The sequence below is a fragment of the Bos mutus genome, chromosome 12 (assembly GCF_027580195.1).
Source record: "Bos mutus isolate GX-2022 chromosome 12, NWIPB_WYAK_1.1, whole genome shotgun sequence".
Taxonomy (NCBI): domain Eukaryota; kingdom Metazoa; phylum Chordata; class Mammalia; order Artiodactyla; family Bovidae; genus Bos; species Bos mutus.
The window spans coordinates 17,567,720-17,695,819 of NC_091628.1; the positions used below are offsets into that span (position 1 = coordinate 17,567,720).

Here is a 128,100-nt window from a genome sequence, read left to right on the forward strand (position 1 = left end):
ATAGTAAAGTAATTAGCCTCCAATTAAAATAAATAAATTTAAATTTTAAAAAATGTGTGTATATGTATATTACATATATATATATATAATGTCACATATATATATATAGGACATGCCTGAAGCAACTTAGCATGCAAATATATATACATATTTATATATATGATTTATAATATACATTAATGTGCACTTAGTCACTCAGTCATGTCTGACACTTCATGACCCCATGGACTGTAGCCTGTCAGGCTCCTCTGTCCATGGGATTTCCCAGACAAGAAGACTGGAGAGGGTTCCAGCCCACTCCAATGCCCTCCTCCAAGGGATCTTGCCAGCCCAGGGATTGAACCCATGTCTCCTGCATCTCCTGCACTGGCAGGTGGATTCTTTATCACTGAGCCACCTGGGAAGCCAGGTCCCACCACTTCATGGGAAATAGATGGGGAAACAGTGGAAACAGTGTCAGACTTTATTTTTCTGGGCTCCAAAATCACTGCAGATGCTGACTGCAGCCATGAAATTAAAAGATGCTTACTCCTTGGAAGGAAAGTTGTGGCCAACCTAGATAGCATATTCAAAAGCAGAGACATTACTTTGCCAACAAAGGTTCATCTAGTCAAGGCTATGGTTTTTCCTGTGGTCATGTATGGATGTGAGAGTTGGACTGTGAAGAAGGCTGAGCACCAAAGAATTGATGTTTTTGAAGTGTGGTGTTGGAAGACTCTTGAGAGTCCCTTGGACTGCAAGGAGGTCCAACCAGTCCATTCTGAAGGAGATCAGCCATGGGATTTCTTTGGAAGGAATGATGCTAAAGCTGAAACTCCAGGACTTTGGCCACCTCAGGTGAAGAGTTGACTCATTGGAAAAGACTCTGATGCTGGGAGGGATTGGGGACAAGAGGAAAAGGGGATGACAGAGGATGAGATGGCTGGATGGCATCACTAACTCGATGGACGTGAGTCTGAGTGAACTCCGGGAGATGGTGATGGACAGGGAGGCCTGGCGTGCTGCAATTCATGGGGTCGCAAAGAGTCGGACACGACTGAGCAACTGATCTGATCTGATCTGATCACTTATATGGGACTTCCCTGGTGGTTCAGCAATAAAGAATCTGCCTGCCAATGCAGGAGATTCAGGTTTGATACCTGGGTCAGGAAGATTCCCTGCAGTAGGAAATGGAAATCCACTGTAGTATTCTTGCCTGAAAAATTCCATGGACAGAGGAGCCTGGTAGACTATAGTCCATGGGGGTCACAAAAAAGTCAGACACGACTTAGGGACTAAACAACAACATCATTATATGTGGAATCTAAAGGAAGGGTATAAATAAGCTTATCTACAAAACAGAAATAGAGTGACAGATGTAGAAAACAAACCTATGGTTACCAGCGGGTAAAGGGTTGCAGGCTGGCAGTGGGTGAGGACAAACTGGGAGACTGGGATTGACATATACACACTGCTGTATATAAAACAAATAACTAATTAAGATCTACTGTATAGCACAGGGAACTCTACTCAATACTCTGTAATGTTCTATATGGGAAAAGAATCTATAAAAGGGTAGATATATGTATATGCATAATTGATCCACCTCACTGTACACCTGAAACAAACACAACATTGTAACTTCAATAAAAATTAAAGGAAACAATTGGTGAATTCCAATAACCTAGGTATGATGCCGATCAGGATCACCAAGAGATTCACTCCCTGCTTTCTTTATTTTACTTTTCTATCTTGAAACTTTTCAAAACAATTCTTACACTATATGACAAATAAAACCATGCCTTATGTTTACAGTTAAGTAGCTTACTTTCAAAAATTACACATTCTTTTTTATCTATTTCCCCAGAAAACTATATCTGGACATTAACAATTTCGGGAAAAGGATGTTCCCTTCTATGCCATGTTCTTTCACCTGTCACCCAAAGTATTATGATGATGGTGTGAACGGACAGAAATAAAAGAGAGAGGAGAGGATCAGAGCTATAGGATATCACAGCTGTGTGATGTCCCTGAGTCAGTAACAGCCAGGAAAAAAAGAAAATGTATGATGGATATTACAGTTAAAATATTGAATTTATAAAACTGTGACAAAATGGAGATGAACAGGAGCATCTCTGCTCACCCTGACTGATTTGCACACTCTGTGAAACAGAGCTCAGCCACCTCTGAGTGACCAATGGACTCTGGCCTTAAATCAAATCCAGGTTCCACAGCTTTTAAAATCAGGAATATTTTTATATTTATGTGTCAAATTGAAACCACAACCCTTTCAACAGATTTATTTCCAGGTATAAATCTTTTTTTTTTAACTGCATTTTTGTTATTATTGTTCAGAGAAAGATTAATTCCATGACCTTGAAATATAATTTTCCTCTTTGATTTTCTAGCAAAGAAAATAGGCTCTTGGAGAGATGATCGCTGTGGACGAGTTTCTTTCATCAGAAAGCTATTCTCCTTTCTCTCCTATCTACTGAGATACAGAGCTTATACTGCAATAGCTCCAGAACTAGAGTCCTTATCTCAAGTCTTTAAGATTTAATCGATTTCATTTTCCATCTTAGGTCTGCAATTATTCACTACAAATCACTTGCAAATAACCCTGGTGGCTTTATTCACTTTCAGCTGTTAAGAGATCATGCTAATTTTTCCCTCAATACTAACTACAGGAATTTACCTTAATTTTAAAGTAATGCACATTCTTCCTAGTGGCAGTTGTCACATCTCTGCAAAGAATGTATTAACCTGCCCACTGGCATGACTTTCAGATCTAGTGGCACCAAGTTGCCAGTGAGTTAAAAATCAATTCGCCAGGTAATGAGACACTCTTCTCTGCCCATTTCCCTAAATAGTATTTGTCATATTTAATAGAAATTTCGATTTCACCTTTCTGTCTTCCTTTAAGGAAAAAATTAAAGATAAAAACACTGATCTTGAGTCTCCAAGACCTGGTTTTCTAAACTCTCCAAACTTCAGTCAATGTCATCTGAACTCACTGTCTTCAGGATTGGTGAGTAGCAACCCTAGAGCTACAATACCAGTGGAGGCAGCCACAGCATTAATAGTCAAGACAGGAAAATAATATAACTACATTGCTCCAAAGTTTGGAGCAGTGCCGGAGGGGGGAAAAAATCACAGGAGGGGGAAGGCATTCAAGAAATATAATTTCTTATTATTATATTTAGCCCATGCATATCAATGGATGGTGTACTAGTTTCTTGATTGTAGTGACAAATTACTATAAATTTGGTGACTTCAAACAACAGAAATTTATTCTTTTACAGCGGGGGCCAGAAGTCTGAAACCAAGGTATCAACAAGACATGCTCTCTTGGAAGGAGCATCCTTCCTGGCCTCTTCCTGCTTTTGACAGCTCCAGGCATTCCTTGGCTTGTGGCCCTATCACTCTAGTATCTGCTTGTGGTCACACCTATTTATCTCAGACCTCCCTCTGCCTTTCATAAATGACTCTTGTCATTAGATTTAGGTACTATCTGGGTAATCGTCACCTCATCTCAAGATCCTTAACTTAATTACATCTGCAACAGCCCTATTTCCAATTAAAGTAACATTCATAGGTTTCAGGAATTTGCCATGAATATTTTGGGGGCAAGAAGTGGGGAGTACCATTTTCAGCTACCCATATGTGAGTATATGGATAAAGGTGCAGTCACATAGAGAGGAAACCTGTTTCTGGTGCTGGTTGAGGGATGGGATATTGGATCAGCAGAGTAGAACTATAGCCATTTGGCACATGTTGATATCTGTTTTGTGCTCATGATGTGCAATTCTGTGAGAATACAAAACTTGTGAAAACTTGGTCCACAAAATGCTAGAGTAGAATAAAACGCTGGAAGCCTGCTAACTCAGCAGAGAAAAGAAAGAGCAGAAAGAGCACGTGGCATGAGTGAGAAAGAACTGGGTTTAAATCCTGGCTATAATAAATGCCAGTCCTATGACCAAGAACTTAATTTAAGTCCTTTATCACTTTTACTAGTACATAAAGATAATAAAGAGCCATGGGCTTCCCTGGTGCCTCAGAGGTTAAAGCGTCTGCCTGAAATGCGAGAGACCTGGGTTTGATCCCTGGGTCGGGAAGATCCCCTGGAGAAGGAAATAGCAACCCACTCCAGTATTCTTGCCTGGAGAATCCCATGGACCGAGGAGCCTGGTGGGCTACGGTCCACAGGGTCGCAAAGAGTCAGACATGACTGAGCAACTTTACTTTCACTTTCAAAGATAATAAATCTTCTGGTTATAACAAAAGTTTGGAGAGATGATTGGGAGAGGCAAAATAACCAGGGAGGCAGAGCCTAGCAATGGTCCACCAGAGTAACAGGATTTCACAAAGATTCAGCATCTATTGATTAGCACTCGTGGGTATATTACACGAATTACTTTATTGCATCCTCATAACAACACAGAGATACAGCTGTATTATCCACAATAGATAGGTGAGCAAGAGGCTCAGAGAAGGCGAGTAACTTGCCCAAAGTCTCACAGCTACTAACACAGCCTGAATCCAAATGCATATCTTTCTGCCCACAAAATCTATGGAAATGGAAAAAATAAATGATATGGATGTGTTATCCTTATTGTGGTAATCATTTCACAATACATATATATTTCAAGTCCTTAATTTGTACGCCTTAAACAGTGTTGTATGTCAACTATAGCTCAATAAATCTGGAGAATAAAATAAATTGTAAATATGCCATTGTGTGCAATCCATGGGAGTTGCATGCCAGGTTCTGGTGAGAGAGTCAGTTCCTAGATAGGTCGATAAGAAGTCCAGGGTCCCAGAGGAGGAGACAGGGGTCTGGAGTTCTCAAGGAGGAGAAAAGGACAGGTATTTTTTCTTTAAGCCCAGAGCTGATGATTGCACAAAAAAACAACTCATCTTGCTCAAGGATATGTTTTTCCTTAAACTCTGTAGGTCAGTCAGTCAGTTCAGTCCCTCAGTCGTGTCTGACTCTTTGCGACCCCGTGAATTGCAGCACACCAGGCCTCCCTGTCCATCACCAGCTCCCAGAGTTCAACCAGACTCACGGCCATTGAGTCAGTGATGCCATCCAGCCATCTCATCTTCTGTCGTCTCCTTCTCCTCCTGCCCCCAATCCCTCCCAGTACCAGTGATTATATAACAACTGTATAAACTCTGTTCAGTTCAGTTCAGTCACTCAATCATGTCCGACTCTTTGCGACCCCATGAATCTCAGCATGCCAGGCCTCCCTGTCCATCACCAACTCCCGGAGTTCACTCAGACTCACATCCTTTGAGTCAGTGATGCCATCCAGCCATCTCATCCTCTGGCGTCCCCTTCTCCTCTTGTCCCCAATCCCTCCCAGCATCAGAGTCTTTTCCAATGAGTCAACTCTTCGCATGAGGTGCCCAAAGTACTGGAGTTTCAGCTTCAGCATCATTCCCTCCAAAGAAATCCCATGGCTGATCTCCTTCAGAATGGACTGGTTGGACCTCCTTGCAATCCAAGGGACTCTCAAGAGTCTTCTCCAACACCACAGTTCAAAAGCACCAATTCTTCGGCGCTCAGCCTTCTTAACAGTCCAACTCTCACATCCATACATAACTACTGGAAAAACCATAGCCTTGACTAGATGGACCTTTGTTGGCAAAGTAATGTCTCTGCTTTTGAATATGCTATCTAGGTTGGTCATAACTTTCCTTCCAAGGAGTAAGCGTCTTTTAATTTCATGGCTGCAGTCACGATCTGCAGTGATTTTGGAGCCCCCAAAAATAAAGTCTGACACTGTTTCCACTGTTTCCCCATCTATTTCCCATGAAGTGATGGGACCGGATGCTATGATCTTCGTTTTCTGAATGTTGAGCTTTAAGCCAACTTTTTCGCTCTCCACTTTCACTTTCATCACGAGGCTTTTTAGTTCCTCTTCACTTTCTGTCATAACGATGGTGTCATCTGCATATCTGAGGTTATTGATATTTCTCCCGGCAATCTTGATTCCAGCTTGTGCTTCTTCCAGCCCAGCGTTTCTCATGATGTACTCTACATAGAAGTTAAAGAAGCAGGGTGACAATATACAGCCTTGACGTACTCCTTTTCCTATTTGGAACCAGTCTGTTATTCCATGTCCAGTTCTAACTGTTGCTTCCTGACCTGCATACAGATTTCTCAAGAGGCAGGTCAGGTGGTCTGGTATTCCCAACTCTTTCAGATTTTTCCACAGTTTATTGTGATCCACACAGTCAAAGGCTTTGGCATAGTCAATAAAGCAGAAATAGATGCTTTTCTGGAACTCTCTTGCTTTTTCCATGATCCAGCAGATGTTGGCAATTTGATCTCTGGTTCCTCTGCCTTTTCTAAAATCAGCTTGAACATCAGGAAATTCAGAGTACATGTATTGCTGAAGCCTGGCTTAGAGAATTTTGAGCATTACTTTACTAGCATGTGAGTTGAGTGCAATTGTGCGGTAGTTTGAGTATTCTTTGGCATTGCCTTTCTTTGGGATTGGAATGAAAACTGACCTTTTCCAAGTCCTGTGGCCACTGCTGAGTTTTCCAGATTTGCTGGCATATTGAGTGCAGCACTTTCACAGCATCATCTTTTAGGATTTGAAATAGCTCAACTGGAATTCCATCACCTCCACTAGCTTTGTTCGTAGTGATGCTTTCTAAGGCCCACTTGACTTCACATTCCAGCATGTCTGGTTCTAGGTGAGTGATCACACCATCGTGATTATCTGGGTCATGAAGATCTTTTTTATACAGTTCTTCTGTGTATTCTTGCCACCTCTTCTTAATATTTTCTGCTTCTGTTAGGTCCATACAATTTCTGTCCTTTATCAAACCCATCTTTGCATGAAATGTTCCCTTGGTATCTCTAATTTTCTTGAAGAGATCTCTAGTCTTTCCCATTCTGTTGTTCTGCTCTATTTCTTTGCATTGATCACTGAGGAAGGCTTTCTTATCTCTTCTTGCTATTCTTTGGAACTCTGCATTCAGATGCTTATATCTTTCCTTTTCTCCTTTGCTTTTCACTTCTCTTCTTTTCACAGCTATTTGTAAGGCCTCCCCAGAGAGCCATTTTGCTCTTTTGCATTTCTTTTCCATGGGGATGGTCTTGATCCCTGTCTCCTGTACAATGTCACGAACCTCAGTCCATAGTTCATCAGGCACTCTATCTATCAGATCTAGGCCCTTAAATCTATTTCTCACATCCACTGTATAATCATAAGGGATTTGATTTAGGTCATACCTGAATGGTCTAGTGATTTTCCCTACTTTCTTCGATTTAAGTCTGAATTTGGCAATAAGGAGTTCATGATCTGAGCCACAGTCAGCTTCTGGTCTTGTTTTGGTTAACTGTATAGATCTTCTCCATCTTTGGCTACAAAGAATATAATCAATCTGATTTCAGTGTTGACCATCTGGTGATGTCCATGTGTAGAGTCTTCTCTTGTGTTGTTGGAAGAGGGTGTTTGCTATGACCAGTGCATTTTCTTGGCAAAACTCTATTAGTCTTTGCCCTGCTTCATTCCGTATTCCAAGGCCAAATTTGCCTGTTACTCCAGGTGTTTCTTGACTTCCTACTTTTGCATTCCAGTTCCCTATAATGAAAAGGACATCTTTTTTGGGTGTTAGTTCTAAAAGGTCTTGTAAGTCTTCATAGAACCGTTCAACTTCAGCTTCTTCAGCATTACTGGTTGGGGCATAGACTTGGATTACTGTGATATTAAATGGTTTGCCTTGGAAACGAACAGAGATCATTCTGTTGTTTTTGAGATTGCATCCAAGTACTGCATTTCGGACTCTTTTGTTGACCATGATGGCTACTCCATTTCTTCTGAGGGATTCCTGCCCGCAGTAGTAGATATAATGGTCATCTGAGTTAAATTCACCCATTCCAGTCCATTTTAGTTTGCTGATTCCTAGAATGTCTACATTCACTCTTGCCATCTCTTGTTTGACCACTTCCAGTTTGCCTTGATTCATGGACCTGACATTCCAGGTTCCTATGCAATATTGCTCTTTACAGCATTGGTCCTTGCTTCTATCACCAGTCACATCCACAACTGGATATTCTTTTTGCTTTGGCTCTATCCCTTCTTTCTTTCTGGAGTTATTTCTCCACTGATCTCCAGTAGCATATTGGGCCCCTACTGACCTGGGGAGTTCCTCTTTCAGTATCCTATCATTTTGCCTTTTCATACTGTTCATGGGGTTCTCAAGGCAAGAATACTGAAGTGGTTTGCCATTCCCTTTTCCAGTGGACCACATTCTGTCAGATCTCTCCACCATGACCTGCCCGTCTTGGGTTGCCCCACAGGCATGGCTTAGTTTCATTGAGTTAGACAAGGCTGTGGTCCTAGTGTGATTAGATTGACTAGTTTTCTGTGAGTATGGTTTCAGTGTGTCTGCCCTCTGATGCCCTCTTGCAACACCTACCGTCTTACTTGGGTTTCTCTTACCATGGGCGTGGGGTATCTCTTCACAACTGCTCCAGCAAAGTGCAGCTGCTGCTCCTTACCTTGGACGAGGGGTATCTCCTCACCGCCGCCCCTCCTGACCTTCAACGTGGGATAGCTCCTCTAGGCCCTCCTGCGCCCACGCAGCCACTGCTCTTTGTACCAGTGATTATATAACCAGAGATTTTATAAACTCTGTACCAGTGATTATATAACAACAAAGTATCCCGCTTGAGAACATGTTTCTCTCCTTTTTAAGAACCTTCTGACTAACCCTGTCATCTTAAAATGTATATTATGGGAGTGGGTCTGGTAAGATCTTTCTATTCTTAGTTCTAATCCCATTATCTTAAACTGTATGTTGTGGGAGTGGGTCTGGTGAGACCTTTCTATTGTTGGAATTTCTTTGGTGGCTCAAACATCTACCTGGTGGTAAAGCATCTGCTTGAAGTGTGGGAGACCCAGGTTTGATCCCTGGGTCAGGAAGATCTGCTGGAGAAGGAAATGGCAACCCACTCCAGTATTCTTGCTTGGAAAATCCCCATGGACAGAGAAGCCTGGTTGGGCTACAGTCCCTGGGGTCACAAAGAGTGGTACAAATTCACTTTCACTTTCACTGTCTATTGTTAGTTCTAATCTTGTTGATTTAAGATGTTGTGGGAATGGCCTGGTAAAAGTATATAAGGCCTTGATAAGACTAGGGACTCAATGGACATGAGTTTGAGCGAGCTTCGGGAGTTGGTGAAGGACAGGGAAGCCTAGAGTGCTGCAGTCCATGGGGTCACGAAGAGTCGGACTGAGCGACTGAACTGAAGACTAGCGATGCGGGCACTCTCCGTCCCCCTTCTGATGTCTATGTCAAAAGCTTTGTCCCTTTTTGTACTTTAAAAGTCTGCTTGAGTGATCTTGAGTGATCAAGTCTGGTCCCTGGTCCTGAAGCTAAATCTTCAGAGATCACAAATCCAACATCGTTCACTGTAAGCTATCAATGGGCAGAATGTAATTTTCATTTGGGTTGGGGAGGAGGGTAAGCAAAGGTACAGGGCATTTAAATGGTACATTTCAATTGTCTGTACAAGAACACCATTAAACAGCCAGTTCTAGGGGCCCTGTTACTGAACACAAGTCCGTGTGCCCCCTGTGCGTGTAGGGAGGCCAAATAAACCAAAGGAGTCTGGAGCACAGAAGGGTTTGCTACAGGGCCAAGCAAGGACAATGGGTGGTTCATGATCAAAACTCCCAAACTCCCCAGTGTTTTGTGGGGAAAAGTTTATACAGGCAAAATTTGGGGTGAGGACTCCTGAGTGTGTGGCTTTCTTCTGATCGGTCAGCGGTGAGGTAACAGGGTGGTTCTCCAGGAATTTCGCACTCCAACTCAAAGAGCTATGTACAAGCACTCATTTTATGGAGAATGGAATGCGTTGACTAAGCTGGAGAACACAGATAGACCCAGGAAAAGCACAGATGGCTGAAGTTCACGTGTAATCCAAATATGGCCTCTCAGTCAATTGCTTCAATCCTTACCAAGCATCTTCTCCAAGACCCTAAGTTCTTAATAGACTTGTTTGAGTTTTCTTTTTAATCTAATATTTGGGGATGATAACAAACACTGAAATGAAAAGAAAGTACATATAGTAATGAATGGGACAAGATAGTCTAATCCATAAACTGGACTGAATGCTGGGGTGTTAGCTATAAATACTGTGTTGTAATTGTGTGTCTCCATCTGGGAGATTTATATTGACAGTCGTGAAATGTGACAGGGGAGATGTACTCTGCACCTGTTTTGCATCCTCCTTGGATTTGCTCTTTAATAATAAACTTTATAAAACTCAAGATCACCAGTGACACAGAATCACAGAAGGCACAAGTACGGTGGGTAGGTGCAAATTTTAAGCAATTGAGAGTTCATTGGAAGCAAACCTTTATTAGATCAGAGCATTTCTTGGAATCACAGGTGTGCTATCAAGATTTGCCATAATTGATTCTGGGAATCTTGGGGTCACTTCCTCTACTATTGTTAGGAAAAAACACCCACACAAGAAATCAATATGGTCAAGCAGAACATCTACAGAACGGCTTCACTTATTCATCTCTTCTTGGGAAATAGCTTATTGTTAAATCACAGGAATACTTTGCTCTTTTGAGTGCCAACCCTACCTTTATATCAGCTGACCTGAGAAAATAATTGAACAAAAAAGTCTTCAAATACATAATGGAAGTTGACTGACTCATGTGAAGACAAACATGTAAGAAAATAGAATTCCCTAAATATACCTATTTTGCTATGGTCCATGTTCCTGCCTCAGTTCTCTACTCTCACTGGTATCTCTAAACACCTCCCGTTTGCTGCTAATTTCAGTCATTCGTTATAATCACTCTGCTTATTTCATTCGTATGAAATATGTTCATTTAATTCATTTGTTACACATCTTGTTCATTTATTTATTATACACTTTTCTGTTCATTTTATTCATTCATTACACACATCCCTGTTCATTTTTTCAACGTGTATACACGTGCTAAGTTGCTTCAGTCATGTCCGACTCTTTGCAACCCTGTGGACTGTAGCCCACCAGGCTCCTCTGTCCGTGGGGATTCTCCAGGCAAGAATACTGGAGTAGGTTGCCAGCCCCACCTCCAGGGGATCTTCCCGACCCAGGGAAGAAACCTGCTTCTCTTGCATCTCCTGCATTAGCAGGCAGTTTCTTTACCACTAGTGCCACCTGGGAACACAACCCTGCTTATTCCATTCATTTGTCATACATCTCCCTGCTCATCACATCCGCTTATCAAAACCCTCCATCCTGTCCCACTAGGTAGTCATGCCAGGAGACGGCTGGATCCATGGGAATAAACGCATCAGTAGAGAAGAAGCAGCATGTGCACTCTCCCTTCTGCACACGTGTGAACAAATGTGGGAAAACCTCAATCAAATCCAGGCTGCTGTCACTACCCAAGGACCCGGCCTGAACTGCAAAAGGGTGAAGGTACGCCAGTCTGAATTGACAAATGGGTCTGGGCTCCATGTCAGAAAAATCAGTAGCAATTACAACCCCCAGGGGACCGGTGAGACCTCAGTAAGCATGTGAGGTTGCCTGGCTCACCATCTGGAACCGAGGACCGCTGCTTGAGTCCCTTTCCCCAGAATGGTGGTGGGTAATTAGGTGTTTGGGGGAAGGAGGAGTTAGCAGAAAGATGGTGTCACAGGATCTGGGCAAGATGGAAAGATCCTATGAAATGGGAACAAAAAAAGCTGCGGCCTCAGCTTTATTAGAAATTTGTACTCCTAGATATTCAATTTGACATAGGAGATAACCAGGTGGACCCCCACAGCCAAGCCTCCATATGACTCGGCTTAGTGTATTTTCAGTGGCTTGTTGAGGACAAGATCTGTGTCTTATTCCTCCTCATACAAGCCTCCGGACCTCTCACAATGCATTGAAATTAGCCAACATGTCACAGGTGATATTTGAATAATTATTTCAGACAGTGAATTTTAACCTATCAAGGTTTTGTTGTTGTTGTTTTGTTTGGGGCTTTTTTGCTTGTTTACATGTTGTTACTGTCTTGGCCGTGCCATGCAGCGTGACGGGCCTTATTTCCCCAACCAGGGATCGACCCTAAGCCCCCTGCATTGGAAGCTTGGAGTCTTAACCACTGGGCTGTCAGGGAAGTCCCCTAACCTATTAATTTTATCACTTATGTTTTTCTTTTAGTTCTTTCATTGAGTTAGATACTGATTTAGATTTTCAAGTACTTGCACAGCTTTAAATGGCCTGTGTCTTTCCCTCCTTCCGCAGGTCAAAAGAAGTCAGAATGGATTCATGAACTGCAGTTTCTTTAACCCACATATCCTATGAAAACCACATTCAGAACGTATCCCATCCCAACCTACAGAGTGCCCTGAAGGCTTCATCAAGAGACCTCTCCAGTATCCAGTGTCACTCAAGGTGGGTCAACATCCACCCTCTCCCGTGGGGCAGACAGGGCACTGCTTCAGCAAAAATGTAAGAGATTGTCTTTTCTTTTTCTTCCTTTGGCATTTTCCAGGCAAGCGAGTCTCTGGAGAGAATATTTTAGGTAAACATTCCCAAAACATAATTATTCCTACAGAGTTTATCTAAAAGCTCTTATCTCATTTGCATTTACTTAAAGTTTCATCATATCAAGGTATTTCCTTGCTGATATATTTGCAACAGATAGGTCTTATTTGACCTCAACAGAAATATTATACGTAACATGGATGACTCTGAAGACATGTCTATATTAATCAAAGCCAGCTTCAGTACCAGTTATTGACTCAGTACTGAATATTTCCCAGATCATATGAGCCCGAAATTCATTCTGACCAACTTTCTAAATATTTAGATTTAATGTGTAAGCACTTAATTTTAATTCCATTAAATAGAGTTCATTTGCAAGTTAATTTTTACATAAAGACAGAACCAGAGATCTCAATTTTTCTGCTAGAGTTTAAAAAATCCTCCCCCCCTCCCTCATCCCCATTTTTTTCTCCTTCAGTCTCAGGAATAGTCTGGATAAGTGTTCCTGAGAGCCCAGGTAGAACATTTGCATCTCAAGGCACTAGGGGAGAGAAATATCAATTCCTTTCATTCCTGAGAGCATAACTAAAGATCTCCCAGTTTTTCAAAAAATACCCTAAGGGACTGTAAGATGGAACAGAGCTTAACTCAGCCATACTTAATTAGTCACGGCCAAACAGCAGACCAATGCGGTGCAGAAATGTCTTTCAGGGTCCTGCAATTCCCTAGCCCCATAAAAGGAGATTCCCAGCTAATGCCCCACAAGTTCAAAAGGGGAGAATCCCCATTAAAGACCCACCAGAGAGGAAGCTCTTGCCTGGAGAATCCCAGGGACAGGGGAGCCTGGTGGGCTGCCGTCTATGGGATCGCACAGAGTCAGACACGACTGAAGTGACTTAGCAGTAGCAGCAGAGATGAAGCTGAAGGAATGACTGCTGCTCATCCAAAAGGGAAAATCCCAACCACTCTCTGCCACAGGTGAAACTGACAGTGGCATCACACGCAAGGCCTGTTAGCCACCACGTGCCTCTCAGCCAGCCAAAGCGAACACTAACAGGCAAGCAACAAACGCGGTCCCGCAAACGAAAGTCGGACCAGGTGTACCCTAAAAATTCCACTTCCGCTCCCAGACAGAAGCTTCCAGAGTGGCCTGGACCCAAAGTGGCTCCCACTGAGCCCCGGATGACTCACTCCCCAGATGGAGCGGGTAGAATTTTCCCATCCTGCACCCATCAGAGTGCCTCAGCTCAAAACAACACACACAAAAGCACAAGCAACAGATAAGCTACGGCCGTACAGATAGAAAATCAGAGAACGTGTAGTCTAAAAATTCCACCTCCACTCCCAGACTGCTGCTGCTACTGCTAAGTCATTTCAGTCGTGTCCGACTCTATGTGACCCCATAGACGGCAGCCCACCAGGCTCCCCCGTCCCTGGGATTCTCCAGGCAAGAACACTGGAGTGGGTTGCCATTTCCTTCTCCAATGCATGAAAGTGAAAAGTGAAAGGGAAGTTGCTCAGTCATGTCCAACTCTTAGCGACCCCATGGACTACAGCCCACCAGGCTCCTCTGTCCATGGGATTTTCCACTCCCAGACAGGACCTCCAAACAGACTGGCACAGTTCTTAAAAGAGAAGAACCCAGAATTGGCTCTCGGAGCCCATAGCATCACGACTCAAGGGACATGAATATCTCGGGGAGATAGTGGTGGGCAGAGGAGCCTGGTATGCGGCAGTCCCTGAGGTCACAAAGAGTCAGATACAACTGAGCAACCGAACAACAACAATGACGAGCCCATAGTGGTTTAATTCCCACAACCAAAGTAGTCTACAGGAAGTGGGTAGAATTCCCAGGCAGCGCAAAACTGGAGCGACTTACCCCTAGGACATCCAGTGGGAGTAGCTCAAGGCATCTCCTGTGCTGGGGCGGCCAGAGCCTGTCCCAGAGTCCCTCGTGGCTCCAGGAGCTAAAGGAGCTTCAGCAGCTGCTGGAAATCATCGAAGGGACTGCCCCTGACCGGGGTCGGCCTGGCCCAGGCAAAAGCTCTTTGGATGGCTCCCTGTAATTGTTACCAAACAAAAGTGAGCCCATTGTTTTCATCTGTTAAATGGAAACGTAACTGTCCTGAGTGGATCACAGATTTCCAGAGAGGAACAAAAAAGATAAGACTCATTACTGAACACTTGCTGTGTGTCAGGCACTGTTCTAAGGGTGTCCAGGTTCTCAAAACCCTAGGGAGCAAGTAGGCTCTTTTACTCTTCCTCTTAGCAATGTAAATGAGGCACAAAAAGCTTCAGTAACCAGCAGAGTCAGGAGTGAATGTAACCAGTGTGTCTTTGCAGACAGAGGTGGCTTGAGCACTGCACTGAACCGCCTTATGTCAATGGGAATAATTCAAACAGAAGTGAAAGTGAAACTGAAGGTCACTCAGTCCTATCCGACTCTTTGCGACCCCATGGACTTATACAGTCCACGAAATTCTCCAGGCCAGAATACTGGAGTGGGTAGCCTTTCCCTCCTCCAGGGGATCTTTCCAACTCAGGAATTGACTGGGGTCTCCTGCATGGCAGGCAGATTCTTTACCAGCTGAGCTATGAGGGAAGTCCTCCCTAGATATAAACTGTGCAAAGAAAGGTATTCAGAGAAAAGAGAAGGGCACTGCCAGAGGAAGGGACACCTGCCACAACCCCAGAGCAGGGTACTTTAAAAGACAAAAAACAGAGTGGGGAGGGCCCAGCAGCCCAGCAGCTGGAGATCCATCCCACATCTGTGACACCAGCGTTATTCCATATGGCCAGATCCCTGGGTGGTGAGTGGGTAACCTTGAGTGTGAGCCACCCCAGAGACCTAGAGTGTCCTCTCTGATGAAAAAGGGTCCTGTGACAGAGATACGGGGAAGATAAGAGGGGAATAAGGATACATATGCTATGTATTTCGGGCTGCGGTATCTTGCTCCTCAGTGAAAAATGTGGCACTTACTCACTGAAGCTGAAACACTTTTAAAGTCATAGCAGGGACATACTGCTAGAAAACACAGAAATCGACATTTGCTCATGGTCCAGCTCATTCTCTATTAAGCAAATAATTTCAGGAGACGCCTGAGGCCTCAGGGCAGATAAAATTATTGTTTCTGCTTATCTTGATTTCAGGCTTTTTACCATGGCATTGGGGTATGTGAGTGTGTGTGCATATGTGTGTGTGTGTGTGTGTGTGTGTGTATTTTGCCACAGAAAGGCTCCTTGTCCTTCTAAACAATCAGAAGTCACATTTTGCCTGCAAATTTATGAAGAAACCCTTGCTTGTCACCATTACATACATAAAATATAAGCACCATTGGCTGAAGCCTGGCTAAGACCTTTGCAGACATTATGGTAGAGAAGTAGAAGAATGCTGCCAGCTGGGCATGATTTACACCGCTTTACAGGAAATAAACAGAGCTGTCCGTAGCCCTGGCCGAGGCACTGAGCCTGCTGTTTTGACGGATGATCTTGCATTTTGTGCCATGATACTGAAACCCTGAGGTGCCATTGTTCCTGTGTGGCAGGCCGGCAGGCTGAGGCTCCAGAATGGAAAGCAGCCAGTCATGGTGTGCAAGGCTCTGAGGCTGGCATCCTGGTTGGACTGCACTGGCTAAATAGACATCTGTGTTCCTTAAGTCTCTCTAAGACTCGTTTTCCTCCTCAGTAACACGGAGTATTGACCGTTCCTCACAGCAGAGCATCTCAGACTGTCAGGAGCACACACATCACCTGGGACCTCAGTGAAATGCAGGCTCAGATTCAGGGTGGGACCGAGAGGCTGAGTTTCTCACAAGCTCCCACTGACGCCCAAACTGATGGTCTGCAAACCACATTTGAAGGAGTAAGCTGTACTGGGTTTTTGAGACTTAACTGAGATAATGCACAGCAAGTTCTCAGCACAGTACCTGGCACATAACAAGCATTCAGTAACTATGAGGTGACATTGTTATTATTGTCAACTCTAAATTATTGGGCAGTTCAAAGGGACTAATTGAATATTCTGTAAGATCCTATTTAAAACATCCTGGAGATTACTTGAAAGAACATGGTTATTGTCACCATAGCTGGTATAATAACAGAGCATTAGAGTTAAGGTCGCAAGATCTGGATCTGGATCCCAGGTCTTGGACAAGTCTTGAAACCTCTGTAAGATCTTTTAGGATAATAATAATGACCATCCTCTGGCCACCTGATGCAAAGAGCTGACTCATTGAAAAAGACCCAGATGCTGGGAAAGATTGAGGGCAGGAGGAGAAGGGGATGACAGATGATGACATGGTTGGATGACATCACTGACTCAGTGGACATGAGTTTGAGCGAACTTCGGGAGATGGTGAAGGACCAGGAAGCCTGGTGTGCTGCAGTCCATGGGGTCACAAAGAGTCGGACACGACTGAGAGACTGAACAAAAACAGCAACAACAAACCATTCTACTTTTTGTTAGAGCTGTTGTAGCTAATTCAATGCAATAAATATTACATATGGGAAAGTTCTCAAAAATAAGCACTCAAGTATTGTGTATGCAATGCAGTAGGTGAGATGAGTCCTTCTTTGCAGGTGTAAACATTTTCTAGTCACTCTCCTTTACTGACCCACCTCCTTGCCCCCACCAAGAGCTGTCAGAACAGTTCAGTTCAGTTCAATCGCTCAGTCATATCTGACTCTTTGAGACCCCATGAATTGCAGCACACCAGACCTCCCTGTCCATCACCAACTCCCAGAGTTCACCCAAACTCATGTCCATTGAGTTGGTGATGCCATCCAACCATCTTATCCTCTGTCATCACCTTCTCCTCCTGCCCCCAATCCCTCCCAGCATCAGGGTCTTTTCCAATGAGTCAGCTCTTCACATCAGGTGGCCAAAGTATTGGAGTTTCAGCTTCAACATCAGTCCTTCCAATGAACACCCAGGACTGATCTCCTTTAGGATGGACTGGTTGGATCTCTTTGCAGTCCAAGGGACTCTCAAGAGTCTTCTCCAACACCACAGTTCAAAAGCATCAATTCTTTGGCACTCAGCTTTCTTTACAGTCCAACTCTCACATCCATACATGACTACTGGAAAAACCATAGCCTTGACTAGATGGACCTTTGTTGACAAAGTAATGTCTCTACTTTTTAATATGCCATCTAGGTTGGTCATAACTTTCCTTCCAAGGAGTAAGCATCTTTTAATTTCATGGCTGCAATCACCATCTGCAGTGATTTGGGAGCCCAAAAAAATAAAGTCTGACACTGTTTCCACTGTTTCCCCATCTACTTGCCATGAAGTGATGGGACCAGATGCCATGATCTTCGTTTTCTGAATGTTGAGCTTTAAGCCAACTTTTTCACTCCCCTCTTTTACTTTCATCAAGAGGCTTTTTAGTTCCTCTTCACTTTCTGCCATAAGGGTGGTGTCATCTGCATATCTGAGGTTATTGATATTTCTCCCGGCAATCTTGATTCCAGCTTGTGCTTCTTCCAGCCCAGTGTTTCTCATGATGTACTGTGCATATAAGTTAAATAATCAGGGTGACAATATACAGCCTTGACGTACTCCTTTTCCTATTTGGAACCAGTCTGTTGTTCCATGTCCAGTTCTAACTGTTGCTTTCTGACCTGCAAACAGGTTTCTTAAGAGGCAGTCAGGTGGTCCAGTATTTCATCTCTTTCAGAATTTTCCACAGTTTATTTTCCACAGTTTATTGTCAGAACAGCTGATGTTCTGGTGGGAGAAATAGGTTCAAGATATTTTAAATGTTGCTGCTTCTCCACTTGCCTAAGGTCATAGAAAAAGCGAAGGGGAGCCTTTAGAAGAGGAAGTTGTAGAGCAGAGATATTATAAAAGCCTAGGGGCTGACTGTGAGCCCACACTATGCTATCTTCTATAAGTCACACAACAGTTGGCTTATTCTTAAGGGTGACAAATACTGAAAGAGCGATCTCACATCTCACTCCCAGAGGGATAAGACCTGGAGAGCCAAATTCAGGCTGAGGTCTGGGAGAGGCAACCCACCCAGAAGAACCTCTTGCTGGTTTCCATTTAGGTTTTAGACTCCCCATGCAGTCTGAAGCCAACACTGCAGCTAGCAATGACATGTGACTGCAGCTTCAGGGCTGGCCTGTGGTCTGTGGGGGACCCTCAGGAATCAGCAGTCACAGTCAGATGGATGGATTTTTCAAGGTTTCTAGGGTACTTCCCATGCTATTATGTTTCCATCAAACATGGCAGGCAATCTAGAAGAAAGGCCATCAGTTCAGTTCAGTCGCTCAGTCGTACCCGACTCTTTGTGACCCCATGAATTGCAGCACGCCAGGCCTCCCTGTCCATCACCAACTCCTGGAGTTCCCTCAGACTCACATCTATCGAGTCAGTGATGCCATCCAGCCATATCATCCTCTGTCGTCCCCTTCTCCTCCTGCCCCCAATCCTTCCCAGCATCAGAGTCTTTTCCAATGAGTCAACTCTTCACATGACATAGCCACAGGATTGGAGTTTCAGCTTTAGCATCAGTCCTTCCAAAGAACACCCAGGACTGATCTTTTTTAGGATGGACTGGTTGGATCTCCTTGCAGTCCAAGGGACTCTCAAGAGTCTTCTCCAACACCACAGTTCAAAAGCATCAGTTCTTCGGTGCTCAGCCTTCTTCACAGTCCAACTTTCACATCCATCCATGACCGCTGGAAAAACCATAGCCTTGACTAGATGGACCTTTGTTGGCAAAGTAATGTCTCTGCTTTTGAATATGCTATCTAGGTTGGTCATAACTTTCCTTCCAAGGAGTAAGCGTCTTTTAATTTCAATGGCTGCAATCACTAGAAAGGCCATATTTACTAGTAAAGTGGTTGACAGTTTTCTAAAACAGAATGGGCCACCTGCAAATGAACGGATATCTGAAATGAAATTATATGATTGTTGGTACTGCAGCAAAATGGAGCAAAGAAATCAGTAAGAGCACTGCAGATGTAAAAATGGGTTCAGATTCCAGCATATATCACTAATTAGTTGTAGTAAAACCTAATGATTAAACACATGGCCTGGTTGTATATGGACTTCCCAGGTGGCGCTAGTGGTAAAGAACCCACTTGCCTATGCAGGAGACATGAGACTTGGGTTCGATCTCCTGGAGGAGGGCACAGCAACTCACTCCAGTATTCTTGTCTGGAGAATCCCATGGACAAAGGAGTCTGGTAGGTTACAGTCCATAGTGTTGCAAAGAGTCGGAAGCAACTTAGCAATTTAGCACACATGCACAAAATAACAGAATCTACCTCATAGGGTTGTTGTTTGGATTGAATGAGTTAATGTGTGAAAGTGCTTGGAATAATAAGTACACAGTAAGTAGCCCCAAACTGAGCTATTATTATTGTATGACCTAAGCAAATCAATGGATCTCTCTGAGTCACCTTCTCAACAGTGACAGAATAAGTACATTCTAAAGGTCCAGAGAAACAGTGTCTATGGAGGTATTCTGGAAAGTTCAAAGAGCTAGATAAATCAGGAAACTACAGAATTTTTATTATTACAAAGGGAATTTTCATTTTGTGCCTCACTTCTAGTTTGGTAAACGGGAGCCTCTGTGTACATTGTCTCTAGGGTGAACATTCTATGAATTCTCTAAATATCTGACATTTCCTCTAGCATCTCGACCTGCCAAGAGCTTTCATTCCAACGCATCCAGAGGTCATTGAGGGGAGGAGTTAATTAATATAAATTTGAAAAGAATATGAACTCTAAGGTTAACCCACTGCTTAGAGCAGGAACAAATTTGTGATAAAATAAAATCCCTCCCCAAAGTGTAACTCCTATTTTTAATAAATTTTCTTTATCGTTTGCTCAAGTCCAGATCCTTGGCAGGGCCCAGATAAGAAGACTATGGAGTGTAGGCTTTGGATCTGCACTAGCCTTTGAAGTCACATATTTACGAGAGAGTGATCCTGAGTTGGCTGAGAGGACATACCAATGTCCTTGATGTAGGAACATGATCCTGTGGACCCACTCTGAGCATGCAGTGGTGATGGATTTCTAACCACTTCTCCCACGCTGGGGAGCCTCCCTAAAGCCATCAAATAATACTTGGAGGCCTCCCAGAGGCAATCTGGGTGTGGCCACAGTTTCTTGACAAGGAGGAAATCCAGCCTTTTATAGTCTAATATAATCTAATGAAGGGCTTCCCTGGTGGCTCAGACGGTAAAGAATCTACCTGCAATGCGAGAGACCCAGGTTTGATTCCTGGTTTGGGATGATCCCCTGGAGGAGGGAATGGCAACTCACTCCAGTATTCTTGTCAGAAAAATTCCATGGACAGAGGAGCTTGGTGGGCTGCAGTCCCTGGGGGTCACAAAGAATTGGATGCAACTGAGCACATAGTCTAATACAATCTAGTCTAATTGCAAATGTGACACACCATCCCTTCCTTCTGCCCGATGCTGTTGGCCACAAAACCAATCTACAGTAAAATGTGGGGAGTGACAAGACAAGGGGGTGCATACCAGGAGATGGGAAACTTTGGGGTCACCTTAGAGACATGATAGGGATATCAAGCAGAATTAATACGTTAATATGTGTAAACATCTGAGAACAGTATCAGTACTCAGCACAAGCACTCAGTAAAATGTTGGCTGTCATCACCGTGGTGGTTGTATGCATGTTGCTGCTATTGTTGAGAGCAGGAACAGCTCAGCCCTTGCCCATAAAACTGAAACACTTGCCACATTGCCCAGAAATTCAGCCCCACCCCGACCTCACTAACAACTTGCTCTAACCAGTCTACATACATGATTCTTTTTCTGCAATTGGCCCCCTGGTTTCTTTCTTTACTTTTCAAAAAGGTGTTTACCAAGGATCAAAATTGGCACACAAGCCTTAAAAAGAAGCCCTCCCCACCACTCAGCTGACCATCTGGGAGGTTCCCAGGTTCAAATATCAGAATATTAAGAACAGACATGTAGGATTTTAATTATCTCACATATTATAACTAGAAGTCTAAATAAAGCTGGTGCCAGAGCTGATCTAGGGGCTTAGCTGTGTCATCAAGGACTCAGAACTGCTCCACATTTACCTCCTGTCATTCTTGGTGCATGAGTGACATGTCCCTTCATGATGAAATGAAGCAGGACCCTATGGTTCTTGCTCCTCCCCCATGTCCTCACCCTGCCTTTTGTCTGTGGAAAAACTTTAGCCAAAGGGTAAGTTTAATCAAAGAAGTGAAAAAATGCAGAAAAAAAGGAAAGCCATCAAAAGAAACCAAATAATAATAATGTAGTCATAAAGCATAGTCAGGACATTTAGTTCCTTCTCAAGGGCTATGGATAATATTCTGAGCCATTTCCTGTGAACTGTGTTATAGATACTGAAACCCGCATTAGGTAGGAGAAGTTAGCTACATGATGACCAGACTATAGCCATGACATAAGCTGCTACAATTTCAAGAATCAGTCTCAAGGAAACGGGAACAAAACAACCCTAGAACTGAAGATTAACTGTATCTAAAACAACAAAAATGATGCTGGTCAGACCAGTGATGACCAATTTCAAGATGACTATTAAAGCTGACTGTGCTGTTTCTGTGTGCAGCCTCTTCCCTCTGTCTACTAAAACTCTTGCTCACTGATTGTTGGAGTTGTGTGGGATAGAGTTGGCCTTTGGACAGGCACCTGCCCTCCCCCCACAACAGTTGCCAAGATGCAAAATAAAGCAAACTTTCCTTTCCACTAACCTTGCCTTTCTATTGACTTTTGAGTAGCAAGAAACTAGACCCCACTTTTGGTTACAATGACAGCAGGAGGGCTAAAACAGGCTTAATTTCAAGGCAGTTCAAAGGCAGAAAGTGGGCAAGGAGACATGGATGTTGAGAGAAATTTCCTGACATGTATCTGTTTTGTAATTTTTTTTTTTTTTTAATTTAAGAGGAAAGTTTTTCCCAGAAACATCCTGGCAGATTTCTATTTGCAATGGCAACCCACTCCAGTACTCTTGCCTGGAAAATCCCATGGATGGAGAGCCTGGAGGGCTGCAGTCCATGGGGTCGCTAAGAGTCAGGCACAACTGAGCGACTTCACTTTCACTTTTCACTTTCATGCATTGGAGAAGTAAATGGCAACCCACTCCAGTGTTCTTGCCTGGAGAATCCCAGGGATGAGGGAGCCTGGCGAGCTGCCGTCTATGGGGTTGCACAGAGTCGTACATGACTGAAGCAACTTAGCAGCAGCAGCAGCAGCAGCTGTAAACTGGCTGCATGCCCACCCTTAGCTGCAAGGGAGGTTGGGAAATAACCTGATATTCTTTTTGATGGTGACCCTGAAAGAGCCATCAAGGAAGAACGGGAGGGGAGTGGCTGTTTCGAAGGTAACCCAGAGACTCTTCCATGCCCCCTCAGGCAGATTCTCTTATTTGAAAAACTCTACTGTCATCCTTTCTACCTAGATTAGAAATATGCATGAACCAGGAAGGCTGTGAGCAGAGCAATTCATCTCAAATCGATTAAGTCTTGTTTACCTGACATAATCCAGAAATAAAGTGCTGCACAGAACCGAATTTGCTGAGAAGTTTTCTCCCAAAGTGCTTTTATTTACTGTATTTTAACCATTCTTAGGACAATTTCTACTGAGACACTTTATTTCTATCTTATTTGATAACGTGTCTCTATTTGCTTTAAGACAATAAATGGCCAGGATGCCATTATGGGCATAATAAATGGAATATTCCCTGCCATCTCAGTAAACAAACAATGTCACAGTCATCAGTGATTGCAGCCACAGCCAATGGTGAGCTGGTGAGCCCTGAGAAAACTCAGGGAGGAAAAGAACACCTACCATCTACTGTAGCCACTCCCTACGGTAAGCCCAGGAGAAACCCAGGATGTGAAAACACAGGATACTGGCCTCAGCTGAGGCACATACCAAAGGAATGATTTCAGTGAGTCCAGACTCTTCAACCTTCCCATACTTAGAAAAGTGCTGCATTCCTTAAGATTTCTAGTTTCCTTAATTAGCAATAATCTTCTGTTCCTATTGCTGCCAAGTCACTTCAGTCGTGTCTGACTCCGTGCGACCCCATAGATAGCATCCCACCAGGCTCCCCCGTCCCTGGGATTCTCCAGGCAAGAACACTGGAGTGGGTTGCCATTTCCTTCTCCAATTCATGAAAGTGAAAGGTGAAAGTGAAGTCGCTCAGTCATATCCGACTCGTAGCGACCCCATGGACTGCAGCCTACCGGGCTCCTCGATCCATGGGATTTTCCAGGCAAAAGTACTGGAGTGGGGTGCCATTGCCTTCTCCATCTGTTCCTATTACCTGCCCTTTATTGCAAAACTCCTATATATCCTAGCTCCCCCCTAGCCTCCTCAAAACAATTCTCTCAGGGTTACAAGAGAAGTCTTGTAATCCTAAAGGCTTGAAGTCCTAAAATTTTCCACCAGAGAAAGCATAACTCTCCACCTTTGGGGCTTCCCAGGTGATGCCAGTGGTAAAGGACCCAGTGCAGGAGACATGAGAGATGCAGTTCTGATCCCTGGGTTGGGAAGATCCCCTGGAGAAGGGCATGGCAGTCCACTCCAGTATTCTTGCCTGGAGAATCCCATGGACAGAGAAGCCTGGCAGGCTACAGTCCATGCAGTCTCAAAGAGTCGGACACGACTGAAGCTACTTCACACACACACTCAACCTTTAGGTCGTGCATATTTTTAAATCAGCAGGCCTCGATTGTTATCCTATGTGTAAACATTCAAATGCTCCATGGGGGCTCCATGTGCTCCATTTTACTCAACTTGCTCCAGGTAAGATACACTGTATGTGCCTCAATATACCTGCAGCTCTTTGTGGAAATACCTACTCCCTTGAAGTCAGCCATTTTCTCTACCATCATTTCTATCTCCCCAGAACTTCTAATGTCAGTTGCTGCTACTTTGTACTTTAATCACAACTTAGGACTGCAGGGATGATGTCCAGGAGGAAGCCAGACAAGTCTGGGGCATCCCTCAGGTACACGGTCATAAGGAGGCTGCCTCAAAGACCAGGTCTGAAACAAGAACTCCAGGAGATGTGCTCAGCCAGACCTTCACTGGTTCTGGAGAAGGTTGGAGACAACAAGGTTCTTTACTCCAGAAAACTGAGATGGGCTAAGACAGATCATATCCTGACCAGATAAACTGAGATTTTGATGGATGGGGGAGGAATGTGGTCTGGAAGCATGGAGCCCTGCACTGGAGGCAATTCAGCAGGATTATCCCTGCTGTGAGGCATCTAGGTGCTGGAGGAGTGCAGGGGTGCTGTCCAAGGTGGGACCTTGAGTTGCCTGCAGGATGCTGACGGGACCAGGAACCTACACCCAGACCTCTTGCACTGTGGGGCTCAGGTCCATGCTTGGAAATTGCTCCCAAAGTTTGAAATGACCCCACATATTCTCACGTATTCAAGTGGGGCAATGATTCAGTATGGAGAAGTCTGATGACTTTCAGGGTTGTATCAAACTTTACCATCAACCAGCTGAATCATTCTTCCTATGTATGTCTCTGGCTTCTACCTATGAAAATTAACTAGCCAAGGCTTGTTAGTAACTAGATGATTTAGCAGGACAGTAGTTAGACTTTCTGGACTTTCTGAGCCTGGATTTAACTCCCTGGGCTGCATCAAAAAACTTCCCCCTTGGCAGGTTGATTGACTGTCTTGTCCCAGGAGACAGGCAAGGTTAGCTTAAGCAAGTTTCTGGTGTTTCTGACTCTCTTAAAAGTCCTGTCTTGGAATTAGAACGTTTTTGTGCTTCACATGCCTAACTGTTGTAAGTGACGTAAGGAAGACAAAAGCAGATGAAGTCTGTTGTGGGTTCTCACTAGTAGTGCGGTGAGCATATGGGCTCCTCTGGTGTTTTTCACACGTGGACTAGTGAAAGAGCCTTCACTGCATTGCGGAGTTTTAGATTTGCAAAGCAAGCCAACCACCTGGTCCCTGTAGCTACTCCTGAGCTTTCTGCCTATAAATCACAGCAGGACTGTGCAGGATCAAAGATTTCCTCAGACAGGGGTTAACTAAGCAGAAGTTAGCACATCGTTAACCAAATTAAACTGCTGTTATAAAAGAATGCCATTCATTAGTCATGTTCAGTCAACCCTCACTATTCCATATTGGCAAATTCGCCTCTTGCAAAAACCTATTTGTAACTGCAAAGTCAATACTCATGGAGTTCTTGGGGTCATTTCCACCATTGTAGCAAATACTTTCATCCACCACCCGCTGCACGAGGTCCTAGGTGAGGTTGAACAAGCCATCTTAGTCCAGCCTTCATGCTGTAAACAGGGTCCTTTGTGTTGTTTATTTACTGTCACGCTTCACTTTTGGGGGGGTGGGGGAGTGATTTTGCTGTTTTTAAAATGGTCCCCAATCCGTGTGCTGAAATTACTTTGCTGTCCAGCGTTCCTGTGAGCAAGAAGACTGTGACATGCCTTACAGAGGAAACAACGTGTTGGAAAAGCTTTGTTCAGGCATGAGTTACAGTACTGTAACATAGGCCATAGTTCAGTGTTCAGGAACAAGGTGTCTTTAAACAGAAACACACATGAAACATTGTTATGTGTTTCATCTGATAATGAAAATATTGTGCCCCAAGGCTCTTGGGAACCTATCATGTGTTTCCTCAGGAGAACAGTTCAGTATTTACACAATCAGGACACTTGATCAACTTAACCACTGCAAATCATGAGAAATGATTGCATTTTGAATACGTTATACTTCAACTCTAATTCTGATCAATACCACCAGCTTGGTGCCTGCATGCATGCTCAGTTGCTATGTCCAACTCTTTGTGACTGTAGCCTGCCAGGTTCCTCTGTCCATGGGATTTTCCAGGCAAGAATACTGGACTAGGTTGCCATTTCTTTCTCCAGGGAATCTTCCCAACCCAGGGATCAAACCATTCCTCATTAAAATTACACTAAATGTCTACCTCACTTAACAACCAGGAGCCTCTCTGGACATAGAGAGGCCTCCAAGTCTCAAACATGCAGAGCCTCTGAGAACTGCGGTAACTGCAGTTCTTTTTTTTTTTATTTTAATTTTTATATGCCTTTTAAAAGTTAAATTCCACTTACATTTATTTAAAAATATTGGCTGTATTCCCCTCTCTTCCGCCTCCCCACCACTGGCAGTCACTAGCTTGTTCTCTGTATGTGTGAGTAGCAGCATTTATCTTTATTCCTGCTCTAAACAAACCCCTTCTAAATAAATAAATACTTCTTCTTTTTCTGTTTATCTGGAAAAACTAATAAAAATACTATAAAGAGAGTCCCATCTGTCATACACAATGAGGTAAAACTGCAATTTTTAATAACTAGAAGGAGATCAAATTAAAGTTCTTAGTCCCTGGTTACATTAAGAAAGTCCCAACCAGCCTTAAGAAAGGCACAGATAAACCACAGCATGTCCCCCTTTCCCATTGTTATGATGGCACCTCTCCTAGCGTGCTCCACAGGAGACGACAAATGCAGCTAAGGATAGAGACCCAGCAACATACATCCTCCTCTAAAATTAAGCTAGGCACTTTTCTGGAGGTCCAACTGCTAAGGCTCTGCACTTCCACTGCAAGGGCCATGGGTTCAATCCCTGGTTGGGGAATTAAGATCTCATATGCTGTGTGATACATCCAAAATGTTAAAAAAAAAAAAAAAAAAAAAGAAGAAGAAGAAGGAAGAGGAGGAGGAGGAAAGAAAAAAAATTAAAATTAACCTAGAAATACCTTTGGAGGTCATTACTCTGAGAAAACAGATGCATGGTTTTTTATGACCCATTTTAGAATTTACAGCATCCTAGTTCAAGCCTTTACCATTGTGCAAGATGACCACAACAGCCTGCCCACTGCCCTCCCTGCCTTGCCCCTCCTCAGCCACCCAATTCTTTACAACCTCAAATGAACTTTATCATTTAAGCCCCCATAGTTCTCAGGATAAAGTTCAAAACCTACAGCATGGCTATCAAGGTCACCTGAAATTCAGTTCAAATCTAGAGCAGGTAACTTATCTACCTCTCCCTCCCAACACACAACTTCTTCTACCCTACTGGGCTCCCTGTTTCCAAATGGAACTTGTTTCTCCCCAGCCTAGTGATGGAATGGTTACATTTGGACTCTGGAGTTAGACTGACCTAGAGTTCAGAAACTTTGAGCAAATAATCTCATGCTTAAATAATGTTAATAAGAACATTTATCTCAGAGTTAGGTTTCTGATAATGAAATGTTATTATGCGTGGAAAGTACCTAGCAGTACCTGGCACATTAAAAGTCACGAATAAATATTAATTACAGAAATAAACACTGTGGAGTCCCACTTTCACATTTCACCTCACAAGCTTGTTATTCTATAATATTCTATCCTTCCTAGAATATTCATTCTGCTCCTTTCCAACTCTCTAATTTTACCTTTCTTCACAGCCTTAACCAATGAACTAAGTGTCACATCTTGAGGACAAGGGTGGAGAGGAGGAAAAGGGTGATGAGGAGGACAAGGGTAGGGAGAAGAGGTTGCCAGCTTTCCTAGGGGAAGTGAAAATGTCAATAGAAGCTCTGATGTTCTGCAGCAGGGACTGGCAAACTTTTTCTGTAAAAAGCCAGATAGAAAATGTTTTAGGTTCTGTGGGCCATTCAGCTTCCAGCTCAACTATTCAACTCTGTCATTATAACAGGGCAGCAGCCATAAACAAATATCTAAATGATCATGCATGGCTGTTCTGATAAAACTTTATTTACAAAAATAGTCAGCAACAACTCAACAACAAAATGATAAACAATCTGATTCAAAAATGGGAAAAGGGCTTGAATAGACATTTTCCAAAGGATACAAGTGGCCAATAAACACATAAAAGGATGCTCAACATCACTAATCATTGGGGAAATCAAAATCAAAATCACAATGAAATACCACTCCACACCCATTAAGATGGCTGCTGTAAAATAATTTTTTAAAAAATAGAAAATAAACGTTGGAGAGGATATGGAGAAATTGGAACACTCAAGCATTGCTAGTGGGAATATAAAATGGTATAGTCACTGTGGAAAACTTCTGGGTGTATATACACTTCTGGATGTATACCCAAAAGAAATAAAAGCAGGAACTTGAACAGGTATTTGTTCATTAACATCAGTGTTAATGGAAACATTACTCACAATCGTCAGAAAAAGGAATAACCCATATAAGAAATGAATCGCCAGTCCAGGTTTGATGCAGGATACAGGAAGCTTGGGGCTGGTGCACTGGGATGACCCAGAGGGATGGTATGGGCTGGGAGACAGGAGGGGGGTTCAGGATTGGGAACACGTGTACACCCATGGCGGATTCATGTTGATGCATGGCAAAACCAATACAATATTGTAAAGTAAAAAAAAAATTTTTTTTAAAAAGGAATAACCCAAATGTCCATCAAGAGATGAACAGAGGACTTCCTGAGTGGTCCAGGAGTCAAGACTCTGCACTTCCATGACAGGGGAAGTGACTCTGCACTTCCATGCACTTTCCTGGTCAGGGAAGATTCCACATGTTGCAGGATATAGCCAAAAAACCCAAAAAAAAAAAAAAAAGATAAATGGATAAGTTAAAGTGGTATATCCATACAATGGAAAATTATTCAGTCTTCAAAAGGAAGGAAATTCTGACATGCTGCAACATGGATGAACTTTAAAGACACGATGCTAAGTGAAATAAACCAGATGCAAAAGGACAAATGTTACCTTACAGTATCTTAGGTATCTTAAAATAGGCAATTTTACAGAAACAGAGAGTAGGATAGTGGTTACCAGGGGCTGAGGAAAGGAAGGAATGGGGAGTTATTGTTTCATGGGAACCAAATTTCTGACTGGAAAGACAAAAGAGTTCCAGAAATGCATAGTGGTGATGGCCGCACAATACGGTTAATGTACTTAATGCAACAGTATTATATATTTTAAAATGGTTTAAATGCATTCTTAAGGTTTTAATGCATTTAAAAATGCATTCTTAAGATTTAGTAAATGTTTCCATCCATCATTTGTTTTTAATTTTCTTAAAGAAAGTTCTTATTTTCATCTAACTGTGGACATACAATCAGACTCCGTCTCACTGACACTTCCAGCAAGGACAAGGAAGAAGGCCGGGAGCAGGGAGTGGGGCTGTTTGGGGTCACACCTGTTGCAGCAAAAACAGAAATGACTGAACAGCCTTTGCCACATACCAGCCAAATACGCCTGCAAGAGTTAAGCAATCTTGGTTATTCTTTAGCTGTTACTACTAACAAACATTTATAGTTAGACTTGTCCTTCACAAAGTTAAACAAATCTAATTACTTTTTGACTTCATATAGTTGTACTCTGAACCTGCATTCTTCTCCCCTTATATTCTCTTGTAGCGTTCTGCATTTCAAAAAGAAGGTCAGGAGCCAATAATTTCAGGGACACCAGGCCTTGTTGCTGAGTTGCCTGGTGGTAGCCATGGTCGATTTGAAACTTTGCAAAAAAAAAAAAGCAAGACTTTCATGAGGATATAAAACCTCTCCCTATTCCTGTGAGAGAAGTGCACAGTTCTTGAGGTGCTAGCCTGCTGTGTTTCTCCTTTGCCTGGAAAAAATAAAGCTACTCTTTTCTATTTTCTCTACTCTGTCTCCATATTTCTCTTCTATGGCATCAATGCACAGGGAGCCAAGATTTCGGCAACACATTCAGGACAGGTTCCTGGGATGTTGGTGTGCAGAGCAGGGAGGGTGCGCTCACACAACTGCTCACTGCTCCTGCCTCAAAAACACTTACACAGAAATCGGTCCCTCGGTGGCTGCTCTTCTAAGTCCAGATCTGCAATGCCAAACCTCTCATTTCTGCCTCTCCTAACTTGCCTGTTTTCCTCTCCTATGACCACTATCCCCTCATTCCTTGTTCTCAAACTTATATTCAACCGAAAATAACTGTCCATCCAACGAAAGTCCTATAATTAAAAGGAGGTGCTGCATACCATGAAGCAGCATCAAGATTCCTTTGTTAGGAGAAGTAATCTCTTGTCTCCTGATACCCACAAATATCAGGGAAGCTAATATTCCTAGCTCAAGTAACAGATTGAGCCCCATGGAACTGGAGGGTGGGAAAGAAGAAAACGTGTCTTTGCAGCACCTCTGGCTGCATGGAACATAAACATGAAGGAACCACAGTTGGCTTGTGCTGTAGCAAACAAATCAGAGATTTAAAATGTTGTTGCCAACTCCCCAGGAGGAATCATTCTCAAGCATGACTACTACCTTCTCTGGGGCATCTGATCAGCTCTCCAGTCATTAGCCACCTTGTCTGTACCTAGCTCAAAAGCTGCATAATATACTACTCTGGAGATGTCATCTGGGCTTTTTAACATCCAAGTTCTTTGCCGAACCGCATTTTGAAGCAGCTTGCTTAGACGAATGAAAGGATAAAGGAGATTTTTTATTTCCTGCGGAGAAGGACAGGGCAATTATCTCAGCAGGCATATTCCTTCCTTCTGTGTCTTCCCTTTCCTCCGTCATCCAAAATGGAGGATAAAGAGAATCAACTTGCAAAATGAGGCTAATGGCTGAGTTGACAGTAGCATTTTCAATGGAAGCTGACAGAGAAAGCACTGTGGCTTTGATTGCCAGTATATGTTCCCATGGAATGTGGGCTACATCACACAAATGTAAGCATCATCACACTGTCGAGGACTTTAAGGAAATAATTATTAAAAAAAAAAAAAACTAAGGGTCATTGCCTTTGGGGGCGTGTGGTTGATTTCTCCCTTTTAAGTAGACACTTGCTTCTGTAATAGCATCTGCAGCCCAATGTTTAATGACAAAGACGGCGATGGCCAGGGGCCTCCCAGGTGGCGCTAGTGGTAAAGAACGCATGTGCCAATACAGGAGATGTAAGAGACGTGGGTTCGATCCCTGGGTGGGGAAGATCCTCTGGAGGAGGACAGGGCAACCCACTCCAGCATTCTTGCCTGGAGAGGACAAGGACAGAGGAGCTTGGCGGGCTGCAGTCCAGAGTGTCACAAAGCTTCGGACATGACTGAAGTGACAGCACAAGCGCTCTTGGTGACGTCTGTGGTGACGATGTGGCGATGATGCAATGGCTTTACTTAAAAATACTTCTGTGTTTCTCATGCTAACTGCTGGGTGCCAGATATTCTCCAGTTGTGGTGTGGACTCCACCAGCTTGCTTCCAAACACACTCAGGCTGGGCTGTGTCTATAGGGGATTCCCCAGAAAGGTACAGACATGAGAGATAGCACCCCGCCCCCGCCCCAACAAAGAATGCTAGTGACATCCCAAATGAGGACAGTGAATCTTTAAAATGTTGACCATCCCCAGGGGTTTCCCAAAGCTAAGGTCATTACTATCTTTAGCTGCATAGAAAATTATCTTAAAACTTGGTGGTTTTTAAACAATAAAATTGGATTTTCTCAGCTTCAGGAATTTAGAGGCTGCTTAGCTGGCTCAGTCTCTCGTGAGACCCAACATGATGGCTAGAGTTGCCATCAGCTAAAGGCTTCAGTGGGGCTGCAGAGACTGCCTCCAGGTTGTCTCACTCACACCTGGCAGTTGGCACAGGTCTCGGGCAGGAAGCCTCAGGCAACCTGAGTGTCCTCACATCACGGTGATGAGCTGTGTTTAGTAGAGTCACCCAAGGGAACAAGACAGAATGGATATGCCTGTTATGACCCAGCTCAGAAGTCATACCCCATGACTTCTGGAACGTCCCATTAGTTAGAAGCTAAGAGCTAAGTCCACCTACCCACAATGCAAGGGGAGGAGGAATTGAGATGAGAGGTGAATTAGACAGCACCTCCTGAAGGAAGGAATGTCGAAGAGTCTGTGGACATGTTTAAAAACCACCACATGGGGTTGTATAATTTCTGAATGGAAATTCTTCTGTTTAATAAAATTATCTCTTTTTAAAAATGCATACTTATTGAGCATTTACAAGCATGACTTGAAAGTGATAAAAAATAAAATAACCTGTGTCACAGTCATTTTTTATGTGAGGCATGCTTATTGCTTTCAAAATACAGAACTTACATAGAAGTCCTTTACAAATGAAATGATTTGTACAATAGCTCTATGTGCCAGACAGAAAATGAAACAAGAGCAAAGAATCATTGACACTTATGATCCAGAAGGCAAATAAACAGAAGGAACTGAATGTGAGTTGGAAATAGAAGAACATTAAATAAACCATAATAGCATGTATTATGAACTTATAAATATATACACAGTAACTTCTAGAAAATAACTTCTATGATTTAAATTTTATTATATAAGTGACTATTTCAAAATTGCTGGGCTAAAACTAAATTAGCTCTTCAATATGGTTGAATGGTTGTTCTCGGTTTGTGCTTACAAACCTAACAAAAGTCTTGTTACAAGACTAAGTATAAAATCTATTTCAGTAAATTTGCTTTAAGTGCATGGATCTCTAAACCAAGAAGGATTTTAAGAACTGGTGTTACAAACTGATGGTTTACCACCACTAAGACTTTAAGAAAATGTTAGCAAATACTATGAATTTTGCGAAAGAGTCTTAAATATTAGAACTTTGAGATGTTTTCAGAAGACCCAGTTTATATCTGGGCTAAAGTCCAGAATCAGAGTATCACTGTCCATCAGCCACATCAAGAAAAGGGTATGAAGTCAGGGCAAGGGCAGTAAGACCCCACCCTGTGCTCATTCTCAAAAACATGGACAGTAATTAAGAGTTTGGTCTTGGAAGCAGACAAACTGAGCTGCTAGCTTGAACTAGAAAGAGTTAGTTTACCTTTCTTACCTCAGTTTGTTCATCTGAAAAATGGGTCCATCAGCAAAACTACCAAATTAGATGGGCATTTTTCAGTCCAATACCTCTCAGTTTCATGAACACAGCTTAACGATTTTTAAAGAATTTTTTTTTAATTTTTAAAATATTTATTTATTTGGCTACATTAGGTCTTAGTTGTGGCATATGGGATCTAGTTCCCTGACCGGGGATTGAACCTGAGTCCCCTGCATTGGGAGTGTGGCATCTTAACCACTGGACCACCAGGGAAGTCTTACATTGTCTCCTTTTTGAAGCAACTTTCCCCAAGCTGGGTAGAAAGGAAGCATTAACCTCTCTTCATATTCCTGTTTGGGTTCTACTGAGCCAGTCCTTCCTGCAAGTCCTGACCTTCACTGGGTCACATTTGGCAGGTTGTACAAGGTCACTGCTTGAGGACCCCCCCTAGGTGGGTGAGGTGGGGTTGTGCTTTTGACAAAAGACAGAAATAAAGGGGATGTTCTTGATGGCTTCCCGCCCCGCCTCCCCACTTTTTACGCTATGTCATAATGCATCAACACCAAGTACTACTTATTCTTTTGTTACACTAAGTCTTGACTCAACCTCTTCTCAATCTCCAGCCACTGCCCTCTTCACCATTATCTCTCACCTGGACTACGGAAACAGGCCACGTGATGCTTAATTTTATGGGTCAACTTGGTAGGTTATGGTTTCAGACACCAGTCTAAATGTTGCTGGGAAGGTACTATATATAATATATATTTTATATATAGGGCTCTCCAGGTGGCGCTAGTGGTAAAGAATCTGACTGCCAATGCAGGAGACACAAGAGATGCAGTTTCAGTCCCTAGATTGGGAAGATGCCCTGGAAAAGGAAATGGCAACCCACTCCAGTACTCTTGCCTGGAAAATCCCATGGACAGAGGAGCCTGGTGGGGCTACACTCCATGGGGTCACAAAGATTCAGACATGACTGAGCACGCACACACCTCCTGTTGATTCTGTTTCTCTGGAGAACCCTAACTAGACTAACACACGCCCCCAAGTGGTAGCCCAGCTTTCCTATCCATTCTCCACAGTATAGGCAGAATGTTATTTTTCAGAGCATATATCATAACACATTATTTCCCAGTTTAAACCATGTCTATCTTACTATTGCACTTAGAATAAAATCCAAAACCCTTAACACACTCTTCAAATCTCAACATAATATGACCTCTATCCTCCTCCTCTGGAGCCTTGTCTCAACCCTCCGGCCACTTGGCATCAACCAGATAGCTTCTCTCTTTATTCGGTTTCTTAAATGTAGTAAGTTCCTTCATATCGCAGAAGTTTGCCCTCTGCCCAGAGCCCACGTCCTAATCCTCTTCATGGGGCTTCCTTCTAATCACAGTCAAACGGCATTTCCTCTGTGAGATTCTCTCCCTGACCCCAGTAATAATAAGGACTAAAGATTTACTTTGTGCCCGTCTCTGTTCTGAACACCTTACACACATGTGTTAACTCAGTTAATCCTCGTAACAACTCCATAAGATAGATATTATTATCGTCCCCATTTTCCAGATGAAGAAACTGAGGCAACACAAAACTCAAGCAGTGCGGCCAGGATCACTCGGCTGAGCTGGGATTTGAATCCAGACATTTTGGCTCCAGGGTCTCGGAGACAGTTCACCACTGAGTTGATCTTTCCCTGGGTCAAAGTCTCCCTCAGTAACTGTCTTGCGTGTGTGCATGCGTGCTAAGTCCCTTCAGTAGTATCTGACTCTTGTGACTCTATGCACTCTAGCTCACCAGGCTCCTCGTCCATGGGATTCTCCAAACAAGAATACTGGAGTGGGATGCCGTGCCCTCCTGCAGAGGAACTTCCTGTCTAGGAATTGAACTCACATCTCCCGTGGCTCCTGCATTGCACTCCTGAGCTACTGAGGAAGTCCCAGTAACTTCTTAGTATCCCATTCGTTTTCCTCTCCATATTTATTGCAATTCATAGCATAGATTTGTATATTTGATTACTTTCTAGCTTCTACCACCATTCTATCAAATATCATGAGGACAAGGACACTCCCTGTCTTGCCACTTACACACCTAGTTCAGGGTTTGGATAATATTAGTTCTCAATAAATATTTGTGACTATGTATCATCATCCTTCCTTTCCCTAGCTCATTATTTTAGGCAGCAAATTCTCGAAACTCATCCTCATGGTCTCTGAATCAGGTAGGAATAATAATGGGAGTCCGAATGAAGCATTGGGCTAAAATCCTCAATGTCTAACCTTGGCTATGTTTTTGTTTAGTCTTTTTATTGAATTTTTTTTAATTGAAGGATAATTGCTTTACAGAATGTTGTTGTTTTCTGTCAAACTTCAACATGAATCAGCCATAGGTGTACATATATTTCCTCCCTTTTGAACCTCCCTTCCATCTCCCTCCCCACCCCACCCCTCTAGGTTGTTACAGAGCTCCTGTTTGAGTTCCCTGAGCCATACAGCAAATTCCCATTGGCTGTCTATTTTATACATGGTAATGTAAGCTTCCATGTTACTCTCTCCACACATCTCACCCTCTCCTCCCCTCTCCCTGTGTCCATAAAGCTGTACTTTATGTCTGTTTCTCCATTGCTGTAACCTTGGCTATGTTTTTGAATCAACCATGCTCATTGCATGGGCCAGATACCTATGGGATGGGATTTCAGAATCCCCTAATGCCCAAGTTGGGATTTTACCCACCATCTACTTGAAATATAATCATTAGAGATATTATATCTTCTAATCTCTTATTAGAATTCAGATGTCCCCTGGAAGCTGAGAGCTGGCAATCATTTACTAGTTAACATCTCAGCTAGGATTACAGGACAAATAGCCCACTGGGAACCCAACACTGAGCAGGCCCAAACCAGATGAGCCAGGTACCTGGCGGTGGCTCACCAGGAGCAAAATTGGAGAGAGCTGTAATAGAACTGAGAGGACTCAAAGTTCATTTTGCCTTCTCAGTGTTCAGGGCTTCCAACTTGGCTCTGCCTTGATAGATGCTGTAAATGCCTCCTATGGTTTGCAGAAAATCTCTAATTTTTAGTTCTATCGAATGCTATATCCATGCAACAAAAAAGCCACCAATTTAAAAAGTGAGAAACTTAGTTAATCAAGGAGTTGTTTTGCCTTCAAGACACCAAACTGGTTTGGCTGATTCTTCACTGATTTAATGAAAAGTGCGGGGGTCACGTAGCTGCAATCTAATTAAACATTATTTCTTCCCACCTTCCCCTGCTGAGGACATTGGAGGACAACCCAACAGCAGGCTAAAATGGGAAAATGTTAAGGATAGTCATCAAAAAGAATTCAAAATAAAATTAGGTGTTCTCTTTCTACTTCAAATTTATACTATCCCCTTATAATATAATATAATGCTATGTTGGCATTTTAAGACAAATGCTTATACACTTATTTTACATTCAAACTAATGATTTCAGGGAGGTAATATTGACCTTGTATTGACTAGATTGATATTTTAGAACAAGAAAAAAAAATGCCTAATTTTTTTTTTTTTTTTTTTTTTCCCAGAATAGTGTCAGAGTCCTGAACGTAATCCACTAATTCTGGAAACAAAAGTAGATAAAAGTCTTTGAAGTTTAATTTAGAAAGAAATCTCCATAAATTAGATTGTACTTACTGCTGCTGCTGCTGCTGCTAAGTCGCTTCAGTCGTGTCCGACTCTGTGCAACCCCAGAGACAGCAGCCCACCAGGCTTCCCCGTCCCTGGGATTCTCCAGGCAAGAACACTGAAGTGGGTTGCCATTTCCTTCTCCAATGCATGAAAGTGAAAAGTGAAAGTGAAGTCGCTCAGTCGTGTCCAACTCTAGCGACCCCATGGGCTGCAGCCCCCCAGGCTCCTCCACCCAAGGGATTTTCCAGGCAAGAGTACTGGAGTGAGGTGTCATTGCCTTCTCCAATTGTACTTACTAATGGATAAAATAGGACAATTAGCTGTCTTCAACAATTTTAAGAAGTAGATGATAGTTAATGGACACAAGTATTTGACTACCTGTCATAGAGCAGAACAGGCAAAACTCTAATTCCACTTCCTTGTGCAAAAGTTCCAGGATAAAATACAATGGATCAGTGTTATACTCAGCCTACCAGAAAAAATTCTTCGAAGAAGAACCTCAAACTCAATCGATCCTCAGAATCCTGCTGCTCACATCATCTTTTTAATCAGATTCTGGCTAAAGCAACTCTCTTAAATCATCAACACCATCAACAGCTCTGCCCACTAAGAAAAAAAGTATATTAACTTTTCTTTATTTCCTAATTTTGTATTGGCCTCAATTGCACAGCTTGTAGGATCTCAGTTCCCTGACCAGGGATTGAGATCCCCAGATCACAGCAGCGAAAGCCTGGAATCCTAACCGCTAGGCAACCAGGAAACTCCCCGAAATATATTAATGTTTCAAATTAAAGTTTCACTTTTTCCTCTCTGGCCCTCAGTTGCCCAACCATTATTCCTCACTTTATCAAAATGTTGGGATTACTAATAAAAACTTACTGGTTTTTGTTGCTATTGTTGTCATATTTTTCTTTTATTGCTCCTTGATTTGGGCCTTAGTAAGATCCCCCTCAGCAGCACAGTCATAAAAGGACTCACGCTTGCTTCTTCTAGTGGTCGTGTGGCTCCACTATTTTTACATTTGCATCTCTGATACAGTCGCACTTCTCTCTGTTTCCTCTTCTAATCTCTTCCTAAATCCCCTCTCCAATGATTCATTTAGCTAAAGATACCACTAGGGTCTGTGAGTATGAATCTTTGTTGTTTATGCCACTGAAATATTACATTTCATTATTCCCAAGGCAAAAATTAATAGGGAAGAAAAATAAGGAAAAACTACATTAATAAAAATCTTACTGTTTTTTATTAGTCCATATTTATTGAGTACTTACCATGTAGCTGACACATGCTAAGTACATTGCATTGTCCAAAGGGAAAAGGTCATTTACATTAAATATATAATACAGGACATCATGTTATCATGCAATGCAGGAGACCAGGGTTCGATCCCTGGGTCAAGAAGATCCTCTAGAGGAGGGCACCACAACACACTCCAGTATTCTTTCCTGGAGAATCCCTTGGACAGAGGAGGCTGGCAGGCTACAGTCCATGGGTCACAAAGAGTCAGACACAACTGAGCGACTAACGCTTAACTTAAAGTTGATTGAGAGTAAAAAGAGAATAAAGATAATAGTTCACGATCATGTTTTTTCCTAAGCTTTCTTTAAACTCTAATCTACCCATCTTTCTACTACTACAGATTGAAGAGAAAAAAATGTTTTAAAATGTTAAACACATAATAATTCTGGGAACTTCATAGGAAATTTTCATGTATCAAAAAACTCTCAATATAGTTGTAGGAGGTGAGATTCCACAGTAAAATACATCAAGTGGCAGAACAGCTTTGAATATTGGAAGCATTTGTAGTACAGACTAGAATTAAAATTTAGGTGACTGACTGATCCTTGAAGTTCTCATCTTAAAGTTCCAGAAGGTTTCTAGGAAGTTTCTTACACAGGGACACTTATAAAGATTTCAAAACAGGATTTCTTGTCTACTCATTTCCCCTGACAATCTTCTAACGTGCTGTTTCCAAACAGATGAACAGATCACCTCACAAATGACAAATGGTGAAGCTCTACTTATTGGTAGGATAAAAATGAAACAAATCTGCCAACTGAAAACATCAAATTTCACAAGTTTTTGATAAAGAATTTGCTGTTGATTGGATCCGATTCACGTATGTGTCAGCAGCCTAAAAACTCTGTTCCATGAAGCATTTAAATGACTGCAACTGACACAATTTGAAAGAAGTCAGAAAATTGGTCAATCCAAATAAGAAACTCCCTATTTAATAGAATTCTAACCTATACTAGTACCTCTATTTTTTATTGAAACACATCTTTAATTTTCTTTTTTGCCCAACACCTTTTCCACTGGGCATATCTACACTTTGCCCAAAGTGAGTATCTATAATTCTATAAGTCATTGTGGGAGATGATGTTCCCAAATATTTGCTTATGCTTCCAGTGGAAAAATTTTGTTTCCTGTCCCACTGATGTTAGGCCTGGCCTTGTGGCTTGCTTTGGTCCCTAAAATGTGATGAAAATCATGGTGCCACTTTTAAGTCAAAGCTTTAAGAGTAGCCATATGTTATTGATCTTTTTTCCATTTGCTGCAAGCTCAGCCACTTTCCAAGTAGAGCAGCTCACTGACCTGGATCCTGGAGACAAAAGAGCATGGAGCAGGAGCAGCAGTAGCATGCATGAGAAACTTTTGTGTTCTAAGCCACTGAAAATTGGAAATTATTAACCCAGCATTCCTTGGCCAATGATTGACTGTTACATTCAGTTCATTTCAGTTCAGTCGTGTCCGACTCTTTGCAGCCCCATGAACCACAGCACACCAGGCCTCCCTGTCCATCATCAATTCCCAGAGTCCATCCAAACCCATGTCCATCAAGTCGGTGATGCCATCCAACCATCTCATCCTCTGTCGTCCCCTTCTCCTCCTGTCCTTAATCTTTCCCAGCATCAGGGTCTTTTCAAATGAGTCAGTTCTTCGCATCAGGTGGCCAAAGTATTGGAGTTTCAGCTTCAACATCAGTCCTTCCAAAGAAATCCCAGGGCTGATCTCCTTCAGAAGACTGGTTGGATCTCCTTGCAGTCCAAGGGATTCTCAAGAGTCTTCAACACCACAGTTCAAAAGCATCAATTCTTCGGTGCTCAGCTTTCTTCACAGTCCAACTCTCACATCCATATATGACCACTATATGGAAAACTATAGCCTTGACTAGATGGACCTTTGTTGGCAAAGTAATGTCTCTGCTTTTTAATATGCTGTCTCAGTTGGTCATAACTTTCCTTCCAAGGAGTAAGTGTCTTTTAATTTCATAGCTGCAATCACAATCTGCAGTGATTTTGGAGCCCAGAAAAATAAAGTCAGCCACTGTTTCCACTGTTTCCCCATCTATTTGCCATTAAGTGATGGGACCAGGTGCCGTGATTTTAGTTTTCTGAATGTTGAGCTTTAAGCCAACTTTTTCACTCTCCTCTTTCACTTTCATCAAGAGGCTCTTTAGTTCTTCACTTTCTGCCATAAGGGTGGTGTCATCTACATATAGTCTTCAAATTTTTAACTGTATATCTTCTAAAATAATTTTCAGAAACTATAGATTGCCTCTAAGTTAAGTTGGCAACTAAAATTTTCCATCTTATGTATGAAAGTTATTTTAATTTTTGCAAATGGTAAAGTTTTCATTTTTTGTCCTAAATTTTGGTTGTTGAAATACAACCACTCCCTCACTCTTTTAATGTACCAAAATGGGTACAAAATCATATTATTATAAGACCCACCATCATATTTTGTGTATTTTAAAAATATATAATCAAGCTTTAATAGTTGGAAAATATAGATCATTCATTCTGGGTGAACTTGTATTTTCATTTTACTTTCCCCACAGACTTCTGAATCCTGATTTTATTAGTCACTCTATCTTTTCTCTCAGAAAGAAAATGTATATAATTGTCTATTGTGTATAATTCAATTTTGAATTTTCTTTTCTAATGAGACTCCAAGATTGAACTTCTTCTTCTGGATTGAATTATTATCACAATTATTCATAGCACACAATCAATCAAAATATAGAATATAAATCTGGTATAATTTTGACAAATGATATCAAATATAAAAATTAAATATTATTGGAAATAATATGAACGGGAGTTTTTCAATTAGTTTATCAAACTATCGATGAATGTTATTTGTTGTCAGAAAGTGATCAGGTTAAGAAATACACTCATTACTTTTTTGCTCATTTATACAGCTATAAGCAATAAAAAAAAATATGGATATGTGTGAATAAATTAGAATGGAAGGAGTTTGCTTCTGAATTAAATGTCCAAAATCGTGTTGCAATTTATCATCAAAAAATTATTTTAATGTTTTACTGGGTGACAATTTAATTAAGTCCTCCTTGAATTTTATTGAAAACACAGAATTAGAAATAATCTCTTTGACAAATTACTCACTATCCAATTACTAGACTCATTCAACTTTATTTCCAAGTATTTTTTAGAAAGCCTTTGCCCAAGCTTACCAATAATATATTAATTACACCTGACTCTTTCATGTATAAGCATTTTGTGGAATCCTATAATGAATTTGGAAAACCAAAATGCTATTAATTATAGTACTCCTTGGCTGATACAGGATTTTTGATAAAATGTTTTTATCTTGTGATTAAACATGTGATCCAAACCTTGTCACTGTAGACTTAGCTCCTTCAATTATGGAGGTATCCACCACATAGCATGATTGACACAGCCAGTCCTCCTTATCAAACCAGTAAAATCAGATTTCTTTCTGACAATAAAAATACCTGATGTCATTTTTCAATTCACATAAAAAGTGTTGACACATGTCTCTGTGACAAGCCTGTGAATTCTAACATAGACACCAAGTTCTAGAACAGACCTTTTCCATGAGGTTGCTCCCTTGACAAAAGAAGGCACCTCTACATTTGCTACTTCCAAGCACAAACTTTGGGAGGGACCTCTCATCACCACTGTTTCTCTCTGCCCCTGACGTGATCACAGGTAGGTGCTGCTCCTCACCCTGGATCCTGGAATGAGGACTGTGTGGGGCAAACTCTCTCGACTTCTCTCTCCAGTGCCTCTGCCTGGGAAATGCTGCCTTCACAGGCATCAAGTAGAGGAGAGAAGTAGCGTCCATCACTTCTGCTGCACCATTTTATAACAGAGATCGGAACACTGAAATGAGATCAGAACATTGTCACAGAAGCCAAAATGCCCTGTTTGTGAAGGTGAACGTGTTAGTCATTTCAGTTACGTCTGACTCTTTGTGACCCCATGAACTATAGCCCGCCAGGCTCCTCTGTCTATGGGATTTTCCAGGCAAGAGTACTGGAGTGGGTTTCATTCCCTTCTCCTGGGGATTTTCCAACCCAGGGATCAACCCAGGTCTCCTGCATTGCAGGCAGATTCTTTACCATCTGAGTCCTGTTTCTAATGCTACACTTTGCACTCAACAGAAATATGTAAAAGTCTGAGAAAGACACGAAATCCTATAGCAGGTGCTTTGGATTTAAATTAATGGAGGCACCATGCATGCTGATATTTTTCATTTGATTAGAGATTTTTACACCCTCTAACAGTTCATGCAGTAAGATTTCAGATGTGTTAAAATGTGATTTTCTTTCGGAATGTAGGGAAAAGACAGATGTGAAAAGGAAGGTGGGAAAGAAAAACACACATGACTTCCTGAATTGCAGGCATCCTTCCAGGCCAATACATTTGAGAAAGGAGGATTATAGGCAGCAATGATATGAAAATTGGTGCTCCTCAAAATTGTGTACCTCTTAGAAAAGCCTCCTATTTCCCAACAGGTACCTAGACCCTGATTTGAAGACCATCGCTGCAGACTTCCAAGCAACTGAGAAATCTAATTTATAATGCTTGAGAAATCAAATATTTTATTCTCTAATATTTGCATTATTTTCTATTGCTGCGTAACAAGGGTCAAACAACACACATGTATTATATCACGGTTTCCATGCATCAGGAGTCCAAACACAGCTTGGCAGTGTAGTCTGCTCAGTCTCATAAGGCTGTAGGTCCAGGTGTCACCATCTCACCTGGGGTCTGTCTCCTCGTCCAAGTTCACTGACTGTCAACAGGATTCAGGAGTCCTGGTGATTACAGGACAGAGGTTCTCTGCTCCTAGATGCTGCCCACTCTTCCCTGACATGTAACTCTTTCCACAGCTTGGTCGTTTGTTTCTTTAAGGACAACAGACAGATGCCCCGCCATTTCTTCTGTCTTGGCTCTTGACTGGCTTGTAAAGGACTCAAGTGATTAGGTCAGGCCCAGCAAATTAATCTCCAATTTGGTTAACTTAGTATCAACTACTGAGAGGGCTTAATCACATCGGTAACATCTTTTCACCTTTGCTATGCGTGCGTGTTCAGTCGCTTCAGTTGTGTCCGACTCTGCGACCCTGTGGACTGTAGCCCCCCAGGCTCGTCTGTCCATGGGATTCTCCAGGAAAGAATACTGGAGTGGGTTGCCATGCCCTCCTCCAGAGGATCTTCCCAACCCAGGGATCAAACTCCTACACTGCAGGCAGATTCTTTACTGCTGAACCATGGGGGAAGGCCTCACCTTTGCTACATAACACAGCATAATCAAGGACTCTTCTATATGCCATCATCCTTACCAAGGTCTACTGGTTGGAAACAAGTGACAGAATCCATCCACAGTCCAGGGGAGAGGGCTTTACAAGGGCATGGGTCATTGGGAGTCATCTTATTAAGAGAATTCTGTCTATCATGGCATTCACATTATAACAATTGTGGAGTGCTTTCTTCAAGTTTAGAATATAAAATTTAAAAGACAACCTCTAATCAGTGATCCTTAGAAAAACTACCAGGAAAGTCTTTTAAAACATAGATTTCCCAGGTCCCACCCTCAGAGATACTGATGCAGGAGGCAAAGAGTAGGACAGGACTCTGCATTTTAAGTAAGTTCTCCCTAATGATTTTGCAGTCCATGGGGTCACAAAGAGTCAGACACAATGAGCAACCGAACAACAATAGCAATGATTCTGATGCAAGTTCTAACCATACATCAAAAACTCCTAATTTAGTGCTTCCATAACTAAAGAATGGCTTAAATTTTCTCAAGTTTCTACAGTTTGGAGCAGAGAATTCCTCCAAATGGGTTTAGCCCCTCTGTTTTATAAAATCGGTATTTCACAGGCTCCATTTCTCTATTTTATGCCTAACATACTGAGAAACCTTTATACAGTCCCAAGAAGTGCCCTTCTGCTTAAAGTCCTTGTAGGACTGCGCTGACAGCCTTACTGCCACTGTAAACCAAATATAAAATTTTAAAATACCACAGAGTGGACAGAAACCTGGTTTCTTCTCCAACTGTAGTTTCTACCATTCTCAAAAGAAAAATGAGAGGACAAAGCTTAGCTGTAAAGTAGGCAAGCAAGACATGAAAGCAGTTAAGTGTTCATGGCAGAGGAATGGATAAAGGTGTGGCAGGGACTTCCCCATTGGTCCAGTGGTTAAGAATCTACCTTGCAATGCAGGGAACACAGGTTTTTTCCTCCGTCAGGGAGCCAAGATCCCACCTGCCATGGGGCATGGCCAAAAAAGCAAAAAAAGTAAAAATAGAAGATATGATATACACATATATGGAATATATATACCCATATATATCCATTTATGGCCAATGGAATATCACTTGGCCATAAAAAGATTGAAGGCAAGAGGAGAAGGGGATGACAGAAAACGAGATGGTTGGATAGCATCACTAACTCAACAGACATGAGTTTGAGCAAACTCCAGGAGATGGTGATGGACAGGGAAGCCTGGCATGCTGCAGTCCATGGGATCGCAAAGAGCTGGACACAACTGAGTGACTGAACTGGACTGATAAAAAGAATAAAATATTGCCATTTGCAGCAACATGAATGGACCTAGAGGTTATCATGCTAAGTGAAGGAAGTCAGAGAAAGACAAATACCATATGATACCACTTGTATGTGGAATCTAAAAAATAATGATATAAATGAACTTATATACAAAACAGAAATAGATCATAACATAAAAACAAACTTATAGTTACCGGAGGGGGAAGTGGGAACAGGGGGAAGGAGGGATAAATTAGGAGTTTAGGATTAACAGATATACACTGCTCTATCTAAAATAGATAACCACAAGACCCTACTGTATAGCACAGGGAACTATATTCACTATAACAACCTATAATGGAAAAGAACCTGAAAAAGAACATGTGTGTGTGTATAACTGAATCACCTTGCTCTATAACTAAAGCTGACACAATATTGTAAATCGCCCACACTTTAATTAAAGCAATAAAAATAAATAAATAAATAAAGCAGGCAAGGAACGCTCCTGGAGCAGTGACCCTGTTTCGTTAGCACATTCCCTGGTGAGGCTTTGGCTGAAGATAGGGGCTCCTTGCTGTTCAGTCACTCAGCTGTGTCTGACTCTTTGCAACCCCATGGACTGTAACTTGTCAGGCTCCTCTGTCAATGGGATTTTCCAGGCAAGAATACTGGAGTGGGTTGCCTCTTCTTTCTCCAGGGGATTTTCCTAATCAAGGGATTGAACCCAAGTCTCCTAAGTCTCAAGCTTGGCAGGCAGAGTCCTTACCACTGAGCAACCTGGTAATTGGAAGCCCTTTAATTGGAAATAGGGTAAGAAGGTAGTAAAAGTCTCAACAATGTGGCTACCCATTTTGCACATGGACTCTACCTAATTCATCAAACTCTGGCAACAGGCACAAGGCAGGGTGCAACCGTGTTCGCCTGGATTGTGAAACCTTCAAGTGCCAAGATTTACCAGAGGCGAGAGAGACGGTGTCTTAACAATTGTTCCTTAGTGCCTCTTCACCCTGAGATTCCAAGTTACCAAGGAGAATACCACTTAGCATTCTCCCTTGCAACTTGACCTTGACTTATGAGAAAGAGTTTCAAAGACTGAAAAAAAAAAGAGGCACATCGGTACTGCCTGGAAGTACAGCTCTTGGGGAGTAGGAAATAGTCATGTAGTTCAGCCACTGTGTGGGTGACCCAGGGAAAAGAGGCAGAATAAAGAAACCAAGATTTGCAGCTTCACAGAAGTGTTGGGGAAGAAAGGGACACTGCTTTCCCTGCAAATTAGATTGCACATTTACAAAAGCTGCCCCAAGCAAGTTGTTAGGCAAGTAGTTAGTAGGTAAAATTTGTCTGTGCTCTGTCAACCTTTGCCATTCTTTCCCTGCCGTCACCTCTTTCTATATATCCATGCCATCCTCTTGCACGCATTTCACACAGCACATCGTTAACTTCTTTTGCTATCAAAACAAGTTGTTTTGTTTTGGTTCTCAGGGGACTTCCCTGGTGGTCCCGTGGTTAACACTCCATGCTCCCAATGCAAGAGGCCCAGGTTCGATCCCTGGTCAGGGAACTAGATCCCACATGCCACAACTGAGAGTTCACAGCTGCAGCTAGAGATCCAGTGTGCCAAAAGGAAGATCAAAATTCCAACCAAGACCCAGCACAGCCAAGTAAATACATAAATATTTTTTAAAAGTTCTCAAGAAATAAACAGAAAGACATGCATATGATCTTAGACAACAGGTTAAATTATTATTGTTTTCACTTTGAGAAGACTATAACTGTTTTTTAAGATGATACCTTCATGGTGAAGATTACAGCACTAGCCAGTAACAAGACAGATTTGTTACTGCTGAAAATTTTTAAGGGAAGTCAGAGACATTTCCAAAACCATTCCACATAGGCAATCCTTTGGACTTGAGGCTTTATATATACATGAAAGGAAAAATTAGGGAGGAGGGAAGGTATAATATTTACTTCAATCTCATGGTTCTTAGAAACACAACCTTCAGATTTCCTGTTTCAGCTCCAACATGTAAAGAGTTTAGAAGTTGTCACTACCATCCTTATAATTAAGGAAAAGCAGAAAAGTGGGATAAACTAGAACCAATGACTCTTCTAGGACCCATTAAAGAATCAAGGTTTTAGGGAAACATCACCCCCAAATCAAGAGAAACAGGCACATGCAGAGAGTCACACCTGAAGCAGAAGTCAGTGAAGGGATAAAATAGTAGAGCAATTTGAATGGGGTAAATTTGATGAATTGCTAGAATCTGTGTTTGGATTAGCATAAGAATAAAAATCTCTTGGGGGGCCCTCAAATTTCTGTAAGCTTTACCTTCAGGAATTCCACTGGTTCTCAAGATAAAAATCCTAGAAATACCCCCTCATTGCTCTGGAAGAAGGAAGTGAGTGCTAATTGTGATGCACCCAGAACCTTGTCCATAACCAAGACTTACTCTGGAGAAAAAAGTTCTGTGAGCTTGTTCTTAGGGAAAAGGCATTTCTCCCACTCCAGACTCCTCTAGCCTTCCTCTCTCTCCTAAGATACCTTCCCGCCTCCCTAATTTTTCCTTTCATGTATATATAAAGCCTCAAGTCCAAAGGATTGCCTATGTGGAATGGTTTTGGAAATGTCTCTGAGTTCCCTTAAAATTTTCAGCAGTAACAAATCTGTCTTGTTACTGACTAATGGAGAGAGGGTGGAGGGACATAGTCAACAGGGATAAGAAGCTCTGGGGAAAAGACTGAAAACACCATAACCAGGCAAAGGAGGAAGGGAAACAAGGTGTTAGGGAAAACACTGACTGAAATCACCCATCTTGACCAGGTACCATGGTAACTATTCACATGAGTTATTTTACGACAGGAGATCCTGGTAAGGAACATGGAACTAACAAGCCACCATCAACTGGAAGAAATTGGGAAAGGTCAAAAGGAGATACCATGTGTCCTACCAACCTCCCAGAATCCTCCACCCTGGAATCCATCCTGGCTGAGTAATGCCACCAGGAAGGCCAGTCACAAGGACTGGCCAGAGACAACCCAGGAACTAATCCCATCACCATAAAACCAGAGACTGCAGAGCAGTCCTCCTGGGTGCCCTCACACTCCTGCTCTCTGCCTGAGCACCACTTCCCAATAAACTCTCTTGCTTTGTCAACACATGTGTCTCCTTGGATAATTCATTTCCAAGTGTTAGACAAGAGTCCATTCTTGGGCCCTGGAATGGGTCCCCTTTCCTGCAACAGAGGGAAATAAAAAGCAATAGCACTGGGCAGAAAAAAAAAATTTTTTTTTATGTAGCTCACAGACAAGAGACATGAGCCTACTACAAGACTGAAATTTAATCATAAGTTGGTAGAACACCCATCCATACATCATGATCACACAATCGGGCTCTTGTATAATAACAATGATTGTAGTTGAAAGAGATGCAACACACAGATACTCTCTGAGGAGCAGAACTTAGAGATATTCCCTGAAGTCAACAGAGGACAAAAAACAAGGACACTAGAGGAATTTGAAGCTCTGATATCTACAACTACAGTAAGGGTTAGGTTGGGCTGCATTTACAGCCCAATTTCTAGCCAAATGAACATAAATCGTCACACTAAAAGGTTCTTTAACTGTTTCTAGTATCTAGGACCAGAGAAGGCAATGGCAACCCACTCCAGTACTCTTGCCTGGAAAACCCCATGGACAGAGGAGCCTGGTGGGGTGCAGTCCATGGGGTCGCCAAGAGTCGGACACGACTGAGTGACTTCACTTTCACTTTTCACTTTCATGCACTGGAGAAGGAAATGGCAACCCACTCCCATGTTTGCCTGGAGAATCCCAGGGACGGGGGAGCCTGGTGGGCTGCCGTCTCTGGGGTCACACAGAATCAGACACGACAAGCAACTTAGCAACAGCAGCAGCAGCAGTATCTAATACAAAATGTCTTTTTTTACACCAAAAAGAAAAAAAAATTAAGTCATGTCAACAGTTAAGAAGAAAAATCACAGTTTGAAATGATAAAGCAAGCATCAAAATCAGATTCAGATATGACACAGTCAGTGAAATATATCACTCAGGGGATTTGAAATAATTATGTATTAAGAGTTTCAATGAAAAAAGTTGACAAGATGCAAGAACTGATGGATAATAGAAGCAGAGAGATGGAAACTCTAAGGAATCAAAAAGAAATTCTGGAAATCAAAAACACAGTAACAGAAATGAAGAATGCCTTCAATGAGTTCATTAGTAGACTTGACACAACCAAGGAACAAGTCAAGACATTTGAAGATACATGAACACAATCTTCCCAAACTGACATGAAAACAGAAAAAGAAAAAAATAAATGTTAAAGTCCAGAATTGTGAGAAGTTTCCAAAAAACGTAATAGAACATATGTAAAATTGGAATAGTAAAGGAGAAGAGAGAGAGAACAAGGGCAAAAGAAATATCTGAAGTGGTAATGAAAAAGAATTTTCTAAAATAAATGACAGATATCAAATAAAAAATCCAGGAAGCTCAAAAAACACCAAGTAGAATCCACTCCTAGGCATATCATAATCAAGTTGCACAAAAAAACACAAAGCAAAATGAATATTATGAAAGAAGTCAGAGGGTAAAAAAAACCTTATCTATAGAGCCAACTCATTGGAAAAGACCCTAATGCTGGGAAAGACTGAGGGCAGAAGGAGAAGGAGGCAACAGAGGATAGGATAGTTAAAAGGCATTATCGACTCAATGGACATGAGATAGAGCAAACTGAACAACAAAATAGAGGAACAAAGATAAGAACTACAGAGGATTTCTCATCAGAAGCCATACAGACAAGAAGATACAGATCAAACTATTTAAAGTGCTAAAAGAAGAAAAACTAACAACCTAAAATTCTGTATTCAGGAAAAATGAAGACTTTTTTCAACAAACACTGAAGGATTTCGCTGCTGACAGATGTACTCTGCAAGAAATGTTAAAAGAAGTTCATCAGGCAGAAGGAAAATGACATGATATTTGCCAAATATATCTAATGAAAATCTTGTGTCCAAAATAAATAAAGAACTCTTAAAACTCAACAATAGAGTCTCTGCTGCTGTCTCATCCCCTGGCCTCTCGCTGCAGCTGAATTGCCAAGATGTCGCTTTCTAACAAGCTGACTCTGGACAAGCTGGATGTGAAGGGGAAGCGGGTTGTCATGAGAGTAGACTTCAATGTTCCTATGAAGAACAACCAGGATCCAAAAGTCTACAAATAATAAATGCTGGAGAGGGTGTGGAGGAAAGGGAACCCTCTTACACTGTTGGTGCGAATGCAAACTAGTACAGCCACTATGGAGAACAGTGTGGAGATTCCTTAAAAAACTGGAAATAGAACTGCCTTATGATCCAGCAATCCCACTGCTGGGCATACACACTGAGGAAACCAGAAGGGAAAGAGACACGTGTACCCCAATGTTCATTGCAGCACTGTTTATAATAGCCAGGACATGGAAGCAACCTAGATGTCCATCAGCAGATGAATGGATAAGAAAGCTGTGGTACATATACACAATGGAGTATTACTCAGCCATTAAAAAGAATACATTTGAATCAGTTCTAATGAGGTGGATGAAACTGGAGCCTATTATACAGAGTGAAGTAAGCCAGAAGGAAAAACACCAATACAGTATACTAACGCATATATATGGAATTTAAAAAGATGGTAACAATAACCCTGTGTACAAGACAGCAAAAGAGACACTGAAGTATAGAACAGTCTTATGGACTCTGTGGGAGAGGGTGAGGGTGGGAAGATTTGGGAGAATGGCATTGAAACATGTAAAATATCATGTATGAAACGAGATGCCAGTCCAGGTTAGATGCACGATACTGGATGCTTGGGGCTAGTGCACTGGGACGACCCAGAGGGATGGTATGGGGAGGGAGGAGGGAGGAGGGTTCAGGATGGGGAACACATGTATACCTGTGGTGGATTCATTTTGATATTTGGCAAAACTAATACAATTATGTAAAGTTTAAAAATAAAATAAAATAAAAATAAAGCTAAAAAAAAAAAACTCAACAATAATGAAACAGCCCGTTTTTTAATTGGAATATGGTCGCTTTACACTTCTGTGTCAATTTCCGCTATAAAGCAAAGTGAATCAGCCACATATACACATATACCCACTCTTTTTTGGCTTTCTTTCCCATTCAGGTCACCATAGAACATTGAGTAGAATTCCTTGTGCTATATAGTAGGTTCTCTATACAGTTGGTTATCTACTTCATACATAGTAATGTATATATGTCGATCTTAATCCCCCAATTCATCCCATCAATCCCCCATCCCTTCTTGGAATCCATATGTTTCTTCTCCACATCAGAAAAAACCAATTATAAAAAATGGGTGAATGATATGAACAGACAACTCACCAAATAAGATATACAGATAGCAAATAAGCATGTAAAAACACACTCAACATTGTATGTTATGCTGCTGCTGCTGCTAAGCCACTTCAGTCATGTCTGACTCTGTGCGACCCCATAGACGGCAGCCTACCAGGCTCCCCCGTCCCTGGGATTCTCCAGGCAAGAACACTGGAGTGGGTTGTCATTGCCTTCTCCAATGCATGAAAGTGAAAAGTGAAAGTGAAGTCGCTCAGTCATGTCCGACTCTAGCAACCCCATGGACTGCAGCCTACCAGGCTCCCCCATCCATGGGATTTTCCAGGCAAGAGTACTAGAGTGGGGTGCCATTGCCTTCTCCATTATATGTTATGCTGCTGCTGCTGCTGCTGCTAAGTTGCTTCAGTCGTGTCTGATTCTGTGCTACCCCATAGACAGCAGCCCACCAGGCTCCCCCGTCCCTGGGATTCTCCAGGCAAGAACACTGGAGTGGGTTGCCATTTTCCTCTCCAATGCATGAAAGTGAAAAGTGAAAGTGAAGTCACTCAGTCGTGTCTGACTCTTAGCAACCCCATGGACTCCAGCCTACCAGGCTCCTCCGTCCATGGGGTTTTCCAGGCAAGAGTACTGGAGTGGGGTGCCATCGCCTTCTCCAATATGTTATGAGAGAAGTGCAAATTAAAACACTAATGAGATACCATACAAGCCTATTAGAGTGGTTAAAATCCAACAAACTAAAAACACCCAATTGCTAGTAGGATTCAGAACAACAGAAATTCTCATTTATTGCTGGTATGCATACAAAAATGGTACAGCCACTTTGGAAGATAGGTTCGCAGTTTCTTACGAGGCCAAGCACAATCTTACCATACGATTCAGCAATTGTGCTCCTGGGTATTAACTCAACTGATTTTAAAACTTTTCCCTACACAAAAGCCTGCACCACAAATGTGTATAGCATCTTCATTCAGAATTGCCAAAAACAAGAAGCAACCAAGATGTAGGTTAACAGATAAGCAAATTATGATACATCTCAAACATTTGAATCCTTTTCAGCAATAAAAAAGAATGAACTATCAAGTCATTCAATGAAGTTGGTGAATCTTAAATGCAAAGTGAAAGACAGCCTGAGAAAGCTACATGCTGTACAATTCCATTTGTATGACATTCTGGAAAAGGCAAAACTATAGAGATAGTAAGCAGAGCTGCAGTTACCAAAAGTTAAGGGGCAGTTAAGTAGATGACTTTTTTAGATCAGTAAAACTATTCTATATGACACTGTAATGATGGATCCATAAAACTATGCGTTTGTCAAAATCCATAGCATAGCACAAAGAGGGAAACTCAATGCATGAAAATATTTTAAAAATTATTTAGAAGGTAAGTAGATTCCAGGATAGAATACAAAATGTGAAGGAAAAAAAACACATCTAACTGTATTGCAAATGTATGAAACAACATCATTGAAGGAGGTGGAGGGAAAAGGTGCTGACCTAAGTAACTTTGGAAATAAGTGGAGTCCCTCAAGGTAAAGATGAAAAGCATTATGTATAAGCCCTGTCTTCTAGCTGATAAAGTTGTTTCCCACAGGAGTAGGGATTAAAAATTCTGAAACCACTATACATACATATTGAAATTAAACAATTAAGTAAATGGATGGCAGATGGTGGGAGCCAGGTTTTTCTCACTGTGGAGTGGGAGGCTACAGATAAACAAGGAGTAAAAGCTATAAAAATCCATGTGGTGATGGAGCTGAATACATCTTTGCTAACTCATGTTTTAGCTTGATATGGAAACAGATGATTCCATGTAGGCATATTTATAGACATTTTTATATACATGGGCTGATTTACACACGTATGTTTTCTTGCTTTGTTAGCTGAAAAGATATGGAAGCAATAAGCATACATGGCACCCAGATCGGAGAAGGCAATGGCACCCCACTCCAGTACTCTTGCCTGGAAAATCCCATGGATGGAGGAGCCTGGTAGGCTGCAGTCCATGGGGTCGCTAGGAGTCAGACACAACTGAGCGACTTCATTTTCACTTTCATGCATTGGAGAAGGAAATGGCAACCCACTCCAGGTTCTTGCCTGGAGAATCCCAGGGACAGGGGAGCCTGGTGGGCTGCCGTCTCTGGGGTCGCACAGAGTCAGACACGACTGAAGCAATTTAGCAGCAGCAGCACCCAGATCTTGGTTTCTTATATTATTCTTCAGTAAAAGGAATCAAAGCTTTTAGAGAAATGGATCATTCTAAGGGCTGGTACTAAATATAGAAGATGAGTGTGGAGTATCTTATAATGCCAGAAAGTACGAAATTGCTCAAAAACCCACAATGAAGGGGATATGTCATATGAGTCAACAAAATGTTAGTCACCCAGTCATGTCCAACTTTTTGTGATCCCCCCAGGCTCCTCTGTACTTGGAATTCTCCAGGCAAGAATACTGGAGTGGGTAGACATTTCCTTCTCCAGGGGATCTTCCCAACCCAGGGATCAAACTCAGGTCTCCTGCATTGCAGGCGAGTCTTTACTACCTGAGCCTCCAGGGAAGCAGTCAATAGCCAAATGTGGAACAATTTGAGCATGAAACTGAATATTTTGTTGGATTATAACTCAGAGAATAAAATAAGTATCTCAGAGAGTAGTAATCTAAATAAATGAGGGAGAGTGAGCAAATTGTCCATGCAGAAGGATTCCAAATAATATGCATAGATACTCTGTTCTTGAGAATGTGAAGCGTAACTCCCCGCTCCTTAAGTGTGGATTGTGCATAGGAACTTCCCTCCGTAGAGTACAGCATGGAAAGGGCAAACAAAGAGTAACTGCAGTGGAGAAACCTGACAAATGCTACCTTATCGAGATTAGAGTGAGAGTCAGGTTAATAGTATGTAAATCTGATATGATGTAAAGAAAATGGCACTTCATCTCTGGGATCTTCTTCCCAAAACCCATGACCCAATTCAATCATGGAGAGAACACCAGACTATTTCCAATTGAGAAACATTGTACAAATATCTAAACCAATATCCCTTAAAATGTTCAAGGTCATCAAAAATAAGAAAAGTCTAAGAAACTTTCATAGCCAAGAGGAGCCTAAGGAGGTATCACATCTAAATATAATGTGGTATCCTGAGTGAGTTTCTGCAAAAGATAAAAGCATTAGGTATGAGCTAAGGATATCTGAATCAAGTGTGGGTTTTAGTTAATAAATAATGTAATAATGCTGATTTATTGTCCCCAGTGTGCCGTACTATCATGAGACATTTATAAGAGGGGAAACTGGATCTGGGGTATATGGGATCTCTCTGTACTCTCACAATTTTTCTGTGAAACTGAATCCATTCTAAAATAAAATGCTTATTAAACACAGTCTCTAGCATACCATAAAAAATTTATGAGCCATATTAAGTAACATATGACTAATAACCAGAAAATCAAAAAGCAATCAACAAGATACCCACAGATAAACAAGCCATTGGAATCAAAAGATAAAGGCTTTTAATTAACTTTTATAAACAGGTTAAACAAATGAGAGTAAAAAGATGGAAGAAACAAATGAAAAGATGGAGAATTTCTATAGAAAAGTGGATATACTAAGACTGAAAAACACAGTATTTCAAAAAAAAGAGAATGCATTGGAAAGGCTTAGCAGCAGATTGAACAGCAAGAGACAAGGCCCATAAATGTGAGAATTGGTCAATTAATCAAGCTGGAGAAAAGGGAGGAAAGGACAAGAAAAAAAAAAACACAACATGAGAGGCATATGGGACAATACCAAGCTTTCTAATATAAATGTTATCGGAGTAACATACAAAGATGAGGGCAAAAACTAAGCAGAATAAATATTTGTGAAGATAATCACCAATGATTTTCTAAAACTGGTTAAAAGATATCAAACAAGTTCAAAGTGCTCAACAAAATTGGCTAAGTATCCAGCCAGGCAGAATAAACACAAAGAAACCCACACCTAGACACATCAGTTAAACTGCTACAAAACAAAGATGAAGGGAAACAAAAATCTGAAAAGTAGTCAGAAAAATAATAGATCCATTACATTCAGATGAACAGAATTATAAAGAATTATGAATGACTTCTCAACAGTTGCAATGAAGGCCAGAAGACAACAGAATGACATACATCATGTGCTGGAAGAAAAATCTGCCAACTCAGTGGAAATACATTTTGTCTACACCAGTGAAAATATTTTTCCAATCCAATGTCCCCAAACAGAACTTTTCCTTCCTTAGAAACCTTTTCTCCCTTTGAAACTCACTATATTCTTTATAGTATCGACATCTAGTCTCTCAGGCCCATCATGTCCTCGCCTTCTATTTTTGACTTTCACAGTCACACCATTCCTGTCAATTCCATCTCAGGAAAATCTTTGGAATCTGTCACTCCTCGTCAGCCTCGCTAGTACTGTATTGGTTCAAGCCCTCAACATTTCTAGCCATGACAACTGAAAGCTGACAGCTGACAAAGAAAGCTGATCACCGAAGAATAGATGCTTTTGAGCTGTGGTGTTGGAGAAGACTCCTGAGAGTCCCTTGGACTGCAAGGAGACCCAACCAGTCCATCCTAAAGGAGATCAGTCCTGGGTGTCCATTGGAAGGACTGATATTGAAGCTGAAACTCCAATACTTTGGCCACCTGATGCGAAGAGCTGACTTATTGGAAAAGACCCTGATGCTGGGAGGGATTGAGGGCAGGAGGAGAAGGGGACGACAGAGGATGAGATGGTTGGATGGCATCACTGACTCAATGGGCATGAGTTTGGGTGAACTCCGGGAGTTGGGAATAGACGGGGTAGCCTGCCCTGCTGTAGTCCATGGGGTCGCAAAGAGCTGGACACGACTGAGCGACTGGACTGAAACCATGACAGCAGCCCACTGATTAGTATAGCCTCCCTACCACTGATATTTCCTTGTTATAGTTCATCTTCCTCACAAGTTCTGTAATTAGCATTCTAAAAGCTAATTCCTGCCTGAACCTGTCTCTCAGATGCTTAAAATCTCTTCTGACTTTCTGAGCTTCCCTGGTGACTCAGATGATGAAGAATCTGCCTGCAATGCAGGAGACCTGGGTTTGATCCCTGGGTTGGGAAGATCCCCTGGAGAGGGAAATGGCAACCCACTCCAGTATTCTAGTCTGGAGAATTCCATGGACAGAGGAGCGTGGTGGGTTACAGTCCATGAAGCCACAAAGAGCTGGACATGATTGAGCGACTTTCACTTTCTTTTTCTGACTTTCTGCCAAATTCATATCACAACATACAAAATCCTTTTACAATCTCAGTCCCAACAACTTCTCCAGCATCTGTTCTTGCATATTCTTTTCTTCTTTTGTTGTGCTTAGTAAAATGTAAAATGATTATAAGCGTTAAGTCTCTTTCTCTTTCACCAGATATTAACTTCTCAAAGGAAAGGACTATGACCATTTGTAGAATGTTCTACTGAAAACTAAAACTTCAAAGAGTGAAGGAGGGTGAGGATCATTCTCATCTCTAGCAAGGGCTTCTAGAAGATCATCCTGATTGCCCATGAGAGGGGAATCACCAAGGCAGATAAGGCTTATAGTAAAGATGTTCGGTTCCCTGAAAGTCATGAGAGAACCATCATTAAGGGGAATGGGGTACATAATCCTATCTGCCAATAAAGTTAATGTAATAAAACCCTTTGTTGTTCAAGAGTTGGAAGGTTGCCCAACTCCTAAGGATATGAATTAGCAGTGAGAAATAAGTGGGCTACTTCACAAGAAGCAGACTCCAGAGTCAGCTCATTAAGTGTTCAAGGAGCTTCGAGTGCCTTAGCAGATGACTTCAGCCAGAAAAAAAGTGAGTGTCAAGAACTGTGATCCTGGGAGCTCAGGTATGGGAGATTCTTAGCTAAGCATGGCACGGAAGCAGTTAATTGTCCACCACTGCAGACTGTCCAAGGTTTCTTGGTGATGTGCACCGGCGTGAGCCAGAGGCAGACCCGCAGAATCTGTCAAATTGACCAGTTGTCCACAGTGACATCATGTGGCTGCAAGAAGTAATGACAGTATCTAACAAGTGTTCTGACTAACCTCGACTTTGAGGTCTTGTAAATTCCTGGAGTTCATAAAAATATCACAGCCAATCAAAAAGGAAGGCGCTGAACTCTATCTAATTTGGCATGTGAGCTGATTCTGTTGCGGCTGTTGTTAAAGTGAAAAATAAAAGCATAAAGATTTACGGACATAACCATCTTCTAGTATATACTAGCAATTCAAACTAGGGGAAAAAATATTTGCAACTCTTCTTATTACTGAAAGGGGGCTTTTCTTAAAGAGAAATTTTTCTGAAGGCCCTGAATCCCTTTAGTAAAGGAAAATGTACAGGAAACTCTGGAATTCTATAGACCTGTAACCATTAGATCTGTTCTGACATGTGAAAATAGGGGGGCTTGGAGTCCCTGTGATTCAATCTCCCCATCTGGTTTCCCTTCCCTTGACAGCAGCCTCAAAGCCCCTGCCCTCACCACACACACACACACACACACACACACACACAGAATTCAAGACCCCTGCAGAATACAGTTTAAAACTCACTTTCTTGATGATAGAAAGCCTGTGAAGAATTCAAATCAGAGAATGACATCTACACAGAGATCATCTGTGTAGGACAGAGGGTGTTTTTAAGGGTGTGGGGAGGACAAGGCAAGATTGAAGACAAGACAGCTGGCTTGCAAGAATTTCATCAAAGGACAGACAGGCCTTTTAACAGGTATAATGTCATGAATAATGTTAAAACATTCAGTTCAGTTCAGTTCAGTCACTCAGTCCTGTCCAACTCTTTGCGACCCCATGAATCATTAGTAAAACATAAAACATGATGACTGAACTTCTCTGTAAATATAAAATCTGTTTGTAAATCATATCAAAAACATTCATTGGGGAAAAAAAATTCACTGGGAAGAGAAATAGTCTCTCAGTCCTAGTAGTAAAGGATTAATATTTGACTACCTTGGAAATATGATTATCACAAAGTTCTTAAACTGAACACTTTTTCTATTGAAAATCTTGTTTTGTGCCAGGTTTTTTCTTAAAACTCAACTTGGAAATTTTATGTTCATCAAAATGAACTTAAATTCTGCTGAGAACTAAAGAGTTAAGCCTGCTGTGATTAACAGCCACTTCCAACGTAAGTGTCCATCAAGGGAAGAATGGATAAAGAAGTTGTGACATATATATATATTCCTTCTCCAATATACACACACACACACACACAATGGAATATTATTCAGTCATAAAAAAAAAAAAAAACAGAGAAATCCTGCCATTTGTGACAACACAGATGAAGTTCGAAGGCATTATGCTACGTGAAAAAAGTCAGAGAAAAACAAATACTGTATGATCTCACTTATACATGGAATCTAAAAAAAACAAAGCAAAAACAAACTCAGAAAGAGAAATCAGACTTGTGGTTACCAAAGGTGGAAGGCGGGGTGAGGGGGAAATGAAGAAAAGTGATTAAAAGATTGAAACTTTCTGCTATAAGATGAGTAAGTACTAGGAACATAATGTACAACATAATGACTAAGATGTTATAACTGCTGTATGATATATAGGAGAGTTAGGAAAATAAATCATGAATTCTCATTCCAGGGAGTTTTTTTTCTTTTTTTCTTTTTATTGTGTCTTTATGAGATGATGCATGTTAGCTGAACCTACTGTGGTAATCATTTCACGTATATGCAAATCAAATCATCTTGCTATATCTCAAATTTATACAGTAAATTGTATACAGTAATTCTAGTAAAACTGGGGAGAGGCGGCTGGAGTGGAGGGAGAGCTGTGTTTCCAAGATAACTTTTAGAAAAAAAAATCTAATAAAAGAAATTCTTAGAAAGTGCAGAATGTCTGCTGGGATAAAGAGAAAAAGCAAAGTTTCCAAGCAACTTTTGAGTAAAAATATGGTAGAAAACAAGGCTTTTAACAGAAAATGTTAAAAAACATTTTTAACTTTTTTTAACATTTTAAATGTTCTCATAAACATTATGTTTTCAAGCTAGTTTGGGGGAAATACCTAGGGAAAAAAACAATATTTTAAATAGAACTATTTGGAACTTAATCCTGTTTATGTTTCCCAAAACACTTTTGAGGAAAATTGTAGTATAAAACACATTTTAACAGGGAAAATCAGAATTTAGGCAATAGGATGGCAGCAAAGGACACAAACAGACCCAAGGGAGGGACTCTGAAATGGAGATGAAATTGTCCAAACTGCTGAAAGTGGCATGACCTTTATACCATGCCCCCTCCCCCTCAACCTTCCTGCAGTGACCAGGCAAGGAATGCCCACTGCCCCTGTTCTGAGGGAGGGGTTCAACCCTAGGTGGGGAGTTCCTTTAATCCAGGGCAATTCCTGAAAGTCCTGGGCTGTGAGCTCTCTGCAGCAGAAATGGGTATCTGAGTCTTGGGCAAGTTTCAAGGGATCTGGGTAAGTGTTTGGCATCACTACTGGCAAAGAGCATCAGTCAGAAATTTAGGGAGTTGAAGAAAAAATGTGGGACCACATAATAGAGAATCTTAGGTACATTAAAGCTTAACACTGTCTCACCACCTCAAGAATAGAAGTCCTCTCATGAAGATTTAAGTTCTCAAAAAGGCATCAAGGAAAGAGTGTTTCAGAATAGTTAAACAAGGAAAATGGAGGGAAGCTAAGAAAAGTATTTTTATTCATTTCACCACCTGGAAAAGCTGACAAATTCCAAACCCATATGCTGTTGAAATACAAGTGATGGCTTAGGGTAACAAAAGCAAGTTAAGTCACAACTTCAGAAAAGAAAATCTGGGATTGCCCCAATGCAGCTGTGCTGTACCTTGCACAGGATATAGAAGGAAACATTTACCTAGATCTGGGGCTGTCAGCCCACACTGAGTCCATCTGGGGAGCTCATGGCCAGAGCCTACACTGAATTCATCACTGGGATCATTCACAAAGCTGAGGGTGCTGCCTGAAACCTCCTTTGGAGTTGGGGAAAGGAAACTGAACAGAGCCTGAAAGAGGTATTGAAGAAAAAAATAAGAGTTTTGTCTGCATGCCCACCAAATTCAAACGGGTCCATAAACTAGACATGAGTGTTTAACCTTCTAAAAGCTGGCAACCACTCCTTAGTAAGTGAGGAAGGCGGTGTATATAGTAGAGAGTGTGTATTAGTCGTGTCTAACTCTTTGCAACCTCATGGACTGTAGACCATCATGCTCCTCTGTCCATGGGATTCTCCAGGCAAGAATACCGGAGTGGGTTGCCATTCCCTTCTCCAGGGGTCTTCCCAACGGAGAGATCAAACTTGGGTCTCTCACATTGCAGGTGGATTCTTTACCACGGAGCCCCAGGGGAAGCCCATACAGTGGAGAGAGCTCACTCTTTAAAAAAAAAAAAAAGAAATGAGATTTCTTTTATTATATTTTTTGTTATTTATTCGGCTGTGCTGGGTCTTAGTTGTGGCATGCAGGACTGTTAGTTGTGGCATGCAAACTCTTAATTATGGTATGTGGGCTTTTAGCTCCCCACCCAGGGACTGAACCCAGGCCCTGAGTTCGGGAGCACAGTCTTAGCCACTGGACTGCCAGGGATGTTCCAGAGAGATCTCATTCTTTAGATACCATCAAAAGTAATTTGAAACACAGCCTCACCATTACTAGTGACCTTGGGCTTATTAACGTCTCTGAAAGGCAGTCTTCTTGGTAATCAGGTGATGAGCAAAGCGGATGTGTGCATGCTTATGTAAGTGCCCTACACTAAGTGGCTGTGTCATCATTATCACTGCCATTACTACTGGCATTCCACAGTCCCCAGAGCTCACAGTCCAAGGGTAGTGACCTGCAGAACCCAAAGTTGTTCTGGTCTCTATTTAAGAATGAAGATGATGGCAGTCACAGCAGTCATTCATGCATAAAGTATTAGTCTCTCAGTTGTGTCCGACTCTTTGCGACCCCACAGACTGACCCCCACTGCCAGGCTCTTCTGTCCATGGGACTCTCCAGGCAAGAATACTAGATTGGGTTGCCACGCCCTCCTTGAGGGGATCTTCCTGACCCAGGGATCATTCATGCATAAGCAAGCACTCATTTCTAGTACAGTCTAGAAATGTGTAATTTACTTAAGACTAACTCACTGCTTTTAATTTTAGAAAGAAAGTGAAAAATCATGTCTGTTGACACCAAGACAGAGCTCTGTTTGAAGTGAAATATCACTCCTGTGAATCCTCTCAAAAAGGGTAACAAGGTCAAGGTGCCAGGGGAGAGTCCAGCCCATAAACAAAGAGAGTCTCTGCTCATCGGCAAGAGCTGCACCCACAGGGCAACTTCACAGCCCTCTTTGTCTCATAGTTCAGACAAAAGCTAGCTGAAGAAGAGGAAAAAATATGAAAGGGGCTTATAAGTGATGAGGAAAAAAATCATAATTTTTTTCTGTGGAAAAACAACTGAACTAAGAAAAAATAAGTAACATGCCCTCTTTGTGATAGGACAATATGCAGTGCACATCTACATTACACATGAACCAGACCTCCTCCAAGCAGGTGGATAAAATCAATCTTGGAAAAAGATTGGCCCCTTTCTTCAGACGCTAGCACTGTCATTTATTTTGCACGCAAAAGAGAAGGCCACGGAGCAGAAAATAGGAAGGCACGCTGGCCTCACCTGAGGTGGGTGTGGTCTCCTTCAGGGGCACCAGTCTTCATGTGGATCTGAAGTCAGCAGTGGGCAGGGGCAGGTGATGTGGGACAGCAGACCCATCTTCTAAAGGGCGGGTGCAGAAAGCGCACTCTCTGCAACAGCAAAGTGCAGAAAGGAAACGCTATAACAGGCATCCTCTCAATCACATTTGTACCTAGTGTTAGTGCTAAAAACAGCTCTATTTTAAGAGGGAGTTCCTTATTAACCAACCAGGTATTCCTTCTAAGATCTTCCCCTATAGCATGACTCTATGGTATGTTCAAATGAAATACCAAAGCACAAGAAACAAAAGGAAACACAGATAGATTGTACTTCATCAAAATTTTAAACTTGTGCTTCAAAGGACACCATCAAGAAAGTAGAGATATAGCCCATTGAATGCGAGACACTGTTTTCAAATTATACATCTGATAAGAGACTTGTATTCAGGATATATAAGAACTTGTCAGCTCAATAATTAAAAAGACAAGCAAGCCAATAAAGCAAGTGAAATGACACACCCAAGGTGCCCTGACAGTTCCAAGGCAGCGTTAAAAGACCAAGGAGTGGGTGCTGGCCCAAATCTCCGCCCCTTCCCAAAAACAGTTGGAATAATCCTCCCACTCATTAGCATGTGAAATTACCCAGCCTATAAAAACCATTCTGTCTGTGGAGTGTCCTTCTCTCTGAATCTGAATAAATTCACTTCTTACCTATCACTTTGTCTCTCACTGAATTCTTTCTGTGATGAGACATCAAGAACCTGAGTTTCATTAGGTCCGGAAACCAAGTATCATGGGTTTTGGCTGGATTTGAGTTCCAGCCACGTGGGTTCGTATCCCAAACTGGGTTTTGGCTGGCTTCAAGTCCCAGGACATGGGTTCAAGTCCCAATCTGTGGTAAATGGTTTGCGTGGGGAGAGAAAAAGAGAGAGAGAGAGCGCGCGCATGCACACAGGAGAGAGAGTCCGAGAGAAAGCGCTTTGGCTCCTCCTTTTATATGTTTTTCCTCCACCTGGGGCTGCCCTATGCAAATTGGGCTTAGCCAGGAGTGCTGTTTGTTCTGTTTGTTCTGCCTGAAGTCTTCACTCTGGTCCTCGGACCTTCCTTGTCTTTTAGCCACCGCCATTTTGGACTCCTTTTCCCTATTCTACCTACCTAACACTTCCAAGGAATAAGCGTCTTTCAATTTCATGGCTACAGTCACCATCTGCAGTGATTTTGGAGCCCCAAAAAATAAAGTCTGACACTGTTTCCACTGTTTCCCCATCTACGTCCCATGAAGTGATGGGACCAGATGCCATGATCTTAGTTTTCTGAATGCTGAACTTTAAGCTAACTTTCTCACTCTCCGCTTTCACTTTCAACAAGAGGCTCTTTAGTTCCTCTTCACTTTCTGCCATAAGGGTGGTGTCATCTGCATATCTGAAGTTATTGATATTTCTCCCAGCAATCTTGATTCCAGCTTGTGCTTCATCCAGCCCAGTGTTTCTCATGATGTACTCTGCATATAAGTTAAATAAGCAGGGTGACAATATACAGCCTTGATACACTCCTTTCCCGATTTGGAACCAGTCTGTTTTTTCATGTCCAGTTCTAACTGCTGCTTCTTGACCTGCATACAGATTTCTCAAGAGCCAGGTCAGGTGGTCTGGTATTCCCATCTCTTGAAGAATTTTCCACAGTTTATTGTGATCCACACAGTCAAAGGCTTTGGCATAGTCAATAAAGCAGAAATAGATGTTTTTCTGGAACTCTCTTGCCTTTACGATGATCCAGCGGATGTTGGCAATTTGATCTCTGGTTCCTCTGCCTTTTCTAAAACCAGCCTGAACATCTGGAAGTTCATGGTTCACATATTGCTGAAGCCTGGCTTGGAGAACTTTGAGCATTACTTTACTAGCGTGTGAGATGAATGCAATTGTGTGGTAGTTTGAGCATTCTTTAGCATTGCATTTCTTTGAGACTGGAATGAAAACTGACCTTTTCCAAGTCCTGTGGCCACTGCTGAGTTTTCCAAATTTGCTGGCATATCGAGTGCAGCACTTTCACAGCATCATCTTTTATGGAATGATTACGTCAACAAAAAGAAATAAAGTACTAATGAAAGGTTGTTGCTGAATTGTGAAAGATGCTGGGATTATTGGCCTCTGGAGGAGAGGAATTCAATCCACGGCCAGTGATGAGGCTTGATCACTCAGAGCTTTTGTGTAATAAAGTTTTATTAAAGTGTAAAAGAGATAGAGAAAGCTTCTGACATAGACATCAGAAGGGGGCAGAAAGCTAGCTCCCTGCTAGCCTTTAGCATTATGTTATATGCCTATCAGCAGGCTGCTAATTAGAGAAAGGAAATATCTCAAAACTCAGAGTGGCCCAGGCCCCTCACCCACAACATGCATTTTGAGATAACATTGCACAAGGTGAGTCATCCGGGGCCATAAAACAACTGACATGTATCTTGAAGAAAGGCAAGTTTCCAAGCAAATATATAGTTTCATTAACATAGATTAGGAGAACAATTGTATGAGTAAATATACTGGTTTCTTGAGCCCTTATGGGTTCTGAGTCTTAAGCAGAACTGACTGGAAGAAAGACAGAGTCTAGGGTAAATACATAGTTCATAAAGATAGCTTAAGAAAAACATTTCCATTAAAAAAAAGGCATTGGTTAGCTCAAGGTTTGAGAAAAGGTAAGTTCAGGTGGAACCAGGAGTCATCATGGTAACACAGAATTTTAAGAGAAACCTCCTTTTAATTTTGTATAGAAAAGGGGAAAAAAAATCTGACACGTGTAATTTGTTTCCTCCTGCCACTTACGAGAGAAATAAAAAAGTCTGACCCTTTCAGCCTATTTCCTCCGTTTGAAGACCCCTAGCCTTCCTGCCTGTTACCCTCTCACTAATACATGCTATACTGTGGATGAACCTTGAAAGCTTATGTTAAGTGAAAAAAAAATCCTACACAAGCAACCCCATATTGTATGACTCCACGAATAAAGTCCAGAGTGGGCAAATTTAAAAAGACTTAAAGTAGATGAGGGGTTGCTGAGAATTTGACCAGGCTGGAAGAGAGTGAGGAGTGACCGCTAATGAGCTAATGAATGCAGGGTTTCTTTGAGGCTGGTGGGGACGGTTAATAAAAATGGTCTAAAATTAAGTAGTGTTCATGGTTGCATAGCTGCGAATATACAATCACTGACTTGTACAGTTTAGATGGATGAATTGTGTGTGAATTATATTTTGGTAAAGCTGTTACCAAAAATTTTTTTAAATGAAAGATCATTGTGTTGCTGTAACAAGATAAAAAAGGCACTAAATATTGGTATGTCCTATTATCAATTTATTAGAAATACTGAGCACCTGCTGTATGCAAACCACTATCCGTAAAATTATGGAGGAAATGTAAAGTAGATAACAATAGAAAAAGCCATTCTCTAATGTTCACAGGAGTATTTCAACATGTACTTTGCAGGCCTGATAAACAAAAATGTCTCCACTATGTAGGCATTTATTTGATTTTTTTAAGTGAAGAAGAACAATCAGATTGTATGAAATTAAAAATTTAATTGGTCAGTTTTAGGCTCTATTTTGTTGGGGGGGAAAACGTTCATAAACACAAGCCCATGATCAGACTCTATTGAAATCCTTTCGGAATATCAAGCGCAAATGGGTTGCCAAAGGATGTTTCCACACAGAATTAAATACTACTCTTAACAAAACGACTTATTTATAGCTGTAGACTCTTTGTTGGGGAAAGGCAAACTAATATTTCAGTTCTAAAAAGTTCCTAACACTTTAGCTTTTGTCTACTATGTCAGGGGTAAAAAAAAAAAAAAAAAAAACCATTAGTTGACAGAGTGTACTTTATAAGGTGAGAATCTAAGATGGATTCATTTTTCTTCTAATAATGAAGTAAAAACATCCCAGATATCTCTATTCAATGAGCATCGGGACAATATCCAACCCTCAGAGAAACTGAAAATTCTGCTCAATGACAACATTTTATTTAACTCACCAGCGCAATTTAAGGTAACACAGTGTGACTCAGATCTAAGCAAGGAAATGTGTCAAGGGAAAGCATTTCTTCCTTAAGAAATACCTGCTGGCGAAATAAAGACACAGACATAGAGAATAAATATATGGATACCAAGGGGGGAAAGGGGAAGTAGGATGAACTGAGAGATGGGGATTCATGTATATACACTATTGATACTATGTATAAAATAGATAACTAATGCTGCAAAGAGTAGGACATTGAACAACTGAACTGCCGAATGAGAAGCTACTTTATCTCACAGGGAACTCAGGGCTCTGTGGTGACCTAGTGTCAGTCTCTCAGTGGTGTCCGACTCTTTGTGACCCTATGGACTGTAGGCCACCAAGCTCCTCTGTCCATGGAATTTCCCAGGCAAGAATACTAGAAGGGGTTGCCATTTCCTACTCCAGGGGATCTCCCCAACCCAGGGATTGAACCCAGGGCTCCTGCATTGCAGGCAGATTCTTTACCAGCTGAACCACCAAGGAAACCCTAAATAGGAAGGAAATCCAAAACAGAGGGGATATACATACACACATAACTGACTCACTTTGCTGTACAGCAGAAACTAACACAACACTGTAGAGCAACTAAACTCCAATAAAAATTAACTTAAATTTTTTAAAAAGCAAAAAAAATAAAAAAGAAATACCTGCTGGCAATTGAGATAAAAAAATATAAAATGCATGTCAAATTGTGAGAATGTTTAGAGAATTACCCCAACTGATTCTGTAACCATGTGCAAATTAGTTCCCTTCCAGATCTTACGGGGGCAATTTCCAAAGGCTTCAAGCCAGATACATGGCTTGATGGGAGAAGGTAGTAGTTTTAACTTTAGGATATACATAATTTATTAAAAAAAAAAACTGTAAACTATATATAATATGTTACATATAGCATGGTCTAGTTGAAAAGCGTATTAGGCCTTTCTACCAGCTGAGTGTGCACTTCTGTTTCCCCTGAAAGCCCCTCCAGCGCCCTCACAGCAACATATCCCTTCACACATCCTCCATGGTAGACTGGAAGCAAATGCACAGCATTCTCTTTATATCATCGTGTTCTAGTTGGTGATTTGAGATGCAAAATTAATGGAAGGGAAAGAAAAATTCAAACTGACTGCCAGATCTCATCTCTTTATAATTTCATATTTGCAATTTTACCTAAGCAGTGATTTTGCTCAAAAGGGAAAGTCTGGAGGTCCTAATATGGATTTTTTTTTTTTTTTTTTTTAGAATCTAAGTGGGAACTGGTCCCAGACTTGTTCAGTGTTACAAAGATTCACTCTGCTTGGTCATTTCACATCTTTAATTAGCTCCCTCTGAGCCTCAACAACCAAACTGAGCTCATCCCCATAAAATACCCAGAAAAGATTTCAGTGGAGTCTAAACTAAGCAATAATTGGTTTCTGGTTCCCAGACAGGACTCAGTGGACTCTGGCAGCCCCGAGTGTCCTTCATTAGCAAGCCTGAGTAGAACCACTTTAAAGGTCTTTGGGGGAAGGAACTCTGAGACCACGTCCAGCATCTTCCCAGCACAGTGGGAATTTAGTAAATGCTTCCCAGGATGACTCCCTGCTGCGTGGACTTCTCCATGACATCTGCTACTGTCTCTGGTAAGTGATCACAGCAGCAAAGGGTATTTAATTTAAAATGAGTGTTAAAATGGTGATTACCAGGGTCTGGAGTGGGGAAATGAGATGTTGTCTCAGAGTACAGACTTGCATCTAGTCGTAAGTCCTAGAGATCATTAGCTTTCTGGTCTAGTGAATATAGACAACAATATTGTATTGTAATAATCAAACTTCCTAAAAGACCAGATCTTAATTATTCCAGCTCCTCCCAAAAGAAATAGCTATGTGATATGATATGTAAATTGTAAACATTGATATGTAAAAATTGATGTATAAATATATAAATTTATATGATATGTAAATATATCATTTGTCAAGTCAACATGTTATATATTTATATTAACACAATGTTACATGTCAAACATGTTTCAATTTTTTTTAATATCAGAGGTTCTTCTTCCTATAACTTTTAAACTATTTAGCCTAAACATTTCTTAGGATGCACTCAGAATAGAACCTGCTGGTCCCAAATTATCCAGAGAGAAGTTCTGCTCTGACAAGTTGGGAAAGAAGAGAAAAAAAGAAAAGAAAGAAATAATTATTAAGCCTCTAAGTGGAAGAACACATTATGTTCTCCTCTTACTTAAACTTTATTCCAAACCTGTGAGATGTACATTATCCACCCAAAGACAGGCTTTGGATGAACGAAGAAGGGGACGACAGAGGATGAGATGGTTGGATGGCATCACCGACTCAATGGACATGAGTTTGAGTAAGCTCCGGGAGTTGGTGATGGACAGGGAAGCCTGGCGTGCTGCAGTCCATGGGGTCGCAAAGAGTTGGCCACGACTGAGTGACTAAACTGAACTGAAAAACACTCTAAGATGTGGAAACTGAGTCCCCAGGTCAAACAATTGACCCAAGGCCACAGAGTGGCTCAGGAGACATGGGCTCAATCCTTGAGTCAGGAAGATCCCATGGAGCAGGGAATGGCTACCCACTCCAGTATTATTGCCTGAAAAATCCCACAGACAGAGGAGCCTGGTCGGCTCTAGTCCACGGGGTCTCAAAGAGTGGGACACGACTGAGCAACAAACGGAGTGATTATCTGACAGAGCAGGATAGCCAGTCTCTAAAGCACTGGTCCTTGGCTTCCTCAAGGTCATGGCCTTTTCTGAGAATCTGGTGACAGCTAAAGAGTGCTCCACACATACGTTTTACAAACAAATCCAAGGGGCCAGTCACTGCTTGAAGCCCAGCTCAGGCCCTATAGAAATCCAAACCCCAAAGCTTCTCTCTTTCCACAGAAGTCCCACTGGACAAGCCTGAGGAGGAGGGCAAGGGAGTCACCCAATATTTAACACATCTATTTCCTCTCTTCGGACAGAGGAGCCTGGCAGGCTACAATCCATAGGGTTGCCAAGAGTCAGACACAGCTGAAGCAACTTAGCATGCATGCACACAAAATCTTTTCATCGATCTCCTATGTTATTTCATAAATTCCTTATGAATCCTTTTCTACTGAGCAGGATTGTGAGCAGAAATGACTTGTGATGTGAAAGTCGCTCAGTCATGTCTGACTCTTTGAAACCCCATAGACTTTACATCCATGGAATTCTCCAGGCCAGAATACTGGAGTGGGTAGCTGTTCCCTTCTCCAGGGGACCTTCCCAACCCAGGGACTGAACCCAGGTCTCCTGCATTGCAGGCTGATTCTTTACCAGCTGAGCTACCTTGAGGAGGACAAACACTTAAATGACTTCAAAAGCTACTCATCAGCTTCCTGTGTTGCTTTCCAGATTCCCTCCAGCCATCCCACTTCTGAGTGTTTATCCAAAAGAACTGAAAACAGGATCTCATAGAGAATCTGCCCTTCCATGTCCACAAGAGAAAAGGGGACAACCCAAATGTCCATGAATAGGTGAATGGACAAAGCAGATGTGGCCTATACAAACAATGAAATATTATTCAGTCTTAAAAATGATGGAAATCCTGCCATTTGCTACAATGGCAGTGAACCCTGAGGATGTTATGCTAAACAATACACTTGGGAGTGTAAACACGCACACTCCTGTGCCTCTGAGCGGCTGCCTTTGGAGAACGCAGCAGCCAGTGACAGCGACAGGAGAGTCCCTGGAGTAGGAAATGGCAACCCACTCCAGTCTCCCTGCCTGGAAAATCCATGGACAGAGGAACCTGGCAGCCTACAGTTCATGGGGTTGCAAAAGAGTGGGACACGACTTAGCGACTAAACAACAGCGACATCCCTTTTATTGAACAGACAGTTTCCCCTTTGTAACGAATATAAACATGGTTGAAAATGCACTAAGATGCTTATTACTAACTTACACTTTTGGTGACTGCTCTTCAGGGCAAACCATGGTCTGAGCCCCTGCTGACCAGGTCCTAAGGAAATCTCCTCCTTCCCACAGTTCTCTAGGGGCTTGGCAGGCTTGCCTCCCACCCAACTCTACCCGCGTCCAGCAAGGTTAAACTACTCAGAGTTTCTTCTGAACAATGGACCCCTGTTTTCCTTTCCTCATTTCATATATTTTGGAAAATTTGCAATTATAAATTCTTTTTCTGCCCCTGGGGGATATAAAACTTCTCCCAGCTTCTTGCTGGTTTAAAAAGCAGAGACACCACTTTGCCTACAAAGGTCCGTATAGTCAAAGGTATGGTTTTTTCAGTAGTCATATACAGATGTGAGTAGGACCATAAAGAAGGCTAAGTGCCAAAGAATTGATCCTTTCAAACTGTGATGCTGGAGAAGACTCTTGAGAGTCCCTTGGACAGCAAGCAGATCAAACCAGTCAATCCTACAGGAAATCAACCCTGAATATTCATTAGAAGGACTGATGCTGAAGCTGAAGCTCCAATACTCTGGCCACCTGATGGGAAGAGCCAACTCCTTGGAAAAGACCTGATGCTGGGAAAGATTGAAGGCAGGAGAAGGAAACAACAGGATGAGATAGTTGGATGGCATCATCAACTCAATGGACATGAGTTTGAGCAAACTCTGGGAGATGGTGAAGGGCAGGGAGGCCTGGCATGCTACAGTCCATAGGGTCGTAAAGAGTCAGACATGACTGGGCGACTGAAAAAAAAAAAAAAAATTGCCAGTTTTACAGCACAGGAATGTCTTTCTCAAAGATCAGGGAGCCATCCCTTTGATATATCATCAAGGAAGATAAAACCCCTGTCTCCCAGGCCCTCATTAGGTAAAAGCTTGACTTCAATAAGCACCAGTTAGTAAACCCTGATGTCCTAATCCCACAGGCAAGCTTCCTCCCTAATGGCCTTCAGGACTTTTCCAGCTGGTCACTCTCGCACCTCAACGCCCTCATCTTTTGCCTAAATGGAGTTGAGGGTGAAGCTCTCTCCCCTCTTCCAATTATCTTCCATAAAGTTTTCTTTGCCTATTTAAATCCATTGGGTGCAATTTTTCTTTGTCACCACACCTCTCCAAAACCACCACCACCATTGTTTAAAGGGCCTTCTTTTTTACCACTAGAATCAGAATAAAATAATGGGTGAGGAATAAATTTACTGAAACATGAAGAAATGCATTTAATATCTTTAAATGTAGAAACCATGACTTTCACGTGCAGACACACACTACGTACATGAACACACAGCATCCAAATGTATCGCGCCAGCCAAGTTTAAACACAGGCTTAGAAAAGTCAGTAAGGGCGTACACCAAGATGATAGAAACAGTCATGTCTATGCAGCAAGATAATGGGATTTCCCTTTTCTTCTATAACTAAGCTGTATTTTCTAAATTTTCTATGAAGAATTGAATTTTGGAGATAAACTTTTTAAATAAGGACAGAGGGAAGAAGTTTTCAAATAATAAAAGGAGACTCAGAGTTTCTATTCTTAAAAATAATCACACCAACTTTTTTTTTTTTTTTTTCTTTTTACCAGCTTTCCTCCTAAGCACTAAGGGTGGGAAACAAAAACTATTAATGTTAACAAGAAATACTATGAATGCAGTTGCTGCTTGGAGTTCTAGTTTCTGGTTCCTGGAAATTTCTTAGAAAACTAAAGCCTTTCTACTCTTCTCCTGCAGGGTGAGTCTATCCAGGACTAAGTCCTTGGGTCCTACACCCACCTCCATCCCAGACAAGTGAGCCTCACACAAAGAGTATCTGCTTTCAGTTATGCAGGAAAAAATAAAGCTTCCCCAAGCCCCTTGAAGAAGCTGCCACCCACTGCAGTGAGTGGTTTACATCCCACACGCTGGAGGAGTATTAAAGAGGGTCCCCACCATCTCATCCTCAAAGTTCACAGGAACTCTGGCCACTTGAGTCATTCTGTCCCGCTCACGTGAGAGAAATGAATGCTTAGGGGTGTGAGCATGAAATCCCAAAGAAAGAGAACTTGGTGCCCGTTAAGGTTAAACTTAAAACAAGTCAATATCCGTCTGCAGCAAAGAAAGGGAGGAGGATGAGAGGAAGGGAAAGAACACTTCTTAGAAACATCTATATTAAGTCCACAGGAGCCTATTTGATCTGACCAAATTTGATTTGATCTTCGTGTTTCAGAGACAAGACTCCTGGGTGCTGCTATACCTAACTGTTCAAAGAGAGCCCCCTACAGCTTAAGTAGGACACAGACTAATTAGCGCTCTGAAAGAAACAATCAAACTGCATGCGGATTAAACAATACTTACAAGGAGAAACTGGGGAGGTATTAATCTCTCTAATAGGAAAAGGGAATAAGTCTTTGGCAAGGCAACACTTTCAGTGAGGAAAGAAAATTATTCAGAATGCATCAGAAAACCAGAAAATCCTAACTGAAAAGATAGAAATGTTTGTGTTGAAAAGACAATGTCACCTGAGTCCTTGTCCTAGAAGACTCCAGGTGGCCCAGTAGCAGGGTCTCCTGAGGAGAAAGGTGCACTGAACAGTTACCTAGACCCCCAGACCAACCTCTTGGTGCCAGATGTGTTTAAGAATTCTGTATTGGGGGATTTTAGAAAAAAATTTTGATGCATAATCAACAGCATTATGTAACTTTTCCATTGAGGTCTGAGTACACCATCCCATTTTTCTTGAGCAAAACATAAGAAACTAATACTATGTAGGAGAAATCAAGGATATCGATATTGAGTTGGTCAAAAAGTTAATTCAGGTTTTCCATAAGATGTAATGGAAAAACCCAAATGGACTTTTTGAGCCATCCCAACAGACTTATATCCATTTAAGTTTGCTGCCAGATGGGTCATGGAAAAAAAGAATTCAGTGTCACAAAGTTTGGGGGTATCAGAAACGTGCAGGTATGATTGTGAACCTGTATTTTGTAATATGTCTGTCTTTCCCATCAGAGACCAAGAATCTTGCCTTGAGTGATCGTCCCCAGTACCTGGCTTATTATGACTGGTGTTCAGCAAGGGTGTTACATTTCATTGATTAAGTCTTAGTCTCAAGTGAAAAGTGAAAGTGAAAGTCACTCAGTTGTGTCCAACTCTGCGACCCCATGGACTGTTTAGTCCATGGAATTCTCTAGGCCAGAATACTGGAGTGGGTAGCCTTTCCCTTCTCCAGGGCATCTTCCCAATCCAGGGATCAAACCCAGGTCTCCTGCATTGCAGGTGGATTCTTTACCATCTGAGCCACCAGGGAAGCCCTGAATGGCTGCTTTCAAGTTATCCACTCCTTCATCAAGCCAAGCCTCTCGCATTTGCTAACAGCATTACCCTAAAGCTTTGGAAGCCCAAGGAGACCCAAACTGCAAGAGCAAGGATGCTCTACTTGGTATACCCAGAGCCTCTCTGAATGGCAAGAGTTAAAGACAAAGCAATTTTTCTGCCTAATATTAACTTCCCTGATTTGAAGCACTGCCACCAAATAAGCTGCCTGGGGATGATAAAGACCAAGAATTAGGTTTTTGTTATACTACCCTTTTTTAGGGATTTGAAAGCAGTGTTCAAGAAAACCCTAATAAAATGGTCAGGGTCCTATCTGGAGAAAGAAGTCCTCATCATTGTTAATGCCTCTGCCTTTGAATGCATTGGGGCTTCCCTGGTGGCTTAGATAGTAAAGAGTCTGCCTGCAATGCAGGAGAGCTGAATTCGATTCCTGGGTCAGGAAGAGCCCTTGTAGAAGGAAATGGCAACCCACTCCAGTATTCTTGACTGGAGAATTCCATAGACAGAGGAGCCTGGAGGGCTACAGTCCATGGGGTCACAAAGAATCGGACACAGCTGAGTGACGAACACTTGAATGTACCAGCCTGGAAGCAGAGGTGATGCTGAAGATATAGTAGAAACAGGTTTCATCACATTCCCATGGTAGACACGATTTCAATCCACATTTCTCCTCCGGGCCAGGTTTCCGTGCAGCGGCCTCCCCAAGCCGCCACATCTCCCACTCACCACTGCCAACAGGAACCATCAAAAGAGACCGGCCTCCTCTCTGTCTCCACGGGAGTCACTGGAGCTCTGGAAATAGATGCGCTGAGCTGCTCTCTGGATCCTGGGTCCTTCAGCATTCAGGACAAGGTCACCCCACATTCTCTGTGGTACTGGCAGTATAATTAGTCTTATCTTTCACTCTCTGAGGAATAAAGTGCAACTTTAAACCACAGAGGGAAAATGGATTTAAAATTAAACATCTGAAGTAACAAGGACATCAGAAAAGGCAGCCACAAATAGAGCATCAGCATTCAAACACCCAGGCCAACTGGGTATTTCAATAATTAGCTAATACCATGGCTAGCTAGTCCTTTGACATCCAGAAATGGCCTGATCCAGAAAACTCAATTTAAAGAAATTTCAATGTGGAAACAAATGCTTTCATTCTCTAATGACAATTATTACAGTTTTTAAAGTCATCCCTAGTTGGCTTTACATAACAATGCCTCAAGTGTGTTTATGATTTTACTTTTTTAAGTTATTTACGGTACACAGTTATAAAAAAAAAAAAAAAACAGAAATCAAACAATAAAATAGATTATACACGGGAAGTCTCTGATCTCACTCTTATCCCAAAGACCCTCAATTCCTCTTTTCAGAGGAAACCACTATGACTACATTTTGGATTTTTCCAGAAATAGTCTCTACATAATAAAAGACTACATCACTTTTAAAACATAAAGCCTATCACACTATGCATACTATCCCACAACTTGCTCCCTTTGTCCCAAATGCATTCTGACTATGAGTTTTGGACTTTCCTGGTGGTGCAGTGACTGAGGATCTGTGCTTTCAATGCAGGGGCCTGGGTTCAATCCCTGACCAGGGAACTAGACACACACGCTACAACTAAGAGCTCGCATGCTGTAACTAAAATGTCCCACATGCCACAGCACAAATAGATAAATAATACAAATATAAAATAAAACAAAAGCTATTAGTGTTCCTCTACATTTTCAGCATGCCCCTCCCCTCTGCAGTATACACCAGCATTCAGAATTCTTCAGGCTTCCAATGCAGCCCTCAGCTCTGTATTCAGGGCTTCTTCACTAACCCCCATAGATGCCGCTGAGTGAGGAATTGAATACCGCACAGGGATATATTGAAATCCAACCCACCAGAACCTGTGAGACCTTATTTTGGAAACAGAGTCTTTGAAAATATCATTAAGGTGTAAGTTAATTTGAGGTTATACTGGAGTAGGGTGAGCCCTTAATCCAACTTGACTATTGTCTTTATAAGAAAAGGAGAAGAAATGTAGTGACATCAGGCACAAAGAAGACAACATGAAGACAACATGAAGAGAAATGGGGAGATACCCTGTGATAATGGACAAAGAGATTGGACAGTAAAGAATCTGCCTGCAATGAAGGAGAACTGGATTCAATCCCTGGGTTGAGAAAATCCCCTGGAGAAGGAAATGGCAACCCACTCCAATATTCTTGCCTGGAGAATCCCCACAGACAGTGGAGCCTGGTGGACTAGAGTCTATGGGATTGCAAAGAGTCAGACATGACTGAGGAACTAAGCACCCACAAGCCAAGGAAGGTCAGGGATTGTCAGAGGCATCAGATGCTGGAAGGGAGGCATAGAACAGTTCTCCTCTAGAGCCTTCAGAGGGAGCAGGGCCCTACTCACACCTTTGTCTTGGATTTCTGGCCTCTGGAACAGTGAAAGAATACATGTCTGCTCTTTGAAGTCATGTCCTTGGTGGTACATTGTTACAGCAACCCTAGAAAACCACTGATGCAAAGGGCTGACTCATTAGAAAAGACTGATTCTGGGAAAGAGTGAAGGCAGGGAGGAGGGGACAACAGAGGATGAAATGGTTGGATGGCATCATCGACTCGATGGACATGAGTTGAAGCAAGCTCCAGGAGATGGTGAAGGACAGGGGAGCATGATATGCTGCAGCCCATGGGGTCACAAAGAGTTGAACACAACTGAGCAACTGAACTGAACTGAGGAAACTAATACACAAATGCCTCTGAGCTTTAATTCTTCCCTAATCGTTTCCACCCTAACAAGTAACAGCTGCCTTCTTTTGTTTTTTCTCACCCACCTCCTACAACCCTCCTCAGCTCAGCTGAGTGGCTCTCCCTCCAGAACCCCCTGTGAACTGCATCGTCCAGTCTGCTTTGATCTCTGACCTCTCTGCTTATCTGTCCTCTGCACAACTGTTCCCTTGAATCCCTTTGCCTCATGTGTACCTATACTTTGTCCTCAACTGGCCTGAAATTCCTTGTGTATAAAATCTGTGTTTTATTTTCTCTTGATCTGGCATGGGCTCACAGTATGTATAAACAAGCAATCCCTGACCTGATAGTATTAAAGAGTTATTAACTTCAAGAAATTATTTCAAAAGAAGGTACTCTGTGACTTCATTAGGCATTCCAAAGCATGTTCAATGTCTCTAATCTAATACAGTGAAAGAAGGTATTAAAAATGTGTTTTATTCTTTACTGTATTTTGAAAGCAAAATGGATATTGTTAATAATGTGAAATTCAAGATAGGATAATCACTAGAAAGTTTGCTATTACAAAAGGGCAAATTAAATGCTAATGTGTAAAGTGACACATGAAAACCAAATGTAAATTTCCAGAAACACATTTTTTTTAATAAGACAATACCTCATTTTTTATAATCTGCAGAAAAGGAAACTAAAATGATGATTAAAGGACAATATTAATGGAACTCTAAAAGGCAACTGACTCAGCAGTTCTGAGGCAGACAACTATTTTATAGACGCTTATAGATGCTGCTAGAAGAAGGAAGCTGTGTGGACATTTATCAGTAGACTAGTACTCATGACCAGCTGATTTACCTAGATACGAACCTCCTCCTCACTGAATTATTTTAGGAGTAGTGCAGATCCTAGAATATATATACTCTTAGAGATAGAAAGGACCTTAAAATTCAGTATCATTCAAACTCTTAACCTATATAGAAACCCAGCCACTTGCTCCTTGACTTGCCATCAAATCTTTGCCTGAATACAGCTGACAACCAGAAACTCTCTTCTGAAGGGCATCTATTCCATGGCTGGGTTTGGAGGAGAAAGGTTAGATTTCACTTAGGCCCCTGGAATCTGTTCCAATTGGTGGATCCTGCAGGAAAATGCCTACAGAGAGCCTTCTCAACCCTCCTTGCTCTCAACTTTAAGCCTCCATAGGAAGATTTCATATGTGGGAAAAGTGAATGGTGATTCTTTACCTGAACTGGTTTCACTAATCCGGTTAGTCCTCTCTTTGCAGGAACCTCGTTAAGTTCTCAGGACCATTTCGTGGACATTTCCTACCAAGCATCACTTGATAAGACCAGATACCCCTGAAAGCACCAAGGGCTTGGTCACTGCATACAGTAACGGCATTTTCCACTCCCACAAAGGCTTCAGGAGTGGAAGAGAGGGCTTTGGAATCTTAAGGCTTAAATGTAATGGATTTGAGGATGACTTCTACTGGACCATTCCAGAGGCATCCAGATATTTAACCAGTGAAGTAGTTTGTGTCTTTTCATCTTAAGTGAAAGTGAAAGTTGCACAGTCGTGTTTGACTCTTTGCAACCCCATGGACTATACAGTCCATGGAATTCTTCAGGCCAGAATACTGGAGTGGGTAGCCTTTCTCTTCTCCAGGGCATCTTCCCAACCCAGAGATCGAACCCAGGTCTCCTACGTTACAGGTGGATTCTTTAGCAGCTGAGCCACAAGGGAAGCCCAAGAATGCTGGAGTGGGTAGCCTATCCCTGAGGTAGGTTATAAATAAATAGAGTTACAGGAGAAGGGAATGGCAATCCATTCCAGTATTCTTGCCTGGAGAATTCCATGGACAGAAAAGCCTGGTGGGCTACAGTTCGTAGGGTCACAAAGAGTCAGACACAGCTGAGCAACTAACACACACACACAGGGTCCCAAATTAGTGTAAGATGCCCCCAAGCAAATTACCACAAACTTAGCAGCTTAAAACCACACACATTTATTATCTCTCTACTTCTGCAGGTCAGGAGTCTGGGCTGCCTTAAGAGGGTCCTCTGCAAAGATGCTACCAAAGTGTCACCCAGGGCTTAGCCTTCTGGAGCCATGAACAGTAACAAATCTGTCTCCCTTTACATTGTTACCAGAATTTCTTTCTTTGTGGCAGTAACACTGAGGTTCCTGCCTTCCCACTGGCTGTTGGCTGGAGGCCACTCTCAGCTCCTTCAGGCTGCTCACAGTTCTTTGCCACCTGGCTCTCTCCATGGCTTCCTGACAACACGGCAGATGGCTTCTTCAAGCTGGAAAGGGGAAAAGAACCTAAGACAATCAATAATCACTGAGTGACAGCCCATCACCTTTGCTGTGCTCTGTGGGTGAGAAACAAGTCACGGGCCCTGACCACACTCAAGAAGAGGGGCTTTACAAGGGCTTGATCCCTGGAAGCTGGGATTATTTGGTTGGATATCTTAGAGTCCTGGAGTGTTGCAGTTCATGGGGTCACAGAGTCGGGTACAACTGCACATCTGAACAACAACAATGACTTTAGAGTCCACAACAACCCCACCACAATCCACCACAACCCCAAGCCAGGGCTTTTTAAAGCACCTCAGTGATGTTGATGTTTAATCAAGCTCCAGAACTGTTGTTTTAAGATAAAGAAGGCAACACAAAAGAGATTTATTTATTGTTATGGTTTTCAACCTTGACTGCCCCTTAGAATCACTAGGAGAGTATTTTAAAATCCCCTTGCAGGCTGCACCCCAGACCCATTCAGTCAGAATATCTGGAAGTGCATTAGTTTTCTGAAACACGGCAGGTGATTCCAAAGTGTGGCCAGAGATAAGAACAACTATTTTACTGGAACAGTCAGGTGTCAGAATCAATCTTAATGCAAAAAAAAAAAAGCAATCCTTGGGGCAGGTTGTGAAAAACAAGTCTCCTAGGTGAGACAGAGAAGTGGCAAGAGATAAGGCAGGAACATTTCTGGTAATTTAATGAAGCTAGTGAATTCCAAGAAAGGGAGTGAATTCAGGAGGTAACATTGATAAGACTGTGCCACTCATAAAGTTAACAAAGAAGGAGGAAGCTCAGATGACTTCCAGATGCCAGGTAGAGACACCTGGGAGGGCATGAAAGCCACCAGCTGAGACAGAAATCAGGAGGAGAAGCTGGCTGAAGAATGAAAGCAGATGAAGAAAATACTAAGCTCAGTTCTACTTATGTCGAGTTGCACACATTTTAAAGATGTTTTCATTTAACTTGTACTAATGTTCCCTTGCTTGCTGAATCCATTTAATACACATTGAGCATTGCCAACACTTTCCCAATGAATTTATTCTCTTGCTCTCTTTTATTTTCCAGTGGACTCCGCTGCCCAGCACAGGGCCAAGTAAATTTACCTCTAATTTCCTCCTTTGAAAGGTTATTTATTATTTTACTAGTGATACCACTCTTTGGATGACTGTTCCCACAATTAAATGTCAAGTTATTACTGGGCAATGCTAAGCACTGAAATTTTAATGTGCTGGTTTTGCAATTATTAAGGATTTTTTAGATCCTTAAAAATAGAATCATTTTAAAAAACCTTTTTAATGTGCTGATAAATGGAATTTTGCCTGTCATACCAGTAAACAAGGGATGTCACAGTCATGATCGACTGCAGCCACAGCCTATGGTGAACTGGTAAGGGAACCCAGGAAGGAAAGAATACCTGCCATCTAGCAGCCATCAGACTGCAGCCACTCCCTACAGTGAGCCCTAAGGAAATTAGGGTATGCCCCAGGTAGCTGATATGCCTATCAATGGAGTGATTTCAGTGAGCCAAGACTCCTGAAACTTCCTAAACTTAGAAGAGCACTACATACCTTAAGGTCTCTAGTTTTCTTTAATTCTTTAATTAACAATAATCTTTTGACAATTCAGATTATATGCTCTTTGTTGCAAAGCTTCTATTAATATATAAATTGGCTCCTCTCACACCCTCCACCCCTGCCTCCTCAAAGTAGCTCTCTCAGAGTTACTTGAGATACTGCCTCCTGGGCTTGATATTGTAAAAATTCCCACCAAATAAAACATAACTCTCAACTTTTAGGATAAGAATATTTTTTTAACATGACAGGTTTTGTCAATTGCTGTCCTTCAATGATTCAGTAAAACAATATAATCACTGCATCTTCACATAAATAGTAGCCATATGTGCTTGCTCAGTTGCTCAGTCATGTCTGACTCTTTGAGACCTTATGAACTGCAGCTCACCAGGCTCCTCAGCCCATGGGATTCTCCAGGCAAGAATACTGGAGTGAGTTGCCGTGCCCTCCTCCAGGGATCTTCCCAACCCAGGGATCAAAACCACATTTCCTGAACTGCAGGTGGATTCTTTATAGACTGAGCCACTAGGGAAGCCCAAATATCAGCTATAATAAATGCTTATTTTCTAAAAAAAGATATTACTCATCATGCTGTTTTCTAGTCACTTCTTAAGACATTTTATTTTAAAATATCATTATTCAGACCTACTCCAACAAAATTAGAAAGAAGAAACTTTTCTAAAAGAAAAAAATATGTAGACAACAAAAGATATTTAAGATAGCATTTGAAGGCTTTTGAATATAAGAAGAAAATTGCTATTGTTATTGTTTTCTTTCTACTTATAAAGATAGAAACATGTCAAAATCCCAACATCAAATTTTAGAGATGAATATTAAGGAAGATATTTAATGTGAGAGGAAATTCTCAAAAAAAAAAAAAAGATTACTAACTGAAAACTTTTGAAATGTATAACACAATATATGGTGATTAAATGATACTTTCAATTCTTTATTATTAAAAATGTTATTGAGTAACCACAAGGTATTTTACTACAAAAAAAAAAAAAGAAAGTGGTGATGTGTTCATTGACAAGATCAGTTTAGGAAGCAAAATAAATCTTGCATTAAACTTAGACGAATATTGTACCTTAAAAGTCCCATAACTGAGGTGACTGTGAATCAATGAGAGGCTAAAATAGAAAATCAGTCCTGAACAATTTTCCTTTGCAGAATATGTTATGTTTTAAAACAACTTCACACCATTATCATATTTTATCTTAATAACATCCTTATGAAGGGTAGATGTTCATTGTCCAGGAAAAAAAGTGGAAGTGAATTTTGCTAATAATTAGGCTAATATACTTTGCAAACTCTCTCTTGTAGAGTTGGTAAAAGTGAGAGTATGCAGCAGTAATTCCTATACAATGAGCATGACTACATTTAGTCCCTTACTTATGAATGAGTTCTGTTCCAAGAGTGTGTTTGTAAGTCTGAATTTTTTGTAAGTCTAACAAAGTTAGCCTAGGTACCCAATTAACATGGTCAGCTATGTGGTACTGTACTGTTTATAATACTTTTCACACAAATTAATACATTAAAAAACAAAAAAAAAAAAAACAAGGAAAACATTTTTAATCTTATAGTACACTACCTTGAAAAGTACAATAGTACAACAGCTGGCACAGAGGGGCACATTCGCATCTTTGAAAGTTTGAAACTTGAAGGTTTGTGTGTAGGGGACTTAGTGTAATCCACTTCAAAATGAGCCTTCCTAGAGCCTGAGGTTGGAGAAGGCAATGGCACTCCACTCTTGCCTGGAAAATCCCATGGATGGAGAGCCTGGTAGGCTGCAGTCCATGGGGTTGCTAAGAGTCGGACACGACTGAGCGACTTCACTTTCACTTTTCACTTTCATGCATTGGAGAAGGAAATGGCAACCCACTTCAGTGTTCTTGCCTGGAGAATCTCAGGGACGGACAAGCCTGGTGGGCTGCCGTCTACAGGGTCACACAGAGTCGGACACGACTGAAGTGACTTAGCAGTAGCAGCAGCAGCATCAGAGCCTGAGGTCATAGGTGAACTACTACACATAAAATTCTATTTTACAGTTTTTGTCCTGTTCACCAAACAGTCTAGCAGTAGACATTTAGGAAACTCTGATTCACCCTTCACTTTGTAAAAAAAAGTGAAGTAAATAGAAAAGTAAATAGGAAACTTCACTTTGTAAAGTTCAGTACAGTTCAGTCCAGGCGCTCAGTCGTGTCCGACTCTTTGTGACCCCATGAACCACAGCAGGCCAGGCCTCCCTGTACATCACCAACTCCTGAAGTTTACCCAAACTCATGTCCATCGAGTCGGTGACGCCTTCCAGCCATCTCATCCTCTGTCGTCCCCTTCTCCTCCTGCCACCAATCCCTCCCAGCATCAAGGTCTTCCAATGAACACCCAGGACTGATCTCCTTTAGGATGGACTGGTTGGATCTCCTTGCAGTCTAAGGGAATCTCAAGAGTCTTCTCCAACACCACAGTTCAAAAGCATCAATTCTTCGGTGCTCAGCTTTCTTCACAGTCCAACTCTCACATCCATACATGACCACAGGAAAAACCATAGCCTTGACTTACACGGACTTTTGTTGGCAAAGTAATGTCTCCGCTTTTGAATATGCTATCTAGGTTGGTCATAACTTTCCTTCCAAGGAGTAAGCATCTTTTAATTTCATGGCTGCAGTCACCATCTGCAGTGAGTTTGGAGCCCAGAAAAATAAAGTCTGACACTGTTTCCACTGTTTCCCCATCTATTTCCCATGAAGTGATGGGACCGGATGCCATGATCTTCGGTTTCTGAATGTTGAGCTTTAAGCCAACTTTTTCACTCTCCTCTTTCACTTTCATCAAGAGGCTTTTTAGTTCCTCTTCACTTTCTACCTTAAGGGTAGTGTCATCTGCATATCTGAGGTTATTGATATTTCTCCCGGCAATCTTGATTCCAGCTTGTGCTTCTTCCAGCCCAGGGTTTCTCATGATGTACTCTGCATAGAAGTTAAATAAGCAGGGTGACAATATACAGCCTTGACATACTCCTTTGCCTATTTGGAACCAGTCTATTGTTCCGTGTTCAGTTCTAACTGTTGCTTCCTGACCTGCATATAGGTTTCTCAAGAGGCAGGTCAGGTGGTCTGGTATGCCCATCTCTTTCAGAATTTTCCACAGTTTATTGTGATCCACACAGTCAAAGGCTTTGGCATAGTCAATTAAGCAGAAATAGACGTTTTTCTGGAACTCTCTTGCTTTTTCTATGATCCAGTGGATGTTGGCAATTTGATCTCTGGTTCCTCTGCCTTTTCTAAAAGGAAATAGTATAACCTGTGATTTAATATCTCATTTTTAGGCATATTCTGCTTTTAACTTCACTCTCTTTCACATGGGCTTCCCTGGTGACTCAGATGGTAAAGAATCTGCCTGCAATGCAGGAGACCCGGGTTCGATCCCTGGGTTGGGAAGATCCCCTGGAGAAGGGAATGGCAACCCACTCCAATATTCTTGCCTAGAGAATTTTTTTGGTAACTAAAAAATAGTAAACTATAAAGAAAATCCAAAATAGGATAATAAATTTATTATTTAAAAGTAAATAAATTTCTAAATTATTTTAGAAAATACCTGAAAAATTCTCAACATCATATGTCATTAAGAAATTGTATACTAAAGCAGCAATAGGATGCCACTACACACCTATTAAAAATGGCCAAAATTCAAACACAGGCAGAACCAAATGCTGACAAGGACATGGAACAATAAGAACTCTCATTCATTGCTGGTAGGAATGCAAAATGGTATAGCCTACCTTGGAAAAGAGTTTGGCAGTTTCTTGCAAAACTAAAGCTAATCTTAACCATATGAACCAGCAACCATGCTCCTTGATTTTACCCAAGTTAGTTGAAACTTATGTTTATACAAAGACTTGCACACGGAAGATAATAACAGATTTATTCATAATTGCCAAAATTTGGAATCAACCAAGATGTCCTTCATTAGGCAAATGGATAAACTTTGTTACATTCAGGCAATGGATTATTATTCAGGGCTAAAAAGAACTGACCTACCAAACCATGAACAGACACGGAGGAAAATTATATGCATGTTACTAAGTGAAAGAAGCCAATCTGAAAAGGCTATCTACTGTGTGACTCCAACCATATGACATTCTGGAAAAGGCAAAATTATGAACACAGCAAGATCAGTGGTTCCCAAGAGTTAGTGTGGTGGGAGAGATGAGTTGGTATGTCAAGGAGGATTTTTAGAGCAGTGAAAGTGTTCAATATGACACTATGATACTGGATACATATCAATACACAGCATCAAAACCCATAGAATGTACTATACCAACAGTGAACTTTAACATAAACTATGGACTTGGGGTGATAATGGCATGCCAATGTAGGTTCATCACTTGTAACAAATGGCACCCTCTGAAGCAGGATGTTGATAATGGGAGAGGCTGTGCATGTGTGATGGGAAGGGATATATGAGAAATCTCTTTAGGCTCAATTTTTCTCTGAATCTAAAACTACTCTTGAAAATAAAGTCTATTTTTTTAATTAATGTTTGTAACACACAAATGCAAATGTGTGTACAACTTCATTGAAAGATAACATCAGAACTCTTAACCTGAGGCCCATACCAGTCAGTACTGGCAGTTACAAGCGATGCTTTAGCTGTCTTAAATAGAAAATAATTTATTAAGAGATATTTGTTAGCTTGCATAATTTATAGAGAATCAGAGAACTCGTTATGAATGATACACATCTTGAGATGACTCAGGAGCAATGCTCAATCACGGGAGAGAAACCACCCCTTCCACCAACCACTTGGCCCAGAGCACACAGGCACTGAATGCCAGAAACTCTCTCTCTAGAGCCCCAGAAGAACCGGATGCCCCCATTACCACAACCCAGAAGATCAGTCTTCCTACAGCTGCCTTCTTATGCCGCTTCTTTCCCTGAGTCCTGCGCAGGTGTATCTGACTGGCAGTACCTAAGTCACATTTTGCATTGTAACTGTGAAAGGTCTGAAAAAAATTTCAATTCCATCACAAGATGGAATATAGGAAACTAGCAAAACACCTAAAAATCCAAACAGTAACTCAGGTGTCAACGTATAGCGATTGACTCAATATGGGACAGGTTGAAACTGATAAAGAACAAAAAAGGAAAAAGAAAAAAACAGTTAAATGTGGGAGTTTGCAGGTCATTGGAGAGGTCAACCACAGAGATATACAGAAGAGTATTCCTATAAGAATTTTAAAATCTCCATTGGCTTTGAAGATCTAGGGACTGTTGGTGACCACAGTGAATATCCCTCCATTCTAACCCTACCACAATATATCAAATAGTCTGCTTATGTTGGTTTCTCCCTTAGCCTGTAGCTTCTAATGGGTAGGAATGAGGTCTCATTCATCTCAGAACCCCAGCACCTGATACAGTACTTGGAACAAGTATTTCAGTAACAGTTTATTGATCCTAACTGAACTGAGACCTGAAGCTTCCCTTTAAAAACTTATGCAATGTGTAAAATAGATAGCTAGTGAGGAATTGCTATATAGCACAGGGAGCTCAGCTCTGTACTCTGTGATGACTTACAGGGGTGGGATGGGGATGAGCGAGAGGTTCAAAAGGGAAAGGATATGTGTATACCTATGGCTGATTCACATTGTTGTATGGCAGAAACCAACACAACACTGTGAAATAATTATCCTCCAAATAAAAATAAATTTTTAAAAAACTCATGCAAGATGTCAAGAGTGAAATTTCCATAATTCTGGTCTTTAGGTTTCTGGATATCTGTCTCTCCAAGCTCCTCTAATCTAGAGTCACTCATTTTTTAGCACCTTGGAATCATAAGGTTCAATAAGAGTCCCCTCCTCACTTTTTGGAACTTTCACCTTTCTAATTAATTAGTTCTCATTAACAACAATATCAATAACACAAACAACAAATATCTGCAGAGAGGTTTACATTTTACAAAGTGTTTTAATACTCATAATTCCCATTCAATACTCACTTCCTTGTAAAATGAGTATTTTTTTTTTATCATTTCTGTCTTATAGAGGGACTACATAACTGGTCTGAAAATTACTCACACTTAGAGTTTCTCTCTGAATTGTCAAGGTCTTCTGGTTTCAAACTCCAAGATCATTTCTACCACTCTAGCTGGGGTGGCCCCCAAAGACTTTGGTTCTATCATTTTATACCTTCAGGCTCACATGGGATTAGCATTTTCTTGGTTCTCATTCATCAAGTTGGCATCTGTTGTTGGAGCTGCTGAAGGTACTCATTAGTCATTTCAAGGAGTGCAGTTTGAATCCAGTGAGTGAGATGATTTCTTAAGCTTTGAGGGGACATTTTCAAAAGCTCACACCTTGATACATTAAGGAGAGAGGAGACATGTTTAGATATGCAGGGATCAGGATTCCAACCTGGCCAGTTGACCTCTGAATCCCCTCTTACATTTGGAGAATGCTAATGTAAGTGGGACGCAGAGGAAATTAGGGCTTTGGGGGCTGACGGCAGGTTTTATCTCACTGAATTCTGATAACACTGCAACTGACCAAGGAAACTAAAATTCTAGAACTGCAGAAAAGGGGATAGCATAGCAAAAGAAACCGCTTGCTGCCCCTATTTTTGCCAATTTTTACAAACTCTCTCTCTCAATATTGAGCAGAGGATTCCATTTCCAGGCTTTGTGGTCAATTCAAGATGGCCCTAGACAGAACTCTGCTCAATGTTATATGGCAGTCCGGATGTGAGAGGAGTTTGGGGAAAAATAAAATGTGTTGCTATTTTGATGATTTCAACAAGCAAAAATTAATAGCTAAAAACCTGGAAAAATGTAAGATCCTTTCCTTAATGTGTATGGAATTTATTTGTTGTAACTTGTAAGCAAACACATTAGAATACAAGTAAAAGAAAGAAAAGAAAAGAAAAAAAAAAAGATGGTCCTAGACAAAAAGCAGAAGCAACTGAGCAATTTCACTCAGAGCAACTCAAGCAAAGCTGTGATCTGAGCTCCTTTTTAAAAGAGTTTAAAAATCCTTCAGTAACTCAAGTGTACAGGAAGTTGTTCATAAACACCTCATGTAATACCTCAACAAAACAGGCATGAAATGAATGCAAGCAATTGTAATTATCTTTATGATCATTCTTTCCCCCCTAGAACCACTAACAGTAGCTGGAAACGTGGACAGCACAGAAAGAGATTGCCCAAAACTAGCAAGAATGGTATCAGAATTGGGATTGGAGAACTTTTAAAGGCATTCATTCCATAAGTACACCAGGCTCTGCATATCACCCCAAGTTAAAGATTTTTTTCATAAAAACAAAATAGCAAGTATTAAAAATAAACAAGAGCAGTTATTATCACTATTGACATCCCCCTTGCAGAGTCTCTTGAAGATAAATTCTAGCTCAGATTCAAATCCTTGAAGATAAATTCTCATTTCTAATTCTAAGGAAAGAGGAGATATAGGTATAAGTGTAAGATGCATCTAACTTTTATAAATCATTTCTGACAAAAAACGATGTCTAAAGTGAAATCAACCACTACATTCACAAACTCCCTCCAAAAACACATGAAATCATTAGAAATGAAGACAAGAAAGACTCCTGTGGAAAAGAGTGTAGGTTCTGAGTTGCTTCTTTTGAAGGTTTTGTTAGGGATTTTTCTCAACCAGTTTCCATTCTGCACAGTAAACCTTCAATACAAGCCCATATTACTGACTGCAAACATCTGTATTCATCACTGCAACATGTTTCTTCAGCAAAGACAGGCTGGAAAGTCAAGGAAGATAAAATTCAAATACATTTATTTTGCAATTCTGCTCCAAGAAGCTGAAATAAATATCCAAAAAAAAAAAAAATGTTTAAGGACTGTGAATTTCATTTTTCCATGCAACTCTTAGCTTCAACCAAGGATAATCAAACAGTATATTGACAAGATCTGTAAAAGTGGCAAAGGCAGTCAACAAATAAGTAAGCCCAAAAGCACAGTAGGAAAGAAGATCTGAATCCAAGAGATAAGAGGAAATTTGTTTTTTGAACGTTTTTTGTTCTCTTTGCTAAAATTAATATTTAAAATGTACTGATGTCCCAGAACTGTAGTTCTCATCTGCAGAAACACGAACTATATTTACTTATACACTTTTCCCATTTTACTTCCTATATTTACTCTCAAATGTGGGAGGTGGACAGCTGGGAGAGCAGAGACTGCTCCATGCCAAGAAAGTGGCTTTAGAATGAAGCTGATAGACAGTTATTATTTCAGTAATAGCTCAGAAAAGAATGCCTCACAATGATAGCTTTCATCACTCTCCAGGATACAGAGGTGAACATTTTTAGGTGCCCCAAAGAAAATCCAAGAAATAGAGAAAAGTTCTTTCTTTGGGGAAAAATAGGCAGGAAAACTCGATTGCCACCAAACTGAGGACAAAATAGATTTGCTTCATGAAGATGCTGGGCTTCTTTGGTGGCTCAGCAGCAAAGAATCTGTCTGCAATGCAGGAGACATGGGTTCAATCCCTGGGTCGGGAACATCCCCTGGAGAAGGAAATGGCAACCCACTCCAGTATTCTTGCCTGGAGAATCCCATGGATGGAGGAGCCTGGCGAGCCACAGTCCATGGGGTCGTAAAAGAGCTGGGCACAACTGAGCGACTCAATAGCAACAACAATGGAGATGCTGAAGTTGTATGATGTGAACATTTGAGGTAAATCTCCTCCGTGTTTACTATAAAATCCTCAATGAATCTTGATCTACCAGGTTTCTGGGTAAGTAGATTCTTCAAGTAATGACAAAGCAGTGCTGGGTCTGCATCCAGTCATGGGCTGAACACAGAAAGAGTGGTTGTGGCTTCTGGAGTTAGAGGCTGAGAGCACAGCTGACATGTGGGTCACGGAATGGTGGGAAAGCCAAGAGCTAACCCACAGGCCTTCACAACACCTGTTCTGTTCAGGGACCCTGACAACCAATGTGGGGAAACAAAGGAAAGATAAGATATGAAAGGACAAGAAAGAAAATCTTGCACAAAGAAGAAACCCACTCACCAAGTACTATTTTTCAGGGATAACAAAAACACAGAATGAAACCTGATGTTTCCAAACACCCTGTTTACCTTCTTAAAAAGTGAAGTGTTAGTCATTCAGTTGTGTCCAATTCTTTGCAACCCCATGGCCTGTAGTCTGCCAGACTCCTCTGCCCATTGGATTCTCTAAGCAAGAAGACTGGAGTGGGCAGACATTCCCTTCTCCAGGGGATCTTCCTGACCCAGGGGTTAAACCTGAGTCTCCTGCATTGCAGGCAGATTCTTTATCATCTGAGCCACCTATCTGATGTCTCCTTTTGTCTCCTGTTTATCTGTCTCCCCTAATTGGAATGCAAGGTCCTCTAGAATAAATATGCTGTCTACCTTTGTTTACTGTCAAAGCCCCAGCACATAGAACAATGCCCAGAAGTCAATTCCAAATATACATATACACACATACATACATACATATATATATATATATCTTTGTTAAATGAATAAATGTATGATGACTTTCCTGAAAACTTCTCTAGGATCCTAATCAACTCCTCATGGGAGATGGATGCAACATTCATTTTAATCATTGGAATATGTCTTCAGAATACTCTAAGAGTTGAGAAAGAAAGGTGAGCAGCTTCCAACATTCAGGAACTGGACTGGCACTCACAGCTGGACTATGTGACTCTCCCAGTAGACACAGTCTCCAGAATTCAGTGCCAGGAAGGGGTTCTCTACCCCTCCTGAATTCCTGTGGCCAGACTAATAATAAAATTGACCCAAGACAGATTAACAGGAAAAAAAAAAAAAAAAGAAAGAAATGAACTTCAATTCATGTGCATGGAGGTCTCCTAGAAATGGGAGCTGAGAAGTGGTGAAGCAGGCGCTGGACTGTGTTCTACTTCCCACAAGTAACAAATGTGCTTATTCAACTGCAGGTATGTTCCTGGTGGTCCTGGGCTAAAGGGTATTATTAGCACATCACACAAAAAAAGCATAAGACAAGAGTCAGAAGTTAGGACTTAAGGGTAGGTATAAAGTATTAGCTACTGTCAGATAACCTGGGTCTCTAGCATTGCAAGTAGACTCTTTACCATCTAAGCACCAGGGGAGCTCATTTTATTTATAATAGAATAAAAATAGCTAGCACTATTTGGGCCACTGTACCATGCAAGGCACCATGCTATACCTCATTTAATGTGGCTACAATTCCATGAGATAGATTATGTTGTCTGCTCTGCTTTACAGATGGGGAAACTGAGGCTTAATGAAGTAACTTATTCAAGTGCACACACCTAATAAATGATTGAATAGCATTTAAACCCAGAGTCAGAAATATACTGACTTCTCTCCTGGTGGCTTATTTTTCAGAGGGGGTTAAATGTGAAAGGACTGTACATCAAAACTTTCCTGACAGAGACGCTGTTCATCGTAAAAAAGGTAACCTTCAAATCTGAGTAAGTTTCAACCTCTTTTCAGAATACTCTGGAGGCTCCAGGCCTCAGCTCGGCCTCTCAGCAGCTTCTACACTTCACAGTAGCTGAGTCACTGGCGGTACATTTGCATCACAAAACCAGTTTTCAATTAGTAGATTTTTTTTAAAGCTAAAAATGACTGTCTTTCTGACAACATAAAGTGTTTCTCTGCTAGACAGAATACCGGTTTTTATTCCTTCAATAAAAGCAAGAATGTTTTCCCAACTGTGCCATGAAGGTTCCTCTGCTATCACTGAATGGAGTGAACTGACAGGAGACCTCTCTCTTTTCTGAGCTAGAAATAACTGGCAGCAGTTACAACCCCAGCAAAACCAGGGCAGGAAGCTGCAGGATTTGTACCCCCAAAGAAATCAGAAGTGTCAAGAAGGCAGTAACTACTCAAAATAGTCTTCTGTTTCTTCTCACAGCTTTGTAAGGGAATCTGCAGGATCCACTGAAGCTGAATTACTGCTCTCAAATGCCATCTGGGATGAGGCACTACCCAGATTATGAAGACATGTCTCAAGTACCGGGCCCACAGGTAACGACAAACACAGAATCAACAGCCAGCCAGCCACGGGGCTTCTTTCCATATCACTCATTGGCTTCATTCTACTGGGACAAAATTCGCTGCTATAAAGGAAAGGAAGGAGTCACTGAACCATACAACTGGGGTATGATTTTCCGCTCAGACCTGACGTGGGTGACCAAAGTAAGGTAAACTGTCAAAATGAGAAGGATGGGGACTTCCCTGAGGGTCCAGTGGCTATGACTCCATACTCCCAATGGAGGGGACTTGGGTTCTACCCCCGGTCAAGGAACTAGATCCCACGTCACAACTAAGCGTCCACGTGCCACAACTAAGACCCAGTGCAGCCAAATAAATGAAGAAATAAACGAGAAGGCTGGAAACATTCCCGAAATAGCCACCCCAGAAGAAGTTTCTAGGTGTAAGAAGATTCCTAAGCAGGAGAACCCCGGATACATTTCCATTTTCCACACCAAGAGCCGTTCTTTGCAAGTGGCTTCCCCTTCTCTAATAATTAAGTGGCAGAAACCCAGCCTATGGCTTGGGGTCAAGTAATTATTCCAGAGAATACACTAACTCATATGAGTATTTACTAAAGACTAGGGAAACGAGCACATTATTAGATGAAGAATCTGTCACATGATTTTACATCATAAAGAAGCCATTTCCTTAGAAAAGGTTAGGAACTGCTGGTCTCCACCATGTTTCTGTATTGAATTATTAACAGTTTCATGCAAAATGAAACTCAAAACCTTACTAAAGTCAACGCTTGTTATGCAGCAATTTAATTTCTCCAAACCTGCAACTCTCTAAGGAATGTCCAGGTCACTGAAACATGGAAAAATGTAATGAAACTGTTAACAATCGAATTTGTTTCAGACAAGGACCATTAGACACCTTAAGTAAAAAGTGTTGAGTGTTCCCTTAGTACAGTTCATACTACAGTCATGTACAAAAGGTGTTCATATGGTTACAGTCATGTTTACTTGTTAGCTCTGGTGCATTCGTTCTCATTCATTGAATCTCTCTGCAGTGAGTCAATTCTCATAGCAGTCAAAACAGTAGGAGTGAACTGAAGAATAAGTGTTTCATGCTCAATTGGGGTTTGAAAATCTGTGGTTAAACTAAATTAAACAGGATTCTTACTACATAGCAGGCAATGTCCATGCTCTGTATTCCTCCTACATTCCTCTAATTGACTTCAGATGGCCATTGCATCTATTTTGCCTAAGGGATTTTTCCAAAACCCAGAAGGCTGCTTTGCCAGCAACAGACTGGAAGAACAAGAATCGGGAGCAGCCATCAGTGATGACGGACAGATGGGACAACTCTGAGGCATGAAGAGTCTCCCAGAATTTCCCGAAAGTAATGGCCAGCACGATAATGCACGCTTTGTTGGCTTCCTTCCCATTCCTATATCACTTCCCCACTTCTCTTCTGTGCTTTCCAGAGTCCCAAAGTAATTACTTGCCCTTGAATCCTTACTGCAAGATCTGCTTCTAGCAAAACTTTACCTGCGACATCCTTTAGCTTTAGTCACATCCTTTAGATGTGACTTCTTAGCTTTTCTTATGTACTGTCAGTCCTAGGAAGAGAAAGAGCACACACAGCAGTTTCCAAACTTGTGGACATTGAGTTCACCTTCTTAATGGCATTTCAGTCACATCACGCTGAACAGTGTTTCGTAAAACCCAGATAGGGAAATGCTGTTTTGAATCATGAAGAATAGGCTCCAAGCCCATAACTTTCAAAAGGAATCTAAGAGTCACTATAAACTGAGCTTAAAGACATCAGTCCAGTGAACTGTTGACGCCTTTGGCCTAATCTTTGTAATAGAAGTTCTCTGAATATAATGGAAACAAAATAGAACTTCTAGCCTTATTCAAAACCATAATGCATTCACGATAAGAACTCTGTGCAAAATCCTGCTTAAGAATGACATCACGGCTAAGGGGAGTCCAGAAAATGTCAAACGGGGCGGGGCAGGGGGAGCAGCAGACCCGCCACAACATGAGGAGAAGAGAGGGTTTAAGGATATGACTCTGTAGTGAGGAGTGGAAAAGATGGAGAAGCAGGGACCTCCCTGGTGGCCCAGTGGTTAAGAATCTGCTTTGCAATGCAGGGGAGTGGGTTCGATCCCTGGTCGGGGGACTGAGATCCCACATGCCACAGGGCAACTAAGCCTGCACATTGCAACTGGAGAGTCCGTGCTCTGCAACAAAAGGTCCTGCATGACACAGCTAAGACCCCGACACAGCCACATAAACAAATAAACACATACTTCCCGTGGACTCATAAAATAGAAAGATGGATAAGTAACAAGACAGAAATACACAAACAATAAATAACATAAATGGAATAAATGTCTGCTCTTCACATTTCAGAATATTAGGTTTATCGGGTAGCTTTTAACATCTGAGAGAAATAAACTGAAGATGAAACAAAGCAATTTGCTACTATATGTGGTGGACAGTTTATACAACAATCATGGAATCTTCCTCCACGTCCTACTTCAAGAGCTAAAAGCTGAATATAAAAATAGAATCTTAAAAAGGTTAAGCAAATTCCTGGTCACCAGAATCAATAGCGAAGCAGTGTTACACAGTGTAAACCTTGGACTCAAACAGAATGGGTTTGAACAGCAGCCCTGCCTGCCAATGATGCGGACATCACATTGATCTTCACTTTAGGTTCTTCGTCTATAAGATGAATATCAGGGACTTCCCTGGTGGTCCGGTGGTTAGGACACCATGCTTCCATGGCAGGGGGCATGGCTTGGATCCTTCGTCAGGAAACTAGGCAGTGCGGCCAAAAAATAGAAGAAAAAAAAAAGATGAAGATCGAAGTACCTGCCTTATAGGACTGCTATAAGAAATAAAACTAATGTATACTAAATACCCAGCATAGTGACTCAATAAGTAGAAACCATTATTACACTACTTCCCTGGTGGCTCAGACGGTAAAGCGTCTGTCTACAATGCAGGAGACCTGGGTTCGATCCCTGGGTCGGGAAGAGCCACTGGAGAAGGAAATGGCAATCCACTCCAGTACTCTTGCCTGGAAAATCCCATGGACAGAGGAGCCTGGTAAGCTACAGTCCATGGGGTCGCAAAGAGTCGGACACAACTGTGCAACTTCACTCACTCAATTATTACACTACCCGGATCAATCCCTGGGTCGGGAAGATCCCCTAGAGAAGGGAATGGCTACCCACTCCAGTATCCTTGCCTGGAGAATTCCATACACAGAAGAGCCCAATGACTTACAGTCCATGGGGTTGCAAAGAGTTGGACACTACTGAGCAACTAACCCTTTCACTTCACTTTGGGTTATTACACTCCATAATAATTTACTAAAGCATTCAGTGTGTCTTGTTATCTTGTTCCCATAATCTGTAGTGGCCAATTTCATGAAAAACTGGTAAACCCCCTACCAATCAATCCTTGGTATGATTGTTTAAGGACAGAACCCCAGGGTGGGTGGACCACGGTGGAGCAGGGTCCTCTGGGACAAGTAAAGTCCACCCTGCCCTCAGCAGCTCCCCACACAGCAAGCTCGCAGAGGCCTGGCTCACTGCTCCCCCGAGAAGACCAGACTAGCTGCTGCTTTCTTTCCATTGAAGACACTTTAAATCTTCCATGAGTGCTTAGAAATGTCTCAAGGATTCAAATCTTCTGACACTCAGTCGCTCAAAATCAAACAAGAGCCTTGACGCTGAACGCATTATCCCCGGTTTAGAGGACACTGCCAAGCATTCCAATCGTTCCTCCTCTCTCCCCAAAGAAAATTCCCCAGACTTCTACCTACTTCTCAATTTTAAGCAAAATTTCTTGCAAGAGTCATTCAGATCACTGTCTCTAACCCTCTTCTCCCATCCTCTCTAGAACCTACTACGATCGTGGGAGCCCACAACAACCCTGCCTTTTATGTTCCTCCATCCACACAGGGTCCTACAACCCTTGAAGATGAAGGGATCAGCAGGTTCTTCTTCTTCTGAGGTGAGCGCTTCCTGTCCCCTAGACTTCACAGTTTCTCATCCTCCAAGGTACCGAGTTGGTCCCTGACACCTTGCTGCTGCGGAAGCCAAAGCACTTGTTTTAATCTCTGATGAAACAGCATGCTGCATGTGTGTCTATCCATGTGTCAGGTGTACAATATCATGTGCACAGTTTACCTTCCAGGGTGTGAGCTCAAATGATTTATTTATGAAGAGTCAACTTACAGAACCACTTCAGGAACAGATACCTAGACTTTCTGGATTGGAGAGTCTCTCATGAAAAGTTCAGTCCCAATTTTGTTTCCAGAGCAGACATCAGACACACAGCCCATTCACTGAACATTGCCTGACCTGGACTGACTTCTGCTCGATGTACCATAATCATCCTAATTAATCCAAATATGGAAAAGGCTAGAAAAAATGAAGATGGACCTATGCTGAAATGAAATGTGGCTGAACCACATGATTCTTCTAGAGGCAGAGCTGGGTACGGATTCTAGACATCATCATGGCGTCTATGTGTCTATTTGGCTAGTCCCCTAGCAAGACCATCCGACCCCTCACCTCACCACTCCCTCCCGGGACTCATGCCCTGAAATCTTAACGGCACAGAGCTGATTGGAGTTTGTAGTATGGATGATGCTCTAATAGCCAATAAGTCATCTTTGAGATTTATCCCTTAGGATTCGTTTGTTGAACTATTACCTCCCAGGGGTCACAGTTTATAATCTACTTTTACTTTGCCCAGGATACAAAACATCTCCCACACAAACATTTACTCAAGTACTGAGTAATGTACTTAAGTACTCAAGTACTGCATAATGTACTGACTGGTCCTAAAACAGTTCACAGTTTTCTCAGTTTTCTGCAGATTTGGTTTCATACAAGCTGAGCAGCATCTCAGGACCCCTTTGAGCCACTGTGCCATCAGTCACAATTGTGCCAATGAATATGCCATCCTATAATTTAAGTCTTATACTATTGATTTTTTAAACCACATGAGTCAAAAATTTCAAGTATATAGGCTCTATAATATGCTTTATTTTTATATCAGAAATATATCTTCTCCCTGAAATTATATTTAAATAGCTATTTCTCTTTAATTTTTGGAAAGAATACAGTGTCTTCTCTAGAAAAAGAAATTGAATTCTGAGACAAGGCAGGTCTCACTGGGAAATGCATTTGAGAAAGTATATTACAGTATATTTATCTCCTGTGAACAGATGTCCCCGAAAGGACAAAGAGCATATCCTGGAAGGAAGGGCTCTTCCTTCCATGAAGAAAGGGTTCCTTTCTTCATGGAACCAGAAAATGACAACTATTAATATTAACAAACGAGAAGACTCTCAAAATCACACATAAAGTTGAAAGACACATAATGACATACAAAAGTAGAAGTAAGACACTCGGTCTTACAAGGTTTCCACATTTTCCTCTGTGAATCCTCTTGCTCTGGATATTTTTTAAGGACGCCTGTACATACACATATCATAACACCATCTAAGGAAAAGCACTTACCTCTCACTTTTTAATCGAGATCCCCTCTCTTCACACCTGGCTGCCATGGCGGTGGGGAGACAGATGACACAGTTACTCGGAGCACCTTTGAGCCTCCTGTCCACAGGACCCATCGAGGGTCTGTGAGGATGGCAGGGAATAGAGTGAATAAAACATATCTGAAGTGCACCCGTGCCCAGACCTGCAAAAACCACTGCTCAACTGCAGAAAGTGAGCAGTATGGATTCCAGTCTGTGCATGGGGCCTTTCCAGGACAGACCCCTCCCCTATAGCCTCTGCTGTAGGTCCTCTCTGAAGTACCCTGACACACATATTTCTCAAGTTGTTCAGATGCTAAAAACCACCACCAGAATGGTTAACTACTTGATGATCATGAGCACATAATCCCCCACCCCCCGACCTGCTGGCACCTGAAGATCGATAAGGTTAACGCCCCTGTTACCTCACTGTCAACCAATTAGAGAATTGTGCATGAGCTGATGGAATGCCCCTCCCTCATGCTTTGCTGAAAGAAACCCTTTGGGAAGTTTGGGTTTTTTCTTTTAATGTGAGTTGGTCCTTTCCCCAATACACTCAATTAGTAAAATAAATGGAAAAGTCACTTCCAGCATTTTTTGCTAAGAGTACTGACAATTGAAATTGAATAATTAGATACTTTAACTTAGAATGTAGTAGACACTGTTGTTACTGACCAGTGCTAGAGAAACTCAGGCAAGGCTTTACTGGGACTTGTGCTGCAGCACAAGGGAGTGAAAACAAGTAACAGGTGGTGTCCTTACTCACTCCCTGACTGTGGGGGAGGTGGGGGCCGTGAGCTGGTTTTTTTTTTTTTAATTGGAGGATAATTGCTTTACAATATTGTATTGGTTTCTGCCATACATCAACATGAATCAGCCACAGGTATACATGTGTCCCCTCCTCTTGAAGCCCCCTCTCACCTCCGTAGGTTGTCACAGAGCCCTAAGTTGAGCTCCCTGCGTCACACAGCGGATTCCCACTGGCTACTTTACATATTGTAGTGTATATGTTTCCACGTTACTCTCTCCATACGTCCACCCTCTCCTTCCCCTACTATGTCCGTAAGTCTGTTCTCTATGTCTGCACCTCCATTGCTGCCCTGCAAATAGATTCATCAGTACCATCTTTCTAGATTCCACATATATATGCATTAATATACAATATCTGTCTTTCTCTTTCTGACTTACTTCACTCTGCACAATAGGCTCTAGGTTCATCCACTTCATTAGGACAGATTCAAATGCATTCTTTTTTTAGTAGCTGAGTAATATTCCATTGTATATATATTGGATACCAAAATTTCTGTACCCTTTCATCTGTCAACAGACATCTGGTCGCTTCCATGTCCTAGCTATTGTAAATAGTGCTGCAATGAATATTGGGGTACATGTGTCTCTTTCAATTATGGTTTTCTCAGGGTATACACCCAGTGGTGGGATTTTGGGGTCTTACAGTTTTTGCACAGCAAGGAAACAATAATCATGATTTTAAAACACCCTTAAGAATGGGAGAAAATAAATGCAAATGAAACAAAGAATTAATCTCAAATGACAAAGAATTAATCTCCAAAATGTACAAGCAGCTCAATACCAGAAAAAAAACAACCAAAATCTGAGTGGAAGACCTAAACAGACATTTCTCCAAAGAAGACACACAGATGGCCAACAAACACATGAAAAGATGCTCAACCTGGCTCATTATTAGAGAAACACAAATTAAAATTACAATCAGGTATCACCTCACCTGGTCAGAATGGCCATCATTAAAAAATCTACAAACAATAAATGCTGAACAGGATGTGGAGAAAGGGGACCCTCACTCACTGTTGGTGGAAATGTAAGTTGATACAGCCACTATGGAGAACAGTATGGAGATTCCTTAAAAAAAAAAAAAATAGGAGCTGGTTCTGAGGGGTGAGGGTAGGGGTGGCCCAGGGGTCTGTCCAGAGGGGCGGCTTAGGTGGCCTGCCCACCGCCTCATGGTGCTGTGTGTAGGGCGCATGTACCGTACCCTGCTTTTGCGCCTTGCTCCTCAGAAGTAGCCGTTGGATTTTTCATCTTTTTGTATCTTGTTGTTCATAATTTGCCCCAATTACACATGCACACAGTTATTTTTAGTCCCTTATAGTTTCTTTGTATTTTGTTGCTCGAGGAGACATTTGTCCAGGTGCAAGCACTGCAGCAGAGTCCCTGGTCCCAGGTTTCAGGTCCCAGCCTCTCTCCCAGTTATTCCAAAAACTCTAAACCTCTACTTCATTTTTACATGAAATGAAATACTGATGAATTTCTGTATTTCCAAGAGAACTAGCAGGAACAACTCACTTATTTGACATAAGGCCATACAAGTCAGTGGTGGGACCTGGTTCCCCAACTAACACATTTCTGTGATGACCCAGATTTCAACAATCACCAGCATGTAGGCCTGTATAGCCCACAAAGCCTCTCTCCCCAAACACCAGCCTGCAGTGGGTAATGCAAAACATCTACTCTGGCCACTTTAAATGCCTAATATGCCTCCTCTAATCCTTTGGAATAGATGCTATTGATCCATTTTACAGATAGGGAAACTGAGGCTCAGTAAAGAGGTTTATCCAAAATCACATGGCAAGTAGGGTCATGCTGGGCTTAGGACCACCTAACCTCCAAGGATGACCGAGTCACCTCCCTCCTAGGGCAGGCTCAGGAGAAAAGAGCAGCTCTGAGTAGGTGAAGGGGGTTGGCATAAAATAGAAAAGACAATGAATACTGAACACTCCCTGTCCACTTTCTAGCTCACCTCACAGTCAGGCCAGGTACCAGCCGAGGAGGACAGAATGAAGCTCACACACACTGATGAAGATTATCTCTACCCAGATCCATCCTGCTCATCACCCTTACAGTGTGGGCTCTGATCCACCCTCACTACCCACCTGGAATCTGCGACTGTAGCTCCACCACAGAGACTTTTCATAAATTCAATAAACTCTAAGGGTCTGGATTTCAGATGATGTGACAGGAGCAGCAGCTGTTCTTAGTAACGTGAAAGTTCTTGCTGTGTGACCTCGAGCAAAGAGAACCGGATCCAGTGTCTTCAGAGCTCCTTTGTTTCTTTATCATTTTGGAAGTGCCTCAATAGCTCTTACAACATCCCCAAAAGGCCCCTTGGATCATGTCTTGCAAATACGTCAATGTGAGTTATTGTATGACTCTTTCCTTCTGACAGATCTCAGTGTGTGGTATTTGTCATTGACTGAGTTGTCACAAGAATGATGTAGAATGTGAACTCAAAATCGAAGTCATGAATGTGTAAATGGTTGATGTCCTGAATTTTACCTCTCTTTTTTTCTTAAAAATAACATATTTTCTCCTGGGTTGCTGCCCAAAGTGTCCTTCTGGTGGCACATTCAAATCACCTGGAGATCTTTTTACACAATACGGGTCCTGAGTGCTAACTCAGACAGAGTGACTCAGTCTGGTGGAAGGAAGGCCCTGGGCATGGTTCAAAAAATTCCTAGATGATTCAAAATGGCCTGTAAGGTTGAGAAGCTTTGGGACAGTGATGTGGGTTGGCCTCACTTGGGCCAATTTACAAAGTATGGGTGCCTAGGTCCCACCCCCAGAGATTTCCACCTAATTGGTCTAAGCCTTGGGAGTCAGGATTTGAAAGGCTCCTTGGTGACTGTAATGTACAGGCAAGCTTGAGGACCACAGCAGAGCACAGATGGGAAATGATTGTTTGCTAGAAAAGGATAACAAAGTAATGAGCCAAAAAAGTAGGGAACAAAACTATTCATACTCCTCCAAGTAGCTGGAACCCAACACATCTGCCTGGTCCCCTTCCAAATACATTATTAGTGAAGACAAAGGTCACTCCTCATAACATCCAATGCCTGCCTTCTTTATGTTCCCTCCAAGACTTCCTGCTTAGCTCTTAATAGCAGCAACTTGGCTCTGGGCCTTGAAAGCTGTGTGTGGCCCCAGGCAATGTGTTTACTCCTTTGATCTCATCCTCCTCTGAAGAATGGGTGTGCTGATCACAGCTAGTTAAGACATGAATGGTGACAAGGCAGGTGAAGTGATTAGTAAAAGGCTCAAAACACAATAAGTGTTTGTTACTAAAAATCAGTGGACTTTTTAGTTTCTTTTTGGTAATAATCACTAATGACACACATAGATTGTTTATGTTTCAGGCACTGTTCAAGTGCTTACCATGTATTAGTTCATTTCATTCTCACAGTGACCTTATAAAAGAATTCAATTTTGAGCCCTGTTTTACAGATGAGCAAGTTCAGACACAGGGAGGTTGAGTAACTTGTCCTAGATCCCACAGTGGGTGAATAGAGCCACATGGGACTCCAGATCTCATGTTCTAGCCACTTGCATGACTGACTCTCAAGCCATACAGCTAGTTTACCTCTCACGTTCCCTCTACCTGATCACACCAGGCTCTGTCCTACAAGCCTGGACTCTGAGGCAGCTTCTGGGGTTTGACAGAGGCTAATGGGGTCATCGAACATCCCAAGATCAATCCACCAGATCCCTCTCCCAGTGGTCAGGGGGAGCTCAGGGCTTCCTTCTCGTTGGCCACCTGCTTACAACCTCTCAGAAGGTTTTACAAGCGATTTTACCTCTGTCTCTTGATAGCTGACAGGGCGTGAGACACAGCACTTTGAGCTAATGCTATGTCATGTTCCCTGAAATCAGTTTGACTTCCCATGTTTCTTGGGCATGACTTCCTCCTAGCCACATGCCTGTGAGGCCATCTACCCAGTGAACAGCTGTGCCTTCTTTCTGGCCCCACAAAGAGGCCCACAGATACAGTGCTGGGAAGAAGTGGCAGGAGTCAGAGTACACAAGGGAGGGACCATCTCCCCCGAGAGAGAGACACTGCCTCCACCAGCTGGTGTCTGAGCATCACACTTTACATCCCGTCAATCCACTAGCCCCACATGCAACCTCATTTCCTTCCTCCCTTTTCCCAACTATCAGTCTGCAGACAGCTCTACCTTCCATGAGTCTCCCCAGCAAGCCTTACATTTCAGACCCTTCCTCCCCAACTCTGACGTGCCACTTAGAACTGTTCCTTTGATTTAAGTATTTTTCCCAAGCTGCCCTGGCTTTGATGTTCATCAATGCCAAGGACTACCAGTAATGTTTGTGTTTTATTACTTCCTGATTCCCCAAACCTTTTATTTAGCTTCCTAGATACCAACTTTTAAGACACTGGTAATAAATCTGAACTTCTGAACTTCCCTTACTAACAGCTCTGCTTTTGTCCGGTACTTCTTTCTGCCTCAGCACTATTTTGGAAGTTTTCTGGCCGTTTGTTTTCCTTTAATTCTATTTATGGCTGTGCTGGGTCTTCCTTGCTGTGAGCAGGTTTCACTAACTGCAGTGAGCGGGGGCCATTCTTCATTGAGGTGCACGGGATTCTCATTGTGCTGGCTTCTCTTGCTGCGGAGCAAGGACTCTAGGGCATGTGGGCCCAATAGCTGCAGTTCCTGGGATCTAGAGCACAGGCTCAATAGTTGTGGAACATGGTCTTAGCTGCTCCAAGGCATCCAGGATCTTTCCGGACCACGGATTAAACCCAGGTCTCCTGCACTGGCAGGTGGATTCTTTACCACTGAGCCACCAGGGAAACCCCTGGCCCATTCTTTTTAAGCAACAGAGTCTACAAAGCTGATGAGTCTAGCTACGGATTAGAACCCTTCTAGTCTTCTAGAAATTATCCATCAGGAGAAAAGTACATGTAGGAAACCTTCCTGACTTAGCCTGGGTGGGTTTCTAAAGATGTGGAATGCAGCTTTCCCCAAGGATAACTTCAGGAAATTCTTTTCTACAGAAGAATCAAATGTAACATGACTGTGTCTGCTGGGCTTCTTCACAGCAGGAGGAATGTGTGCTGTGGAGTCCAACTGTGTGCACTGGAATTCTGAACTCTTTTTGTTACCTGTATAACTTTTCTTGACCTCAGTTTCCTCATCTGTGAAATGGAAATAACAATAGGATTCAATGTGAAATGGAAATTAAAGAGGGTGATGCATTTTAAATACCTGGCATAGAATAAATGCTCAAGAAATCATTGCTATAGTTAATTTTATCATCATTATCTTATTAGTGAGAGAATCCTGTTCTCCAGGATGCATCAAGAGTGAAGGGCTGAAAAGCACCTCTGTAAACAGAGAGATGGACTTCCCTGGTAGCTGAATGATAAAGAATTCACCTGCCAATGCAGGAGACATGGGTTCGATCCCTGGGTAAGAAAGGTCCCCTGGAGAAGGAAACGGCAGCCTACTCCAATATTCTTACCTGGGAAATCCCATGGACAGACGAGACTGACAGGCTACAGTTCAGGGGGTCGGAAGAGTTGGACACGACTTAATGACTAAGCAACAACAAACAGCAGTAGGGGAGCCAGGGCAGCCCCAGATATTTCTGACCCCCTCCTGCAGCCTCCCACTTCCTCTCCCTTCCTCCTTCTCTCTCTCTCCTTTGTCTCCTAAAGGTGCTAGAACATTCTATGAGTTTTTAGCTGCTCAGTGGGGAAGATCAGAGCTGACATTTTCTCTTTAATATGGACTACTGAAAAGATTAAAAATTCCAAGATGCACCTGACCTGAAACTATTAATAGCAGTTGGAGTGGGAGAGAGAAAAAGGTGATCTGAGTGAGTTTTCACTTTTAATTATATATAATGCATAAGCATAGGGGTTATGGTAATATTTGCCTTCTTTCTTGTATTTTTTCAGCATTCTATATTGTAAGCCTACTTTATGCCTTTTAGAGATTAAATGAATGAGTAATAATGATTTATTGTTCCAATTAAATGAATTTTTCCCTGACTCAGAAATTGCACAGCAGTGAAGTTTGTATCATTTGGGTTCTATATAATGAATTTCCCAAACTTTGTCTTTAAGCTATGCAAGATAGTATAGGACATTGGCTGGCATCCTGAGGAAAGCACAGAGGAAGTCTGAAAGGAGAGGAAGATGTGACCCTTAGACAAAAAGGAGTGTCCAGCCAGGGCCAGAGGTCAAGGGTCAGTCAGTTCCTTGACCCATAGGCCTCCTTCCTTTCTTCTTCAACACCCTGTATTCTAATGACTTCCTGCATCCATTTGCTCTCAGCACACTTTACAGTCTTCTCTTGTAGTTGCGGAGTATTTAGTTAGAAAGAGATTTATTCTCTCCTTATTTGATACATGGGCTTATCTACGATGGGTGCTGCATCCATGAAAACAAAAGATGCTTCCTACTTGGAAGGAAAGATATGACAAACCTAGATAGCATATTGAAAAGCAGAGGCATCATTTTTCCAGCAAAGGTCTGTATTGTCAAACTATGGCTCTACAAGTAGTCATGTATGAATGTAAGAGTTGGTCTATAAAGAAGGCTGAGCACCAAAGAATTAATGCTTTCGAACTGTAGTGCTGAAGAAGACTCTTGAGAGTCCCTTGGACTACAAGGAGATCCAACCAGTCCATCCTAAAGGAAATCAGTCCTGAATATTCATTGGAAAGACTGATGCTGAAGCTGAAGCTCCAATACTTTGGCCACCTGATATGAAGAGCCCACTCATTGGAATTCTAGTGCTGGGAAAGATTGAGGGCAAGAGGAGAAGGGGGTGACAGAGGATGGGAGGGTTGGATGGCATCACCGACTCGATGGACATGAGTTTGAGCAAACTCCGGAAAATAGTGAAGCACAGGGAGGCCTGCAGTGCTGCAGCCCATGGGGTCTCAAAGAGTTGGACATGACTTAGCAACTGAACAACAACAGAAACACAAAAGCCGACCAAAGCAGTGTTTTCCAAGCCCATCACTAAGAGCATGATGATGAACTGGAGGAGATTTCCTGAGCCAAGGGGCAGTGGCCATGGATGCTAGCAGTATTCTATATATTCTCAAAACTGGGCTCAGACCCAAGGTAAGCTCCTATTCAGAAAAGTTATGACCTAAATTTATTTCAATTCATGTATTGCCATACATTCTGTCCAGTAATGCCACAGACACATTTCTCTGCATTTCAAATTTATTCCCATCAACCAAGAAACACTGCTTAGTCATCATATTTCAATCAAGAAGAGTCCAAACCAAGTATAAGTTGGTAAACTTTTCTGGGAGAGAAGTTGGCAATACATATCTAGTAAAATAAAAGTAAATAATTATATTTTATTTCTATGAATTCATTTGCTGTGGTGTTTGGAAATACAGGCCCACACCTCTGTGTTACAGCAGTACTGGTAACAGAAATATTAGAACAACATAAATCCATTCGGAGGGCTGTTAAGCCATTGTACAGCCACAGAGTGGAATATATATAGTCATTAAAAAGAACGATATCTGTATCTCTAAATATTGACAATGAAGATGGCCAAGACTCATTGTCAAGGGGGAAAAAATAGGTCCATTATATATATGTGTGTATCTATATATATATATCAGAACACCCACTCATATAAACAGAAAAATAATTTGTTGATATGCTCATATAGACATAGAAAATGAAGAATTTATTTGAAAACATTTTATTTCATACAGTAAGTTTTTATTGACATGAACAGCTGACTGATACAAGCAGCTGACTTCAACTTATTGGAAAAGACCCTGATGCTGGTAAAGATTGAAGGAAGAAGGAGAAGATGGCAACAGAGGAAGAGATGGTTGGAAGGCATCACCAATTCAGTGGAAATGAACTTGGGTAAACTCTGGGAGAAGTTGAGGGACAGGGAAGCCTGGTGTGCTGCAGTCCCTGGGGTCACGAAGAGTTGGACATAACTTGGCGACTGAACAAGAACAAAAGTTTTTATATGAGGCTTACTGTGTTACTGGGAAACAGACTCTTGGAGGTCACAAACAGAACCTTGTGTGCACCAGAAACCAAGAGAAAGGAGCAGTGACCCCACAGGAGACTAACCCTTACTTGCCCATGAGTGTCCAGGAGTCTCTGGTGGAGGCGTGGGTCGACGGTGGCCTGCTACAGGGTTGGGGGCACTGAGTGTAGCAGTTCCTGAAGGAGGTCACCATTATCTTCATTTCCTCCACCATAGTTTGGCCACAGGTAAATAACAGGGAGGGAACACAGCCCCATCCATCAACAGAAACTTGGATTAAAGATTTACTGAGCATGGCCCCTCCCATCAGAACAAGACCCAGTTTCCCCCTCAGTCAGTCTCTCCCATCAGGAAGCTTCTTCCATAAGCCTCTTATCCTTCTCCATCAGAGGGCAGACAGACTGAAAACCAGAATCACAGAAAACTAACCAATCTGATCACACGGACCACAGCCTTGTCTAACTCAATGAAACTATGAGCCATGCCGTGTAGGGCCACCCAAGACGAACGGGTCATGGTGGAGAGTTCTGACAAAACGTGGTCCACTGGAGAAGGGAATGACAAAACCACTTCAGTATTCTTGCCTTGAGAACCCCATGAACAGCATGAAAAGGCAAAAAGTTAGGACACTGAAAGAGGAACTCCCCAGGTCAGTAGGTGGCCAATATGCTACTGGAGATCAGTGGAGAAATAACTCCAGAAAGAATGAAGAGATGGAACCAAAACAACAACACCCTGTTTTGGACATGACTGGTGATGGAAGTAAAGTCTGATGCTGTAAAGAGCAATATTGCATAGGAACATGGAATGTTAGGTTAATAAATCAAGGCAAATTGGAAGTGGTCAAACAGGAGATGGCAGAGTGAACATTGACATTTTAGGAATCAGAGAACTAAAATGGACTGGAATAGGTGAATTTAACTCAGATGACCATTATATCTAATCCTGTGGGCAAGAATCCCTTAGAAGAAATGGAGTAGCCATCATAGTCAACCCTAATTTCAGTACTTGGATGCAATTTCAAAAACAACAGAATGATCTCTGTTCATTTCCAGGGCAAACCATTCAATATCACAGTAATCGAAGTCTATGCCCCAACCAGTAATGCTGAAAAAGCTGAAGTTGAACAGTTCTATGAAGACCTACGAGACCTTCTAGAACTAACACCCAAAAAAGATGTCCTTTTCATTATAGGGGACTGGAATGCAAGAGTAGAAACTCAAGAAATACCTGGAGTAACAGGCAAATTTGGCCTTGGAGTACAGAATGAAGCAGGGCAAAGTCTAATAGAGTTTTGCCAAGAGAACACATTGGTCATAGCAAACACCCTCTTCCAACAACACAAGAGAAGACTCTACACATGGACATCACCAGATGGTCAATACCGAAATAAGATTGATTATGTTCTTTGCAGCCAAAGATGGAGAAGCTCTATACAGTCAGCAAACCAAGAACGAGAGCTGACTGTGGCTCAGATCATGAACTCCTTATTGCCAAATTCAGACTCAAATTGAAGAAAATAGGGAAAACCACTAGACCATTCAGGTATGACCTAAATCAAATCCCTTACAATTATACAGTAAAAGAGAGAAATAGATTCCAGGGATTAGATCTGATAGACAGAGTGAAGAAGAACTATGGATGGAGGTTTGTGACACTGTACTGGAGGTTAGGATCAAGACAATCCCCAAGAAAAAGAAATGCAAAAAGGCTAAATGGTTGCCTGAGGAGGCCTTACAAATAGCTGTGAAAACAAGAGAAGAGAAAGGCAAAGGAGAACAGGAAAGATATTCCCATTTGAATGCAGAGTTCCAAAGAATAGCAAGGAGACATAAGAAAGTCTTCCTCAGTGATCACTGCAAAGAAATAGAAGAAAACAATAGAATGGGAAAGACTAGAGATCACTTCAAGAAAATTAGAGATACCAAGCAAGTATTTCATGTAAAGATGGGCACAATAAAGGACAGAAACAGTACGGACCTAACAGAAGAAGAAGATATTAAGAAGAGGTAGCAAGAATACACAGAAGAACTGTACAAAAAAGATCTTCACGACCCAGATATTCACGATGGTGTGATCACTCACCTAGAGACAGACATCCCAGAATGCGAAGTCAAGTAGGCCTTAGGAAGCATCACTACAAACAAAGCTAGTGGAGGTGATGGAATTCCACTTGAGCTATTTCAAATCCTGAAAGATGATGCTGTGAAAGTGCTGCACTCAATATGCCAGCAAATTTGGAAAACTCAGCAGTGGCCACAGGACTGGAAAGGGTCAGTTTTCATTCCAATCCCAAAGAAAGGCAATGTCAAAGAATGCTCAAACTACCGCACAATTGCACTCATCTCACACGCTAGCAAAGTAATGCTCAAAATTCTCCAAGCCAGGCTTCAACAGTATGTGAACTGTGAACTTCCAGATGTTCAAGCTGGCTTTAGAAAAAGCAGAGGAACCAGAGATCAAATTGCCAACATCCACTGGACAACTGAAAAAGCAAGAGAGTTCCAGAAAAACATCTATTTCTGTTTTACTGACTATGCCAAAGCCTTTGACTGTGTGGATCACAACAAAATGTGGAAAATTCTTCAAGAGGTGGGAATACCAGACCACCTGACCTGCCTCCTGAGAAATCTGTATTCAGGTCAAGAAGCAACAGCTAGAAACAGACATGGAACAACAGACCGGTTTCAAATTGGGAAAGGAGTACGCCAAGGCTGTATATTGTCATCCTGCTTATTTAACTTATATGCAGAGTACATCATGAGAAATGCTGGGCTGGATGAAGCACAAGCTAGAATCAAGAATGCCGGGAGAAATATCAATAACCTCAGCTATGCAGATGACACCACCCTTATGGCAGAAAGCAAAGAACTAAAGAGCCTCTTGATGAAAGTGAAAGAGGAGAGTGAAAAAGTTGGCTTAAAACTCAACATTCATAAAACTAAGATCATGGCATCTGGTTCCACCACTTCATGGCAAATAGATGGGGAATCAATGGAAACAGTGAGAGATTTCATTTTGGGGGGCTCCAAAATCACTGCAGATGGTGACTGCAGCCATGAAATTAAAAGACACTTACTCCTTGGAAGGAAAGTTATAACCAACCTAGACAGCATATTAAAAAGCAGAGACATTACTTTGCCAACAAAGCTCTATCTAGTTAAAGCTATGGTTTTTCCAGTAGTCATGTATGGATGTGAGACTTGGATTATAAAGAAAGCTGAAAAAAAAAAAAAAAAGAAAGAAAGCTGAGTGCCTAAGAATTGATGCTTTTGAACTGTAGTGTTGGAGAAGACTCTTGAGAGTCCCTTGGACTGCAAGGAGATCCAACCAGTTCATCCTAAAGTAAATAAGTCCTGAATATTCATTGGAAGGACTGATGCTGAAGCTGAAATTCCAATACTTTGGCCACTTGTTGCAGAGAATTGACTCATTTGAAAAGACCCTGATGCTGGGAAAAATTGACAGCAGGAGGAGAAGGGGACGACAGAGGATGAGATGGTTGGATGGCATCACTGACTCAATGGAGTTTGAGTAAACTCCGGGAGTTGGTGATAAACAGCGAGGCCTGGTGTGCTACAGTCCATGGGGCTACAAAAAGTCGGACACAACTGAGCAACTGAACTGAACTACTGTGTTAGTGGTACTACTCTAAGTTCTTTATAAGTATTAACTGATTTGATCCTTATGAAAAACTCTGCTGCTGCTGCTACTGCTAATGCTGCTAAAGTTGCTGCAGTCATGTCCAACTCTGTGCGACCCCATAGACGGCAGCCCACCAGGCTCCCCCATCCCTGGGATTCTCCAGGCAAGAACACTGGAGTGGGTTGCCATTTCCTTCTCCATTGCATGAAAGTGAAAGTGAAGTCGCTCAGTCGTGTCCAACTCTTCGTGACCCCATGGACTTCAGCCTACCAGGCTCCTCCGTCCATGGGATTTTCCAGGCAAGAGTACTGGAGTGGGGTGTCATTGCCTTCTCCTGAAAAACTCTGAGGTAGGTACTATTACTATTCCCATCTCAGATAAGAGACTCGGACAGACCAAGGTCACAGTCAAGATTGCAACCCAGGTGGTTTGGCCCAGCCACTCCTTAAGGCACTGCAGCATGCTTCTTTCCAGCTCAGCTTCATTTTTTTTAACATTTTTTAAAGCAGTTTTTGCTTTTAATTTAAAATGTAAGAATAATAGAAAATAGGTCTACACCACTTGGGGCATATTAGTGGCTGTTTTTAGGCATAAAAACATGTTGCTGTCTGAGTGTTTATGTTTTTAGAACAAAACCCAGAAATGTGAGCTGATTATTTGCCTTTTCAGTGATAGGAATAGTAGAATTTGTTTCAAATTTTGATGCTTACTGAAGTCTAGCTCAAAAGAGCAAGTTGACTTGAAAGAATCTGCTTTTAGAGTCGCATCCATGAGATCCTTAGAGCAAAGCCAGGAGTAGAATTTCTTAGCAAACAAGCTTTCCTCCAATAAGACCCCCACCCCCACCAGCCAGCCAAGAAGCAGATGGGGAGGAAAAGTGAGCAGTAACTGTGTTGGCTATGGATACTCAAGAGTCACGCAAACCTCAGGAATCCCACAGTAATTCCCCTTCCAAGGTGGACACTGAAATTGGTAGAAGTAACTCACACTTTACTCCTCTTGGTGGTTCTGGCATTGACTGCCCAGGGGATTACCACTTGCCAATGTCATTTGCCTGATGACATCACATGTGAAGGTCTGTTAGATGTACTGAGAGATGGGTAAAGAGGCTGTGGATGAAAAAAAGAAAATAGAATTAGCTGGAAAACAAAAAGGAGAGGGGGCCTTAGTCCAAAGGGTCCCTCAAGATTTGACTAAGGAAGGAAACAACCCCAAGTGAGAGGGCATGAGTGAGGTAAGGCTGGTGGGGAGGGCACCTGAAACTGCCTGGAACTTGGCTGCAAATAGCAAGAACCAGCCCACTGTAGCTAGTGGAAGAGGGAGTTGGGGTGGAATGGTAAGGATGGAGAGAAGCCAGTGGCCATTCATAGTCTAGAAAAAGCCAAACTGGAAACTAGAAATCTGAAACCTGGCAAGTCTCCTGGTTGCAGAATTCTTGGACCTGTCAGAGTTTCAGTCGATGGGTAGCCTTCACCCCACATCCATGGCAGACACTGTCTCTATTCGGGCATCTTTCCAGGCTCTTGCCGTGGGTTTCCAAAATCCCCAGAGACAGTTCCAGTATCTACGGCAAGTTGGCGGTGTCCTTGGCTCCCTGGCTGATTTTGCAATCTGCTGCTCACACCTCTCAGCCTCCTTGACAGGAGGAAGGAGAAAGACAGCACTTCCGTTTCTCTGTAAGATGCCAACTTCTTTTCCCTCTCACGTTCATTTTCTTTCTTTCTTTTTCTGTGACATTTCTTTGGCTGGCCAGAAAGTCATTTACAGACTCCCTTATGGCATTTGTTGCCCCAGCCATGAGCCTTTCGTCTGGTACATTTCTGTAATAGTTGAACTGATTGTTTGCAATGGGATTATTTTGCTGTCGGCTTACACAGCAGCAGTGCCCAGGAATCGTGGGCAGTCTAACTGTTCTGCAGAGAGCAAGGGCCAGAGACTTCAGGGTGCTGAGGATGATCACTTTTCACATCAGGAGCTGTCTTCATTTCCACTGAAAACAGAGCCTGAGATGATAACTTGATGCGGATAGTTTATTTGAGAGGTGATTCTAGGAAGTAGGAATAGGTAAGAAGGAATGGGGGTAAGAGGATGAGAGAGAAAGAGAACACTTCAAATTAAGGATATATTCTCATCTCGGCAGGTAACCTGGGATGTATTCTGCTGGGGACCTCTGTCAAGTGCGGTAAATACTCAGATTCCTCCTAGAATTACCAGCTAAAAGAGTAGGAGCTTGAAATTGGGTCCACAGGTTCTCTCCCCCGCCCCTGTTAAGTTTATCCCCAGGCGTCTGTATGCATCTCCACTTCCTAGTTGCTTCAATTCATTAACCAGGAGGGCCCCCATAATTTTGAAGAAGTCTTTTGAGGCATAAAGAAAAAAACAAGTAAGAGGAAAAAAACACTACAGTTGAGGCCATATGCTGTGGGTAGAAGAACTGAAAGAACTTGCAGGGAAGTGTCTGTGTGATGCAGCCAAATTCAGGAGTGGGTGGAGAGGGTGTGACATAAAGCCCTATCTGGGATATGTCTTTAATTGCTCAAAGTAAGGTGTGCACATGATTTTTTTAAAAATCAAGTAGACAACAGTATATAGTAAAAAGCAGCAATTTCATATTCATTCCTTCCCAGAGTCAACTACTTATAACATTACTGGTTTTTATGACATTAACTTCTAATTATTACCTCTATTTCTTACTCTTCCTCAAAAGAAATACACTTTAAAATCATTCATTCTTTCTATATCAGTGATTTTTCATGATGCTTTGGGTTTTTCCCTGATCTACTTTTTGCCTATTGAAAGTGTTAGTCACTCAGTCATGTCAGACTCTGTAACCTGCCAGGCTCCTCTGTCTATGGAATTCTCCAGGCAAGAATACTAGAGTGGGTAGCCATTCCCTTCTCCAAGAAATCTTCCCAACCCAGGGATCAAACTCAGGTCTCCTGCATTGCAGGCAGATTATTTACCGTCTGAGCCATCAAACTGGTCTCAAAAAACTTAGATCTTTTCAACAAGTATATGTCTAAATTTCAACCCCAGATTTATCTCACAAACAATAGCTCTTATTTTGTATCTCAGCTTGTATTTAACTTGTATTTGAACACTTTGATGACTTGGTGGTTCAGACAGTAAAGAATCTGCCTGCAATGCAGGAGACCCAGGTTAGATCCCTAGGTCAGGAAGATCCCTGGAGAAGGGAATGGCTACCCACTCCAGTATTCTTGCCTGGAGAATTCTAAGGACAGAGGAGACAGTTGAGCTACAGTCCATGGGGTCCCAAAGAGTCAGACACAGCTGAGTGACTAATACACACACACACAAAAAAGAAAATGTTTTCATAAAGATAGGTGAAAGCAAATATTACCCAAACTTTAGCCATATAATTTCGTAACAGTTCTGGAATTACTTGCTTTTGGCATTACAGAGATTCTATATCACCTTGGAAGGCTTAATTATCCCTCAGCTCAATTGAGTCCCCTTAAAACTAAGCCAAACTAACAGGACATATTCTTGAGAACTCATCATATCCTCTGAGGTTTGCACTTGAAAGACCATTGCAGAAACATAATGTATAATTCATACCCCTCAAATATCTGTGAGTATCTTCTGAAACTGTGCTTCATTTCCATAAAATAGTTCTGGAATTCCACAAAGCATGTGATGCTACTGCGCTCAGACAGTTCAGCAAGAGGAAATGAACATAATCTCCAATTACCATCTGTTTAAACCACACGTGAGCCAGTTAGGATGTTTTCAGTAGCTAAGAACAGAAAACTCAACACAGACTGGCTCAGACACTGAATGAGATTTATTGACTCACATAAACCTAAATTCCAGAGCCAGCACAGACCTTAGGCATAATTTCTTTAGGACTCCAGCTCAGTATCTCCACATTTCTCTCAACATTATCATTACGTCTGGGTGAGCTGCTTCACAAAATGACTTCCCAATATGATAGTCATGGCAGCAAGTTCCATCTTTGTATATTCTCCATTATCCAACAGAGGAAAAGAAATACTTCCTGTGTCCCAGAATTCCCAGTAAATTTTCTAAGTATCATATTGATTATGTAACCTCTAAATCAATTCCTGGAACTAAGGGCATGTCATGCACCAAATTACTTAGAACTGGATTATTTGAAGCAATAATTGTACAGACAGAGGAAGCAGGGCAACACCTGAATCATAGCCAATTCCCATAGTTTTAAATATGGTGGAAGCACCATAGCCAGTAAGGTGAGAGAAAGAGAGAGAATTAAAAAAACAACAACACTAAGAAGAATGCTAGAGATGTTATTAAAGACAAAGAAGGAAGAAATAATTTGAAGGAAATATTTGAAGGCACTGGGGTAGGGCGGGTAGGAGAGGGAATAGTCCCTTTTGTTGATTGTACCTACGAGATAAGTTCATTTGATGAAATGGTTACACATAGAGAGACTGGAATAATAGGCACCACAAATTATAAAGCAATTATCCTTCAATTAAAAATAAATTAAAAAAAATAAGCACCAAGAAATTAACAGTTGTGATTTTTTTGGTGGTAGAATTATGAATAATCTCCTTCATTTTTAAAAAAACATACATATGTATGAATACATGGCATATCATTTTTATAATGGTAAAAAGTAATGTGTTCTTAATATTATTTGCCAAAAAAAAGCAAAGCACATCATGGAACAGATGCCAGCACTGAGCATTCCAAATGCAGCATCTTTTTATAATACATAATTATAACTATGTATAATCAATAATCAAACATTCCTTTCATGAAAAGTGATAGAATATTCCTTTAAGTTTAAAGGAATAAATTCTTTAGTAAAGGAAATGACTGCTTTCTACATTATAAATTTTCTTCTACAATCATCACTCAAATATTTATTGATCATCCTCTGTCTACCATGATAGTTTTCACGAATTGCTCCAAAACAATTTTGTTGATGTTCATCTTTGTAATAATACTTCCAAAATTTAATTGGAATAAAAATCATACAAATGAGTGCATGGTTTACAGATTAATCATCTTATTCAGCTATTACTTCGGTGCTTACTTAGAGCTGCAAGTCACAAAAGAGTGGGGAAAAAAATGACGGAGTTGATGGACCAGGAAAATATTAATTATGTAAGGAACTTAAATTATCAAAAACTAAGTAGTTCTTGTGTAAAAAATTACAAGTCTGAGTGGCAGTTGAAATGAAATAAGACAGATTCATCTTTCTTCTTCTGCCCCTCATCCATAAACCTTTCTGTTAATTTCAAAATGGAACATATGAGGAATTTATGAGATTTTTGCTTGAAGCATATCCTTCTAAGCCCATACTATTTAAATTGGAAATTCACCAAAATGGTGTGTGCTTTTTCAGTGATTCTTGAAAAACATTTCAATAGCTTCCAAATAACAGTCTCAACAGGTAATGAAATTATATAAATGTATTTAAGAAACAAGTATCTGAATCTATATTTTTCCCTCTTGAATCTTTTTTTTAAGTTGAAGGCTCCAGATGAAATGTTTTATAAGTCTATTCAAATGTATGCACTTCTTGCGTAGCTAGATTAAGATCATATTATTTGTCATATCAGAAAAGCAGCAGTTATAGAACCACTACACTGAAATTCGTATGCCACAACACATATGTCCAAAGGATTTATTAATACAGGGGTGTGGCCTTGAGATAGAAGATGATTTCTGTCCCAGGTATATATCTTCCATACTAGATTAGTTACTCCCTGAGGCAAGGGAGAGTTCTTGTGCCATATGCACCTTTGCATATTCAGTTCAGTTCAGTTCAGTCGCTCAATCGTGTCCAACTCTTTGCAACCCCATGAACCGCAGCATGCCAGGCCTCCCTGTCCATCACCAACTCCGGGAGTCCACCCAAACCCATGTCCATCGAGTCAGTGATCCATCCAACCATCTTATCCTCTGTCATACCCTTCTCCTCCTGACCTCAATCTTTCCCAGCATCAGGATATTTTCCAGTGAGTCAGCCCTTCGCATCAGGTAGCCAAAGTATTGGAGTTTCAGCTTCAATATCAGTCCTTCCAATGAACACCTAGGACTGATCTCCTTTAGGATGGACTGGTTGGATCTCCTTGCAGTCCAAGGGACTCTCAAGAGTCTTCTCCAACACCACAATTCAAAAGCATCAATTCTTTGACACTTAGCTTTCTTTATAGTTCAACTCTCACATCCATACATGACCACTGGAAAACCCACAGCCTTGACTAGATGGACCTTTGTTGACAAAGTATATGCTGTCTAAGTTGGTCATAACTTTCCTTCCAAGGAGTAAGCATCTTTTAATTTCATGGCTGCAATCACCATCTGCAGTGATTTTGGAGCCCCCAAAAATAAAGTCAGCCACTGTTTCCCCATCTATTTGCTATGAAGTGACGGGACCGGATGCCATGATCTTAGTTTCTGAATGTTGCGCTTTAAGCCAACTTTTTCACTGTCCTCTTTCACTTTCATCAAGAGGCTCTTTAGTTCCTCTTCACTTTCTGACATAAGGGCGGTATCATCTGCATATCTGAGGTTATTCATATTTCTCCCTGCAATCTTAATTCCAGCTTGTGCTTCCTCCAGCCCACCGTTTCTCGTGATGTACTCTGCATATAAGTTAAATAAGCAGGGTGACAATATACAGCCTTGACGTACTTCTTTTCCTATTTGGAACCAGTCTGTTGTTCCATGTCCAGGTCTAACTGTTGCTTCCTGACCTGCATACAGATTTCTCAAGAGGGAGGTCAGGTGGTCTGGTATTCCCATCTCTTTCAGAATTTTCCACAGTTTATTGTGATCCACACAGTCAAAGGCTTTGGCATAGTCAATAAAGCAGAAGTAGATGTTTTTCTGGAACTCTCTTGCTTTTTCCATGATCCAGCAGATGTTGGCAATTTGATCTCTGGTTCCTCTGCCTTTTCTAAAACCAGCTTGAACATCTGGAAGTTCACAGTTCACGTATTGCTGAATCCTGGCTTGGAGAATTTTGAGCATTACCTTACTAGTGTGTAAGATGAGTGCGATTGTGCAGTAGTTTGAGCATTCTTTGGCATTGCCTTTCTTTGGGATTGGAATGCAAACTGACCTTTTCCAGTCCTGTGGCCACTGCTGAGTTTTCCAAATTTGCTGGCATATTGAGTGCAGCACTTTCACAGCATCATCTTTCAGGATTTGAAATAGCTCAACTGGAATTCCATAACCTCTACTAGCTTTGTTCGTAGTGATGCTTCCTGAGACCCACTTGACTTCACATTCCAGGATGTCTGGCTCTAGGTCAGTGATCACACCATCATGATTATCTGGGTCATGAAGATCTTTTTTGTACAGTTCTTCTGTGTGTTCTTGCTACCTCTTCTTAATATCTTCTGCTTCTGTTAGGTCCCTACCATTTCTGTCCTTTATTGAGCCCATCTTTGCATGAAATGTTCCCTTGGTATCTCTAATTTTCTTGAAGAGATCTCTAGTCTTTCCCATTCTATTGTTTTCCTCTATTTCTTTGCATTGATCTCTGAGGAAGGCTTTCTTATCTCTCCTTGCTATTCTTTGGAACTCTGCATTCAAATGGGTATATCTTTCCTTTTCTCCTTTGCCTTTCACTTCCCTTTTCACACCTATTTGTAAGGCCTCCTCAGACAGCCATTTTGTTTCTTTGCATTTCTTTTTTTTGGTGATGGTGTTGATCCCTATCTCCTGTACAATGTCACTAACCTCCGTCCATAGTTCATCAGGCACTCTATCTATCAGATCTAGTCCCTTAAATCTATTTCTCACTTCCACTGTATAGTCATAAGGGATTTGATTTAGATCATACCTGAATGGTCTAGGGGTTTTCTCCACTTTCTTCAATTAAAGTCTGAATTTGGCAATAAGGAGTTCACGATCTGAGCCACAGTCAGTTCCCAGTCTTGTTTTTGCTGTCTGTATAGAGCTTCTCCATCTTTGGCTGCAAAAAAAAAAAAAAAACTTTGGCATACAAGTTCATCCATTCTCAAAACCTGAGAGAGAACACCCTGTCAAGGAAGTTATGGCATCTCCACATGATTTACTGGAACCCAATGCCTAATTCAGGCCTTGAGCAGCCCTAATTAAGGCCTGGAGCAGCAAGCGATTAAGATGAATACCAGGGGTCTGATTGGACACTGCATCCTGAGTATGGGTGTCACTTTGTCAGTGAATTCTCAGTACTATGTTCCTCCCCTCCCTGAACTAACATCCTCAAGACCTGCCCTTTACCTGTGTTCCCCCAGTTCCTCCCAGAGCTTTCACAACTCCTATGTGAGAACCATTTCTTCCTGAACAGGACCTCCCCATTTAGACCTGAATCTTGCTCTCAACATGATTGCAATGAGGGATTATGAAAGTTGAGCTTAATGAGGACATGCAAGTTAGTGACTTCACAGGAGGTTTTGCATGGTATCCAGGCAGTGGAGGGTGAGGCAGTAGACAGGGGAATGAATGTTTTACTTCAGAAAGGGTGACGATGTTATGTCGCTGGCTTTTGAAGATAAAGTTGCCACAAGCCACTAGAAGCTTAAAAAGGCAAGGAAACGGATCCTGCTCTGGAGCCTCTGGAAGAATCACAGCCCCATTGACACCTTTATTTTAGCCCAGTGAGACCGAAGTCAGACTTCTAACCTACTGAACTTGAAGATAATAAATTAATACATTTCTGCTGTTTTAGCCCCTAAGATTATGGTAATTAGTCACAACAGCTATAGAAAGCTAATTAGGGATGCCACTGCATGCCAGAGTTATTAACTGTCCATGTGCTGGCAGCAATGGAGTTCCTATGGCTTTCAGACAGCAGGCAATTCAAACTCAAAATCCAGTCCTGAGGGTCTGCTTTCTAGACCCACTCCTGCACCAATTTTCTTCCCTTGAGTTTCTTAAGGGGGGAAAAAAAGGCTCGTGGCAAGACTGACATGCCAAGGCTTTATGGGAAAGTGTAATTCTAGGACAGTAAGAGTAAGACAGAAAGGAGAAAGCATCTGCAGATATAAGGCAGCATCAAATCATAGCTTCACAAGAAAACACAGCCTGTTGCCTGGCATGGTTTCCAGACAGGCCTTGTGAAACCACTTCACCTCAAAAATTCTGTTGGGGGAAGAAAGGGAGATATATCCTCTGGGGCCCATCTCCCATTTTCCATAGGTTAGAAAATTTCCTTCACACTTCCCAGTGTTTACCCACTAGGGCAGCTACCAGGAAACCCAGATCCCGTGTCCTGTGGTGAGTGCTCCCATGAGGCAAAAGTGGTGGGAAGGCAATGTCCAGGTCACAGAGCCCAGAGACCACAGGCCACAGAGAGCGGGCCCTGTGACATGACCTTGCTGGCTTCAGGAAAGTCCATAAAGTAATGAGTGACAACGAAAGTGTGTTTTTATAGGAGCTATGGAGCTATGCTGTTAAAAGTACTCAAGGACCTAAAGTAGCTTCAGTACTTGATCTTTTAAATAAAATACAGTCAATGGATTTAAATAGATAATAGCCTGTCAGGATTCTTGAAGTAAATGGGGCCTTGGTAGATAAATTATTTTATATGGAAATTACTTCAAAGTCTACTCTAATGCATAGTGTTTTTAAACAATAGAGCAATATTCAATAAAGTTGACTTTAATTGACTGATATCCCATGTTTTCTTAGTGATTCTTAGGTATAGTACACTTCAGGACTGCCTAAGCTACTTGTTCAACATGCCCATTTTAGTTGCCAGCCTCAGAGATTTTGAATCCGTAGGTCTGCATGGGACCTAGATATCTATATTTTTAACAGGTGTCCTCTTCTTTTATATGCTTCTGACACAAGTCATTCACAAAGAGCTCTTTTAAAATAACCAAGTCTATGACTTGACCCCTACTCTGAAACCTCACCAGTCCTATGACCAGGCAAGGAATACAATGGGGAATTTGGTAGGTTGTAAGCACTGTGGAAAATTCTTCAAGAGATGGGAATACCAGACCACCTGATCTGCCTCTTGAGAAACCTATATGCAAGTCAGGAAGCAACAGTTAGAACTGGACATGGAACAACAGACTGGTTCCAAATAGGAAAAGGAGTATGTCAAGGCTGTATATTGTCACCCTGCTTATTTAACTTCTATGCAGAGTACATCATGAAAAATGCTGGGCTGGAAGAAGCACAAGCTGGAATCAAGATTGCCGGGAGAAATATCAATAACCTCAGATATGCAGATGACACCACCCTTAAGGCAGAAAGTGAAGAGGAACTAAAAAGCCTCTTGATGAAAGTGAAAGAGGAGAGTGAAAAAGTTGGCTTAAAGCTCAACATTCAGAAAATGAAGATCATGGCATCTGGCCCCATCACTTCATGGGAAATAGATGGGGAAACAGTGGAAACAGTGTCAGACTTTATTTTTGGGGGCTCCAAAATCACTGCAGATGGTGACTGCAGCCATGAAATTAAAAGACGCTTACTCCTTGGAAGGAAAGTTATGACCAACCTAGATAGCATATTCAAAAGCAGAGACATTACTTTGCCAACAAAGGTTTGTCTAGTCAAGGCTATGGTTTTTCCTGTGGTCATGTATGGATGTGAGAGTTGGACTGTGAAGAAAGCTGAGCGCCAAAGAATTGATGCTTTTGAACTGTGGTGTTGGAGAAGACTCTTGAGAGTCCCTTGGACTGCAAGGAGATCCAACCAGTCCATTCTGAAGGAGATCAGCTCTGGGTGTTCTTTGGAAGAAACGATGCTAAAGCTGAAACTCCAGTACTTTGGCCACCTCATGCGAAGAGTTGACTGATTGGAAAAGACTCTAATGCTGGGAGGGATTGTGGGCAGGAGGAGAAGGGGACGACAGAGGATGAGATGGCTGGATGGCATCACCGACTCGATGGACCTGAGTTTGAGTGAACTCCAGGGGTTGGTGATGGACAGGGAGGCCTGGCGTGCTGCGACTCATGGGGTCGCAAAGAGTCGGACACGACTGAACAACTGAACTGAACTGAACTGAACTGAAGCACTGTGTATCAGACACCTCTTCCAACACCTCCTACAACCCTCAGATCCTCTCAGGCCTCATCTGTCACCAATACCCTTGTCCTAGTAATTGGTGACCTGCTCTGCATGGACTCTGGCCAGCTTCATGGGTTTACAATTCATCAGGACTTCATCTCTATGCCTGTGTCTCCCATTCTTCCCTCCCCCAGGGCTTCATGGTTGAGACATGAGGTATTGTGGGAACCACTGGCACCCACATAAATGTCACCCATAAGTACTTGGGAAATTGAAAAGCAAAACATTAAACCAGAAAAAATGGAAATGACTGACAAATTCTTTATCATCCTCCCCCGCCAAGTGGACAATCAATTATATTACTACAAGAAGTAGTCAATTATATTACCTTCTAGAAGATTGTTCCATGGAGATCAAACAATTACACATATGATACCTCAAAAACAGCTCTCTCTTGTTCCTGCCTTCTTCCCTGGTCCCTCGCCTGTACTCTGTGGTATAAAATATACTCCTTGATAACATAAGAGAATATAAGCCTTTGCTTCTGGATCCACTTTCTAGAGAACCCAGGCTAAGATATATTATAGAATTAAGCTATTTCATTGTAGTTCAGCAAAGAATTATGAATCTGTGAGCTCCTCTGACTTGACACATTCATCCCTCATTGAAGATTGCTGAGGCCGCTGACCTTGCGTAGAACATGTCTAATGTGAGACAAAGGAGGTCCTGAGAAGCCACATCCACTTATACCAGCACACATCCCTAGTCTTGTTGTGTATCCTTTGCACTGCTTGCTAAAGAAGCTCAGACAAGCCTCATCTAAATAGTCATTCTCACCAATTCCCAAGTCTGAACTGACCAGTTTTTATAGTCTAGCATGACTCACCTGGGTCACACAAAATTCAATTAGATTAAAAGATTTACCTGTTCAGTGAGAATAAAATTTGGGTTAGAGATTCAGAACTTTATTCCAACAAAGCTGAGTTCCATGTCTCAGATGTATCTTTTTTTAATGACCTATCCTAGGCCATCACATCCACCACATTCTATTAATGAGAAATAAGTCGCCAATTCAGCTCACAATCACATTCACAGAGGGGAGATTAGACTTCAGCTTTTGCACGCAATACTATCAAAGAATCTGCAGACATGAAGAAAACCACCACCCAGTTTTGCCCTGGAAAGGCTTACAGGCATATTCACATTTCAGAATCCCTAAATGCTCCTTTCTGAGGACACAATTGTGACCACTTCCTAGTGCAAAGCTTGAAGTAGAGTAGACCAAATTGTTGGCTAAGTAAATAAACTCCAAAGAAAAGGATATTATTTTCATGATTTCCTGAACTTTAGTTACTTCAATCATCATTAAAGCCAGGTATTTACTCACATGAAAGACCTCAACTGACATACCAGGTGGAAAATTAAGGCAGTTAGCTGAATAACTCAAGCAAAAGGCCTTTTCATTTCAATGACTTCAAAAGATGCAGGAATTTTTGCCTGTGATGATATTTTTTTTTCTTTCCCCACTAGAGGCAGCCGACTTTCTCCTAAAGAGTTTTCCTCTCTGTCAATTTCTAATTTCTCCCAGATGGCTCTGAGCAACACACAGCTGCAGTGTGTCACACATCCTTCTGCTGCAGGTGTGAGGTGCTACTCCAGCCTAAACGAATCCCAGTGCAGCAGTAAGTTAACGAGCACTAACGCCTTCATTAACTTCATACAGACAGTTGTCCCCTGTGACTTCCAAGGGGTGAGAACCACATGGTCTCAAGAATAGAATCAAGAACCCACTTAGGATCTACAACAAAACAAGTATCAAGGGACTTCCCTGGCAGTCCAGTGGTTAACATTCCGTGCTCCCCATGCAGGGCGAAAAGGTTTAATCCCTGGTTGGGGAGCTAAGATCCTGCATGCTGCAAGGCACAGCTAGAAAATTAAAAAACAAGTAAGCATCAAGCCCAAGAAGCCGAAGTATATATGCTTTAAACCTATAGTATCTGAGATCAAAAACAAAGTTGAAAAAGAATAGAGATTCCCCCCCCCATAGGAAGATACGTATATTCCTAACTATACTTTCTTTAAAAAAGAAACTTCCACCACAATGCTTCCATTTACTCCACTTCCCCAAGATCAACAAAAAAAAAAGTCAATATGTCCTCCAAAAGATAAGAATGTAGAGCATAATTTATCCAATTTGCACTATCTAGTTATATCCAACATTCAAACTGACTTTCAAGCAATAGCAAACCTGTTAGTATTTATGGCAGTGGTCCAAGAATATAAATTCAGGCTTTTCGGAAATACTCTTATTCCCCTTACCATGAACTCATCCCTTACTAAAGAAATAAGCCATTTTAATTACAGAGGCAGTGGCTGTGAAAAGTTAATTTTTGTCTATTTTTGTAAACTGAAACCTCCTAGGACACAAATTGCCAGTGCGGCCCACAAGTGCTGTGCTAACAATAGACCTGGCCGAGCAGCAAGAGAGCGTCACTGAGATGCAAATGTAGAGCGAAGATGTTAGTGGTTACTGAGAAACAAAGCCAAAGGCATCTGGCCTTTTTTTTTTAACCTTACAACTCCCACTACTGTGATAAGAGCTACACACTCATTTATTTTGTTAGCTTTTAAAATGGGTAGGTGACGCATGATCGAATTTACTTGTTAGAATATAGGACGCATCATTATATAAGGTGCCAAGACTTCACTCTAAAGGCAAATGGGTAACCCTGGCTCTTCTGAGCCTTACCTTACATGCTAGGCGTTGAGGCACTAATATAGAGGTGCTCGTGCTGGAGGCTGAGGTTAGATACAGATAGAATTCCAAGGCCTAGGAGATAGAGTCGAAGTGGAGCAAGAGGCAGTACAGGAGGAGAGCTGGCTTATAAGTAAAACTTGCTGAGTACAAAAAGGGCCAATGGCCTGGATGAGGCCAGACCCCTTGACTTGATGAGATGGAAGGAACAGACAATGGGACCAGGAAGCTTATCTGTGAGACCAGATAAATTTGCACTGTTATCATCCTAAGGTGGACAGACTTCTTTTCAGACTTGAGAAGCTGTGTTCTGTGTAGGGGCAGCTGAGAAAACCCATTTTTATAAACTCTAAACTGTCACACATGCTTCAGAGCTCTGCCACTGTGAAGTTTTCTATCCAGGGCTACACACAATTGCTGTCCCTAGATGTCTTTGAGAATGATAAAAATACCCATCAGTCAAAAAGAAGTGGAAGTGACAAGAAAAATTCTCAGGCCCCTCCAGGTGTCTGCTTTCCAATAGTCTTCAAATGGAATTATCCCCCAAAACATCATATCTGCTCTGTAATCTGAAAGCCTTCTCAACTGCAATAAAGCTGCAGTATCCATTTCTACCCAAGTGAGAAGTAAAGTACAAAGGGTATCAGAGAGATAGATGGAAAGCACAGAATATTAGAACTAGCAGCCTCCAAAATTAAGTCATGAGTATTCAAAGATTCTTAGAAGATCAATGGGAGATCATGACAGAAGTTCATTCATGCCTTGGGCACCATCCGTGTGCCAAAAATCATGTTGAGTATGGAGGAGACAAAGATGAAATTCATCTCCAGGATGAATTCATTTCCAGAATTCATTATGATTCCCAAGAAGGGAAACAGGGTTTGTAAAACACAGCATATTACTTGGTATGCTGAATGCTTAGTCGCTCAGTCGTGTCTGACTCTTTGCGACCCCTACCTAGGACTGTAGCCCACCAGGCTCCTCTGTCTTGCCTAGGATTCTCCATGCAAGAACACTGGAGTGGATTGCCATTTCCTTCTCCAACACTGAGCAAATGCTGAGGTGCATGGAGGAAAGGACAAATAAGTGACTGAAGGATCAGAGGACTTCATGGAGGAGGTGGACACTGAATTACATCTTAACCGTGAAAGAGAAAAGGCGAAATGGACTACCCAGGAAGGACAGCTGATATGTGAGAAATCCATCATTGTGAAAGGCCTCCGACAAAGAAGATCTCCACTCTCTTTACAAAGGGTTGGGAGATGGAGTTCCCTTCTTGAACTGCTTTAAAATAAGAAAGAACCTCCAGCCAGGAAATGTTTTAAAAAAAAAAAGTTTCAGGAGCACAACAAGGGATAAAAGAGACGGTCTCAGCATCTCCAGTCAGTAATGTTAGTGTAATTTGCTTTTCAATGCATTAAAGGCTAAAATTAGTATTTACACATTTGTAAGTGAAAGGCTAATATTCTGTGTTGCTGTAATCATCAGATATGGATAATTGTGTTAATTTAGAATCTTAAAATAAATATGATTAATAATCAACACCAGTAATACTGCTTCACAAAACCACTTCTGAGTGAGTGCTCCCTGCTGAGTTGGGTCTCACAGGAGTGCACTTCCTTGCCAATCTCTAGGAAAGAAAAGCAGTTTCAAGCAGACAACCATCACTTCATCCCCCAGAAAGCTTTTCTCACCACCAAGGTGGGGGTCGAGGAGAACCCTTAGGTCTCAATGCTGGCAGGGCTTCTGATAGGACCACAAATAAAAAGCAACAGGAAACCCAGAATCTCTGTAGAACGGTTAAGACTCTCTTTTTTGCTATCAGAATTTGCCAGTATGAGAAACAACAGGCATCTGGAATTTGAGTAGAAACTGAACCCCCATCCCATGCAATTTTTTTCCCCTTAAAATCTTATCTGCCATGCAAACCAAATTTAACATGTGATCCTAAGTTGGGTCCTAAACCAGAAAAAAAAATTTTTTTTTTATATACTAGATTTAGGGACAATTGAAGAAATTTAATCAGGGTATAGACTAATTCTGAATTGATGACAAATTTCTTAATTTTCATTATTGTATTGTGGTTTGGGTGAGAGAATATCCTCTTAGTAAATACCCACTGATATATTAAAGGGGAAAGTGACAGGATTTAGGCAACTTATTCTCAAATTGTTCAAAAAAGTAATTATACATAGACAGGAAGAATGAGAGAAAAAGTGAATGTGGTAAAATATTCAGTTCAGTTCAGTTCAGTCGCTCAGTCGCCATCAGTAAATTAGGGTGAAAGGTTTGCTGTTCTTTATACTGTAGTTCCATTTCTCTAAGTTTGGAAATTGAAGATAAAATTTAAAAGGAGTGTTATCTATACTTCTGAGGAAGTAGAATGCAGAGCACAAAGGAATGTGTCACCTGCTTCCTACCATCACACAGTATTGCTCCCACCGGCCCTCCTGCCACGTGCTTCCGGTTATCACTTGGGGTGCACTTATGCCACAGAGACTGTGCTGAGTACTCGCGGGGAAATAAAGAGCAGTGAGATGCGAGCCCAGTCCAGTGGGGGAGGTTCAAGTGTGGGTGAACATAACTATCCTGGGGACAGAAGCTACTATGTGCAAAGAACAGAAAGAGAGATCAGAAATATTGGGGCCAATTCAGACTATAGATGGCTTCATGTCAAGGACAATTGAGGTCAGCACGAGGACAGGTAGGAGCCTAACAGCAGAAGGCAGGGGTGCGGGACGAGTGGGTAAAAGCAAAGGGTAACTGGAACATCTTGGAGAAGGCAATGGCACCCCACTCCAGTACTCTTGCCTGGAAAATCCCATGGATGGAGGAGCCTGGTAGGCTGCAGTCCATGGTGTCGCTAAGAGTCAGACATGACTGAGCGACTTCACTTTCACTTTTCACTTTCATGCATTGGAGAAGGAAATGGCAACCCACTCCAGTGTTCTTGCCTGGAGAATCCCAGAGATGGGGGAGCCTGGTTGGCTGCCATCTATGGGGTTGCACAGAGTCGGACACGACTGAAGCGACTTAGCAGCAGCAGCAGCAACTGGAACATCTTAATAAGACCCCTGGCACAAGAAGGGAAATGTGGGTTCAATATGAGTGGGTAAATTTGGGAATGTGATGGGCAGGGGTTTGAAATAAGGCTAGGAAGAAAAGACAGGGTGAGATGCTGAGTGGACTTAAATGACAAAAAAAAAAAAGTATTTTTAATTTTATCTTAGACAATAGGGAATTAAGATTTTTGAGAAAGTGGTTGTTTCCCTCTGAGACTGGGAACCATATCTTGAAGTATCTTTTATAGAATTTTACTTCACACACAGCTGATGGTCAATAAACAGTGTGATGTTTGTAAAAAATAAACATTTACAACCTAATACAATTTTATACAAACTCAAATCTCAGAGATATACGTCGTTAAAATATTACATTTTGAAGGGGGGAAAATTGTTGGGTGCCTTACATATACCTTTTCATACTGTTCATGGGGTTCTCAAGGCAAGAATACTGCAGTGGCTTGCCATTCCCTTCTCCAGTGGACCACATTCTGTCAGACCTCTCCACCATGACCAGTCTGTCTTGGGTGGCCCCATGGGCATGGCTTAGTTTCACTGAGTTAGACAAGGCTGTGGTCCGTGTGATCAGATTGGCTAGTTGTCTGTGATTGTGGTTTCAGTCTGTCTGCCCTCCGATGCCTTCTCTCAGCACCTACCATCTTACTTGGGTTTCTCTTACCTTGGACATGGGTTATCTTTTCACGGCTGCTCCAGCAAGGCACAGCTGCTGCTCCTTACCTTGGACATGAGGTGGCTCCTCTCAGCCACCATCCCTGACCCTGGACGTGGGGTGGCTCCTCTCAGCCACCGCCCCTGATCTTGGACGTGGAGTAGCTCCTCTCAGCCGCTCCTCCCAACAGTTGCCGCACAGCTGCTGCTCCCTACCAGTCCATCCTAAAGGAGATCAGTCCTGGGTGTTCATTGGAAAGACTGATGTTGAAGCTGAAACTCCAACACTTTGGCCACCTGATACGAAGAGCTGACTCATTTGAAAAAACCCTGATGCTGGGAAAGACTGAGGGCAGGAGGAGAAGGGACAACAGAGGATGAGATGGTTGGATGGCATCACCAACTCAATGGACATGAGTTTGGGTAAACTCCGGGAGTTGGTGATGGACAAGGAGGCCTGGCGTGCTGTGGTTCATTGGGTCGCAAAGAGTCGGACATGACTGAGCGACTAAACTGAACTGAATTACATATACCAAATGTTTCAAATATTCTCTTATTTAACTTTTGCAACACTCACATTTAATTAAGTAGAGCAAAAAGATTAGAAAAACACCCAAAATCAATGTTCATGGGCAAGTTAAAGCAATAAAAATAACATTTTCAACTCAAACAGCAAATAGGAAGTAAATTAAGATTTGAAGGGAAAATTTGGGAACCAGATTCAGAAATTTCAGGGGGGAAAAAGGCAGTAGCTGCTGAGATGAATTCACCTCTGTGGTTTTTAATCTCTTGGTCATTTTACCCAAGATAAAAATTCTAGGCAGACCTCATTCACAGTCATTCCTAGGTACGGAAGGTAATCTGTCTTTCAATATTTTTCCCATCATTCTGTACCCATGAGGCAGTAAAATGTAACTGCACGAGGCTGGTACTGAACCCAAGTTTGGCTGCTTGACACTCAAAAGGCCAATCCTGGAGAGACAAAGGTTGCTGGAAAAGGAAAAGTTGCTTTATTCAGGAAGACGGCAATCTGGGAAGATGGCAGACTAACTAACGTCCTAGGACTATCTCCAGGTTGCCAGTTAGGAGCCAAAGATTTTAAAGGCAGAGTGAGGCATAGGCTGCAGGATGCATGAGCAGTTTGTGCACACCTCTCGGATTGGTTGGCAACAAGGTGAAGGTTTGAGCATCACTAGCCTTCTGGTTTCAACTAGCCTGGGGTCCACATGCTTGCAGTCAGCCGTTTTCATCTAATGAGTGTCCATGTCCCATCAAAACAACTTAGGAATGTGTGTCGGACTTTCATCTGTATCTTTCAGGGAACTGAGAGTTTGGTGACTGGGCTGGGTGGCTGGTTTATAGTTTAAATTGTTACCAGTTTCCCAGCCCAACAAGTATTCTTTGTTTCCACATCTTTACATTTCCCAAGGCTTAACTCCAGCCAGAATTTTGAGACTCAGTGACAGCCTGGGAAACTCAAGCTCTGCTACAAACAAGAGGCAGGTAGGACACTGGGGTCTCTCCCAGGAAGGTCCTCTAGGGTCCTACTTGCTTGCAGCACTCCCTTTTCTTTGATACTACTCAATCATTTTTTAAAGTTTGTTTTGATGTGGACCCTTTTAAAAATTGTTTATGTATTCATGGCTGCCCTGGGGCTTCATTGCTACTCGGGTTTTCTCTGGTTGCAGTAAGCAAGGTAAGCAGTGTGTGGGCTTCTCACAGCAGTGGCTTCTCTTGTTGTGGTGCACAGATTCTAGGCTCTCAGGCTCCAGTAGTTTCTGCATGCAAGTTCAGTAATTGCAGCTCATGGGCACTAGAGCTCAGGCTCAACAGTTGTGGCCCATGGGCTTATTTGCTCCTTGGCATAATGATATGAACCATTTTTAAAGTCTTTATTGAATTTGTTATAATATTGTTTCCATTTTATGTTTTGGAGTTTTGGCTCTGAGGCATGTAGGATCTTAGCTCCCCAACCAGGGTTCAAACCTGCAC

At 41.8% G+C, this 128,100-nt stretch overlaps 1 long non-coding RNA gene across 1 annotated transcript; it reads right to left on the reverse strand.

Moving 5' to 3' along the window:
* Positions 1-77,966: 77,966 nt before the first annotated feature.
* On the reverse strand, positions 77,967-116,593 carry LOC138990252 (uncharacterized). Its single transcript, XR_011466370.1, has 3 exons — positions 116,462-116,593; positions 109,642-109,763; positions 77,967-78,082 (listed from the first exon to the last, which is right to left on the reverse strand). It is a non-coding gene; the product is annotated as an uncharacterized lncRNA (long non-coding RNA).
* Between the last annotated feature and the right edge of the window lie 11,507 nt (positions 116,594-128,100).